This window comes from Epinephelus fuscoguttatus, linkage group LG11 (assembly GCF_011397635.1).
Source record: "Epinephelus fuscoguttatus linkage group LG11, E.fuscoguttatus.final_Chr_v1".
In the NCBI taxonomy this organism is placed as follows: Eukaryota; Metazoa; Chordata; class Actinopteri; order Perciformes; family Serranidae; genus Epinephelus; species Epinephelus fuscoguttatus.
In genome coordinates, this window is record NC_064762.1 from 13,503,712 (window position 1) to 13,647,890 (window position 144,179).

Below are 144,179 nucleotides of genomic sequence, written 5' to 3' on the forward strand. Positions count from 1 at the left end.
CTTTCAGAAAGCTACACAGGTACCTGTGTGGTGGGGTGGGGCGGTTCTGTATGTGTAGTAGTGTAGTTGTGTGCTTTGAGTAAAGCCATCCACAATATGTATTTTTTGTTACAGAGAATCTTGGACATGGATGGAGCTGCCCAGCCTCATGAATGTATTTACATTGACGAGGCTGGATTCAACCTTAGCAAAAACAGACGACGGGGACGTAATATAATTGGCCAAAGGGCAATTGTGCACGTCCCAGGGCAGCGCAGGGGAAATATCACATTGTGTGCCGCCATAAGTCCTCGAGGGCTACTGCACCATCATGCCAAACTGGGTCCCTATAATGCACAACACATAATCACATTTCTAGATGCACTTCATGATGCAGTTGTACAGGATAGACCAGAGCAGCCCAGGTTTGTTGTTGTTTGGGATAATGTTAGTTTCCATCGGGCTGCTCTGGTCCAAAACTGGTTCACCAACCATGATCAATTTGAAGTTGTGTACTTGCCCCCTTACTCGCCATTTCTAAATCCTATAGAGGAATACTTTTCCGCTTGGAGATGGTGCTTATGTGACCGCCAACCACATGCCCGTATGCCTCTTCTGCAGGCAATGGAACAGGCCTGCGGAGACATTGAGGTAAGGTCAATCCAGGGATGGATTCGGCACACAAGGGGATATTTTCCCCGATGCTTAGTGAGAGAAGACACTGCTTCTGATGTTGATGAGATCCTGTAGCCAGACCCCAACAGACGGCAGGATCCATAAGCCCACTTGCGCACAATTGTGTTTTTCTGTGTTTACAGTAGTGTATTGTTTGTTTTATTTTTGTTTTATTTTTGCTTTAACTGAATTTACTATACTGTAAAACACACTACTGTAATGTAATGATTTTGAATTGAGTATTTCAGTTTTTGGTTGTTGTGAAAACGTGCCTTCTGTGGAACTGAATAAAAACAGTGAAAACGAAAGACTGCAGTGTTTTATATAAAGTAGACTAGTGTGTTGCTGCTGATCTGAAAGTGTATTCATATGATGTAAGTGGGTATCATTTTGTCATCAGAGTGACATTTTGACAAAGGATTGTTAGGTTTTGATAGCAGAGTTTCAATTTGTCATAGATGTGAATGGTTTATTTCCCAGTGTTGTGTCTTATTTGCTTGTGTGTAGAGTTTGACACAATGAGCCAAGTTTTGCAAAATGTGTTCAAGCAACGGACAAAAACTGTAATGAAGGTCCATTAGTACGGTTTGGTATTTCTCTGTAATGTAGCACAGTGTTAACAATGTTACTGATACTATTCTTTCTCACACCTTCAACTCAAACCATTGTGTTGCCCCGCCCAAAATATATCATTTAATATTAAATTAATATCGTAAACATGCAGGCGACTAGTCGAGTAATGGCCCTAAATGATGACTATTAGTGGACTAGGAAAATTCTCGGGGGGCAGCCCTAACATTTTGACTGTTTCTGTAGCATGAACAAGTTAAGTCACTTTCATTAATATAGCCCCAAATCACACATTTCGTCACTCTCTGTCTTTAGACTCTCCAAAACAGGGAAACATGAAAGCATGATGAAAACAGAAAAGAACTTATTTACATGATTCATCTCTAAAAGTATATTTAATTTATCTCAAAAACATCCATCTATCCAATAGCTATACCTACTAATTCCTTAAAAAAGTTGATTTACTTACCCAGTCTCATTCCAAAGTTGCTGAATACTGGTGCGTGGGTAGTGACTTCCACATAAGGCATTGACGAAAAATGTGTTTGTTCACTTGGCCATGATATGCGGACAGCGTCAGGGGGAAATGCAGCCGGACAACAACGAAAGCTAAGGGGGCAGAAGTCCTAGTAAGGCAGGGAGGAGGGATGCTAGATGGGTCCAACAATCACCAACCTTCTTCCAGGAGGCTGGTGTTTGCTTCCTGTATGAATATAAAGCCCAACCCTGTTATCTTTTTCAAAACCTAACTACATTTCGTTGCCTAAACATAACCATGTGTGTTTGTTGTTGAAGGAAAAACATGTCAAGTCCCAGTGTTGTGTACTGACTAGTGCATTTATTTTGAAAGAGACTGTGTGCAAACTGTATATGTCCTGTGAAAATGGAAATGTATTTTGAAAAGACACAATGCATGTAACAGGCTGAAGTTGACCCAGATGTGCCCATGTGCCTGCTTTGGTGCGAAACTTACTAGAACAGTTGTATTGTCCTGTGCCCTGCTTTGCGCCAAGTGTAAGACAAATCAGATCAGTCTATCTGACAGAGGCGGGCTCTGGGCGGGCATAACATGATGCGCCATAGGAGTCGAAAAGTAAACAGCCAAGATGGCAGCTACCGAAGGACCGCGTCCATTCAGTTTAGCTTTGGAAGAAACGCTAAGCCAACTACACTTATCTTTTTCCTTGAGAGAGGAACAGAAGACTGCCCTAGTTTTGCCAACAGGCTACAGCAAAAGCATAATATCTCAGTTAGCCCCACTGTTCGGCAAACCAATGGGGCTAACTGCAATGAATACCTTGTTTTTTGTTCTGATTGGCTATTGTGCTATCCAATTGTGTGCGGCGGCATTTAATATGCCTCAGTTAGTGCCGCCCCTTGGGTAGGAAGGGTGTATCGGTGAGGGCCAGACTCAAGATCTTTCTAGTTTTGAGTCTGGATTTCCAGGCTATAGACCCTAGCATTTCCACTGCAAACCGTACCCTTAAATGTGGGCAGGGTTGTTGTCACTCACTGCTCCGTCCAGCACTCACTGTATTTCGTCCTTCATCAGTCTCGTTTACCGTCCACAGAATGAGGCTGCACGCCGACATTTTCCGAACAAAATAAAACAGGCTACTGACCAATCAATAGACCGCAGTGTTCACAGCTCCACCTTTTAGTACCAGATCTGTGTGCTAGGTACCCCAACAGAGGGGGGACCAAAAATTGGTACCATCCACAACTTTTCACAGTGGAAACAGAAAAAAAGCGCACCGAACTGAACACTGCTCATGGTTCCATCTCATTAACTATTGGTGCAAGTTGAGATGTTACAATTGCCTCTGGTCTCCCATACACCTGTCTGGTTTAGCCAAAGAATAAAGAAAATAACCAGTATCATTTTAGATTGCGGCCCACAATAGTGCAGTTTGTACTGGAACATACATGTAGATACAAAGGAACAAGGCTTGAAGTTCAATTCAATTCAAAAAGACTTAATGCTGTAGGTATTTTCTAACAGGTACATTTTGATAGTACATGGCTTGTGACTGTGATCAACCTAGAGCAGAGGTTGAAGAAATTAGCACCCCAGACGTCCCTCTCCCCAGCAACACTTTCCAGCTCCTCCTGAGGGACCCCAAGGTGTTCCCAGGCCAGATGTGACATGTAATCCCTCCAGTGTGTTCTGGGTCTGTCCCGGGGCCTCCAACCAGTGGGACATGCCCAGAACACCTTCAGTGGGAGGCACCCAGGAGGATCCTGATCAGATGCCTGAACACCTCAACTGACCCCTTTCGACACGAAGGAGCAGCAGCTCTACTCCGAACTCTCTCCAGATGTAAGAACTCCTCACCCTATCTGTAAGGCTGAGCCCAGCCACTGCACGGAGGAAACTCATTTCCGCCGCTTGTATCTGCGACCTCATTATTTCGGTCACTACCCAGAGTTCATGACCATAGGTGAGGGTTGGGAAGTAGATGGACCAGTAAAACAAAAGCTTTGCCTTCTGGCTCAGCTCCCTCTTCACCATGACTGGCTGGCAGAAAAATTACACTGTATGATGCAGGTCGTAATCTAAAATGTTAGCAAATAATCCTTGTTTTCTGACTGGTTTCAGTCTGTACAGCCTCTGTCTTTAAACCCTCAGTTCAGACAAAGAAGAACTCCCCAAAAATGAGGAAACATTGGTTATCATTGTTATCATTTTAATGAGTCTGATCTCAAAATATTTACATGCTTTTACTATAACAATCTGTTTAATTTGCATGAACAACAGCTGATACATCAAATTGAATCATAAGAGTGAATATATCTAAAGTACACTGTAAAATTAAAATAGAAAACCCAACTAAAACATACACTGAATGATGTTAATAAGATGACTGTATGTACCTCTATACAGTTGAGGAACTCACATGAGCTAGGTTCAAATAAATGATTCTTAGTCCCTAGTATGCATCAACCTCCAAAATCACTGGATCCTACATTTCCCAGAATGCTCCCCAATGGCATCTTCCATCAGACCCTCATTGCCTCCTAAATGCCTTTCCAACCCCATCCCTCCAGCTTGTGACGCAGGCTGTTCAAAATTATGAGCTGAGGTAAACCCGGTGACATCAGGGTTATTTTTTAGATTTTAGAAATCTCTGCCAGAGCCATTGAAAACATTATACATTACACCTACGTTCTTATCTTCACTGACACTACAGCTGGGAGGATTTTCACATTCCCACGAAAATATGGAAAGACAGTTTTAGTGAAAGTGTATTTGATGGTGTGTACAGGTCTTTTCCTACCAAGGTCAAAAAATGACAGTATGCCTCGGTCATAATCTAGATGCACTCTGATCTTTTGGGGCTCTGTACCCTTGAAGTCGATTCTGTCATAATCCTGTTGAATATGTTCTAACAGAACATCTGCAGCATGTCTGAGGATGCCCCAGAACCCTTTTGGATTCTTGGTTCTAGCAGCCACACCAACAGCCCAACAGTCCAGCCCCACCTCCACATCCCAACTGTGTTTTCCAGAGCCAAACCCTTCAGAGCCGAGAACGTCCCAGGTCTGCAGCCTCTCTGGGTTTCTAGGAAGCGGCTTAGTCTTGTTCTGTGTCGAACGGGTCATGTGTTCTGATATAATCAATAGCGGGTCGCCAGTGTTGGGGTCCAGGGTTACAGGAGCTTTAGAGAAGAACACATAGAAACAAAAGGTTTGTTATATTAAAGGTTTACTGAGGGTATTACAGTGTATTCACAGAACAGCCTGGTGTTGTTTGGTGATTAAGTTCATCAGTTATCTGCACACTGCAGATTGAAATGTAAAATAAAGTCAGGCAGAAACACTTTGCTTACTGTATTGGATTATGTCCTTCATCTTCCTCCAGACTGTGAACAGCAGGTTCCCCAGGTGTTTGGCCTCGTCAATCAGGGCTCCTGATGGAGTCTCTGGGTCTGGCAGGTTGCACTGGGATCTGCAGGAATATTAGGCAGCCACAGATTACCAGTCAAATGTTTTTAATACGCCCACATTGGACTTCCCCACCTTCGATCTAGCTCGCCTCTCCCTCAAACTTTTTAATGAGATGCATCCACATCTTTTCCCCACAGAGTGGATGAGACTCAAACTACCATCAGCCCTGACTATCACTCAGCTGTGCTTCAATAGAGAGCGTACAGGAAGCAACTTACCGCTTCATTGTGGATCTGACATTCTGTCAAATAAAGAGAAAACAGGGTGATGAATGAATACCTCCAGTTTAGTTAAATATTCAATGTTAAGGTCAGAATATTCATTAACACAGGAAGTCACTGAGTACCAGCATAAATGAGATGTCCTCAGCCATCATCTCCCTCTTTGTGGTTCTGATTCTGTCTTCAAGCGAGGAGATCTCTGCAGTCAGATTAATAATCCTGATGTTCACCGCTTCATTCTTGAGCGTCGCCTCTTTCCTCACTGCATCAATCCTGGCAGCCTCCTCTGCTCGCAGGAACTGGTAAAGCTTCAGAAACTCCTCTTTGATCGTCTTCTCAGTCTGCTGAGCCTGGAGCTGAGGAGAGACATTATTAGCAGAGGCTCTGTGCACCCAGGATACCTAGGACCCTACACTACAGGGACACTACAATGCATGCATCTGTGAAAAATGCCAAGGAGCTTAACTAAACACTTCAAGAAGAGTTGAGGCTGGTTTTGAAATGGGTATCTGAAAACAGGCTAAAGGGGCTGATATTTGGCAGGTGTACAACTCTTCGCACGAGGCAGCTATTGAGCAGGTTAAAGAGGCCAAATTGTTTTGGGTCATACTTCTTTCATGTTCCCCTTTTCGACAGTCATGAGCCCCTTTTACACTGCCAGATTTTCCACGAATGTTGGGCTGTTTTGCCGGCAAGCTACAAGCGTTTAGACACACAGAGCCGGATTGGTGAGTTGATCCGAGGTGCCCAATTTTCCGCCTCGTAGGGTAGTCATATTGGCGGAACCTTTTTGTTTTAAAAAGAACGAGGCGGCCTTCCGCCACGGGAGGGGCTGTTGATGACTTGTGGGAGGAGCTGTTGATGACGCCGCATGTGCGAGCCACTGGCAGTGGATAAACAGGAAACAGCTGATAGCAGGAATTAGCGAGCAGCTAGTAGCAAGAGGGAAACACAAACCTGACAGACACTGCAAAGATGAGCAACTGGGGAGACAAGGAATTGCGCACCCTCCTTGCCCTCGCAAACGAAGAGGCCATTAACAGATGACGGGGACGGTGAAGAACGGGCCAACTTACGAGAGAATTGCCGAAGGACTGACCAGCCGCGGCTTCCCTCCCACGTCACTGTTTACGTCACACGCTGAGCTACACGTTTTGTTACTTGCTCACGCCCCCCATTGCCCCGAAAAAGGTGCATTCTGTATAAACAAAAGTAGACAGATGGCATTTTGCTGCACTTCCCGATTTTGCTTTTATACTGCCAGTGCTGAAAAAAAGACTGATTGGGCTTTCCTGCAAATTTGCACAATGCCTGTTTAAAAAGGGCTATGGATGAGGGTGGAAGACAGACTACCATTCAGCCAATGTCCAGTACATACGTGTGGGGATACAGCCGATGTCAACAGCCGCAGAGGGCTCACCTTTGGTGGGGTGTATTTCCTGGAGCTTTACGTTTTTGTGCCGTCGGTCGTAGTAGCTGAGGTGTTTCAGACCGGACATGTTTTCTGCAGTGTAAAGGGTTTTAGTCCGACTACCTGCAGCAACTTTGCTCTTGTCATCTCTCCTCCTGACAAAATCAAAGTGATGGGAATGATTCCAACTAGCTCGCTGCTTTGTGATGTGCATGTGCAGCGTGATGATTCTGAAAATGATTCCACTGATGTGATGTTGTATTTAAAGTCAGTAGTGATGTGATAACAAAAGTGGTGTTGTAACAGGTTGTTTGGTTTTTGCAGTTACTGTGATATTATCACTGAAATTTTATTAAGTCCACTACTTGTTAATGGAAGAGTAATATTATTGCTGTTACAGCACTGGATGTAACGCAAACTAGCCAATCACATCACGCACTGAGATCCAAAGTAATGCATCTAGGGGTGCAGCAATATACCGATTTCGAGGTTTACCGTGACATAAAAGTTGACCGTTATTGTATCGTCGACATTTGCTTATCTACGATATGGGGGGGGGAAATGCAGCTGGACTTTGAATCTCTTTGTAAACTCAGAGTAGACAACACATGTTGCTCTCTGATTCAGTAACAGTTTTGTGTGTGACCTACCTTGATGTGGCCGGCCATTTTGTCACAGGTGAGTTTTTGTGCTTTAAACGACCCCAGTTTGGTTTTTAAATGCAGGACCTTCAGCAGGAGTTGATCCTGCAAATAAAGGCGTTAAATCCTGTTGTGTAATATTAAGAGTTATTTCTAAAATCATGAAAAACACCAATGCCAAAAACTTTCTATGTTGTTTTTATTAAACTATTCATATGTTCTTACCCTGTAGGATTCTGCTGCTTCGTTGATGGGGAAGCAGTTGTGTTTCTTGTGTTTTTGTGAATCCCTACAAATCACACAGATGAGCTGTCGATCATCCTGACAGAAGAGCTTCAGCCTCTCACCGTGCAGACTGCACATCTCCTCAGACCCTGAGTTAGCTCTCTGACTCCTCTCTTGTCTCAAGGTGTCAGACAGGTTTCTCAGCGCCAGATTTCGTGGAGGCTGAGCCATCGGAAATATTTCCTTACAGACCGGGCATGTCTGCTCTCCACTCTTTCTCCACCACTGCTGCAGACAGTCCTTACAGAAGCTGTGACCGCACAACAAGAGCACAGGATCTGTGAATATATCACAGCACACAGGGCAGGTACAGTCCACCTCAGACTGCGATGCACTGGAGGCCATTCTGTTGGTTTCTCCTGTGGTTTTACGCAGCTAACTTACTTTCACTTTCACAGACGGACTCGTATTTGCTCAGCTCCAGCGCTATAAGCTCCGAGCGCTTTAAACAAACACTCATAAAACATACATAAACGTCGTATTAACTGGATTTGCTTTCTGAGTTTTGTTTTCAAATATCTCACCACAGTACTCAATATTTCCTGTTTTCCATGGAAAGAGGAAGGAACGGCCTTTTTTCCCACCTCTTCCACGGGTGTCAAACATGCGGCCCGTGGGCCAGAACCGGCCGCCAAAGGGTCCAATCCGGCCCACTAGATCAGTGGTTCTCAAATGGTGTGCCATGATGTCAATCCAGATGTGCCGTGGGGTTTTGTAATCACCACACATTATCACTGCAATATTCAACTGGGCCTATACAAAAAGTTATGAATTAAATACACATAGAGTATATTAAATAGATATTATACAGATATAAATAAATAATTTAATTAAATTAATTAAGTTAGTATGTAAATTATTTGTACATATTTATAATTATTCAAATTATAATTATTAAAGATATATATATATATATATACATATAGATAGATAGATAGATAGATAGATAGATAGATATAGATATAGATATATATGTAACTTATATTTTCTATAAATTACAGATTTGTACCTACGTGATGCTATCATGTCAATCTTGGTCAAGTCAAAATCTCTGGGGAAAGTTTCCAGCACCTTGTTGAATCTATGCCACCAAGACTGCTGACTGGTGCACTGTTAGTACAAATAATTATCTTGTAAATGGACAAGAATTACACTGTATGATGCAGGTCGTTATCTAAAATGTTAGCAAATAATCCTTGTTATCTGACTGGTTTCAGTCTGTACAGCTTCTATCTTTAGACCCTCAGTTCAGACAAAGAAGAACTCTCCAAAAATGAGGAAACATTGATGAAACATTACAATTGTCTTTATTATTTCAATGAGTCTGATCTCAAAATATTTACATGATAAAACTCTAACAGTCTGTTTCATATATCAGCATTAAAAACAGCTGATATATGAAATTTAATCATAACACTGGATACATTCAGAGTTCATCATAAAATTAAACTAGAATTGATTTCAAACACTCAAACTTTCAACAAATTCATATATTCAGCTCTACAATCTGCTTACAACATTCAATGAATTATAATAAACTGACTCTACAATAATTTAGTGTCATAATTCCATACAGAGAGATGGAGAGAAATAATTCTTCTTATCTGACTGATTTCTGTTTCAGTTTGTACACTGTCTGTCTTTACACCCTCAGTTCAGAAACAGAAGGACTCAGGAAAATTGTCTTTATTATTTTAATGTCTGATCACAAATATTGACATGATTAAAGTAGTAGTTCAGAGTGCATCATAAAATGACATGATTTCAAAAACTCAAACTTTTAACAGATTCATATATTTAGTCTTCCCTCTCTAACCCTGCAGTGGATCCTACATTTCCCATAATGCAGGCTGTTAAAAACAAAAAATTGAAATTCCAAGCTGAGGTAAATCCAGTGACATCAGGGTTATTTTTAGAAACTTAAAGGAGCTATATGTAAGAAATCTAAAGCAAACAGTCGTAAAATCATCCTAATATGTCACAGAGACTAAGGAATAATGTTAGTCTCAGCATCAGTTACAGTTACGACTGAGCTACAGCAGCACGGCAAGCAGCATTAGCAGTGTCCCGGTACATAGCATTAGCAGCCGGCTCCTCCTCAGCTGTATCCCGGCAGCAGCGTTAGCAGCAGAGAAGCCGGACTTGCTCGAATGGTCCGCTGGAAAACCGAGCCGCTGTCCAGCAACCTCGAATCTGTAGGGGAGGGGGGGCGGACACGACTCGTGGCAGTATTTTGAATTTGAGTGCAGTAACCGTTTTGGCCACATTCTTACATACAGCGCCTTTAAGAAATCTCTTCCACAGCCACTGAAAACATTATACATCTACTGTCTTATCTTCACTGACACTACAGCTGGGAGGATTTTCACATTCCCACGAAAATATGGAGAGACTGTTTCTGTGAAAGTGTATTTGATGGTGTGTACAGGTCTTTTCCTACCAAGGTCAAAAAATGACAGTAAGCCTTGGTCATAATCTAGATGCACTCTGATCTTTTGGGGCATTGAACCCTCTAAGTCAAGTCTGTCATAATCCTCTTGAATATGTTCTAACAGAATGTGCACATCATGTCTGAGGATGCCCCAGAACCCTTTTGGATTCTTGGTTCTAGCAGCCACACCAACAGCCCAACAGTCCAGCCCCACCTCCACATCCCAGCTGTGTTTTCCAGAGCTAAAGCCTTCAGTGCCGAGAATGTCTGAGTTCTGCAGCCTCTCTGGGTTTCTAGGAAGCGGCTTAGTCTTGAAGTTCTCTGTCGAACGGGTCATGTGTTCTGATATAATCAATAGCGGGTCGCCAGTGTTGGGGTCCAGAGTTACAGGAGCTTTAGAGAAGAACACATAGAAACAAAAGGTTTGTTATATTAAAGGTTTACTGAAGGTATTACAGTGTATTCACAGAACAGCCTGGTGTGGTTTGGTGATTAAGTTCATCAGTTATCTGCACACTGCAGATTGAAATGTAAAATAAAGTCAGGCAGAAACACTTTGCTTACTGTATTGGATTATGTCCTTCATCTTCCTCCAGACTGTGAACAGCAGGTTCCCCAGGTGTTTGGCCTCGTCCATCAGGGCTCCTGATGGAGTCTCTGGGTCTGGCAGGTTGCACTGGGATCTGCAGGAATATTAGGCAGCCACAGATTACCAGTCAAATGTTTTTAATACGCCCACATTGGACTTCCCACCTTCGATCTAGCTCGCCTCTCCCTCAAACTTTTTAATGAGATGCATCCACATCTTTTCCCCACAGAGTGGATGAGACTCAAACTACCATCAGCCCTGACTATCACTCAGCTGTGCTTCAATAGAGAGCGTACAGGAAGCAACTTACCGCTTCATTGTGGATCTGACATTCTGTCAAATAAAGAGAAAACAGGGTGATGAATGAATACCTCCAGTTTAGTTAAATATTCAATGTTAAGGTCAGAATGTTCATTAACACAGGAAGTCACTGAGTACCAGCATAAATGAGATGTCCTCAGCCATCATCTCCCTCTTTGTGGTTCTGATTCTGTCTTCAAGCGAGGAGATCTCTGCAGTCAGATTAACAATCCTGATGTTCACCGCTTCACTCTTGAGCGTCGCCTCTTTCCTCACTGCATCAATCCTGGCAGCCTCCTCTGCTCGCAGGAACTGGTAAAGCTTCAGAAACTCCTCTTTGATCGTCTTCTCAGTCTGCTGAGCCTGGAGCTGAGGAGAGACATCTTTTTGATGATAGAAGACAACACATGTTGCTGACTTCCTGCATAACCATTTAGTTTGTGACCTACCTTGATGTGGCCGGCCATTTTGTCATAGTTGAGTTTGTGTGCTTGAAACGACCCCAGTTTGGTTTTCAAATGCAGTGTCTTAAGCTTGAGTTGAGCCTGCAAATAAAGGCGCACATGTTTAATGCATAGTAAACAGTGGATTAGCTTCACAACACCCATTACCTGCTATGTGCAATATTATGAATTATTTCTTAATGCAGCTGTGCGGAACTTTCCGTTTTCGTTGATTATAGCGCCCCTTTTGGTCGAAGCAGCATGACACCAACAGCTTGGTGTCGTAAAATTCCGGCTGCAGTCTTCAGCTTCATTCATAAAATCTCGACTGCAACCGTCAATTACCGCATGCATTTGTTTTGGAGAGCGAGAGGAAAATCATAAATGTTCTGGTGTAGCTCTGAATTTCTTATAAACTGAGGACAACTGCCTGCTGTATATTTGTGTTCATGGTCACAGTCACAGATAATTTTGTGGCGTTTGTTGTAACGTTACTAGACAAAAGCGGTTCACGTCAGCTAACGTTACATTTAGCTTGCTTATAACTTCCATGTCGTCATATATTGAAGTGAAACAATGTCCAACAAGTTGCGGTATATTCTCTAGATAAAAACAAAAATGACATACCTGTGGATTAGGAAAAGGGCCAACTCGGGATCAGTTTTAAACCTTTCAAATCTCTCAGCTCTCTGCACTTGGTGAATGCCCGACCAAGGTTTACACGCATTTGGGCTCGGGCCCTATCACTGTCCCGTTTAGCCTTCTTCTGTTCTTTTTCTTTTAGATGGTGCTCCTTAGTTATCCGCCATGACATCGAAAGTACAACCAAGTCCTTATAGACACATCTGGTAAAACTGTTATGTGTTCAGCAATGCCCGTTGCGTACCGCTTACTCGAAGAACACTGGGTACGCCCCAAGTCCCTTAAATTTACTGCTAACCACCTAACCTAGCCACCTTACCTAACTGTTTAGTCCCTCCCACTTAGGAAAACATTTAAGGAGTCAGGAGTTAGGAGTGAGGAGCGAGAATTGCTGATAAGAGACATGAGACGGCCTTACTCTGAAGCGTCACGTAAAGCGACGTCCTTTTCTGATGACGGCGGCACAGCTGGATCTGCTGCATAACAGAGCCAGCGTTTGGCGTACATCCCAAGTCACATTATATCCGCTGATCAAAGCCGCAACCCCTAAGCCAGATCCCGCCTAACGCTAACTCCTTACTGGCAGGAATAAGAGACATGAGACGGCCTTAAAGATGAACGACTTGAACGACTTCCGGTTCAAGTAAGGAGTTAGGAGTTAGCAGTATAAAATAACAGACTTGGGACGTACCCCCACTCTGTAAACACGGCTCTTCTTCTTTCAAGTTATTGACGGATTGCAAACAACTTCCAGGTGCATAGCACCACCTACTGTACAAGAGTGTGCAATGTGTCCGAAATCATGATACGAACTAGGGACAGTTTTATAAATGGTAAAAAGTTCCGCATAGCTGCTTTAAATGATCAAACCAAAAATTCTGTTTGTTTTATAAATATATATATATATTTGCTTACCCTGTAGGCTTCTGCTGCTTCATTGATGGGGAAGCAGTTGTGTTTCTTGTGTTTTTGTGAATCTCGACAAATCAGGCAGATGAGCTGTTGATCATCCTGACAGAAGAGCTTCAGCCTCTCACCGTGCAGACTGCACATCTCCTCAGACCCTGAGTTCGCTCTCTGACTCCTCTCTCGTCTCAAGGTGTCAGACAGGTTTCTCAGTGCCAGATTACGTGGAGGCTGAGCCATCGGAAATATTTCCTTACAGACCGGGCATGTCTGGAGTCTACTCTGTCTCCACCACTGCTGCAGACAGTCCTTACAGAAGCTGTGACCGCACAACAAGAGCACAGGATCCGTAAATATATCACAGCACACAGGGCAGGTACAGTCCACCTCAGACTGCGATGCACTGGAGGCCATTCTGTTGGTTTCTTGTTTGGCTGTCAGACAGCAGACTCACTTGCTCATGTTTGTTCCGCCTGTGCTCAGGCTCAGCACGTTTAGTTCCAAACGCTTTCTACAAACACTCAAGAATTCCCTGTTTCATAAATAAATGTCGCATTAACTGAATCATCTTCCTTATTTTTGTCACAAATGTACAAATACATTAACATGAGCAGGTTTAGGTGTGGACGTCTCGTCACTTCTTCCTGCCGTTTGTGTGAAAAAGGAGGAGTTCTGTTTTTTTATCCATGCAGTTCTGCCCTGCCCTGTGCAGTTAATAGAAACACACTCATCTGGTTCAACCAAAGTATGAGGAAAGAAAAATTCCTGCTTATCTGATTGGTTTCTGTGTGACACAATGGTGAACTAGACCATGCAACCTGTTACACTTCCTTCACAGGCTTAAGAGAGGTATAACATTAAGCTAAATGTGTATCTTCAATGTTCATTGTTCAGGAGGTTTTTAGTGGGATTAAGACAGGTGGGGTTTGGTTGGGGTTGGGGTTTGGTGCCTTACCTGGGGGCACCTTGGAAGTGCCCAGGAGGTGAACTGGCACCTCTCCAGCTACCAGTCCATACTCCATATTTGGTCCAGGTGGGGACTCCTGACATATTCTAAAAACTTCTAGTAAGGAGTCCTAGCTTAGGAAAGTTCTTGGAGCAGCTCTGAGCAAGGAAGAGACAGAAACTTTTACCTTAGTGAGGAGGTGTGGTTGACCCTGTTGCTAGGTACGATGCATTCTTTTAACAGGTGTGATTGGTTGTCACAGACAGACCATTTTGTGAGCCTGCAAGGTGTGGACACCCAGTGGAAATGCAATGAACTGCTCACTGTGAAAGTGTTGACATTGTTCGTGTGATCACTCTGCTGATGGAAGGTTGAGACAGACTCAAGTCATCACTGCTGCACTGTTGCATTTTTCCAGTTTTACAAATATCTCATTGTGATCATTTTATTAATGCCATTAATGTGTTAGGTGGGAAATGTGTGCGTATCCCTAATAACATCAACCATGCACATTATCCCTGCAGGATCTAATCTGTAGTGTTTCATTTACTCATTGTCATCCAGTGTTTGCAGAATATTTCTCCTCTTTGTGTTCCCATCATTTTCTCCTCTGCTGAAGAAACTCTTCAGCTTCTTAAAAGTCCTCCTCCCTGCTCCTAACAGTTTTCACCTTAGGAGCTCTTTTAAGGTCTAAGATGCTCTGTTAATAACATTTATCTTTACAAGGACCTACTCTTAACTTTAAGGGGAAATTCTAGTCACTAGGAGCAACTCTGTATTAGGAAGCTTTGTGAATATGGCCCTAGAACTTTGAGTGCTTCTACTCTACTACATTTCAGAGGGAAATATTGTACCTTTTGCTCCGATACATTTATTTGTAATCCAGTTTAATAATACAAAATATAATAAACATATAAATTATTATGTAATATTATAGACTGAGATAAAACTTAATTGATCCCTGGGAGGAAATTCACAAGCTACCCTAAGTATGTTAAAGTCAGGAACACTTTTGGCGAAAAAACTTTATTGCCATTTGCAGTATTATATTTGGTGACATGGCTCTGTTCTGGGGCCCCTCTGCCTTCCCGCAGGCCTACACAAAAAGTCTCTTCCATGCGCCTACGAGGAAAGCCATAAGGCAGAGAGAGCACACCTGTCTGCCCTTCCACGTGCAAATGAGGAAAGCCTATGGCAAGGAGAGCAAATCTCCCTGCCCTTCCATGTGCCTACATAGAAAGCCTAAGGCAAGGAGAACAGCAGCAAAGACCCCTTGGGAACAGAACAGAGCAGCATCAATGACAAACAGAAATGACATTGATAAGTCAGACACAGCATGAAAAGGAGGAGCTGGGGTGGAGGCAGGTTGCGAAGTGGCTTGCAGAGGAAGCAGCAACAGTAGGCAGGCCAGAGCAGGTTAAATAGGGCGCCTTGAATGAGATTCACCAATTGGCTGCCTAGAAAGGATTCATGTGATCTATCAGCTGACTCCCTTCCATCAATCAGCGGCTCCATCAGTTGATCGGGCTGTTTGAGATCAGCTGATGGAGCTGGGATGTGAGCTGAGCTTCACATCGTGTCCTGCCTGAACTAACACTATGCTCAGTTTTGATGTCAAGTATTTTTTGATGCCAACACATTTGTACTTTTACTGAAGTTGAATTTCAAATTCAGGGCTTTTAGTTTTAACAGAGTACCTTTTTTTTACACTGTGGTATTTTTTACTTTTACTTCAGCACAAGTTTACTGCAATCACAGCAGTTACAGGAGTACTGTATCTACAACACTGGTCTGGTTGTGTTAATGAGGCTTGAAGAGGGCTTCTGTGTGTCAGTATAAGCAGTCTGCAGCTTATTTTACACAAATTTTAGAAAGACAATGCCCAAGATATACTGGAGTCTCAATTCCTGGTTTTCAATTTTTGTGAGATATCTCATTAATAATGGTGCAAGTGGATGATATCAAATTTGCTGCAGGAGTAGGTGGATACAGGATTTGATAACAGTCCTCGAACTTGATGACACAGCATCGACTATGAGGCTATTCTTCAGAGCAGGACATGATGTAAGATGTTTCTGAGGCAGTAACGTATGGAAGGATAATGCACAGAGATCTGGTCACTTTTTAACAAACAGATTTTCTTTAACATTTCCCTCTTTCTCCCTCTCTGTCTCTCTCATTCACATTAACATGCGCACGAGCTACACACATCGAGTTCACAGCAGTGAAAATCACAAGTGATTTGCCCCCTGACCGCTGCAGCAATAGCTATCAAAGGCTAACTGTTTTAACATGACAGCACACACCACCATGTGGCCAGCTGACATACTCTTTACCTTCTCTCTGTCTCCCCTCCCCCTGTCTTGTTTCTCACACAGACTCTGATGGAGCGGACCGTGAATCAATCCAGCACTGTTCAAACTGTGTCCTCTTCTTTTCAAAGAAACAAAACAAAAATTCAAAAAAGAGAAACAACAGCAATTCAGTTCAATTCCTTTTATTGTAATTGTAAATGAATACAATTCAATTAAATGCACAGAATAAAATAAATAAATAATAAAGTAGGGGATAAGATATAATTCATTCATACTCTAAACACACACACACACACACACACACACACACACACAAAAGCAGTGCCAACATATGCCATGAACATAAAATAAGTTAAAATCATTGCACATAAAATAAATAAATAAAGTTATTGCACACAATGTAAGTATAAATATTACATATCACTGGTTGTGTGATTTCAGTGCAGCGTTCAGTGTAGTAATGGCTTTGGGGTTAAAAACTGTTCAGCAGTCTGCTGATACGTCTGATTGTCTGATAACGTCTTTCTGGGAGCAGGAGGTCAAGCAGATGGTGGGCAGGGTGATACCTTCAGGATGTTTGTCGATTTCTGGAGACAGTGGGTGGTGAAAATGTCCTCCAGAGCAGGTAGGTGTGTGTGTGTGTGTGTGTGTGTGTGTGCACTATTTTCTGTGTAGCTTTTATCACTCTCTGCAGGGCTTTCTTGAGTCAGAACACTTTCCACAGAGCAGTGATAGAAGGACAGCAGCAGAGGTTGTGACAGGTTGATCTTCCCGAGAGCTCTCAGGAAGTGTAATCGACGCTGTGCCTTCCTGATCAGGCAGTTCGTGTTATGTGCCCATGTGAGGTCCTCAGAGATATGTGTGCCCAGGCACTTGACTCTCCACACCTTCTTCATTTATCCTTTTTCCTCCTGAAGTCGACAACAACAACAAAAACCAACCATGTGTAGCTTTTAAAGTTTAAGTTTATTTACTTTATTAATCCCCCTGAGGAGAAATTCAATGTTTTCACTCTTGCTTGTCAGTTACACACAGGTCCGAAAGACACACACATGCACAAACAGGACCTATACATGCACAAAGTAGAGAGATGTCAGAGTGAGGGGGCTGCCCTTGGTGAGGCACCCCGAGCGGGTGGGGGGTTCGGTGCTCAAGGGCACCTCGGCAGTGCCCAGGAGGTGAACTGGCACCTCTCCAGCCACCAGTCCACGCTCCATATTTTGGTCCGGACAGAGACTCGAACAGGCGACCCTCCGATTCCCAACCCAAGTCCCTGTGGACTGAGCTACTGCCGCCCCAAGATGCTCCAATTAAGCTGCATCTTTATATACATAAAAGCTTAATTGTGGGATATACTTTTTTACTGTTCCTGCACCAAAATGAGGAAATTAATTTCTTTTTTGTCTTTTTTATTAAGACATACAACTGCCTCGAGACAGAGAGGAACATTTTGTAGTTTTTGCATATCTGCATTTTGTAATTTTCTATACTCTTTGAACAAATGTGCTTACAAAACTGTAAGAACGAAGGACTGCGAGTTTCCAAAAAGTAGCTTTTACTGTTTGATACGGTTTGGTTTGTAAAAACCTCCACTATTATGTTGTGTTCACACCGGGCGGGAATAACACAGTTTACGCTAGTGAATTACATGTAAAGTCAATGTTAAGACGCGTTTAAATGCAAATTTCTGCCAGGTGGCACGATGGACGTGATGGACACAATGTGAATGATGCAAAATATGCATATTACGCAGCACAAATAAAGCGAGTAAAGGGGGGGTTTATAGTTGTATGGCAGACCCTACGCACGTGGCCTACGCCGTTGTGAGCATTTATACTTGTGCAGTGGTGTGTCTGTGTCAGTCTGCAGTTACACCTCCAAAACATTAGTCAGTGGTGGAGGTTTCTGTGTAGCGCTGTAAAGTGAAGTTGATTCAAAACACACATTAAACACACATTAAACATGGCTTAATAGCGACAATTTCAAACACAACTACACAAATCAGCTTCACTATAACTGGCAGCATTCACAGACAAACACTTGTCTTTATCTGGACACATTTTCCCCACAAATACAACATGCATATGTTTTTAGCACAAGCCTATGGCATTTTACATTGTATAAATTAGCCTAGCAGCTAGTGGTCTTTTCCTCTACTCATATGAAGCCAGGGACAACAGCAACATTTTATACAGGTAACGTTTTAAAATTCGGCTCCATTACAACTCACAAGGTTCACTGACAAAACAACTGTCTTATACTAAACACTTTTTCCAAACAAATATATCATGCTAAAGTTCTTACCACAAGCCTATGGCATTTTACATTGTTTAAATTAGCCTAGCAACAAGCGGCAATTTCCTCTGCTCATATAAAGCCAGGATAAATCACACACAAGGCTTAAAATGATATTTTTGTGGAGGCTTTATTGTCTTCACAATTTACTGTTTCTTATCTGAGAAATTAAAGTAAATAAAAGCTTTGTTTCCACTGAGGGAAATGGTTTCAGCTTACAATAACAGACAGGAGGTCTTCATTGCTGTGACGTGTAGTTACATTTCTGGGGAGGTGCACATCAGACTACAGTGTAGTCTCTATACTGACATAGAGCCTATGGTTCCGCCTGAGGCAATAACGTGTCATACACTTAGTTGCAAGAGGTGAAAAATCTGATCTTCAGCAACCAATTTGCGCCGCGATAGCCAATCAGCATTGAGATACAACAGGCATGCATGATGCTGAGGTCATACCACTGGAAGTTCATTCATCTACCCAGCAATTTCACGAATGTATCGCGCCAGGTATTTGAACATATGAAGCTAGTCAACACAAAATATCATAGCATTCAAACTCGTGCAAGTAACGCAACTCAAAAATTCGCATCATGTTTGGTGTGAAGACAACATCAGTGTAAGCTATTAAACTGATAGTCCATCGATTTCTCTCGCTGAGGAAACTCATAGCAGTGGAGGAAGTATTCACCGCATCATGCTCTAAGAATATCATTACAAGTAAGAGATCTGTACTGAAAACGAACTTGCACTTAAATGAATATCACTGCTGTAGCTGATTTTAACTATTTTGTATAGTACTGCAACTAATGATTATTTTCATAATGGATGAATCCGCTGATTATTTTCTCTGTTAAAGGCTAATTTTGGTATTTTTCAACCTGGACCATTTGTTCCCATGTTTTTGTGTCTATGTGACTCATGGAGGCATTATTATTTGAAATTGAGAGGGCTGCAGCAGGCAGCGACAACACAGGCTGCAATATAATGACTCAGGGCATGTTTGCACCATCAATTTACGCCCACTAAAAGTGCTTGTTTTTGGCACTGACAGGCTCACATTGTTATTTTAAGTAATCTGATAACATTATGGAGAGGATCCCTACAGAGATAGACCTTTTGTTTAACTAGAAATTACCTTGAAATTGCTGTCACCATACTCACAAGACTCCATTTAAATAAACAGTCATTTTATCATCATAAAACAAACTTCATTCAAAGCAGACAAAAACAAAGTTAAACTCATAGAAGCCATCTTAGTTTGTCTTTCCACTGTTCCGACAATCACCAACTCTAGTTTGGTTGAAGTAAACCATTATTCTTCCAGTTAGATGTGAAAATATGCTGACTTTATACACAATAAAATTACTGTTTATTTAAATGGAGTCTGGTGGGTTTGGCAATTTTGATTTTGGGCCTGTTTCTGGTTTAACAAAAAGGTCTGTCTCTGAAGGGATCATTTCCATAGTGTTGTCTGACACTGATAATAATAATATGATCCTGTCAGTGTCAAAACAAGCACTTTTAGTGGATGTAAACTGACGATGCACAATTGCCCCCAATGATTATATTACAGCCCATTTCGTCGCTGCCATCTGTAGCCCTCTTTCTCAGTAATGGTCCAATTTCAAAATCTGTTGTTCCCATTAGTCACTTAGACACAAAAACCTGGGAAAGGATGAAAAACACTGAAGTGACCCTTTAATTGACTGTTTATTTGGTTTGTAAAAATTTGTAAAATAGTGAGGAATTCTTACGTAATTACCAAAAATGACACCTTCATCATGTTTGTTTTGTCCAACTGACAGTTCAAACCTCTACTTTATTAGAAATAAATTGGAAGGATTAAAATAATTAAAAGGAAAAGCAGCAAATTCTCAAATGTGCGAAACTTTAACCATGATATATTTTTTGCATAAAAAATGCCAAGACATTATCAAAATAGTTGCCAATTCATTTGCTGTCAGTTGATTAATTGGCTAATATGTACATTCCACAATCATTTAACAGTTACATAACTTAATTATAACGTCTCTGATACAGTATACAGACTTTTCCCACTTACCTTTCCTATGCTGGTGTAATTATTAGGGCTGGGGATCGTTGTGCGGGGTGGAATCATGTGAGACTGTTCCTATACTTAAATATTATGTCCATAACCATAAAACATTCAATCCACATAAAGCCAAGTGTTCTGGATCTGGCCACAGTAGCCTCCCCAGGGTGGTGCAGTAAAACCGCCCTGAGCCGCCATTAGGTGGAGGGAGCTGGAAGAAATACTGGACGGAGGCTGGGACCGAATGAGAGCCAGAGCACAGCTGATGGTAAACTAATTTTGTTGGCCTGATCACACCCCCCTTCCAAAAACCCCCACACACATGCAGTACGTGTTGTGTTCACACACTCAGAGTCCACGTCTGTGTGGAACTCACATGCTGTACTGTATCATGCTTTCACACAAGTGAGGAGTCTCTGAGGACGCTCAATGTGGGACAGAATCACAAACCCTCTCTCTCCGTCTTTCCATCTCTTCCCTCAACCGCTCTCACACACTTGATCACCATCTCAGCGAGTGAAAGGCATATGCTCCATCATTTGCCTTGAGGGACAAAAGACTGGGAAGGAATTCAGCGAGACACTGTAGCACTTCTCTGCAGACTCTTGGAGAGAAGTGCTGTATTTGTGTGTTTTAACAGCGTTCAGCTGCACAGCTCGCCCGTCTGTGTAACAGGAGAAACACTATACAAGACTGAATCTGGACCTGATACTCAGTGTATTTAAAATGAAGGAAAGGAAACATAAGTCATGTTCTCCACACGATAAATAGCTCCAATTATGTCTGAAAGGAGGTTGCATGTTAATGCCAGAAATCAATGCGTAAAAGTGATATGTCAAGCTTTTAAAATTTAAATGTCTTAATTTGAAATTGAAACAGCCTTCCTGCCACATGAAGCACCTGATACTAAAATCACTGTCCACCCATTTGATGGCCCAAACACAGAGGAATAAAGGAATAACAGAGAATTTACTGTAGTCATGACATGAGGCCACACACAAAGAAACCTAAAACATGCATAAAAAGCCAACTTAATGTTTTGCTTTTACTGTCTCTGACTGTATTATGTTTGTCTCTTTCTGTCACCGGACACTAATAGAGAGTCAGCGAAAAAAAAAAGTTGTAAGTGTAACCGGAGCGGCAGCTCCTCGGCAGGACATTACAGGAATTTACGATGTGTTAAATGTTTCCTTTGTTCCTCCCTGTGGCAGCTCGCTCCGGCAATTAGGGAAGGCAGCGGCCTGCAATGAGCTCATTATCCCTCCCTCTGTAGTTTGAACATCATTTTTATGCAGAATTATTTCATTGATTGATACTAACAGTAAGTCATTTCATATGCCAGCAGGGAGTCAGCACCATTTTAAAATGTTCATGAAAAACAATCCTTGCACCCGCATGAAACATGAAAGCAGCATGCGTTTGACTCGTGCACCGCCATCTTAATTAGCACAAGAGATTGATTAAATATTGCATATGTGTTTCTTTCAATATTGTGATAAAATCTGAAACCCAACCGTGGCACTTTGCCAAAGTCTAAATTTCTGTGCCCCTGAAATAAACTCCATGCGCCATTCCATTTGGCAAACCAATTTTGGGATGGACGGTGGGGGCAGGAAAGGGAGAGGTATAGGTTAGCTGTAGTAATAATCATAAATCACCACTGAAATGCTGCCATGTCACATGCCAGACTGCGCCACTAATGACCAAGCCCATCTTTCACCGGGTATTTTTATCTGTGTGCCCTGACACTCGACTTCTGGAAGCGTCCTCTCGTTTTACGTCGTCAGCACCTCGGCCCGGCCTGAGCACAAGTTCCTCACATATCTATAAATACCAGCCAGCTAAATGGCATTTTCTCTCACCCACCCCCTGCTTGGCAAGAACCAGGAGCTCTGTGACTTGGCAAAGGGAACCGCAGTCCTACGCCACTAAACATCTTGGGGCTTAGCCCCCCCACCCCAGCGTCACCCTCCAGAGAACAGCTGGCTAAAAAAATAGATCCATCTGCCACTGCCTTCAAATTCCAAAGTGGTTTCAGTTTAATTAAACAAGTTGGAATTGATTTAGTAAAAAGCAGCAAACGTTAGCGTACTGGCTCTGTTTAAAACCACCTGTAGGACAAATTCCTGACACTGCAGGTGTAGTTATAACATCAACACAGATTAGTGCTTGTGACTCATGTGCTGTATACACACTCACGCGCCAGAAACATACAAACACCTGTACATGCTTCCTTTGTGCAGAATGTCCTGCCAAGTTTTTTAAGCTTGCTGACATGTGGCACTAGAGACTGCAGGTCAGCGACAGCTTCCTGCTATTTCGGGCTCTGTCACAGCTTGAGGTTTTAATTTATTCTGCCAGAATGTGTCAATCACTGAGCGGCAGGGCTCGGGCAGGAGGGAGAGGGAGAAGGCACAGCGGGTAAGGCCGTACAGTGAGAGTCAAACAGGATTAAAACAAACTGATATTATGACAGAAAGTAAACTTCACCCAACCTTCTCCTCCTGACCATACCCACAAAGTGTGTGTCAAAGGTTTTTGTCCAGCTAAGCATTTTCAGACTATTTTCTACGAGTTTGCTGTCTGCACTGAAAACCAGGGAAATTGATTTTTAACAAGTGGGAAGCCAGTGAGGGATCAGGTGCTTTTTTTTTTTTTTTTTGCTGCGTTTGTGAAGCTCATTGATGGCAGGTGTAAAGACCCTCACAAGAGAACCATTAATACAAAAAGATTTGTTTATAAGAAACGTGTACGAGCCACTTAAAGATGGCAGATGCAGAAATCTGAGAAGGCAAAAAGCAAAAAAAGCAGAAGTCCAAAGCCCCTCCCACCACACGACCACGGGCATAAGCACACGCATAATATTGTAACCCTGTGTTTCCCATACACGGATTTATTTAATCTTATTTCACTGTAGAGTAGCGCACAAGTCATTCGTTTAGCCCCTCCTTGCCCCACTGTCTCTCTGTTTACCAGACCACAAATGAAACAAGAATTAGCTAGCCATCCCACGGTCCTGCCACCTCACTCCTTGCTGCTCTGGACCGACTCCAAAGTCCATAGTTTTCCTGTGAAAAAAGAAGTATATCTTGAAAGAAGACAGTGCATGTAAAAGGCAGAGCTTGACACGGCGTCCCAGAACGTCAACAACCAATGCACCCAGGGTACCTTTCATGTCATATATGGACATGGAAAGTCCACGACCAAACACTGACATGTGATGTCAATTTAGCTTGGTGCACTAACCTGGGTAGTGGCAGCAACAGAAAGTTTGCTGATCCTAAGCACTGGGGCTGCCTGGTCCCCTGGAGCTGGGGTTTGCGTTCACTGGGGATCCGTCTCCAGAGCTCCTGTCCACTCCTGGTGAAGTGGTCTGTAGCTGAGGAAAGTGAGGCGGAGGACACACTGTGATTCAAGGCTCTAACTCGCGTTAGCTACATAAACATGAAGTTGAAGGTGCAGTGAGTCTTTAGCTCTGGTTAGCAGAAGGCTAAACTGTTGGCAGGTTTTCCTCTTCATCTCTGAAAACACTTTGCCAATATTGACACATGCTTTGTTTGTTTATTGCCAGATGGCAACTTTCTCTGCAGGATTCTCCGCCACTGAATCAGGATTTCACCGAAGGGAAGTGCAGATCAGCATTTGTAGGATAGCCAATAGGGACATCCTCTACTTGAAATGACCTGTGATTGGTCCCGTCATAAGCTAGATTTTCTAAAGTCTGAAAACAGCCAAGAGGAGGTGCAGAAGTCCAGTTTTCTCTCAAACCACTTGGTTTACAACACATTTCTTATAAGATCTTTGCCTAACAACGGCAAAATGAAATTGCCTACCCCAGCTTTAACACAATGTCCATGCAGGCTGCATAGTAGAGGCAGCACATCACAAGAGCAGCAGCTTCAGTTTTCCATCAGAGGCTACACGGGATGCATTCAGGGACAGTACTGTGTGGAGGTCATATAAGTTATGGAAGTCCTCAGAGCCCACACAATAGTTATGTACATAAAATGGAAAACAATAGACAGAGAGACATATAGGATAAGACTATGTGCTGCCTGTGCATACAGCTCATCATGTGGACTCTTATACTACATTTATATTTATTAAAATGAGACATGAGGAAAAAAAAATCCACGTCCAAGCTGAGTTTGATGTGTTCCCTTTCTTGGTGTGGACATGATATCAGTCTTGATGGACTTCATATAAACTTTATGGAACGATTCCAGATGAGCATCTCGGGCCATTTTACCCAACTGGCCATTTTAGCGACAATGACTACAGCGATTATTACTCTCTCTCTCTCAGCATCAGGCCCCTGTTTCCCATGCCAGTGTCTGTCCACAGGCCATGCCAAGGGTTTGAATTTGACCCTCTTCGTGCTGTGCCAAAACACACACACACATCAGTCATCATGTGATGTCATGCCTACTACGCATGGCATCATATGACTTTGCAGTTCTTATGTAAGAAGGGACCGAAAAGCTCAGTTGTAAAGCACTGTCACCTCACAGGAAGACAAACCAGGGAATTTGCATTACTCCCTAATTTCATCTAGGTCTCATCTCAGGGTCCAAAGGCAGCTGAGCAGTACACAGTGAGTGTGTCAGCCTGTGTTTTTGTGACGAATGGATACCCTGTCCTTTGTTGCCTTCTACCAGGTGATCACATTTAAAGTATGCCTTAAAAGCTGAGACAGATGTGTCTTCAGAAATACATTCTGTCATAGCTGCTGCCTGCTGACTTTAAAAAAATGAACTTCAAGAAAAAATCTTGACCAAAGTTGTAATAATTCATGCATGATGTTTTTGCATCAGTTTAACACAGCAAGACATTTCTTAAACATGCATTTGATTTACAGCCAAAAAAAAGTCACTGCCGATGAAGTATTTTAAGAACAACAAATTTCCTTGCAACATATAATCAATATTTGGAATATTTAACAACTGTATCACTCCTTAGATGTTACTTTATGTGACCAGATTTTATTCACCTGTCAGAGTCTCCTATTACAGAGGGATTGGCAAGATATTCTTGTGCTGCACAACATTTCCTGTATCTGTCAGCCATCTTGGTTTTGAGAGATTTGTGTTGCACCGACAACACCTGGCCAGTGGGTGGCAGTGTATGGCACGGCACACTCGGGTTCACTGCAGTGACTTTAACAATTACAGCATCAAAACCCCATGCATGTACAAGAAAATGGCTTTTAAATTGCTGTCCACTGTAGTGACCACTATATGTGAAGAGGTCAAGGTACAGTATAGTCTCAGTATGTGTGGCTTAGTAGCAAATGTGGTAATAATTCCTCATAAATGGTAAGCTGGACACAAAAAACACAGATTTGTCCAAAAGAATTTGATCGTCTTAAAGAAATACTTCACCCATATAATGATCCTTTGTATATCAATTACTCTCCCCTTGGTACATTGCATTTGTGAGGAAAACCTGCCGTTAAACGTGGCCACTTTTTGCTTTAATTCATCAAGAATTTTCTCAATTTTGGGATTCATTGTTTACCGTGGTTGCATGCAACAAAAGCAACGTTTCCTGCACAAATTTCTGGCCTGCCTACTGTTGCTGCTTCCTCTGCAAGCCGCTTTGCAACCCGCCTCCACCCCAGCGCCTCCTTTTCATGTTGTGTCTGTCTGACTTATCCATGTCATTTCTGTTTGTCATTGATGCTGCTCTGTTCTGTTCCCGGGGGGTCTTTGCTCCTGTGCTTTCCATGTAGGTGCATGGAAGGGCAGGGAGGTTTGCTCTCCCCGCCTTAGGCTTTCCTCATTTGCACGTGGAAGGGCAGACAGGTGCGCTCTCCCTGCCTTAGGCTTTCCACGTAGGCGCATGGAAGGGCAGGGAGGTGTGCTCTCTCTGCTTCAGGCTTTCCTCATTTGCATGTGGAAGGACAGACAAGTGTGCTCTCTCTGCCTTATGGCTTTCCACGTAGGTGTGTGGAAGAGGCTTTCTGCGTAGGCCCCAGGAAAGGCAGAGGCCCCAGAACAGAGCCATGCCACCAAATATAAAACTGCAAATGGAAATAAAGTTTTCTTTGACAAAAGTGTTCCTGACTGAAATGATAATTGTGTTGGTGAAGTATTCCTTTAAATTAATATTTAGCTATATTTCACAATGATCCACTGTATTTCAAGTCCCACTAAACCCAAATGCAAGAAAAACCTATTTCCAATGTGGCGGGAAGCCAGAGAGGGATCATGTCCTTATCGCTGCACTAACTCGTCCTCTGCTAGAGAAACATCAAACTAGGGGACTGCTGTTCATTTCCCGTGTCCACCCAACAGTCAGTGTTGTTGGGTTTTTTGTTTTTAGGAAGACCGCAATCAGTCTTCAACCTTAAAACAAATGTTTTATTATTGTAACCATGACAACAAAGTTCCACTTAACGAAGTTGTCATTTGAACCTAAACCACAATGTTTCCCAACCTTACCAAAGTACTCATTTCAACCCAAACTATGAAGCTGTCCCTTCACCAAGTGGTTTTTGTACCTCAACCAAACTGTAACCATAATGCTGTCACGTCGGTAAACAGATTTATTTTTCAGACGTGTGTCAACTTGCAACGGTTTTGGAGGCCACAGCCAAACGATGCTGAGCGGCCAATAGGGGTGTCGGATCAGAAGAGTCTTCTGTGTTGGTCTAGAAGGCAGAGACAGATGTGTTTTGTTGTTTAATTGGGAGGACTTGCTGCGTAGCACAGCATGGTGGTGGCCATTTCCTCGCCTAGCCTCAGCTCCCGGAATTGTCTTGCTGCTAATAAGTGATGACATCATGACAAGATATAAACCCAAAGTTGAGAGCAGCCACTGTGTGACATCACTAATTCTGTATCCATGTTTTTTCTGCAGACACGTGGAAAAAGAAGATGAATGGACCTAGTAAGAAAATTAATATCACAGCCTCCTCTTCTCTCAGATCCCTCCTTTTCAGTCTTTACTTAGCCAGTTTGTCAGCGACTTTCTCTTTCTCCCTGCCAGCTGATGCCACAAAGAACACAACTTTTTTTGTCTGTAATTGTGTGTGTGATGCAAGGGAAACCTTGACTCCGAGAGGCCCTTTGAATCATATAAACAAATTGCTTTTGTGCACATGAGATGGGCAGAAAAGCAGAGGAAAGAATGTGAGATGCATGTGCGTATATGTGAGTGTGGGTGTGTGTGTGGATGTCAGCAGGATCTCAAAACCAACAATCAGGGATCAGTCAGAGAGGCTGCTGACATCATCATCCCAAATATATGACAGCATGGTAAAAGAGCGCTGATCCGAGGCCAGCGGGATCCAACAGTCACAGAATCCATAAGCCATAACAAACATCCAATTTTTCAAATAAACTACGCTCCGTGGCCAAATCTGTCATCTCTGTGGGGCCACTGTGGAGCAGCGCTGTCTGACTCTACTCGCACAAGATGTGTTTGAGCCATGTTTGTTATTTTGTTTTGTACACCCAGCATGTTTTTGGGCTTTTATTGGCACAATTATTCTCTATTTCTCTGTGTATAACTGTATATACAAATTAACCAGCACCGTGTTTTTCCTCTGCATGTGTGTTTGATTTTGTACTTCTGCTCTGATGTATGTATCACTGGGTATTTTCTCTCTGTCAGGGGCTTGTTTCTAGTGGAATGAGACATCATTTGAAGAAGCTGCCTGTGTCTGCATCCTCCACAGTGTTGTAGAAATGTACATGTGTGGATTACAAGACAATGGGTCCCAAAAGACTCAACTACGTTTCCTGCAAGATACAAAGACTTAGTGGTGGTTTTGCCTCTTTTAATTTTTGTCACTGTTTTGCATCTCTTCCTAGCTGCTAATTTTAGTCTCTTTTTAGAGACATTTTGTGACTCTTAGAAAATAATGTGTCTTTTTTTTTGGATGTTTTGTGTCTCCTTGCAATTGTTTTGTCCCTTTATGGAGATTTTTTCATCTCTTTGAAGTGATTTATGTCTTTTCTTAGTTGATTTGTGTCATTGCTGTGGTTGCTTTCCCCCTTTTTGCAGTTATGTTGTGTCTCTTTGAAGTTTTTTGTGTCTTTTTTAGATCTTTTGTGTGTCATTGTGATTTTCTTTATTTTAGTAGTTATTTTGTGTACCTTTGAATTTATTATTTTTTTGTAACATTTTGTGTCTCTTTGCAATTGTTTTGCCCCTATTTGTAGTTTTTTGTGTCTCTTTGAAGTAATTTTATGTCTTCTTTTAGTTGTTTTGTGTCGTGTTGTGGTTGTTGTTCTTTGCTTTTGTAGTCATTTTTGTCTCTTTGAAGTAATTGTGTTTGTTTTGGATATTTTGTGTCTCTTTGCAATTGTTTTGTACCCTTTATGTCATTTTTTTGTGTCTCTTTGAAGTCATTTCATGTCTTTTTTAGTAGCTTTGTATCTCCTTGTTGTGGTTGCTTTCCCCTTTTGTTGTAGTCATTTTTTGTCTCTGAAGTTTTTTGTGTTTTTTTTTTTTGGATGTTTTGTGTCTCTTTGCAATCGTTTTGTCCCTTTTTAAAGTTTTTTGTATCTCTTTTAAGTAATTTTGTCTTTTTTTAAGTTTACTGTCTGTTCGCGATTGTTTTTTCCATTTTTGTAGTAGTTTTTTTTGTGACTCTTTGAAGTAATGTTGTGTCTTTTTTATGTTTTGTGGCTCTTGCAATTGTTTTGTCCCTTTATGGAGATTTTTGCATCTCTTTGAAGTAATTTATGTCTTTTCTTAGTTGTTTTGTGTCATTGCTATGGTTGCTTTCCCCCTTTTTGCAGTTATTTTGTGTCTCTTTGAGGTTTTTTTGTGTCTTTTTTAGATCTTTTGTGTGTCATTGTGATTTTCTTTATTTTAGTAGTTATTTTGTGTACCTTTGAATTTATTATTTTTTTGTAACATTTTGTGTCTCTTTGCAATTGTTTTGCCCCTATTTGTAGTTTTTTGTGTCTCTTTGAAGTAATTTTATGTCTTCTTTTAGTTGTTTTGTGTCGTGTTGTGATTGTTGTTCTTTGCTTTTGTAGTCATTTTTGTCTCTTTGAAGTAATTGTGTTTGTTTTGGATATTTTGTGTCTCTTTGCAATTGTTTTGTACCCTTTATGTCATTTTTTTGTGTCTCTTTGAAGTCATTTCATGTCTTTTTTAGTAGCTTTGTATCTCCTTGTTGTGGTTGCTTTCCCCTTTTGTTGTAGTCATTTTTTGTCTCTGAAGTTTTTTGTGGTTTTTTTTTTTGGATGTTTTGTGTCTCTTTGCAATCGTTTTGTCCCTTTTTAAAGTTTTTTGTATCTCTTTTAAGTAATTTTGTCTTTTTTTAAGTTTACTGTCTGTTCGCGATTGTTTTTTCCATTTTTGTAGTAGTTTTTTTTGTGACTCTTTGAAGTAATGTTGTGTCTTTTTTATGTTTTGTGGCTCTTGCAATTGTTTTGTCCCTTTATGGAGATTTTTGCATCTCTTTGAAGTAATTTATGTCTTTTCTTAGTTGTTTTGTGTCATTGCTATGGTTGCTTTCCCCCTTTTTGCAGTTATTTTGTGTCTCTTTGAGGTTTTTTTGTGTCTTTTTTAGATCTTTTGTGTGTCATTGTGATTGTTTTCTTTGTTTTAGTAGTTATTTTGTGTACCTTTGAATTTATTTATTTTTTTAACATTTTGTATCTCTTTTAAGTAATTTTGTATTTTTTGGATGTTTTGTGTCACACACATGCACAAACAGGACCTATACATGCACAAAGTGGAGAGATGTCAGAGTGAGGGGGCTGCCCTTGGTCAGGCGCCCCAAGCGGTTAGGGGGTTTGATGCCTTGCTCAGGGGCACCTCGGCAGTGCCCAGGAGGTGAACTGGCACCTCTCCAGCCACCAGTACACGCTCCATATTTGGTCCGGACGGGGACTCGAACAAGCGACTCTCCGGTTCCCAACCCAAGTCTCGTTGTGGTTGCTTTCCCCCCCGTAGCTATTTTGTGACTCTTTGAAGTAATTTTGTGTCTTTTTTTGGCTGTTTTGTGTCTGCGATCGTTTTGTCCCTTTTTGTATTTTTTTGTATCTCTTTGAAGGAATTTTGTGTCTTCTTTTGGTTGTTTTGTGTGTCTTTGCCATTGTTTTGTCCCTTTTTGTAGTTTTCTGTTGTCATTTTTTGGATGTTTTGTGTGTTCTTGCCATTGTTTTGTCCCTTTTTGTAGGTTTTAGTGTCTCTTTGAAGTAATGTTGTCGTTTTTTGGATGCCTGGGCCTGTGCACGGTGGGCCCATTTAGTCATCCATGGAAATATAATGTGTGTCTCTGTGTTGAAGTGTCAGTTCACCCAAATTACAAAGTCTTATTCAAAATCCTTAAATTTGACCAAACCCCACTTGCTTATTTTATTTTATTATTTATATTTATTTTATGTCATTTTATTTTTTCAGATTTTTTCCCCCAAATTAAAATGTGTCGGAAAATAGCATACATGTTAACATGAATCAAACATAATCACAAAAATACATCATCCTTTTTGTGAAAAAACAAAAACAACAACAAACATTTAATTTCCAGTACACATACTGATAACAGGCTAACTAATACCCAGGAATCATTATAAAATTTATTCATGATGCATAAATATATGAATCTGTCCATAATTGAATAGTCTAATATTGTATGCACCGTGACAGTATGTTAATACTTTGCACTTTAGGCTGCCCTACCCTTTATTGTCGGCCCAGTTCAATATGCAGCACAATTTTTGTATAGGCCTATGTAGTGGGGGGTCCCTGCTCCATGCCTCTGTCAGCTCAGGGGTCCCTGGCCTGAAAAACATTGAGGACTCCTGCTCTAATGCTTAACAGCCAATAGTGAACTCTTAAGGAGCAAATGAGACATTAAAGAAGCTTAAAAAGAAGAAAAAATGTGATTTAATCATCCAAAATGTGAATATAAATGGGAAGAATCTTGGTGTCCTCTTTTTTACAGTATCTGAACTCAAATGTTTTCCCTTTATCCTTCACGGTTTTCTTGTTCCTGCGTACTCTCGTCTGTGATGGGCTGGGTTTTCTGTGTTATTAACTCTTGAGTATGCTGAATTTAGGTGTCAAGATCCCTTTTTTTCGTGTGTGTGTGTGTGTGTGTGTGTGTGTGTGTGTGTGTGTGTGTGTGTGTGTGTGTGTGAGTGTAGGGATTTTTGCTGGTGTTTGTATGTTCATGTTGAAATAAATTATCATCAATAAAAATAATATTTAAAAAGAAGAAGAAGAAAGTGCTTGATTGACATGATTTCCTCATTGTTATTTTCTTAAAAATATTATTTAAAAAAATATGAAGTGCAACTGTGGAGCAGCTGTATGAATAATCTGTAAAAACACAATATATATAGATAAAAAAAACATAGCCTAAATATATGACTCTAGCTGGTCAGTGGGTGCGTGTTGTTTTCGCCCTGATGGGATAAATAAAACTGTGAGCTCGTCATTTGGGCCAAACTATTAATAAGAATGTCATTTTGGTACCCCCCTCCCCTCTGAACCCCATTAGTCCTTTGGGCACTTGCCCAATAGTGTCCGCATGGCAGCTGGACGCATGCGCAGCAGCGGCGCGGTCCGCAATAATGAAGTTGAGCCTAATGCCTGAGAACAGCCCGGTGCTCAAACTTGGACGCGGACTGAAAATCATGGTGTTTCCAGCTGAGGTGAGCGCTCCCGACACCGACACCGAGACCCGGGACTCCGGTTTGAGTTTGTAAATTAGTTTAATAAGTTGTGATTAACTCCTCGGGCTTGTTTTTTTGAGGGGGGACTGTTACTGGTAATGGGCAGCAGTGGCTGAAGTGTTTTGATCCCAGTCAGTGACAGGCTGCAGACAGCAGGGAGAGCTGTGAGGCGACCACACTGCATCAGATCATGAGCGTCTGGGAGAAGTGAAGGAAATCTGGGAGCTGATTTCTTGCCGGGGACGAAAGTGATTGAAACACAGGTATGTTGACTTTGTTTCTTTGATAAGGAGACACTTATAGATGTGTGGATTTACTGTGACAAACATCAGGTGGGTGACAGCTGAGGTGGACGATACTGACTTTGATTCAGGCTGATTAATTAAATTAAATACTGAATATTAAGCGAAACATTGAGGCATTGCTCCTTTTAAATCATGCTTTATGTAAAATGATTAATCCTCCAATAATTGAGTATAAACAGTTTAATTTTCACAGTTGACAATAATGAGAATATCATGAATTTATTTGTGTAAATTGTTATTTTAAGACAATTTAAGACATTATATATTTGTTAGTATGTCTGCCAAAGGAGGTGATTGTAATATTTAATTTGGTGTTCATTTTTCCACAATTCTTTTTGAGATCGGCACCTTAAACCCGCCAAAATTCATTTTATTTACCTATTTATTTGCAGAGATGTTGCCCTTTATAGGTAGACACGTGCGTAATTTAATGTTGTATTAATTTGGATTTTCCTGTTTTATGAAGCTTTTCTTTTGATTTAAAAAAATGAATTCATATAAATTAAATTATCCTGATGCTTATTTGCCCTGATGATCTTTGACTCCAGATCACTGTGGCTTCTCCATCTTTTTTTATTTTTTTTTTTATATCCAGATTTCATCACACATGGAGGCATTTCGTCCCCCCCCCCCTCTCCTCGGCTGCTCTGTCAGCATCCCTCCGCGTGTCCTCCACTTTTTCCTCCCCATCTCTCCTCTCATCCCACGTGGAGTTTGTGTTTATATTTGATATGTAGGAAACGGGAATCTTATACCACGGCCGGGCTCTCAGGGTTTGAATGGCCCCTGGCTATTGGCCTGCCCCTAACAACATGACAAGTTACGCGCCGACTCAAAATCTGATAGGCCCTGCTGCTGCCGTAATCCATACAGATTAGATTTCACATTAAGGACTCATACTTAACCAATGCGCATTAATGCGCGAGAGATGGATGGGATTTGGTTTGTGGAGATTTTTTTGGGGGGGAGGGGTTGGGGGGATGATAAAGTCCTTTACGCACGGAGGATGGAAACAAATCATTGTTCTGACCTTTAAAAGAAAAAAAAAGGAAATAGTTGGGACATTCAGAATAAAAAACAAACCGGAAATAGATGGTTTTGCAATATGATGAGGAAATACAGCCTGCTCACGTTTTCTGTCATATGAAATATAACCTATATTTAAAAAATAAAATAAAAAAAATAGAATATCAGTTTATGATAGGCTTTCTATTGCCCCAATAAATTTATCCTTTTTATTTAATATTTATATCATATGTTTTATTTGTTTCTTTTTGTATTTTTTTTTTTTTATTTATTTATTTTTAGTTTTGCAGGATAGTTATCTACAACCACCTTTTTTAATATATAGATTTATTGCGAGACACTTGATAAAAAGTGGTCCTGAAGCAGAGAGGGGTACAAAACCTAATAAATAAAATAAGAAATTATTTAATCAAAATAAAACTATTTATATTATTTGTTTTATATTATTATTTATCAAATAATATCAGATCAAAGTGTAATTTATAATTGTGTGCCATCAATAAAGGAAAATCGTCACATCCTTACACGGTACTTTCCCCTTTTTCTCCATTTTGTCCTGAAAGAATATTTTGGTAAATACGCAGCCCCATATCACGCATTTATTTTTCAAATTTGGATTAATTATAAGAATAAATGTGTCCCAGTATTGCTGCTGTAAATAGTGCGTGTGGCCCATTAAAGCTCAGAGTTACATCTGAAGAATAAAGACGACTGAGGGGAAAATGTCATGTAAAAAATCGACCCGTGCGTAAAAGTGGCTCAGTCAATAAAGTTTGAGTCAAACTGAATATGTGCCTTCTCACTCCGACCTCTCCATCCAGCAGCAGTCTGCGGTTTGTTCAACATTCTCCTCTCTGCGGCTTTTATAGCGTGAAATTACCGCAGTGCAGCCGTGTAGTGCACTTTCTAATCCTCCGCCGTCCCATATGTGTTTCCTCTGTCGATAGTCATAGTGAGAAATCTAATTCTCTCTGCTGGGACGCTGAAGGAAATGGCAGGCGCTATTGATTCCCCGAGCAGTGTCAGGTTAACTACTGGTTTTAGGGCCGTGTGAGGCTGTCATGTGTAGTGGCGTATAACACACAGAAGAGGTGGGTGAAGCAGTTGGTCACAATTAAGCAGTTAAAGAAATGAGAATATTTAACTGCAGCAGTTTATACATATATATTTTTAAAAGACCACTTACCAATACTCACTTTGAGCATGGGCGGATTGTAAAACAATGGGGCCCTGGGCACAGATAAGCAAAAGGCCCCACCACCTCCTCCAAACATACAGAATTTGTGATGGTTTTACTTGTAGTTATTTTGTGTCTTTTTAAGGCAATTCTGTGTCCTTTTGGGTCGTTTTGTGACTCGTTGTGGTTGTTTCCCCCTAGTGTAGTTATTTTGTGTCTCTTTGCAGTTCCTTCACATCTCTTTGTTGTTTTTAGTGTCTCTCTGTAGTAATTTTGCACCTTTTGCGTCTCTTTGTGATTGTTTTTCCCGATTCCCGATTTTGTAGTCTTTTTCTGTCTCTTTGTAGTTCCTTGACATCTCTTTGTGGTCTTTTGGTGTCTTCTTGTTGCCATTCTTGTGATTGTTTGTGTCTTTTTGCAGTAACTTTGTGCCCTTTTGGGTAATTTTATGTCTCTTTTATGGTTATCCCCCCCCTTTCTGTAGTTATTTGGTGTCTCTTTATAGTTCCTTTTTGTCTCTTCTTAGTCTTTTTGTAATAATTTTTTGTGTCTTTACGATAGTTTTGTGTCTTTTTGAGGTAATTTTATGCCCTTTGTGGTCGTTTTGTATTTCTTTGTGGTTGTTTTTTCCCCATTTTGTGGTTATTTTGTGCCTCTTTGCGGTTCCTTTATATCTGTTTGTGGTCTTTTTGTGTCTCTTTGTGGTTATTTTGTGTCTCCTTACAATTGTTTTGTGTCTTTATACGGTAATTTTGTGTCCTTTATGGTCATTTCATGTCTCTTTAATGGTAAATTTTCCCCCTTTTGTAGTTATTTTGTGTCTCCTTGTAGTTCCTTCATGTCTCTTTGTGGTCTTTTTGTGATAATTTTGTGTCTCCTTATGATTGTTTTGTGTCGTTTTAAGGTAATTTTGTGTCTCTTTGTGGTTGTTTTCCCCCTTTTGCAGTTATGTGTGTCTCTATGTAGTCTCTTCACATCTCTCTGGTCTTTTGTGCCTCTTTGTGGTTGCTTTGTATCTTTGTGAGGTTTGGTGGTTATTTTGTCTCCTTTTAATTGTTTTGCATCTCTTTGAGGTAATTTTGTGTCCTTTTTTGTGTCTCTTTATAGTTCCTCTGTGTCTGTTTGTGGTCTTTTTACGGTAATTTTTGTGGTAATTTTGTGCCTTTTGTGGTTGTTTTGTATCTTTGTAGTCTTTTTGTGTCCTTTTGGTCATTTTGTGTCTCTTTGTGGTTTTATTGCGCCCTTTGTAGTTATTGTGTGTCTTTTTGTAGTTCCCTCACGTCTCTTTGTGATGTTTTAGTGTCTCTGTGGTTATTTTGTGTCTCCTTTTAATTGTTTTGCATCTTTTTAAGTTTTTTTTTGTCATTTTGTGTCTCTTTGTGGTACTTTTGTGTATCCTTGTGATTGTTTCGTGTCTTTTGGGGGTAATTTTGTGTTCTTTTCATTTCTTGTGCTTCTGATTGTGGTTGTTTTATCCCCTTTTATAATTATTTTGTGTCTTTTTTCAATTCCTTCACATCTATTTGTGGTCATTTTGAGTCTTTTCCTGGTATGTGTTAACTTGAGTGACATTTTGCAGATGAAGGCCAGTGGGGCCCTTGAAACTTGGGGCCCCTTGGCCTGTGCCTGGTAGGCCCGTTCAGTAATCCATCCATGACTATGAGAGTCAAATATGTTATAAATGTATCACTTTTATTTCCATAAAGTCCACTACTCCTAAAATGATTAATAATATTTACATGAGTTTACTGTCAGCTGCGTCCTCTCTAAAGAGGAATAAAATCATGACGGGGAGAGTGAAATGCAAACGGATGGACGGCTGCTTCTGTCCTCCACAAAGGTGAGAGGGGGGAGAGATGGAGAGAAAGAGAGGAGGGAGGGAGCGAGGGAGGCTTGGGCACAAATCAATTCACCTGAGAGACGCATTATTGTCTTCGGTTTCAGGCGAGGAGGAGCTGAACGCTATGAAAAATTAAAAGGATGCCAGTTAGTTTAAAGGATCGAGCCAGAAACTCCACAGCGGGCGTGGGCGCGCACACACACACACACACACACACACACAACTCAAAAGTCTTCTGTTACACCAATTTAATGTTCTTACTTGTTATTTTGGGACGTTTCTATATAAAGCTGGCATTTTGAATACTGATGAACGTTTGGGGAAGAGTAAACGTTTTACTTACATGTCTTTTGTTAGAGTCATGTAAGGGACAAGGGAGGAACTATACCATTTCTTCCTTCCCGATACCGATTCAGATCCCTAAACTTGCCTATCGGCCAATACTGAGGATTATTCTGATACCAAGAAATGCTGCATGAGCTGGCACTCCTTACGACACTTGCTGGGAACCACAGATCTAATGACAGGGAAGGACTTTTTGTGTTTGAGTGCACGTCTACGCAGCCTACTCTTTTATTCAGCTGTCAAACTTTAGCACAGTATACTAGAGGGGAGCCATTTTGTGCCATGATGCTGTTGTTTTCCATTCTTTCAGCTGGCCTTTTGTCACAGCATCGCCCTCTGTATGACAGCGGCAAAAAAAAACAAGTGTCTTGTTCTGATCGCAACATCTAATCTCACTTAAGTTGTAGACAATCACCTCAGCTTCTCTGTCGCTCCAGACTCCTGCGCCAACCTGTCTCCTGTCTAGTATTAATAGGGTCACTCACTGTCTTTGCGTGCTAGCCAGCCACTGTGACTGTGGGCCAGAGCCAGCCAAGCAGCCGTATCATTTACACTTCTCCATTTTCATTGTTGATATTTACTTCTGCAATTATCTCTCCACTTCACCCTCGGCTGAAGATGATATGCTGAAGTTACCGCTGCCGCTTCCCTCCTTCAGTCTCCTGTTGCTCACACATAAACACACTGACAGAAGGTCTAACCGACAGATGCACATAGACGTGAAAAAAAGGCAGAAATTAATACGGTACGGTGCGTGGTTTCATCCACAATGTGTGTAACTGATTAAATTTGCAAACCCCCTCCGCAAGGAAATGTTCAAGCAACATCCCTGGAAGTTAGTACAGGTGATGATGAACCTTTAAACCTGTGCACAGGTAAATACAAAAAGGTGTCTTTGTTTCATTTACACCCACTGACCCATATTTTATCTTCTCATTTATTTTGCCCCTCAAGTGTGTGGCGGAGCACAACTCAAGAAGCCATGGAGGCCTCACAGGACCTCAACGAACAGATGGTGAGTTAAACGCTACTGTATGCATGCGTGTGGGTGGGTGGGTGAGTATACCTTGTATCGGCCACACAAGTCTGAGGTATGGGTGCATTGGAGAGATGTGTGTTTGTGTGTGTGTGTGCGGTAACACACAGCAGATGTGGTTCAGTGAGTGTACAGTAACCATATGGCAGCGGTCCGGATGAATGAGACTTAGAAACAGTGCTGGATGAAGACATCAATTTAGGGATTGTTTTGGGTGTGTGAGGTGTGGACGATGGAGACCCCAGAAATTTCGGGGGGTGGCCAGATGGGGCCAGTGAAAATCCTGAGGTGGCACACCAAAACCAGAGGCCATAACTGAATTTCAGGAATTCGACTATGCTGTTAAAGTATATAGGGTAATTAAATGTCAGTATGGAGAGCTAAAGAATTGCATACTGATAGACTTTGTTTTTTTCTTAGGTAACAGTTTTAACATTTACTGGTAACAATCCTCAAGTTTAGGGGAGACTCGTGGGTACCCATAGAGCCCATTTTGAGTCAGATCTCTTGAGGTGAGAGTTCAAAAGACCCCTTTGAAAATGGCCATGCCAGTTGTTCCCTTGCCAAAATTTAGTCTAACTTTGGAGCGTAATTTAGCCCCCATCTCAACAAGCTATACCGACATGGTTGGTACCATTGGATGCTTTAGATCAGTGGTTCCCAGCTGGTCCAGCCATGGGGTCCAGATTTCTCCTTAGTCATTAGTTCAAGGTCCACACAGTTTAATATATTCAGCGTCCCACTTGCATTTCGCCATGTCATCGAGCTAGTTTGCTGTCTCTGTCAAGTAGCTGTTAGTCATTTACTCTACAGCAAGAAACAGCACTTCAAAATAAAAGCTCTATGCCAGAAATCAACTGTACGTCAAAATATAAAGTGTGTATTTTACAAACACAACATGTTCGCGAGTTACTTGTGGTCATTCAGAATGGACCCACAACCCACTAGTTGGGAACCACTGCCTTAGATATTGTCTAGTTTATAGCTAGCTTAAAAAATGAATGCACCACCGCCTCTTAAAGACAGTAATATCAGCCTCACATTATTTTTGCCAGGGCAACTTGGTCTCACTCCGAGCTTATCATATACCAATGTTTGGTCGGTGGCCTATCGGCACAAGACACCAAAGCAAAGAAGTATATGAGTATGAGACCATCTGGGCAGCTGGGCAACTACTGTAGTACAAATAGCAAGAAAGTACGCATTGGGCAGGAAGGAGGAGGAGGTAGGTGTGCCAAACAAACTCTGGACTTTTACCTGGGAGCCTGCTGTTTGTGTCCAGTGTGAAACCAAAAGTCAGTTGAATTGTTTTAAAAATGACATAGTGTGCTAGCATGTGTCGCATACTATGCTAGTTCATTCATGTTCTGTAACCGCTTATTCTGTTAGGGGTCATGGGGGGTGCTGGAGCCTATCCCAGCTGACATTGGGCGAGAGGCAGGGTACACCCTGGACAGGTCACCAGACTATCACAGGGCTGACACATAGAGACAGACAACCATTCACACTCACATTCACACCTACGGGCAATTTAGAGTCACCAGTTAACTATGCTAGTGATGTGCTACCTTAGGTTAATAACAAGCCAACTTATTTTAAATAAAACCATGCTGTTTTTTTTAATCTGCATTTTAAGTTTACTTTGAAAGAGACTGTGTGCATTTAACAAGCAAAAACTGTACATTCCCTGTGCAAACCAAAGTTTATTTTGAAAAGAGATGATGCATGTAGTGAGCGTAAATTGCTCTATCTTAACGTCAAAAACCAATGCAGGAGGGCTCCCTAGAGCGTCGTATTTTGGCGTGACGAGCCACTGACGAAGCGTTGATATTTGACGAGTTGGAGGTGAGAATGTGTTGGGCCAGTGGGGGACCAGCAGTTGTATAAGGTTGGCCATGGCCCCCTCTGCTCCCATCTTGGGCACACCACTGTAAATGCATGTAATACAAGTGAATCCAGAGTCATTTTAATGACTGATTAACTCAAATTTAAATGTAGGGTTTTTTTTAATCTTCACCATATATTTTAGAGCTCAGTCACACACACACACACACACACACACACACACACACAAACAGCGAGCCTGAGGGTTTGTTAGTGTCTCAGCACAGCAGGCCATCTCTGCGTCATGTCAGCGCAGCGTCCCAGTTCTGCTTGTTTAAAGATCAGGCTGTATTGTTGGGAAAATGATTTTGGCGGCGAGCGAGGTCCGCTCGCATTTCAAAGTCGTTAGTCAGCCACCAGAACAGGTGTAATTTCATCTCCTCCTCCTCCTCCTCCTCCTCCATCAAGCTTGCTTCTCTCTCCCTCACTCTCCCTCTGACCTACCAGCCTCGACAGTAATAATAGCACAAAGTGGGACAGAGCGCATGAAGTATGTTGTTTTTCTCCCCACTTTTTGTGTTGCTCTGTCAGACTCGCCCCGGGTTATATTACGGGGCTGACCCCAGCGGAGTACTGTCACTCACGCATACAGTACACTACATGCACACAACAAAAACACACAGAAAAAAACAAAGAAAGAAAGAAAGAAAGAAAGAAAGAAAGGGGAAGAGAGGAGCATCCATCTTGTCTCGCTGCCATCCAAATATCAAATATTGATGTCCATATTCCACATTTACTTCACCTGCTTTAAATAGGGCAGTGATATCATTTATAATGTGAATTTGAGCTGCGGCTCAAAGACATTGATTAATCGTGCAGGTTGGAAATGAGACCTCAGTGCAAGGACAGAGATTTTAATCATACCACACAGAGCTATAAGCTTACTGTACCCAGCTGAGAATGTTTGGTCTCAACCTTTTACAAGAAATATATTTAAGTTCACTTTATAAAGCTGAAACAAAGTTGTTTTCATTGTTGTGTATCTATTTTTAAATCAGCATTTTGGGATACAGTCGAGGGTGCAGGTTTTGTTTTAACATTACAGGGAGGTTCACATATGAAAGTAGGAATTGGACATCCTCTCCCAGGAATTTTTGAGCGTCAAACTCTTAATTTCCTGCATTCTGGTAAATTTTTCTGCATCACTTTATGGTAGAAATGTCTTTAATTTTGTCAAAATAAAACTTCTCTGCTACATTCATTTTTTTATTGGGTGGTAAAATGATTATGATCTAAATATTAAGGAGGAAGTGTCCCCTGCGTCCCCTCTGAAATCTACACCTATGGATAGATGTACACTCAGCTTGTTAGACACATCTAGGCAACATGAATGTAGTCTAAAACAACAGCCCTGCAACAAGTCCTACCTTTATTGGGTTATAATGTTCAGTCATGCATTGGTTCAATCATTGGGTCCATGAAAAATCAAGATAGTGGATCACGCTTCCCCAAAGCCAAAGTTGAAATCCTCAGATATCTTGTTTAGTCACACCAACAATCCAAAACCCAAAGATGTTTAGTTTATTATCAGAGAAGATCAACAAAACCAGAAACAGTCATAATTGTGGAGGTGAAACCAGTGACCATTTGGCATTTCTGCTTAAAACATCAAAGTAGCTGGCAAGTAATTTTCTGTCATTGACTCAGTGGATCATTTCAGCTCCGCAGTCTTAACAATAACCAAATCCAAGATGATATTCAAGTTACTTCTTCGTTGAAACTTAATTTGCAGTTTTGTGCTTATTGTCAGAGTTGGGAAGACGACTTTGAAATCGTAGCTGAGCTGATCTACAGCGAAGCTGCCCTATAAGAGAAATGTAGCTTTGTTAACGAAAGCTACTGGAAAAAATACTTCAAACTACTTAGCAAAAATGAATCAAATTGACAATGTATAAGTGAGACGAGACGAGACGAGACGAGGCGAGACGAGACCGAGACCAAGACCAGACCAGACCAGACCAGACCAGACAAGACAAGAGCAAAGGGATAGTGCAAACAGGAAGTAAAAACACAAAGCAATATAATAAGGAAGCATCAGAGAGAAGCAGAATATAATAAAGAGACAGACTGAGTGGCTGATTCTACAGTGTTGACTGATGGAAGTATAGATGACTGATCATAAGCAGATCATAAGCAGTAAAAAATAAAAGCAAGATATGATAATGAATAAGACAAGCTGATTGGCAGAATTTACATTATTGCACATATCAGTGTTGATATTTCGCTGTTAGTATGTACAGATACAGATATTACACATTAAATTATAATGAAATATAATACAAAAAAGTCAGCATAAAATGTCACTCTTTTGAGTTTACTGAAAAGGGTGCCCACTTGTTCACAGGTCACACATTAACCATAAAAATAAAATACCACACTATACATGGGATGTGCAAGAAATGTCAGCTCTGGTTTATACACCTGTTGCACTGAGCAGGATCACTCAGTTAACCAGGTCACTTTTAAAATAGCCTGCAACAACTTCTTTAAACATTTGCTAATAAATTAAAGCAATAATCATTACTGATTAACTGTGGTCAGTGGGGGTTTAAATAAGGAGAGAGGCAATTTAAGAGTAAAAAGATAATTTTGTTCACTTTATGGCCCACAGTTGTTTGTAGTTTTAGTAGTTAACTGCACAAAAATGGCACAAAAACGTAATTTAACTACTTGAATCCTTATGCAAATATTAATGTCATAAAATTACCAGCAAGCTACTGCAAAATGTATTTTAACTACTGGTTTAATTACATGTAGTTCACCATTTTAAGTGCTTATTGTCTCACTTTGATAACAACTAAACCTCAAATTCTAAGTACTGTTGTAGCTCAAAGACAGCTTTCACAAATTCAATTTAACTTCACTTGAAAATGCAGGTTATAATTTGTAATTCGTTTCCTTGAAGTGTTTTCAGCGACAATATTTAAACTGAAAGTGGCCAATTCTCTCCCCGCACTGCTTCATTGAAATAGGCGTGTCTCGGGTGACTGAGAAAACAGCGGCAGACCTCACACACAAAGTTTCGGGGAGTTGTCTGTTGACACCTGATACCCCCACCCCTCCCCTCTACCCTTTTAACGTGCCCCCCTCCTCCTCCTCCTCCTCGTCCCTTACTTCCTCCACCCCGCCCTTTTCCCACCACATCCATCGCACGTCATCTGGGTTATGGTCAGGCGTCCTCTCTGGCCGCCTGCCTGCCGAGGGCCAGCCTGCCGTCTGGGGTCCTCGGGGAGCGCTGGAAGGAGCCCGAGGCAGGGCCGGCCAGCAGTGGTTAGCCCCATAATGCTACTTTTAGCCTGTTTAAGTGTCTCGCTCCACCTGTTGTCACTTACTTGTTTAGCTTTGGAAAAAAAGGTGATAAGTGCTTTTTGTTGGGGGTTGTTGTCTTTGAGTGATGCTTGGTGAGGTGATGACGAAGACATGATGCTGGTTGGGTCAAATGTTTTATTATAAATGTAGTAATTTGTATTAGTATATTAAGCAGATATTTAGTAAAGACAGACCAGCATGAGTCTGTGAGTATACACACACACACACACACACACAAGCTCCGCACACACTCCCTCAATGGCTCTTGATCCGACAGAGCCCTGATTGAAGTCTCCAGTCTGTTGGCTTGTGGAGGAAGCAGTGAGAGCTAAGGGGGGGGAACGGCGGTGTTTGTTGACCCCGGGGAGCCTTGCAGGATTTAAATGTATGACCACCAGAAGAAAAAAGTGAGAGAGATGAAGGAGGAGGAAAAAAGGATGAAAAAAGAGGGGAAAAAAGGTTCTTTTAGCTGTAGCCTTTTCCTCTGGTGCGCTGGGAGAGGCCCCGATTATGGCAGCTGTCCCAGTCTATGTGTGTGTGTGTGTGTGAGACAGAAAGACGGAGAGAGCGCGAGAGACCAACTTAGAGGAGGAAAGGGGTCAGGTTGCACCCCTCTTTCACCCCTACAACCCCATACAGACACATTCACACAAACTTACATGCAGCAGCAGTAGCTAAATGCGAGCACGGCCCAACCCTGATTGCCAAGATTGCATTGGCGTCATCGACAGTCAGTTTTAAAATCTGCCCGGCGACAAGGCATGTGGACGGATCACAGGAGTGTGGAGTGTAACAGCTACCCCCTGGCATCCCTCTAGTAGGCTGGCATCCTAGTTGTGGCACCGGGGTGCACTTCAATTTCAGCTCGGTGTACAGTGATTCTTGTAAGATTTATGTTTAGTTGACAGCTGAGTGTTACTGAGAGAGGCTGCTGCTCAGGCTGAGCTGTACAGAGGGAAGAAAATATTTAGGACGATATTTCATGAAATAAAAGCCATTATTCTTGACTGTATTACGGCTGGTAGCTGCAGCGAAGGAGGAGATGAAGTCAGACAGAAGCAGACAAGTTAGAAAAGGAGGCAAAATTGGGAAAATGTTCTTGTTTTTTGGGTAATATTCTCATTCACTTTCCCAGAGGTGTGGATTCGAGTCACAGGCTTGGACTCAAGTCACAAATTTGATGACATTAGACTCAAAAATCAAAAAAGACTTGCAACTCAACTCGGACTTTAACACCAATGACTCGTGACTTCACTTGAACTTTAGCCTTTTGATTTTAAAATACTTGATACCTTTCCCACAGCCCAAAGATTTAAAAGTATGTTACTTCAAGAGCATGACACGAATCAATTCATTTCCCTTCATTTTCTAAATCAACTAACGCTGTTCCGCCTGAGCAAGTCGACGCTTTATTACCCAGATCCACTTTGTTTGAACCAATCCGACAGCATGCAGTCAGACTGCAGGAGAACCATGAAGAAATTACGTTACATCACTGAGCACTATTTAAAAAAATGATACAGAGGATAATATGTAGTGGTCAACAAAAAACACATTGCAGTATACCAACCATGCAGGTCGAAAAGTACCAATGGAAACACACCAGCTCTCAACAAACTTGTTAAAACAAAGAAGTACAATGTTTGAAAAGTATTTATGATTTTTGTAAATTTGATATATTATTACTCTGTTGTTAAAATGGCCTAACATTTGGTGAAGAACACATTATGACTTGTTAAGGACTCGAAGCTTAAAGTTTAGGACTTGGGACATGTCAAACTAACATTCTTATTCACAGATTATCCAATACCAACACTTGGTGGCCCAACAAGTCAAACTGTAACGCTCTAGGTACCCTCTAGCATCAGTTTTAGATGCTTTTACACTCGGTCATGCGTTGTGTCTTTTAAAAAAAAAACACAGGAAATGTACAGTTTCTGCTCGTTAAATGTGTACAGTCTCATTTCAAAATGAACTTGAACTGTCGATAAAACAGTTGGTTTTTAGGTTTTCTTCCTTAGGTTCAGGAAAAAAAACATGGTTAAAGCCGCTACAAGGAACTTTTAACTGGATATGCAAAAGTCTCTCGTTTCTGCTGATGTCTGTGCGTGACCTACAACAGCAAATGAGACCATCGATGTGAAGATAAGCTATTTCTATATAGTGTATATCCATACCTTTAGGAAACTGTCTCCGGGTCCGCCCCAGGTCACTTCCAGGACGAAACGATTTACAGCACTCAGATGGCACACGTCATCTTACCTCGCTGCTTACATTTATAGTGACTCTAATAGTCGCTATTCCTCCTCCTCGACCCGACGTCCGCTGGGAGTTAAAATAGCAGCAATCATCGGGTAAAAGTTCTGTGAAAGCACTAGACTCACCAACAGTCAGCCACGTCTCAGTCACACAGAGAAAATCCACTCCTCGGGAAGTCAGGAAATCCTTCAGGATAAACATTTTGTTTTCTAGCAATCTAGCATTTACCAGCCCAATCCTGGCAGGAACCGGCGGGTCCACGGCTTTAGCTGTCTGAGCCATACACAGAGGCCGCAGGTTGCGCAGATTCACCCTGCGGCAGTGGGGACGAGGAGACCAGTGGCCGTGGGGCTGGAACACCTCATCCGGGCTGACGACAGGTACCAGCCAGGCGTCGACAGGGTCCAGCAAGTGCCGAGAAATAAAGAGGCGAGGCACCGCTCCATACTCAGTCCAAGAAGCCGTGGAAGTGCTCGCCAAACAGGCCTTCAGCCTTACCAGCTGACCGCTGCATTTACCCTGGTGGCGGTGGATCCCCAATAGGAGCGGGGGCAAAGTTTTCCCGTGTTGTTGTTTCATTCATCCCCAAAACAAACACATGCGCGAGCCAGGTAAGCGTCTTTACGACAATACGCGCTAGAGCTCATGGGAAATGTAGGCTTCATTCCGGCAAAACACTACCGCTTTTGTCCACAGGGTCGGCAAAATCAACTCAAAATGAAAGTTCCTTGTAGGGGCATTAAGTTAAGAAAAAACATCATGGTTTGGTTTAAAATAAGTACGCTTCTTACAAATATATGTCACATGATATATCACTAGCATAGCATGCTACACATACTAGCAGACTACACTGTTAGGAAAATTGACTTTTGGTGTCACACAGGACACAAACAGCAGGCTCCCTGGTGAAAGTCCGGAGTTTGTTTGACCCGTCCACCTCCACTCCCACCTGCCCTCTGACTTTCTTACTCTTTATATTTCAGTAGTTGCCTGGAGCGTCAAATAATGTCATCGTCCGATGTGTCACAAAGTACCACCACCGTGTATCTGTGTCTGATGTAGACTCAGGAATGAGACTGGGTTGATCAGTCTTGACTTGGGGCTTGAGTGCAAAGACTTGAGACTTAATTGTGACTTGCAAAACAACGACTTGGTCCTACCTCTGTGCTTACTTGTTACGAGTGATGGCTAATGCACATAGGGAGTATTTTTGACATTCGTCACTCATCAGTCTCATTAAATAGATGAGCTGCCAATTTATCAAACCCACGCTGACTTCAAAACATGCAGCGGACGTACAACACCCCAAGACCCCTCACAAGAACTAGTCAGGCATATAAAACCGCAACTTTTTGTTTTTACATTTCAGTTTTTAGAACGGCTTAAACAAGTGCGGCATAACCCGTTCAAGGTCCAGTGTGTTGGATTTAGTGGCATCTATCAGTGAGGTTGCAGAACTGAAATTATTCATTCGTGCCAAGCATGTAGGAGAATTACAGTGGCCATACAAAAATGCAAATGGCCCTATCTAGAGCCAGTGTTTGATTTGTCCGTTTTGGGCTACTGTAGAACAACATGGCGGACTCTGTGGAGGACCCGCTCTGTATGTAGATATAAACGGCCCATTCTAAGGTAACAAAAACATGTCAATTCTTATTTTCAGGTGATAATAAGCTAATGAAAACACAGTTATGAATACGGTGTATAATTTCTACCAATAAATACCCCTAAATCCAGAACACTTGACTTTTAATTTGGGAACTTTACAGGTGTTGGTAGACTCGATAACCTCAGGACAGAGTCAGGCTAGTTGTTTCCTACTGCTTCCAGTCTTTATACTAAGCTACGCTAACCAGCTCCTGGCTGTATTCAACAGAAAGACAAGAAAAGTGGTATTGATCATCCCATCTAACTTTCAATAAGAGAGCAAATAAATATATTTCCAAATATGTCAAACTATTTCTTCACTGTTTTATCTGTGGCATAAAGTTTTCTGTTTTCTCTGGCATTTAACAAAGTATTAGGTTCATCAACAAAGAGAACCCACATAAATAGTGTAGGTAAAGGATCATGTGAAAAATGGGAAAAAAATTCCTACAGCCTCTTTGTTTTGATATTACTTTTATTTAATGTCCCTGAAACAGCCAAAACATCTGTCTCTCACAAAAACCTATTCAGTTCTTGCCTTGGTTCAGATAATCTATAACTCATATATAGGAGAGTCAAGTGAGAGTCTGGCCGGACAGGGAACGCCAGCTAGGTGTGAGGTGAACAGGTCACAGACAGCCTGTGAGCCAATCGCAGTCTGACAGAGTCAAAGCCCCCAAACAGACTGGAGAATCCATCTAGCAACCCAGAGCAACCAGCGTGGGCTTTCTAGAGGAACGCACCAGACAGGAAACCACATGATATGTGTGCTTTAGTGTCTGCCGTGTGTGTGTCTGTGCGAGAGTACGTGTGTGTGTAGGTGTTTCTTTCTCTGTTATACACATATAGTCTCTGTGGTGTGGGACGGCTGAGGTCATCTGAGTGGAGACGGTCTCATATTGTGACCATGCTTGTTTAATGGAAGTCAATCAGGGCTTGACTCTTCATGCCAAGATTCCTCACTTTATTGATTACTCAAAGAGTTTTCAAGGAAATTCACATTACTGCCAGATGTTAGATTTCTCTCTGTGGAACATTTTAACATGAGAAGCTGATTTTTAAAGACGCTCCACCAGTAATGGCACTGAATTCAAACTCTGAAAATCATTACAAGAACGGAAGTCCTAAAGTAGTAAAACATTTTATTTTTTTGTTCCAAGTAACTTCCATAAATAGAGCCCTTGATAGCATAGCCCACCTTTTGTTCGGACCGGTCTCCTGGCCAAACGCTCATCTGCCATTGGTTACAAAAAAAGGAGCATATTTCCTCATTTTGCTGGGAAGGAAATGAAATTGCAACAATCATGCTTTGGTTACGGAGGAACCTGCCTGCCGCGAGAACTTCCTCTGCTGCTCTGCTGAGAGATTGGATTTCTCTCTCTGCAGCGGAGAAGCAGAGAGGTAGCAGAGGGGTCGGCGAGGCCAGATGGGCTGTGACCTGGGTCTCTGTCCTCAGTACTCCAGACTGCAGCTGCAGCTAATGATTATTTTTTATCTTTGATGACTCAGTTACTCAGTTTTTCCTTTCCTTTTTTAACATATGCATATTGAACTTTTTTTCTGTCTTTGACTATAGATCATTGGTTCCCAACGGGTCCAGATTTCTTCCTACTCATTAGTTAAAGGTCCACACAGTTTAATATACTTAGCATCATACTTTTGCCATGTTGTTGAGCTAGTTCGCTGTCTCTGTCAAGTGTCTGTTATTCACTCATTCTACAGTAGGAAACAGCACTTCAAAATAAAAGCTATGCGACAGAAATTCCCTGGACTTCAAAATAAAGTGTGTTTTTTGTTTGTGAGTCCCTTGTGGTCCATTCAGAATGGACCCCCAACCTACTTTTGGACCGTGATCCACCAATTGTGAACCACTGCTATAGATTACTATTATTCATTATCATCAGAGAGCTTAAAGGGATAATTTGCCACCTTTGATATGGATATCTAATCACTGTTGATGGAAAATGTACTCAATTGAAGCAATGAATTCCTCAGTGTGTGTGCTATACAGACAGAGAAAGCTGAATTATCCTGCTTGCAGTGCTGTGATGGCAATGCCTACATGTACCAGGAAGCACTGAGTTTCTGATGCCCATCATTATTACTATAGCTATTATTTTGTTGGCCAAAACACACTGAAGCAGAGTTTTATAAGCTGCGCCAGCCCATTCTCATCCTGAAGTCAAATACTGCTGCTTTGTCAGTTATTCCGGCATCAGACACCAACACCAAAAGCTGTCTTTCACGTCAGTATTATATGCTACTGGGCAGCATCAGTTTGTGACATGGCCGGATGGAATCTTTCGCGGTGTTGTGATATGCTGCTAGTCGGCTAGAAGGCACCTGTAGAGGTGGTACGATACGCTGCTGAAAGGCGTCAGTTTGTAACGTGGCTGGATGGAACCTTTCAAGGTGTTATGATACGCTGTCTGTCAGCTGGATGGCACCCATCATGGCAGTATGATATGCGGATGGGCAGCGTCAGCTAATAACGCAAATAACGCAGCCAGACGGCACCTGTCAAGGCGGTATGATGCACTGCTGGAAGGCGTCAGTTTGAAATGCTGCCAAATGCTGAAATGCTGGGTTAAATTGACATGCCGTCCCGGAACGTCAACAACAAACGCAAGCAGATACCTAGTGCGAAAAATGTAGATGTGACCAAGCGGCAATATGTGGCAACTTGGGATGAGAACGGTTTCGTTGCAACTATATTTCTATGGGTAACAAAATAAAAACACAGAGGTTCCGTAGTCTGAAACAGCTTGGACCAAGACAGCAACACTCTTTATTAGTTTTCATAGTGTCCACGACAGCACATTACCGCTTCGCTCATTCTGTTTTTTTCCCTTCACATTAAAAGCCTGACTTAAATTACACAGAACATGTTGCTAAGAGGCAATTCAACACATAGTTTACAATAGCGCCGTGGCAAAAATATTCACTCAATAGTCAACTGCCTCTCGACCCTACTGATCTTGGTTGTGTTTCAGTTTATCGTAGGGATCCTAAAGAAGGTCTTCAGCGCGCCTTTGTCCAAGTGAGGAACTGTATGTAGGAAGGAGGAATGTATAGTTACACACAGACAGGCTCTCTCAGCGTCGGCATGACAACATCTAACAAAATATGCCCATGCTGAAATTCACTGAAGCAAAATGATTCAGCTTCTTCTGGTATCGGCAACCCGGTCTCACTCCGAAGTCGTCGAAATCCGGTGCTTGGGCGGTGACTTGGGGTGTCAGGTCGTCCTTTAACGTTTAAAGTTTGCAGCTGCAAATTTGGCTTTCGCTGTCAATATAGCACGCACTGCAGGATTTATCGCTTCAATTGACTACATTTGCCATCAACACTGGTTGGATAGCCACATAAAAGGTGGTGAATTTTCCCTTTGAGCCCAGCTGAAAATTGAATTTTTGTTGTTTACGAAGCACTGAGCATGCGCCTGGATAAATAAGACTTGGATTATACTGTACGAGTTGTGAGAGTTTGTTTACAGGTGATTTTTTTATAGTTTTGCTGTTGTTAAAGGCAGAATTTTGAATTATTTGTTCACTATGGAGGCATGTGAGAAAAACAGTTTTTTTGTTTTTTTTTTAACAAATTCCACTTAACACAGGATGAGTAATGGACATACAAATGGTCATTTGGGGGGTGAAGTATTCCTTTAAAACTCCCTAAGGAAGCACATTTGTCCATCTGAGTGTGTTTGAAATGGATCCATCCAGCGTTGATGCCCAGAGAGACACATTCTCCCTGTCCTTGATTCTTCCTGCCTGTCTGTCTGTCTGTCTGTCTGTCCCACCACTTCTTTCTCCGCCGGCCTGCCCGCCTCTTCGTCTCTCCCTGTGTCTCTCTGGCTAGAGTGATGATTCAGGGCCTATTGTGAAGTCAGCAATCCGATACAGAGCCAGCCCGAGAGCAGGGAGGGAGGAAGGTGGACGATAGCGGGAGGAGGGAGGAGGGAGGGGGGAGAGAAACAGAAGGGATTATGGGTGTTCTCAAAGCCAGGTCCATGCTGTCTGGAGCCCCGGGCGCTTTGGCACCCTTTACCTGTCCTCTGCTTTACCTGTTGCTCTCATTCTCCGATTAAGTCTCCCTGTCTCTTTGTCTTCCTTTATCTGTATCTTTCTCACACCCCCGAGCTCCACACTGTCCCGTTTTTGCTCTCCCTGCCCTTCCTTTTTTTCTCTTTCACACTTACGTACATCCTCCTCTCCCTCAAGCGGTCTTCCTTCGTTGCAGACATATGGTATAGTGAGTGATTTTATTAGGAAGATGATATGAAGTGTTTCAAGGCCTGGTATGATGGAACAGCTTGCGACTTTGGAGACGCTCTCCTCGGCGCATAGGGCAGCAGTAACTTCTAACAATACTGAATCTGAGAGCAGATGGCATGTGAGAGCATACCTATCTGTCCGCTGAATGTCCCTCCATGTGTCTCTTTTTGGAGGATATCTACCTTATGTTGTACCTCTCACAAGCACACACGCTGTGATGTCATGAGCAGCATTATTTAACAGGCAGCTGGGAGGCCATTCATCATTTAATTAAAAGCGTCTGAAAGGGATCTGAGGCCTAATGAGATTAGCTTTAATTATTGATGCTTCTGCTGCTGCCACAGACACGCACTTACACACACACAAGCTCACAAACACACACACTCCAGTTATGACTACCACGGACACTTTCTTAGACTCTCAGTTCCAGCACACAAACACTTACATGGTTACTTTTTTTTTTTTGCTTTTAATTCTTCGCTCTCGTACCTGATGTTGCTCCCGACACACACACATCTCATTGATTTCAGTGGGATGTGGAGGTGCTCGGGGGGCTGGGCTGGTGGATTCAGAGGGGGGAAGGCTGCGGTATGGGGACCGAGCAGGGGGTGCGGTAGCTGCGGTCGGGTTGGGGATGAGGAAGGGCGGGGAGGGGGGTTGCAGGAGGACGGTGTTGAGTTTCTCCAGGTCTCACACAGCAGCAGAGAGGGGCTCTTACTGTTCTAGTCCACTCGCTCGATTCTCCATTTCATTAGGGTGAATTCAGCCACGAAAAATGGAGTCCATAAACACCAGTGGATGTATTTGGAAAACCTATTTAAGTTAGTCAACCCTCTCTCAACGTTTATTTAAGTACTTTGTTGAAATAATCTCATTTCAAACTTTCTAACTGTGCATATTCTCAATCTGTTCTCATTTTAGCGTCATCAAATACCAATGCTTTGTCGCACCCCTCAGCGTCTCATAGTGACACACAGGGCACCCTTTAGTGTCTCTATGTGATTTACAACTGAAGCACGTAAAGCACGGTTAATGTTGTGACACAGCTGTTTAAGTTTAGCCAACAAAACTACTGTGCTTGGTCAGGTTTTTTTAAAAAAAGGTCATGTTTTGGGTTTAAGTAAGTACGTAGCGATAACATAACGTTAAGTAAATTCGGCAAGTGAGTGGTGTCAGTGCGCGACACCTGTAGGTCAGTTACTTTTCATTAAAACGACACTGACGTTTGGTTTCAGACGGGACACAAGTTGCGTTCTCGTGGGTGAAAGTCTTGTTCTGTTTGACCCAAGTATTGCCGCAGATAGGTTTACATTGAAGTTAGCTAAAGCCTGGTGCGTCTCATAAAGACACCAAGGGGTGTGACAAGGCCTCTGTATTTGACAACCTGGGGGAAGGGAACAGGCTGATATTCTTGTTCCAGCTTTTTATTTTTTGTACCTGCAGCATTTCATTATTTTATCAAATGGAAATATTTTAGATGTCTTATGTGTCTTTTTATATTAATTTTCTCCAGAATTTAGCCCGACATGTTTGGTATGTTTGCATCATCAGCTGCAGTAGAATTTGAAATAAAGTTTGGCTGCACAGTTTCAGTTTGTTATGGCCCGTCCTTGTCATTGACATGGCTCAAATCAAAGATAAATTCGTGCTAAATATCTTGATTCTTATTCTTTGTTTTTGTCTTGTTGTTTTTTTCCTTCTTCTCATTCGTCTTCTTCTTCCTCTTGCTATTCTTGTTCTTCTTTTTTCCCTTTTCCTTGTCCTGCCTTTGTCTTCTTTTTTTGTTCTTTTTCATTTTCTAGTTTTTTCTTTCTGTTCTTTGTTTTCATTCTTGTCTTCTTGTTCTTATTTTGTCTTCTTTCTCCTTTTTTCATCTTGTTCTTCTTTTCCTTCTTTGTATTTTTGTTTTTCCTTTTTTGTCTTCTCCCTCTTTTCTTTCTTGTTCTTCTTTTTCTTCCTCATTTTCTTCTCCATTTTTGTCTACTTGTTTTTTTTTTCATTTTCTTGTCCTATTTTCCTTCTTTTTTTGTCCCCCTCTTTTCCTTCTTCTTGTCTTCCATTTTTCTTCCTCTTCTTCATTTGTTTTCTTCTTCTTTTTAGGCTTCCTTGTTTTCTTCTCTTTTATATTTGTCTTGTTTTTTTCACTTTCTTTTTTGTCTTCTTGTTCTTGTTCTTTTTCTTTTTGTTGTTGTTCTTCCTCATCTTTGTTTGTCTGCTTCTTGTTGTTTTCCTTCTTCGTTTTCTTCACTGTCTAATAATCTAGTTCTTCTTTTTCTTCTCCTTGTTTTTCGTTTTCATCTTCTTTTTGATCTTTTTCTGAATCGAACCTTCAACTTAAATTACCTCTGTTGACAAACAGGTTTAGTTTAGTGAGTACATATCTGTAATATTATCTTCCATACTGTCACAACTTCTACCTTGGTGACTAATCTGTGACTGCGCTCCTGCTCTGACTCATACACATTACGCAGCGTAGAGCTGGAATTCATCCATTGAATCATTCTGTTCAATTATTTAGCGCTGCTGATTTTCAGTTAATTGATTAATCACATTGTTTATAAAATGTTATAGATGAACGTTACAGAAATATTAACGATTATCTGTCTGTGTCTGACTTTGTTTCTACTGACGTGTAGATTATATCTTTAGACATTTCATACTGTGTGTTTCTCTGTGCCACTGATTAGAGTGGGGTGTGTGTGTGTGCGTGCGTGTGTGTGCCTGGTCAGCCGTGGACTGGTTTAGGTTTCTCCCAGTTGTTTTTTTAATCACTCTCATCAGATTAGCTGAGCAGGGGCAGTCGAGGCCAAACGCTTCACAATTAACAGTGCAGAACTGGGCCTACACACACACACACACACACACACACACACACACACACACGCACACACATCCATCAGTGACTTTTCATTTGTCTCCATTGAGTAAAGCTGCATTAAATCATGTCTGTGATCCCCTCACTCTCTGAGACAATGAGGAGCCAATTTAAATGGCAGATATGAAGACCACCAGGACGGCAAGGAGGCCTTAGTCCCTCTCCTCCTCTACTGCTCTTCCTCCCTAAATGTGTATTCACTACAAGTTGATTAAATACAAATAATCTGAGATTCTAAAATTACAGCAGTGAAGTGCACTGACCACTCTTTGTCCATAGCTGAGATGAAAACTCAAGACGTTATTTTTAAAGATGGCCAATTAAACCCAGAAGGAATAATGAAAATAATTAATAAAATGTCACGATTCCTTGCTTTGTAATCACAAGAAATTCATTGTTGAATACCAGGACCATATGATACTGTAAATGGGGACTTTCTGCTAGGAAACGTAGTACCGACCTAGCAAGGGTCATGCGGAAACGACCTAGCATTGTCCTCATGTAGACATGGCCAGTATGAGGTCGGCAAGCTGTTAAGAATGCGTTCTCAAACAGGAGGACTGAATGATAATTTAGAAAGGGTTTACTAGTGAGGTGTGACCGCAGTAATGGTGGCTTGACTATTTTTCTCTACAACTTGGGTTTGTATATCGCTGAATTTGCCAAATCAGGTGTAAGAATCTGATGGGTCGCAGAAAAGTAGGCGGCTGCCCTAGAGTCCGAACATATTCTCACTCCAACCTCGTCGCATTCCGAAGTTTGGTCATGGACTTTCCACTAGGGATGTCCCAATCCAGCTTTTTCACTTCCGATCTGATACCGATATTACAGCCTTGAGTTTTGGCCGATACCGATACCAATCCGATCCAAGCGCGTATTATACATATTCACTTATTTTGTTGTCAGTCATGTTAGAAAATGTTTGATCAAGCGATATTACTCTAACAAGAACAACTTAATCGGGTTAGTCAGAATGATCCACAACAGTTGGTATGAGAAACTGACCTGTTTATTGTTAACAGGGTTAAATAAACAAACTTTAAACTTGAACATTAACATTAAATAAAAATATAGCTGGTTTGCTTTGGCCCCTTAATAAACAGAAAATAAATTAACACAAGAAATCTTTAAAATGTCTAACATTGAAATTAAAATAGCAGCAAGACTCCACACACTTGTGCTTTGGCCCCCTAATAAATAAAAAATAGATTAACACCACAGGACATTGTTGACATTTAACAAACAATGCAGCCTTTCCTTTTCAGTTATTTTAGTAGTGTCAGTGCCAGCCTGGTGCTGCTGTTTCCTGTGTGTCTGCATGCTGGCCTGGTGGATTGATAGTAAGTGCTGGAGCGGATCACTGGAATGGACTGCTTGAATCGCAGAGTGCTGGGCTGGCCGGAAAACCTGGATCGGATCATCCGAAAAACTGGATCGGAGTTCTTGGATCGGCATTTTTCCATGCAGTCCAATCCCATGCCGATGCACGTTTTTTGCTAATATCGGCGGCCGATATTCGGATCGGGACATCCCTACTTTCCACGTCCACATACAACGTGCAAGGTACCCTGGGTGTGTTGGTTGTTGACGTTCTGACACTGTGTCAAGTTCTGCCTGTTACATGCATTGTCTTCTTTTCGAAATACTTACTGTTTACATTAAGTCTCTTTCAAAATAAAGACACTACATCAGTACAACACCGCAAAATAAAGGTTTTTCTTTCCTTCAACAACAAGCACACATGGTTGGATTTCGGAAAAAAGAACAGGGTTTTGCTTTAGAATCTTACAGGATGCTAATACAGCTCTCCCGAGTGAAAGTCCTTGTTTGTTTGACCCATCCACCACCCCTCCTACCTACCCTACTAGGACTTACCGCCTTAACTTTCGTTGTTGTCCCGCCGCGTTTCCCTGAGCCTGCCAAGCACCGTTAAATAATAGTAATAGTGACCCCCTGCATATCACGCCAGCGTTTAAGGACAGCTTTTTTTCGTCACTGTCTGACGTCTTAAGTCACTGCCCAAGCACAGGATTTCGACGACTTTGGAGTGAGACCGCGTTGTCATGTTCAACGTGAGACTATAAGTCAATGTTAAGTTTTTTTTCCCCCAACTTTGAAGTTGTAGAATGTCACGTGTCACGTAACATGTGACATACACGTCATGTTGTGTTACATTAGTTACAAACATACTTAGTTTAAGCTAAGCATGATCTTTTTTCTAAAGCTAACCAAATAATTTTTGTAGAGATGCGACTGTTTCACAACTTGAACTACGTGTTTAAACCTGCGACTGTTAATGGTCATACATGAGCTTTTACATCATCCACCAGGCGAGCTAATTTAGAAAGTGCTCCTGTGGGTTGTATCTAGGGATGGGTACCGAACTGCGGTACTGAACGAGCCCCGGGGCTACATTCTCCAAGACCGCAGTATTGATAAGCTCTGACCTTAACGGTTCTGCTATCGGTACTTGAGCGGTCGCGTTTTTTTTTTTTTTTGGTTTTACAAGATAAACGTTATCTAGCACATTGAGTGGAGAGAAGGGGACGGGGCTGTTGTTCCAGTGACACACACACAAACACACACGCACACAAGACAGCGCACACACCAACTCAAGCTCGTAGTCTACCTTTAGATAGATAACAATGGCAGAGAGAGCCAAACGGTCAAAAGTGTGGCTTTACATTACAAGAGGTGATGCAGACACAGCGCGTGGCGGCAACGCAAGTAATTTGTCAAAACACCTTGTGAAAGTGCACCATATTCAGACGTACAGGGTTTGACTGCCCTAGCACAGCTAGTTAATTTACGTCCAGTCCAGGTTTGTAACATTATGCTAGCAGCCAACACGAAATGAGCCGTTCACATTTCTCTCTTTGTGGCAGGGAATGGTCCACAAACCTCACCGCACTTTAGGGACTGTTCGTTACTTATGAAGGGACTGTTCTTTACTTGTCAGGGAAGGAGGGTGGCTGGTTGATTTTTATTTCATTTTTTTAATTTTATTTTGATCCCCCCTTTGTTAATCACTTTTTGATGCTGTTTTTGAAGTATGAATGTCAATAAGTAATTTATTCCATTGAAATATCATTGATGTATTATAGAAAACTGATTTATCTTTTTATAAATGACAAAAGGCACATCTGCCAAATTTCTGCTGTGGTATTGTGATACTACTCAGAACCATGATATTTTCACTGGTATCGTACCGTGGGTCCCAATTTTGGTACTGTGACAACACTATTATTTTATGTATTTTACATTTCAAGTTGTAAAAAGTAAAATGTTTTGTTACAACTATTTTGTTGCAAAATGAGAATTGAGAAAATAAAGCAATTTATGATCTTAATTTGTTTTTTTCTTCCTCAAAAAGTATCGATAAGAGTACCGCTAAAATACCGGATCAATAAGCAGTATCGATAAGAGTAGTAGAACTGTTAAAATCTTAACGATACCCATCCCTAGTTGTATCAGTGGGTAATAACATATAGCCTGCGTCCCATGGGTCGGAGAACAGTGCAATGTGTATTTTATGCTACAAAATCACTGTTATCTCTTGTTTTGTGTTTTCCTTTCCGAGCTGATGAACTCACACACAACATCAGTCTTTTAAAATCCACTGTAAGTCCTTTGTTTGTCCTGAATGGCATAACATCTCTGTGTTATATAGCTTGGAGCGACTGTGCTGTGTGTTGTTCTCTCGTTTATCAGATTGTTCGTATTGTCTCGGGGGTTCGATGTAGAGGTCAGCGTCTAGTTTTAGCGCTATTTTTGTCTTTTTCTTTTTCTCTCCCTGTGCGATCTGAAGATAAAGGTTCAAAGACATTTGATACTTTAACTGTGTGTGAATATACCTTCAGCTCTGTGTCCTCCAAATTGTGAGTAATACTCAGCAGCTCTTGGCAAATTCATTTGAAAATAACAGGTAAAACCAGAGAGAGAGAGAGAGAGAGAGATGTTTTTGGAGAGTACCTTTTCACCTAAACACCTCCTCCTCCACCTCTTCCCTGCTCCACAGACTCACCCTGTTCTTCCCTTTCACTCCCTCGCTTCTTTTTTTCTTTTATAGCTTCCTACTACACCTGAAAAAGGGGCATTTTTGGAGGCATAAAGAGAGGGATAGTTTTACACCTCCCCAGGCCGGGGGAACTGGGGGGTGTAGGAGGAGTGGTGGAGGGAGGGAGGAGGCTCGGCACAATGTATTTTACATGAAAGGAAGGGGATAGAGTTACCCCACCGATAACCACTCATACAAATGGGGAGAGCAGAGAGCTTTGAGCAGGGGACAGGTAAATGTGTGAGACTCTGTGTGTGTGTGTGTGTGTGTGTGTGTGTGTGTGTGTGTGTGTGGATTTGAGAGAGAGAGAGAGAGAGAGAGAGAGAGAGAGAGAGAATGTGGAGGACAGATAGAGATGGAGGTTGTGTTGGTGTGGTGAGTAACATCCTTCATGAGTGGGTTTTGCGGTCAACACACACCGGCCAATGTCAGAGAGGAGCATGGTTGGACGATCATGTTGCACAGGTGTGTGTGTGTGTGTGTGTGTGTGTGTGTGTGTGTGTGTGTGTGTGTGTGTGTGTGTGTGCGTGTGTGTGTGTGCCTGTGCGCCTGTGTTTGTGAATGTGTGAAAGACTTTGTTTTATTTTTTTATTATTATTTTCTTTCTGAATCCTGCTGTGTCAGGTACACAAATAATGTCTTTCTCATCTGTCTGTTCCTGACTTAAAAAAACCAAGATGGCATCTAATCAACAATGCTCGTCTGGTGCATATGCAAAAAAAAGTTTCTAGCTTCTGGGTTTACTTCCTTGTTGTGCGGTCCACTAAATATACACAGTAGTGTTTCACCTGGTGGGCCTGCCTGTGAGTTCCTGCTCGGCTCATGGACTTTACATTATGACGAGTTTTACAAATATAAAACATCCATAGATCAACAATTTAGAATAGAAAGAGTCTTGTTTGCAGTTCAAAGTGTCCTGTCAACAGTTTTATGGACTCTCTATTTTAGTGGTGGTCTATGGGGAAAATTCTTTTCGACCAACAGGTAATTTTTTTGCTGCAATACCACAAGTGGCCACCGCTTTCCTGAGGGACTTGGGACATCATTAGCATGGCTCTAGTAAAACCAGTCTTTTACACTTCAGTTGTTGTACAGATTAGGCACACAAGATGTAATGTCTTAATTGTTGAGGTTTAAACTTGGTGCTGTAGATTTTTTAAACTTTTGAGCTTTTAGCTATTTTTCCTGCTTTCCAGTATTTATGCTAAGCTAAGCTAAGATAAGCTAAGCTTCCTATTTATCAAACATACTTGACACTGGTATTAATCTTTTCATCTAACTCCTTCTAAGAAAGCAAATTAGCATGTTTCCCATAATATCCAACTATCCCAGCAACATTCAGTCGTTAATTAACTGCTGTCTGAAATCCCAATCAAAACATTCTATTGATATGAAAGTTGAGCTGAAAACCCCAACTTTACCTAGCCATCAGTTGGACGTCCTTCCTTAGCATCTTAGTATCATCTAAGTATGACCTACACAACCAAATAATAAAGGATTTTGACCCACAGAGGACTCAAACCCAGCCTCCCTGGTGAAACCCCTTCACTTAACCCATTCATCCACTACGCTAGAACTGACTAATTACATAGATTTTGTCATTCTTCATACTACGTCACCTGAATTTCTAACTAAAAGTCCCAAATTCTACCTTACCCATGTGATCAAAGACACCTTGAATATAAACTTTTGGCTCTTAGGAACACAGACTTAAAAAGATTAGACAGGAATATAATTCAATTATAATGAAATAATAATTTGATTTGTAAAGCATTTATCTAAACAAGGTAACAAAGTGCTTCACAAAGTGCATGAAAATAAAAATAACAATACAATATTTATAAAAAATGTGAAGAGCCAGGAAAAATACTTTGTTACAGAGGCAAAAATAGAACAAAAGGATATAAAACACAACAGTTTGAAATCAAAAAAGCACAAATCAGACATTAAAAGGAAAAAAACTTGACTATAAAAATGTGTTTTATGATATCATTTAAAAGCAGGCAATTTGCAAGCCAGTCTAATCTCCTCAAGCAGAGAATCCCAGAGCTTTTGCATGTAGGAACACATTAATAGCATTAACGTGTTTTTTTGTTTTTATACATATATATATATATATATACACACATATAAGGCATTGAGTTATACTAGTCTTTGGACTTGGAGTGGTCATCTGATCAATTATTTAAACAGATAATAAATGCATTTCTATTGAGATAAATTTAAAAAAATCTAGGAAGCTTATGAAGAAATCTCAGTTCAGTCTAAAAGAAAACAACAACAACAACAATAAAAGAGACACAGAGCAGCAGAGTGTGTCTCCGTCTGTCTCCCTGTCTGCCAAGTCAAAGATAAACTGCTGTTGTTCCACTTGAAGAACAAAGTTGTTCTCGAGGGCCTTTTAAAAGGGAGCGAGACACCTCCGTCCGACACTTTTAAAACCCTCCTAAAGTCAACAAAAACCCCGTCATTTAGCCGTCTAATATACTACCTGCTTCCTTTTCTCACTTCACTGCTCTGATGTGCCCACGCCGCGCTACTGTACTGTTTTTGTATGTCTTTTATTTTTTTGTATTCCATCAGGCATGTTTTGGGACGCCTCCCCTGCTCCCTTCTCCACTTGCTGTGAAAATATTTCATCGGGGATGTTTTTGGACGACCCCCTCCCGATGGGGGTCCAGCCCGGCTAATAATAAAGTGCTTGAGTTGTCAAGCGCTTCGGCAACACCCTAATCTGTTCTGACAGCTAGTCCTCCACATGCGCTCTCAAACGCCCCGCGCACGCACACGAGTGCATGTCGGCATGCGCGCACAGCACTCTCTCGACAGGCGTTTGCACTGATGTATGCACATAGGTCCGCTGACAGTCTATCAATCAGGGTGTTTATTGGGGTTGGGGGGGATAAATGCTGTGGGACAGGGCTGCATGCTGTCGCCATGGTGACGGAGCTAAAGGTGGCGGGTGCACAGTTGGAGATGGTGGCCCTGTTCCAAATTGGTCTCCGGGCCTGTGTTCATTCGGCACCCTTCTCAGCTGTTTTCTGTTGCCGTGGGGATGTACAGTAACATTCAGAGTGGTCTGTATGTTAAAGGGTCTGCTCACCCAAATTAAAAACTCAATTGAAGCAGTATCTCCTGCAGCTATGCAGATATTCTAGTTTGTTTTGCCGGTTGAGTATTTAGATCATAGCTCAAAATGTACATTAAAAATTTATTAACACGCTATGATATTTATTTATGGAGGTCAGAATTTCTGATTTCCAGGTCAGAAATTTCAACTGGAACACCCTCTGAAGTTGGATTTCCAACTTGGAAAGTCCAAGGAACTTCACCAACCCCAACCTCAAAATCCAAGATGTCTGCTCCATGCATCAACAGTAGTGAAAGTTGTTGTAATATACTGTTAATAAGCACTTCTGTCTTATTTATGTCTCATTAATACAATGTAATGCATTTTATCAGGTGGTTTTGTTGGGGCAGCTGCAGCTCAAAGGTAGAGCAGGTCATCTACTTATCAGGAGATCAGCGGTTCAATTCCCGGCTCCTCTAATCTGCATGTGAAAGTATCCTTGGGCATGATACCAAACCCCAAATTGCTCCTGATGGCATCTTTGATTGTGTTTGAATGTTTGACTGAGAAGCAGGTAGCACCTTGTACAGTAGCCTCGGCCATCAGTGTATGAATGTGTGTGCGAATGGGTGAAAGTGGCTCTGTAGTGTAAAAGCGCTTTGAGTGGTTGGACGACTAAAATGGCACCATACAAGTGCATCCATTTACCATTTAACAATGGCTGACTTATCTAGAACTAAATTTGAAAGAACCACGCACCAAGAATTATAATGAGGTGCTGGTTGCTGGCAATAGACTTGATTGTAGAAAACAAGTCTCTGGCTCCATTACATTTCTCTGAGTTTGCTCAACTGTTACGTCAACGTTTTTGTTTTCTGACTTCTTGCACTGGAACACAGTAAGCTCAGGTGTGACATCATTCCCAGCTCTGATCTTTGACTTCCGGGGTAAATGGAATTGCTATACCAACATGAAAAGAAAGTACACGTCGTCTTAGATGTTTGCTTTCCTATATTCCTTTACACATACAATACATATGTGACTTTTGGTCACTCCAGGTCACTCCTGAAAAAGAGATTTTTAATCTCAAAAGGATATATATATCTATATATGGTCCGTTTGACACAATTGGACCATATTAAAACTAGTACATCAGTACAACTTAGTGGCATTGCTGCAGCCATTTAACTGCACAATGACAAGTGAGTGGTGCTTCAAAGCAGTATGGTAAAGCCAAATCAGCATAATCTATCAACAAATGCCCCAAAATAACGTGGATGTTTGGAGCAGCGAATCCCATCTAAACAAGATACATTCTGTCAGGTTACGGTTAGCCAAATAGCCTAACACATTTTATTCTGATGTGCATTTAACTCAGAATCAGGTAAGGTCAAATGTGAGTAGGGTAGAGTAGCCTCAGAAAGAAGATACAATTCATGTGTGAAAGACTGAGTAATGACTTTAATTTCCACAACTAGTAACCATGGTAGTGTAGTTCTGACTAACACACAATCAACAGTTTGCATAGGTAGCCTAGAAAGTAGCTCCAGTGAAAACAGTTCATGAAAACTGGCAACTCAATCACCAGAATAAATGTTGGTATTGAACCAGTAGTTAGGATAGGATGGGCCCTAGTGCCAGATTTTGCTTCAAAATGGCTACCATACATTTTATGGTATCGTCACATGATCAAATACAGATTACCTACATATTACCAGTCATCACTGCAAATGTGTATATGACAAAATACTAAATCAAATAAGAAATTGTTCATTAAATGGAGTTTTAAAATAGTAACTATAGTTTATATAATTTATGTTAAGTGAACATAGAATTTTTCAATAGACTGCTATTGACTACTTCATTGATGGAGATGGATTTGCCTTCTCGAGGGCAGATATAGCAGATAATAGCATTTGTATTTTAGCGTGTGTTCTTCTTTTAACACAGGCGTATTTCTTAGGTGGCAAGTTCAATAACTCACAAGGGCCCGTCCTCTGCTTTAGAGATGGGGGCCCGTGTTTCTGCAAATCGACAGAGAAGTACATAACATTTGTACATTGTTATGTAGCAGATATGTCAAAACTTTACGTTTCTTTATTTAAACAGCACTGCGGTTAACATGTGGTTATGTTAGGCACAAAAACACTTGGTCATGGTTTCGAGAAACTCATGTTTGGGGTTACAATACTCGATATTTGTGGCACAATTGGGCTGAAAATGCCGCCACTGTCTCACTAAAAAACAGTCACTTTTGTTGTTTGCTGATCTCAAAGAGTGGTCTGCTGCAGCTTGGCAGACATTCATCCACCTTCCCCTCCACCTCCTGACAACAAAGTCAGCTCATATATATGTAATCACAAATACGTAGGACAATGGTTCCCAACTGGTGGGTCATGGTCCAAAAGTGGGTCTCCAGTCCATTCTGAATGGACCACAAGTGACTTTGAAATGTCTCAACACACTTTATTTTTAAGTACAGTGAATTTCCAGCACAGAGCTTTTATTCTGAAGTGCCGGTTCCTGATGCAGAGTGACTGACTAACACATAGCTACTTGACAGAGACATGGCCAAACACAAGTATGGCACTGAACTTATTAAACTGTGTGGACCTTGAACTAATGACTGCAGAGAAATCTGGACCCTGTGGCCTGACCAGTTGGGAACCACTGACTTAAGAAACACTGATATTATACATATGAAATGTGCTATGTGATGTATCTGGTTTGCAGACATGTACATGCCAACATTTTCCTCTAGTGACTAAGCTGAAATTGGGACACTTTCTGTAGAGACAAGTTAGAGCATCAGAGCTAAGAGAGAAAATATGACCCTGTAAATTTTTATGAGTGTGGTGAGGTTTACTCAAGGTATTTTGGACGAGATGTGTCAGACATCAAGGCTGGTTTAAGCCTGGTTTAAGTGTGCGTATGTGTGTGTTTGGGCATGTGCCTCCCCCTGACAACACCTTGACGACCACAGTGAAAGAGTGCCATCTTCAGACTGAGGCAACTGGGAATCCACCCAGTTGATACTACAGCCGCCCGAACTTCTCCCCCCAGCTCAGCTACACCTCACATATGACGCACACGTGCAGCCCGTGTGGTTCCAATTAACACAGATTGAATGTGTGTGTTCGTTTGCTCAGGTGAACATGTGAGTCTCTGTGTGGTGTGGGTGAGATGGGGGAGGGTGTGTGCGTGTGTGTGCGTTGGGGGGGTCAATTGCATGGTGTGAAGTTTATGGTCTGGCCTGTACTTTTGACTGCACAGCAAGACCTCCACATCACGTCTCCATTTAGTGTCGGAGCACACGGATGTTTTTAATTTCGGGGGCTTATTTGAGTTATGTTATATTTTCAAAAATGGGATGATTACAGTGGAATTCAGTTTATTTTTATTTTTTAAAAAAGCTACATCTGTTAGATTTACAAAGTTCTTTTGCTTTAATTGTAAGCTTGAGTGAGTCTGCAGTGAGTGACAGCAGAGAGAGGGAGGGAGGGAGGGAGGGAGGAGAGGAGGAAAAGAGGGGGAGGAGGCAGAGGAAGAGAGAAACAGGACGACTGAAATGTTCCCCATTACTGGAGTCGAGGAAGACAGGAGCTGTGCATGGATTGACCTGAGAGATAGAGAGAAAGCGTAGTTTCTATGCAAGTTTGCGTCTTTTTTTTTGCCTCCTCCAGCCGCTGCGTGTTCGCTCAGAGTGAAAGAGAAAGACAAGAAGGCTGCATTTTCTCCCCGTAGAGCAAAAACAAGAAAAACGTGACACCTGGAGTCACAAAGTGAGAGGCAGGTAGATTGAGACGAGTGTTTGAAGTGTGTTCGGAGGAGTGTGTGTGTGTGTTTCGGTTTGTGTGTGAGGCCAGCACGCCTGTGTCTGAGGGGAAGCCAGTGGATCGTACAGCTCTGTAATGCTCTGTGGAAGTATAGGACTGCTAACTGACCTGATTACACCCTGAGGTAAGAGCTCAAACTCTGTGGGTTTCATGCTCAAACTAATACTGTAGTTTATTTAATCAAGCATTTATAGTGTTTCTGTAAAGTTATACAGTTTTTATTATTATAGTCACACTTCAAAATGAATAAATGCTGCTGTGTTTAGAGGAAAGACTATTCAATATTATAAATAAATCTAATTTGGCTGAATGGGTACAAAATTCAGAGCGTCCAGAAAAATAAGGTTAGTAGGTTATGATGACAACAGTGTAATTGTTTCATGGTCCCATTCCAAGTTAAATTACTAAACTCTATAAATAAACAAAGTATAATTCAATGTAAAATGAATGGAATCTAATTTCTTCATGCTTTTAAAATAAGAAAATAGTGTTTTGTTTTATTTCTGAATTGCCATTTAAATGTTTTTAGATGCTCTGCTAAGTTATTTGTGCAACACTGAGGTTTGATAAAAGACTACAGCTCTGTTCTTGAATATTTTATTAAAAATCTCCCGTATAAAAATTAATAATTTAATGAGAAATGCACAATTAATTGAAACTATGGAATTTTTTTTAAAAAGTGGAATTACTGCATTTACAAATTATTCATAGGATGTTTTATAAGTTGATTATGAATCTAAATTAAATCCTTAAACGCAAGTGTAAAAATTGTGAAACACATTTTAAGGCCTTCGTATACCATTCGTGTGTGTGTGTGTGTGTGTGTGTGTGTGTGTCTTTGTGTGTGTGCATGCAGCTCTATGCATGGTATCGGATGACCCTTTGCAGATGGGTTGGGTTATTACCAGAAACACATAGCGCTATTCTTTTCTTTCTCTCCCTCACCCCCGTTTTTCTCTTCCTGCACAGTGCTCTCGCAGTTTGCCAGAAACAATAACACAAACCCTGTTGATGCACCTTTCATGTTGAATTTTCGAGTCTTGAGCGAGCTCGTTAAAAAGCAAAAATACAGCGAGGGCCGAAAAGAGAACAAAACAAGGAAACGCATCCAGAACCGAGACTGCTTCTGCTTATTTCTGACTCACACCTACTGTTTCTTATTACGGCCCTTTGAGGGTCACATTAGGCCTCACGTTATCATCGCAGCCATTAGATGATAAATGTCATCGAGTGAGTGACAACACAAACGCAGCAGTGTGTAATTCCCTTAAATAAATCATTGTTATTAGTGCTAATTACCTGGGGTACCTGTATTCATCCCTCAGGGAGTCCCCGGGCTGTGCAGGTTGTGTTCCGGAGCGGTCACCCGGCCAACCAGGTCAAAGGTCGCCTATTTAAATGGCTCAGATGACACAAATGGGTCCTTCAGGCATCGTGGCCGCCTAATAGTATGCTTAGAGGCCCTTTGTTTTGTTATTAGAGATGAAATTGGGTGTGTTTTACTGCAACATACAGGAAGAGGGAGGTTGACGTAGGAGTTCTCTTGGATCTTGGATTTTATGACATGTATATTTATGTATATTAATATTAGGCTTGGGGGATATGGAGAAAATCATATCACAATAGTTTTTTAACCATTGCCTCAATATCGACATCGCTGTGATGTTGTAGGGTTGGCTATTGCCCACTGAGATTTTTGATGTGGATATACAACCCGGTCTCACTCCCAATTCATCAATTACCAATGCTTGGTCAGTGGCCCTCACACAGAGCCAACCTATTGGTGACATGAGACGCACATGGCGGCAACATTTTTTGGACGCTGTGAGCAACTGCCATAGGATAAAGAAAGAGGAAGTCTACATAGGATGGGCGGGAGGTGAGGTGGATGGGTCAAACACGCTCCAGACTTTCACCCAGGAGACACCTCTTCGTTTTGTTTGTTCATTATTTTAATAACGGTGCAGTTTGTGATGCTGTAGTAGTGACGTATGTTGCGTGACATTACATCACGTTATTAACAAATTTACTTATTTTAAACCAGCTCATTCAGTGGCACTGATGATAGTTAAGGACTGAAATGTTTGCGGCTGTTTTTACTGGCTCTTTAGGCCTCTAATTTTTTGTACTTTGAGCACTTTTTGGTGCTCCAGTGAAGACGAAAAGCAAATCATGTAACAGCTAGAACACTTTGGTAAGTTTGGAAAATTACATCACTTTACTGTAATAAAACCAATAAGACCAGGAAAAGTCAACATTCAAATTACCTAAAATCTATGGCAACATCTAGTCGTGTATCACGATATCAATATAATATCTATTTATTGCACAGCCCTATTTTAGATGGCCCTAAAAGCCTTATATTTATATGTATAATAGGGTGGTTTTAATAGGTCTCCATTGGATCATTAACGGAAGTGTCTATTAATGATATCACAGAAAAAGAAGTTTTAGCACTTCACAAAAAAAAAATGTTTCGGGTCAATTTTGTGTCTTAAAATCATGATAACGAATTAAATGTGTTATAGTAATTATATTAAATATGGAGTGTTTCTGATAGACGAAGATAAAAGCGGTGAGGTATTTGGAGAGACTCGGAGAGGTCAACTCTGAGAGAAAGTGTGCAACGGATAAAGCACAATGATAAAAGCTTTTCAGGATCAAAGCCCTCGTGTGCTTGTGTTTTCACAGATCGTGTTGAGACAGAAACAGCCAGGGTTGTGTGTTTCCATGCGTGTATGTGTGTGTGTATATACGGGCTGTGTGTGTGTGTGTGTGTGTGTGTGTGTGTGTGAGTGTGTGAGTGTGCGCACCCTCGTTTGTATGTGGCCCTGCGTGTGCGTTACATGTGGATTGCAGTTTCTCACAGCCATGCTGTTGATGTCGTGACTGACAGCCTTGTTAAATTTCAGTAAAGCATGAAACGTGACATGAAAGTGGCTTGCGTGTGCGTGTGCATGCGTGTGTGTCTGTGTGTAAAGTGATCCATACGAGGGCACCAGCTAACCTTTGAACCCTGTCTTAAACAGCTAAGTGCTGCTTCTTATTCGCTCTCAGCAGGATCCTCTAATCAGAACCATAACACCACAACTCAAACAGAACTTCTCCCTCTCACACCCACCCACACCCACCCACACCCACCCACACACACACACACACACGCACACATGCACACACAGAAATGTCCTAGTTTCCAAATACCTGGAGTTCAGTGTCTGCTTTGCTAAGCACTTTCTCTGTATACTTACCTGTGATTGCGATAATGTGCAAATGACTTGAATATATGCTGCCTGGGTGAATTTGACCATGTATGTGTGTTTGTGCATTTCCGTGTGTGTGTGTGTGTGTGTGTGTGTGTGTGTGTTTGGCACCTCGCGCGTGCCCTACACCTCGACAGTGTGTTGACACAGTGATTATGGGGCAGCTGGTACACATTGGCCCTCGCTCCGCCCTGCATTTACTGTCCTAATTAGTTCCTGTTCCAAATAAGAGAGAGGAATTTTAATAGAGAACCGCTGGTCCACCGTCGAGCGCCGCATACCCTCACACACACATGAAACCGGCCGGTGTGTGAGCGCGGCGAGTGTACGCTGTGGTGGAAAGGCACTGAGGCTGAAGTGTTTTCTTAATTCTGTTTTTTTTTTTTTTTCACTGCAATGATGAAGGAAAAGTTCCAGGGTGCAATGATTGACACCGGCAAACGGCTCAGTCACCGCCCTAAGTCGAGGCTCGATTTAGTGTCTACGGTGACACGTTGGAGGGTGAGGAGTGAGCCCTGTGACCTAACATGACCCCGCCGTGACCTTTCACCTCTTTAAGGGTTGAGGAAGGGGCTTGAGCTGCGGGTGGAGCAGGGTCACGGGTGAACAAGGGAAAGTTCGTATCTGTCACTCAGACGCCAGTTAGCACTTCTGTCATGGTGGTGGCTACAGCTACGGACACCGGGCTTTGATTTTTTTATGGTTTCTGCATTTTAGTAACATTTGAAGAGGTGGTTCCCGACCCGCTTCCACCAGGGACACTTTTAATCACTGACTAAAGTGACGCCCCCTGACTAAGTGACATATTTTATAGGTATTTCATATTATAGTCAATGCATAAAACAACGATACAGAACATCTGATAAACAGAATAATTAGCCCAAATAGTGAACACAATAACTACAGATGTTTAAGTAAATTTAAGCAGCGTATTTCCTGTCATATTGCATCAGAGATGAATTACCCCATTATTTTTACAGACTTTTTATGCGACTGTCCGTCTGTATTATGTGTATGTATTTTTGAACACTCATGCACACTTAATAGGCTTCTTTTTTTTTTGGATAAAGTCAGTGTTTTCTTCTCCCTGACGCTTGGCCATAGCTCTTCTGTTGTTTTAACTGCATTCTTTTATAATGCAGGACGAGGCTGTTTAATAGAGTGATTTATATATATGTATATATATATATATATATATATATATATACTTTATTAATCCCCATTAACACACGGGTCTGAAAGACACACACATGCACAAGCAGGACCTATACATGCACAAAGTGAAGGCTCTGTGAATATAGCTCGTCTTGTCTTCTTAGCTTGTGAGATTTTTTTTTTTTTTACTTTTTTTATTTTTATTTAGTTTTCCCTGCAAAAATAATTGAAATACGGAGATATAGGCCTGAGATATATATATTTTTTAGGTTTTCCAACACCCAAAGAGGGGCTCACGGCCCCCTGCGAAGCTCTGGCAACCCCTAATGGGGGTTGGGACCCCCAGGTTGGGGCACCAGTTTATAAGAGGATTCAGAAAGTCAGATGCACTTTGCTGCAATTTTCTGTTTACTCTGAGGTAATTTAACATCAAATTTGAGCAGGGGCGTCGCGCCAAATTCAATTCCATGTCTCTCTCATGGACCTATATTGAATTTTTCTATTGTTTTCTCTTTTTTTTTTTTGCTAACAACAAATATTAATAGCATCGTAATAATGATGAAGCTGCAGGGGGAGTAAAGTTTTGTGTCTTTTGGGGTGAGATTATTTTTTATGCAAAGTTAAGTCTCTCAACTGATTCATTTGAACAATTTTAATTCAATTATGGCACTAAAGACTTCGAAATAAAAAAAAGTTTGCAAACATAACCAAACTTTTCATTTCAGCTTTTCATTGGCCCTCCCTCCCACTTTGTTACCTGGGCAATCAGTCCCTCTTTCCCCCCAAACTACAACTCCCCTCGTTTTCATTTCATTTCTCCTTCAAGTGCAGAGGGCGGGACCTTATTCATTTATTACTCACAACAGTTCCTGATACTGATATAAATCATAAACACAAGTTTACAAGGCTGGATTTTGACGCACTAAACACTAATGTACAGTAAAGTGTGTGTTTGGTTAACACTTCCTCTGCTCTGGTTTCTCTGCAGGTGAAGAAATCACACAGTGAATCTCATGTTCCAGACCCTCCGGACGCCAGGTACGCTCACATGTGTCTGTTTGTGTAATATGACAAACAGCGTTAGAGTTTTCAGAACTGTGTGTGTGTGTGTGTCCTAGTTCTCTTGTCATGGTGCAGCGAGGTGAGGTTACACTGCAGTTGTGAGGTGTGATGAGTTCATCGACACTTTCCCAAGACCTCAGAGCCTGACTCACACTCAGGCAGAGGGAAAGATGCAGTGATCCAGTCGAAGGACAAGTGAGGGGAGCACGCTGCAGGCTACACGGTCATTAATTTCCAGCTGGTAGTTAATAAACTTGACAGTAAAATAATTAATTGAAAAGAAAAAATGTCTCCAGCTGCTGAAGTGAGAGGATTTGCTGCTTTTCTTTGTTACATATGGTTATAAACTAAATGTCTTTGGCTTTTGGATGCTGTGATGATTATTTTTTCATTATTAATTTTATTTAGATATCTATATATTTTACGTTGTATGCAGTAAAAGATGAATAAATTGATTAAAAAAAAAATAGCAGATAAATAGTGGTGCCTAAAAGTGTTCATTTCACACAACACACCGCACTGCAGAGGAAAAGGTTTGGTTTCAGTTGCTGCTTTTCTTGGTCATATATGATTGTAAACTGTAACTATCTTTAAGTTTTGGACTTTTGGTCCAAAGGGAAAACAAGATACATAAAAGGTAATGTCAGTATTTTTCATCCTGGAGCCTATTTTCCATGTTCTTGTGTCTAAGTGACAAATGGGAGAAACAGTTTCTGAATGTGGTCCATTTACTGAGCGAGAGCCTGCAAGTAATGTCAATGGGCAATTACGCTCCGTCAATTAACATCCAACAGAAGTGCTTGTTTTTGTCACTGACAGGCTCAGATTATTACGGTCTGACAACATCATGGAAAGGATCTCAACAGAGAAAGACCTTTGCATGATAGTTTAAGGCACTTCTTTTAACCAGAAACAGGCTGCAAATCTCTATCGCCAAACCCACCAGACTCAGTTTAAATAAACAGTCATTTTATCATAGTGAGATACACTTCATTCAAAGTCAACAGAAACAAAACAAAACTCACGAAAGCCATCTTGGCTTGTCTGTCCACTGTTCCAACAATCATCAACTCTGGTTTGGTTGAAATAAACCCTTGAACTCACCCAGTAAGATGTGAAAATATGCTGACTCTATACACGCTAAAATGACTATTTATTTAAATGGAGTCTGGTGAGTTTGGAAAAGGCGATTTCAGGGCTGTTTCTGTTTAAACGAAAAGGATATTGTTCTTTAACCCAAAGGTATATCTCTGTAGGGATCCTTTCTATAATGTTGTCAGACAAAACAAACAATTCGAGCCAGTGAATTGCATGTAAAGTCAATGTCAAGATGCAATTAGGCGCGATGGATGCAACGCAAATGACGCGAGTATCGTAGCGCAATTTCGTGTCATATGCTTATTTGCGAGATTTACAAAATCTAAACTTCAGTGACTGATTTGCACCGCAATAGCCAATAAGCATTGAGATCCTCTGGGGATATGTGACGCCAAGGACATACCAGCGGAAGTTCATTAATCAAGTCAGCTATTTCACGTGCGTATGACTTGAGTTATTCGCACGTATGAAGCAAATCAACACAAAATATTCTAGCATTCAAACTCACACAAGTAACGCGACACAAAAATTTGAAATGCCTTTGTTGTAAACACAACATTAGAATATCAATCTGAGCCTGTCAGTGGCAAGAACAAAAACTTTAAGTGGACGTAAACTGACGGTGCACAAATGCCCCGAGTGGTTACACTGCAGCCTGTTTCAGTGATGCTAGCTGCAGCCGTCTCACGTAATAGTGAACCAATTTGAAAACTTATAATATAATACAAATAATATAATATAATACATATAGACACAAAAACATGGGAAAATAGGGGCCAGTTTGAAAAATACCGAAGTTACCCTTTAAAGTCATCACCTTGGGGTCTGAGAAACTGAAATGCCGTTTTTCTCCACTATTATTTCTATCAATATAGATGTATATTTTGTTCCGTTTTGTGCAGTAAAAGATTAACCAGTTGATTAAAAAAATAATAGCTTTTAAATCTATAGTGAAAATAATAGCGCCTAAAATCTAATTCACACACAACACTGTGCATTGCATTAAGATATTTTTTTACTGACCAGACATAATGCGAAAACCAGGAAAGAGTTTATGAAACACCAACTCCTGCCATCGCCTCCCGAGAGGAGTGAAACAGAGAGCGAAGAAAAAAAAAGAAAAGGACAAGGAGGGGAGACAGAATCATTTCCTGCTGTTGAGAGACAAAAGAAAAGGATGGATGAAGAGTGTTGAAACACACGAGAGAGAAAAAAACATAATCTGTGAAAGCTCTTAGCTGTTATTGTATGGCCGAGATATTTTTAGGCTTTTGTTGGAAGTTAAGGCTCGGCCATAGGAAAGTAAAATAGTGATCAGAGTTTGCAGATCAAAATGTGCAGGAGAGTAAAATGACTGTTTAGGTGTAAATAGAAACAAAGAGTTGTTTATCTTTCACACGTTTTCTCTTTTTTGCCCTGTAGCCACGTTTTCCTCCTCCGCTGAAAGCTATATGTTTATACCTGTCAGTCTGACAGTGGGTTGCAGTCATGTGTGGCGATGCTATCTGCCCGTAGCATTGCGATGGCCAGCTTCCAGACCACGACACAGATGTACTGCACACACACACACACACACACACACACACACATACACACACACACGTACAGAGAGTTTGAGAACGGCAGCCCGCATTTGTTTAATTCTCCCTCCATCTCTGTCACGTCTCGCTTTGATGTCTCGCACAAGAGCACAAGTGTGACCGACCTGCGGGCGGCATGAGTCAGGGCACACACACACACATACACACACGTTCATATGAGGTACTGTCCATACACACACTGACTCAACATGAAACTATGTCCAGCACCAAAGGACATGTCAGAGTGTGGGTTTGTGGCGACAGTGATGAAGAGTCATGAGCGAGTGTTTAATGTTGCTTTTCTTACAGTGTCCATGCATGAAAGTTTATTAAAAACACTTACACCTCTCACTGGGGGTTACGAACCGCGGGGTGAGCGGTTGTCGCCGTGGTAACAACTCATCGGGATCCAAATAAACACTGATATATGAAAGGCAGACTTCTCCTCTGCCGTAAATGTGAATCTTCATTCTCGTCATGTCTCTATTTACTTCCACTTACCCCGCGCACACACACACTCTCACTTTGCCGTTACCACCTTGTGTGCTGGTTCGTCCCAGTCATGCATGTGGAACACATTGTAAAACTAAAGCATGCTGGCAGGCTGTGGGTTTGTATTGGAGCCCAGAAGTGCACAAACACACACACACACACACACACACACACACACACACACACACACACACACGCATACACACTCTATAAAAGAGCCAGCAGGCCCGCAGACAATGTCTAGCGCCTCTGAACACATGCTCGTGTAAGCTAACTGGTACGGAGAAGCATGAAGTTTATGACTTGAATGTGTGTGTGCGGTTCCTGTGTGGATATGCAGTATGTCACTGAATGTGTTCGGTGAGATCTCAACGTAATATATAGAGGTGGGAGATTCCCAGCTGTGAGAGCATATTGCTGTTGATCTGTTATTCATTCAAAAATCGCAGTTCATCTTTATTTCCCCCCCCCCCACTCTCTCTCTCTCTCTCCCTCCCTGTAGGTCTATGGAAATGCAGGACCTAGCCAGTCCTCATAACCGTGTGGGAGGTGGAGATTCGACGGGCTCCAAGCTGGACAAGAACAACCTTGGCAGCCCCTCCATCACCACCAATGGAACAGGAGGTGAGATGGCAGAATGTGTTGGGTGCTGCAGTAATGAATGAACAGTTGTGTCTTTGATACAGAGGTTAGTTTTAGTTTTTAAAATATGGTTTTTCCCTTCATTTTTCCTCTTTTTTCCTTCTTGAAGCCAATTCTGTTATCAGTTTGTGTTCAGTCATTGATAAGACTTGTAAACATTAGGAAGACAAAATGTACTGTTCATATACCTAATGACACTTACGCAAAATTTTGGGAAATACACTTATTGCCAGGAGTTAGATGAGAAGACTGATACCACTTTCATGTCTGTATAATTAATGTGAAGCTCCCACCAGTAGCCAATTAGGTTAGCTTAGCACAAAGACAGCTAGCTTGGCTCTGTCGAAAGGTAAAAAGACTCATGTAAAAAGTGTTTCCACTTTTGTACGGATAAAACACATGTTAAAAGGGATACTTTGCTGATTTTCAACCAGCTCTCTGTCACTGCAGTGTGGGCAGTGTGTGTGCATGCTGCCAGCGACCAGAGCTCTCTCCTCATCTGCCAGCCAAAATCTGCCAGATGACGGGTTCTGGCTTGCTTTGGCATGTTTGGTCTGGCAGACATGTGGGCAAGCTTTAAAGGAAGCCTGTATAAGATTAAGGAGGATTCAGCGGAATCGCATTATCTGGGTGTGTTAGTCCGGCTTTGAGAAATTGGATTTGGTACAATTTCAGTCAGACTAACATTCTAACATGTATTTTTAAAGTCCGGTTTGAGTCAGACGAGCACAATAAATTGATTTTCTCTAATATCATGTTAACGTAAAGATGGAGGTAAATGTGGCAATCTCAGAGAACGAGGACCCACTCCCTATGTAGATATAAACGACTTATTCTAAGCAAATGAAAACACAGTGATTCTTGTTTTCAAAGAGACATCCTTATTATATTCCATTTCTGCCAATATATCCCTCTAAGTCCTACACACTGGACCTTTAAAAGATGCAGCTGGGTGAATTTTGTTGCCTCAGGGCAGAGTCAGGCTGTTTCCAGCTAAGCTAACCAGCAGCTGCCAGATAGGAAATATTAAATGATGGTAACAGAGGCTTAAAATAATAGTATTTTGAGTGAAAATATCAAACACAAGTCAAGAGAACAAATAGACCTTAATGTGTAAATGACTTTCTGACATACCAAAAAATCTACCCACATACGGTTGTTTTATAAAGCAAGGTGATGTAGCTACATATGATGCGTGGAAGGGGGTCTAAGTCCGTAAGTCTATCAATCTGACAGTTTTAGAAATAGCCTACTAGTGAACCACTAAACTACAAGACAGCATGACTGGAAGCCTGTTCATAATCTGCACGAAAATAGTTAAGGCCATAGGCTAGGCTAATTACCATAAACCTTCAATTAAAAGCCTAGTCCCAATTAAAGGCCCAGTCCTTTTACTAGCCTGGTGTGGCTACACATTTTGACAAATAAAGGCCTGTCTCAATTTGAGGCCTGGTCTGGTTGCCAAGCAGTATTTTTATAGAGGTTCTTTGGATGTATAAAAGTGAGTTGTTGGCTACCTCAATTGTTGATTACCCTGAAAGTTATTCATATTCCTTTAGTCCGTAAGGGTCCTCAGATCCAAAAAATCAAAAGGGTTTTTCATAAAAATTAATCCAGGTTGTGAGAATTGTTTTAACAGGATACAAGGGTGCTGTAACTCACTTTCGAACTGAGCAACAGTTTTGTGTGAAAGGAATTAAAGGCCTGTCCCAAATATAGGCCTGTTGATTTTAGTGATTTAAGCGAATAATAGCCTGAGCAGTTAATTGAAGTTTTATGGTAAATAAATAACCAGGCTTCCTAGTGCATTCAAAACAACGTGACTTGAACTTCGCCGCATACTTTAGTGAGAATTTTAAGCTCCAGAACAACAGCCAGGTTAGTGAGTCACGTTTATCATAGCCTGCACCAAGCATGATGGGCTGGAAAGAGGTCAGGTGAGAATAGATTTGCTATTCTGATCATGTCGGCAAAAGAATTAAAATGAGACGCAGCAGACTAAATCCAACTACTAATTGTAAGTGTCATGAAATGACCGAAATTATTATGCATTACGGCACTTTGGGGCATTATTAATCATACATTGTGCAGAGGGCAAAATAACGTAAACACACGATAATGATCTTACATCTGGAAACACTGCTGTAGCTTCACATTTTGCATAAACAGAGTGGTATCAATCTTCCCATCTAATTCTTGGCAAGAAAGCAAATACGCGTATTTCCCAAAATGTATAATTCCTTCGAGTGCTGTGTAGATCAATCTATCTTTTCAAGAATGGTACAAGAGTAAGTGTTGCCTTTAAAGTCAGGATATCAGAGTCACTGTGAAACCCAGCTGTTGTCTCAGAGTACACCTCGACATGCCATGCTCGCAATAATTGATGTAATTTTTTTAAACTAAATGAGAAAACACATAAAGTCTGAACACTTCTGCTGCACATGCTGTGCGATGTTTATCTGGGAAACATGCACTTGTGATCTTTTATGACATCTTGTAAATCACTTTGGGCAAAACCGATGAGTGTAATGTACTGTAATGAAATCTATTGCAAAGTCATCAGTCAGAGAGATTTTCAACATGCAGAGATAAGTACTTTTTGAGGAATTTATCGAGACGGAAGGAAACGCGCACATGCAAACACACACACACACACCGTGCTGGCGTGAGGACTTGAGCAAACCACTGGAGAATGTGTGTAAACACACGGTGAAGCACTTCTGCTCTCCTCCGCTAACCGCTTAGCGAAGTGTGTGTGTGTGTGTATGTGTGTGTTTGACTGTATACGTTTGAGTGCGAGCCCAAAATCCCCCTGGAAACTATTCACTCTACAAGAGCATTAAAGCATCACAGCTCTCTTAGATGTCAACACCAGTGAGCGCTCTCCTCTCTGTCCTCCCCCTTGTCTTTTTCTTCCTTTTCTTTTCCTCTGTCCGTCTGCGTTTCTCCTTCCCTCCTCTCATCTTCTGTCACCCTTGATCTCCTCCTCTCTCAGCGTCTGTCCTCTTCAATATTTTTTGACAGGGCAGTTTGATGTAATAGCACTGGATGTAAGTGCTTTTGTCGAGGGCGATCCTTTGATCTATTGCTGATTTAACAGGCGATGGAAACTAAAGCAATGGAAAAAGTGAGATACTGCATTTTGGTGGACTTGATGTGTCAACACACACACGGTCACAGATATAGCCGGAGTGGACTTAACAGCGCATTCAGACCATATTAGAGCACGTTAAATCATTTTTGATGAGCTCACGGTTAATGGTTTAAGCAGACAGAGCCGGGACTACACGCTCACAGCCAAAACAAACTACATACCCAACATTCCCCTCACCTGACATCAGCCAGAGCTAGGGCCCGCGGGCCATCTCCATAGCAACTCATTTGTCTTCATTAGGGCTTGTCCAATGGGTCGTATTGCTCCCAGAGGGGATTAATGAACTTGTCCTGAATTAAATGGAGTTCTCAGATGGTCACTGATGATGAGTTTTAATCATGTTCAGAAAGGGAAACAAGAAAAGTAACTTAATAAAACAGCATGGAGGATGTTAAGGCTGTTAACAGGTGTGCTTCTCTTTTAAGAATAGTTTGGAAAATATGTGTTATTGCTGTCGAGAGTTAGATGGAAAGACTTATTTCGCTCTCATATCTCTGTAAAAGCAGCTACAATCAGTATATTTATTGACACAATAGATCACATGACTACTTGTATGTAAAAGGTGTCCAACTCTGCAGTTCCCCTCACTCACATGAGCATTTTAGCACCTTTCAGCTCATTGTTTTTGTCTTTACGACCCATGACTTTGCTTTTTTTTTTGCTCCACTCTCATCAAAATAGTTTCCTGCCTCAGCAGGCAGCCGTTTACAGTGTAAAAGCTCCAAAATTCACTGTACACTAGAAGGTGACATGGGAGTGGATTTTTACTCCTGTCCCATCACAATCCCATGACAGAGTAAAAAACCAAAACTTTAACAGACTGTTCCATAGTGTGTGTCCCTCTTGAGTTGCCGTAGGGCAGGTGTGAAGAAAATAAATGGGCAGCGATTTCTGTTCGAGCAGTTACACTGTCCTCATCCCCGTTTATTTTCTTCACACCAAAACTCTCACACATGCATGAGCCCACTAAATCAACGTAATGTTGCCCCAAAACTTTCTATGCCCTACGGTAACTCAAGAGGGACACACAATATAGAACAGTCTGTTACAGAACTGTCCTGTCCCAAATTATGTTAAGAAAGAGATAGCGTTTATTCATTTTAGAACTGCGCATTTCTATAGATAAAAACTAACCTATTGTTGTTATGATTCCCGCTCCACTTGCTCCCGTTGACTTTTCTCCTGTCTTGTCCATTCATTCATTCATTCAATCATTCATTCATTTTCTGTAAATGTTTATCCTGTTAGAGGTCACGGGGAGGTGGGTGGGGGGGTGGGGGGGTTAGGGATGCACTTACCACTCTTTTCTTGCGCTCATGTTGTACGTAACTTTAAAATCTCCTCCTCCTCCTTTATTAACTCACCTATGTAATCAAATCCCTCCATTTTTAAAATGCAAGAGGACACAAAGTATCACAAAAATAGATACAGAACAAATGGCCTTCAGAATCTACGATGTACCAATCGGGATGATATATTGTAACCAAACAAGCTTCTGGTTACCATGGAGATGAGTGAAGCCTCTTGCCGAAGCATGAATTGAAAACGTTGCGTTACTTTTTAATTTCTGTTGAGCCACACTCATCAAAAGTGTCAAGCACCCTACTCAAATCAGACCCCAGCCAACATCTGTATCTGGGGCCCATTTGGGTAGTAAATGGGCTGAAAAATGGGCCCCCGATGGGACTGTTCATAGGCTCCATCTTGGCCCCATGACATTTGCCCATATGGGTGGGTTTACCCAAGTGGGCCCCAGATAAGATGCTCATTTTGAACCCATATCCACTATGTGTGGTAGCCCCATCATGACCCATGTGGGTAAATGTCATAGGGTCAATATGGAACATGTGGACAATCCAATATAGGGCCCATTTTTCAGCTTATTTACTACCTACAGGTGGCCCACATACAAATGTTGGCTTGGGCTTAACTGTTTCCCTCTCCTTTCATTTTTATGCTAAGCTAAGCTAGCAGTTTCCTGGCTCCACCTTCATATTTAGCATACAGACATGAGAGTGGTACTTACGTATAACTCCTGGCAAGAAAGCAAATAAGCCTATCCCCCAAAATGTCAAACTATTTCTTTCAAAATACCTTTTACAATACAAATGTCTGCTTTTTAAGATCAGCACCATGTCCCATATACCTGAGACTATAGCATCTGGTTCTCAGTGTGTCGTCGTATCCTCACCACCTTCCCACCTTGCACCCCTTTAGGTGAAAACATGACAGTTCTAAACACGGCAGATTGGCTGTTGGGCTGCAGCAGCCCGCCCCCTGCCCCGGGCTCCAAGGACTATGGTACAGAGGTGCATGTGTGTGAACTCAAGGCCAGAAATTATACAGTGTGACCTTAAATGCAAAAGGAATGGGTTTCTATAGTTTAGGCTGGTCCTAGGTCTGATGTGTTTTTGTGCCAGAGTTGCAATGACTTTATTTTGCTGTGCAGTGTTCCCTGATCCCTGCTCTTTGGATCCCATTGGATTTATCACAGTGTGTGTGGAGTTGCTTTACAGTTGCAGGGTTCCCACCAGTCAACACATTTATGAGAACCTCAGGACTTTGATGAATGTGTTGGGGAAGTAAGTTATTATCAGGAGATCTTGCTGAAGGATCATTGCATGAGTACATTTTTAAAACTGATTCCAGTGAGTAGGATTTAGGGAGATATAATGGCAGAAATGGAATGTATAATCACCTGAAAATAAGGATCGTTGTGTTTTTGTTACCTTAGAATGTAAGTAAGAACGTTTATATCTACATAGGAAGCTATGAGAGATCACCATATTCACCTCCATGTTTCTACAGTAGCCCAGAACAGACAAACTAAACCTGGCTCTAGATAAGGCCAAGTGAAACTGCTTTATTCAGTGTTTTTACCAGTTAAAATGACTTAGTCCATTTGTTTTAGAGAGGAGAAGACCTCTGTGGATAATTCAGCTCCCAGTAAAAACCTCCTGAACAGTGAACACTGAAGGAATTCTTACCGCGAGAGGTTTCAGCTTGTTGAAATCTGCAATCCTCACCACCCGATGCCACTAAATCCTTGCCTACATGTCGCCAGACAAAACACGCCAGAACAAGTCAGAATGTGTCATCTGGCAGATTTTGGCTGGTGGACGGGCAGGGAGCTCCAGTAGCTGGCAGCATGGGGAGGGCACCTTAACACCATTCATTTGCACACACTGACATATCTACACAGGACGCAGATCTTGATCAAAGGAGATAGCCATGCTGCATCGCCATGTTTCTACAGAAGTCCAGATTGAGCAACAACAACCACTTTTGGATGGGGCCAATCCCGATTTCGCGGTTTGGCATCGGCCACTATAGTTAGCCGCCCCTTCAGAATGAGAGCGTTGTAAAAGCACTGATTTTTCTGACTGGTTTAAGTCACCTGGTCTGTTTATTTCAAAGAGGAAGAGACCTCTGCAGATAATTTGGCTCCCAGTAAACATCTCCTGAATGTCTGGATCTTAACTTATCAGAGACAAAGGTGAGCTCACATTAGCAGGTGCTGGGCTAGCGTTCATCCAGCATACCAAACAGCATCGGAGAAGAACTGATTTGTAACCTGAAACTGCTTTATCTGTGTTCTACCGGTTTGAATCATTGGATGCATTTGCTTTGGAAAGGAAGAGACCTCTGCGGAAAATTCGGCTCCTGATAAAAACAATGAACAATGAAGGAATTCTAACCTGGAGAAGTTTCAGCTGGTTGCAATCTGCAATGCTCACCACTAGATGTCACTAAATCCCCTTAAATTTTACACACTGTTCCTTTAATCAATGCCAAAAAAGAAGGAATGACCTAGAATCAAATTTCTAGCTCATGGCTGTGTTTGGATTGGTTATAAAAAGCTGTGGAAATTTACATCAATTATAGTGGGAACCCTGCACACAGCATTTGCTCCCGTACTGGAACTGCATGGTAGCTTCTTTGTGTGTGTGTGTGTGTGTGTGTGTGTGTGTGTGTGTGTATGTGTGTGTGTGTGTGTGTTTGATGGTACTTCCTTTTTGGCCTCCCCTAACACACATCTTCTCCCTCCTTCCTTAAGTGAAAACAGAGCCTATGAACAACAGCGATACAGTCACTACGACAGGCGACACAGCACTGGACACATACGCAGGCTCAGGTAACACACATACACATCTTCCCCACATAAATACACTCATGCACTATTTTCTCATCTGGAGGAAAAAACAAATTTGCATGTCTTTGTAGTCGGCTCCATGTCACTCTGTTTTCTCAGACACACATACAAACACAATCATCCATTTCAGCTCAGCAGTAGGCCTGCTGAAAGCTTTAATCCCATGAAGTATTGCCTGTCCTTGGATGTCGTCATCAAAGGCTGGCAGAGGGATGAGAGAGCGCGAGAGACATTTTTACACTTGTCTTTTTTTTAGACACGCACACGACCCCGTGCTCCTTCACGCTGCAAAACACACACACACACACACACACACACAGACATACGCTGAGACAAAAAACCATTAGGCAACACACAGCGAGGGTTTAGGAGCAGCGGGGAGTTTGTCAGTGTTGAGCTCTGACATCTCAATGACCACAAACAGACATTGTGTTTTACTCTGAGGCCCGCTGTAAGGGTTTCGCCGCTCTCTGAAGGGGGAGAACTTGGCTCGACTCCACTCAAAATGCTTCAAATTATGTTTACTGGAACAGCATTTCAACTCAAACAAGCCAGAGGCCTTGAATTGTGCTGCTCAGGAGTGGTTTTGTTGAATGTGAAAGGAAACAGAAGATTTGAGTTGACACCATCCATAACCTCGTTGTTTTTGATTATTGTGCTGTTTTTAGTAATCACCAGCAGCGGGTACAGCCCTCGTTCAGCCCACCAGTACTCCCCTCCCCTCTACCCATCAAAGTAAGTCGAGCTTTTTACACAACAGACGCTGCTTTCTAAGAATTCTTATCAACATACCGAATGCTATACTTCATCCTTGTTGTTTTATACTGTCATCATGTGTCTTTTATCTCCTCTTCTCTCCCAGGCCCTACCCGCACATTCTCTCCACACCAGCAGCCCCTCCCATGCCGACGTACGCCGGGCAACCCCAGTTCAGCAGCATGCAGCAGTCAACCGTCTACACTGCGTACTCCCAGACAGGACAGGCATACGGACTGTCCACCTATGGTATCAATGAACACACATTTATAAAGACACGCAGTACCTACACCAACTAACACATCTAAGAAGCACATTTATTTTATAATTAACTTTACAAAATAAGAATGAAAAGTGTCCAGTGCACTTAAAAAGATTTACTGAAGTTAAACTACAGGTCATGTGTCAAAAACAAACAAACAAAAAAAACACATTAAAGGAAAACTTCACACCCCAAATGTTTATATGTAGATCAATTACTCGCCCTGTGTTACTTTGAATTTGTGAAGAAAGCTTTGTTTTTCTCACATGCCTCCATGGTGAACAAAGAATCCAAAAACAAAAAAGTTCTTGTTGAATGGAAGTCATAGGGGTCCAGGGAAAGTGAAACTTGTCTATGCTCCCTTCAAAGCCAGACTCCGTTGAGAAAAACAGTAATTTTACCTTGCTGAACACAGGAGCTGCTGGTCTACCGGTCAGTTAGTTTATTTGTGTTATTGTGTGACTTTGGCGAATCTGATCATTTGAAAACACCAAATTCACATAATAACACAAACTTACCAACTGATTGAGACAGCTGTAGATCAGCAGCTCCCATGTGTAGGGAGGTAAAATTACTACTTTTGTCAGTGGAGCCTGGCTTTGAAGAGAGACTAGATGCATTTTTTTTTAAATGTTTATACGACTGGATGATTGAAATTTAGATTATACTACACGTGTTACGTGAGAGTTTGTAAACTGATTTTCTGATTTAGTTTGCTGTTGTTAAAGGTGGACCCCTATGACTTCAATTCATACCGTATTTTCTCAATTTTTTGGGTTCTTAGTTCACCATAGGAATGAGAGATAAACAGCGATTTCTTCACAAATGTAATCTAACACAAGGTGAGTAACTGATAAACAAATGGTCATTTGGGGATGAAGTATTCCTTTAAAAATGTACTCAGTGGGAACCTTATTGGGATACTTTTATAGAGGGAAACATTGTTGGAAGTTTTCTGAATGATTATAAAAGGACAAAACCACAAAATTCAAGTTCTTATTCATTTATTTTTTCTGTTTAACCAGAAAAACCTTTTGAGATTAAAAATCTCTTTTTCAAGAATGTCCGGGCCAAGACAGGCAGCAACAGAAGTCACAGACAGACAACACAGTACAAAAATAAAGAATAAAAATGTAAAGCTCTAAAACAAGAAATATAAAACACAAAATAAGATTGCTACAAAGAAAAGCCCAAAAATATGTTAATATATACTAGAAGTGAACCATAAAAATGCAAAAAAAAAAAAAGGCAATTAAACATGATTACAAAGACCAGCTGACATTGACATAAAGACAACGGTGCACAAAAATCCTTAGACATGTTTCGTGAAGTTATTACAGGAAACAGAAGTGCAAAAACACAGATTAAAATTTACTTTTCTCGTTTTGTTTTGTTTTTTTCTTCTAATTGAGTGTTGTGACTTGACCACATGAATAGCAAGCCAACAAAAATTGACTTCAAAAATATGTCAAAAAACACACACACACAAAAATTATACTCAGTGAGAAATTCAATATTCCTACCCCTACAAGCATGACATAGTGAGATCTTTGGAAGCCAAATCAAACATAAAAAAACCTAACATAACTAGAGCTCAGTGCAAGTAAATTATTTAAAAAATGATGATGGCTTGTGCAATAATGTGAATGAAACTGTCCAGTCTGTGTACTATATTTTTGCTTTTTCAAATGTGTACTTTTTTATTATATCTTGATTTTTGTTTATCTTCTTTTTCTTTGCACTCTCCCCGCTGTGGGACAAATAAAGGATTATCTTTTTTATCTTAAAATATGTTGTTTCAAGACAATAAATTCTGTTAATCTTCCTCTTTTTTCAGTGCAGTTTCCTGATACTGTAACGTATGCAAACACTGTATGATCTTTTTATTTCTTGTCACAGACCTCGGTGTGATGCTGCCGGGCATTAAGACAGAGACCGGCCTGGCTCAGAGTCAGTCTCCTCTGCAGACAGGCCTCAGTTACAGCCCTGGCTTCACCACGCCTCAGCCCGGACAGACTGCGTACTCACCCTATCAGATGCCAGGTCAGTTGGAAACATATACTATCAAACACCTCGGTATTTGATGACTCACTGGTCACTCCCACCTCAATTTAATAATCTTTTCCTATTAAGAAAATGAAGGAAATATCTTCGGTATTTTACATTCTTGCTGAAATTATCTTAACCTTTCAATGCTATGACTTTGCTCACACTTTAAGTGTATTCTGTCTCCATTTTTCCTCTTCTTTTTGTCCCAAGGTTCCAGTTTCACTCCTTCCTCAGGCCTCTACGCCACCAACAACTCAGTGTCCAACCCCGCCAACTACACTGCCACACAGCAGGTACCTCAGTGTCCTAATACCAAGTGTGTGCGTGGACATTTGTCCTTTAGTTTAAACCTGAACCGCTGGTACAGTCCAGCTGAAAGTTAGCTTAAATAACACACATTTTCCCAGGCTCAATAAGAAAGCCCATTTCCCACAGGAGTTCTTGCCAGAGCAGATCAGCCATGCAACATGTTTGGTCTGAATAGTCAAGTGAATGTCGTTTTCCTCATTATGCGCTTGGCTAAAACTGAAGATGAGGATTCTGTATGGCGCAGTTGCGATTGTATTTGAGAGCAGAAGTGGTTTCACAGTCACGCTCCCACGCAACTTTTCCTCGTTCGAGAAATAAAACCTAATTACACTGTGACCTCGCAACGGGGACAAACGTAGGAGAGAAACAGACAATTAGTCTTTGTGAAAGAGTGTTTTGTTCTGGATATTTCTCTGTGTCCATATGATGAATTGCATTGTGGTAGTAAAATGCTTAAAGGGGGATTTTAATGTTCCACTATGATAGATGTGGCTGTTTACAGGAAGAAAAGTCAAGGTTTGGCTCGTGTGGGTGGGTTAAGGGGAATATAGTGTGCGTGTGTGAGAAAGCAAGCAAGAGAGGGAAGGGGAAAGAGAGGCTGATAGACAGCGAGTCTGTGTGTGCACAGTATGTGTGAATCTGCTTGCGTACACACTTTGCTGACTGCATGCCAACTGTGAATGTGTGTGTGTGTGCATTCATGTGGTGTGCTCCACTTTATAAGGACTTGTAGAGATGGACGTAGTGACAGGTTTAGAGAGCTGACTCATAAAAGCGCCCATCTCCACTGGGTCAGTAAAAAGCAGCAACACAAGGCTTTAATTGTTTCGGAGATATAAACTACAGAATGGAGGGAATAAAAGATTAGAGAAATGGGAAGGAACACTTGTAAAATATCTCTTCAAAAGTCAGTCTGAACCTCGCCAGACAAGGGAAACATCTCAATTTTCTTGAGTTTTTTTTTTTTCCGTCTGGAGGGGATCATGCATTTGGTCGTGTGTGGGCGAGTGTGTGTATCTGTCTGTCTGCAGCTAATATCACAAACTACTGGACCAATCAGCCTCATATTTTGTGTGCACGTGTATGAATGTATGCTCAAGGATCTCTTTTAGTTAATGTGATTCGTGATTGTTGAAAAACTTGTTTTACTGACTGTTTTAAAATGACCATTGAGTCCTCACTCCTAGGGGCCGCAAGTTTTCTGAAAATTGCCTCAGCTAAAAACAACAAGCCTTACTGTCTTTTGCAGGCCACATTTTGGCTTTTGTCATGTTTCAAAACCTGACATTCATAGAGAAGGTCTTATTTTGAACTGGAGCATCTGCAGATGAATCCCAGTACCGATATGTTACGGTCCACTAAAGTCAGGAAGTTACGAGATGAAGTAGTCCTTGTTTTTGATATCCTTACCATCATCATGACTGTAAGGGAGCTGGAAGGGACAATTCCACCAGGCGTAACTGTGACACTGTTTTGTTCTGTCCTCCACATGGTGTCAAACCACATCGGAAGTGTTTCAGAAGTGGAGCATTTTACCTGTCTGATTGTGTAGACTTGCAGATTTTGTTGATTTGATCATTCTTCCTTGCTTCTAGGAGTAAGTAGGCTTTTCTTTTTTGTCTGTTTTCATTGGGTTGATTGTTGTTATTTCCTACTTTGCTGTGCTGAAGCCTCCAGACGAAAGCCATCTTTACACATAGGTTGCACTATAGAGCCGCTACAAAGTCCATTCTTTATGCCTTCTTTGCATTTTTGCACAGAACCAAACAATGGAGGCAACATTCCGCTCCAGTATGTGATTATACACTGCATCCCGGCATCGGCAAATCAAAAGAGGCGCGACAGGGATGTCATGTGACCCAACACTGTCGACCTCTAGTGTGACATATTCATCGGTAGTGCATCCTAAATAACCACATTAACATGACATGGCAATAACGATCATTTACCATCCCTGTCATATTGTGGCTCCAGGGGCTCCAGAATCTCTCCAGAACCACTAATGCTAACAGCTACTTTTAAAATCTCCCTCGGTGTGGTTGCACACGTAACACGTCTTCAAACCATCACACCCATCCTGCCCATGGTCCTTGTCCTGTTTATACAGACACCGTGCCAGCACTGTTACTGAGTCTCATGGTGGATCAAAGGCAAGACCACTCTATCCCCCCCATTCCGCAATCGTACCTTGTTTACAACACAGCAATGCGGCATAACGGCCCAATATTCTGAAATTACAAGAATTGCCTGGTGTCGCCGTGGATAGCTCAGGCGGCCACCTGCCTGGGGATCGGCACTTTACTGGGTGCACTTTTCTAGTTTTTGTCGTTGTTTTTGTTGTCTTTGTACTCTTATGTGCTCACAATTCGTGTTGTTCTCTGCAGGATTATCCCTCATATACGACGTTTGGCCAAAACCAGTATGCCCAGTATTATTCCGCCTCCACCTACGGGACTTACATGACTTCCAACAGCGTGGATGGCACGGGCTCCACGGCAGCCTACCAGCTGCAAGATCCCGCCCCTGCCATGACCGGGCAGGCTGCTGAACTTCACCCAGGTTTGTATGAAAAAAGAAACAGCACCAACGCTCAACCACAATCCTTCTAACCTCCTAAATATGCAAACAAATGTCAAATTTCTCACCATTCCTTGATACTGGCTCCATAATCTTGTTTCCAGTAGGAAAATACCACAGTTTGGGTAACTGAGTTCAAAAACTCTCTTTCACCCATGATGAAGAGCAGGAAGTAACTTCAGGCCGTAGCCATAGTTACCTGGCATCGCACCCGCTAATTGGAGGATCGGCATATGTTTACATTAGCCTCTGAGACTTTGATTAGGCTGAAGTTATGTTAAATATTGCACTTTAGCCGACAAGTCAGAGAAAGAGAAGAGAAGAGAAAATAAGACAGAGCTCAAGTAAACCCACATGTACAGAAATATGGCTCGATATTCTATTTTTTGTTTCTTTTTTTCACATTTTTTTCCTTTGGTTTATCTTGGCTGTAATTCAGGAAGCCTGATTAAAGGAGCTTATCATTCTTCCTGTCACTGGCACTTTCCCTCTTGTTGCTTTTCTCACTATTTCACTTCTCTCAGAGTTACACTTGGTATCTGTTGTTTTTTGGGTTTTTTTTTGGTCGCTCACATGCCCTTCGAGTCTTTATCCACCCCCTCTCTCTTGGTCTCTCCCTCTCTCCCTGATTGAGACATAACAATATGAGCGCTGAAGCCTAGAGTCTGGTTCTAGTTACCACACAGCAGTGGGAGCATATGGCATTAGGAGGGTGTGTGTGTGTGCGCAAAAATGTGTGTGTGCTCCTGCCGAATTTTGTATCTTTGCAAGAAGCATCAGATTACCTAACTTTTCTAATTTATTGCACAGCTCCGTCTCTCCCCTCCTCCGTTAAATCCTTACATCGCGTGTTATCATGAATCAGTCAGAGCAGCAACGGGACTTTTGTTTAGGTTCCTCGGTAGTCTTTAAGTTGATCTGTTGTGCCAATTACATTGAATTATTAAGCCTGACAAGATGGCTTATTGCTGTACGAAGTCTGAGTTATCGCTTTTCCTGAAGTGGATACAACCCCAGAACACCTGTGGGATCAGCTCAAGCCACATCATTACGGCTGCTTTAATGCGGAGAATATAGCTTGTGATTGCTGGTGCAGTTTCAGAGAGACATTTGATCATTTGTAAATTTTAAATGTTTAGCCCTGCCTGTGTTTGCATACACTCTCAGGGGACTTTGATACAGTGCAGAGCCCCTCCACACCCATCAAAGAGCTGGACGACCGTGCCTGCCGGAGTGGGGGGTCCAAGTCCCGGGGCAGAGGCCGCAAGAACAACCCCTCCCCTCCCCCCGACAGCGACCTGGAGGTAAGGGACCCAAAAACACCCACTCGACGCTGCACTTAGAGTACTTGCTGAATATTCCATTCAAATCTCGGTGGATATGTGGTATTCCCTTTGATCGTCGTCCTCGCCGCTCACTGAAGTCTCAGAACAACAGAGGAGAGGCTGATAGAGAGCAGGACCACCCATGTCACTGTCCACTTGAGCATGAGTGCACATATGGGCTAAAAAGATGCACATTTGTAAAGCACATCTCTAATTGCTTCACTTTTTGTTTTGTTCTCCAGAGGGTGTTTGTGTGGGATCTGGACGAGACAATCATCGTCTTCCACTCTCTGCTCACAGGCTCCTACGCACAGAAATATGGCAAGGTAAGATCCTGCCTTCACTGGCTGTGTTTTGATTTCTTTAGCCATTCTGTGTCAGTCTGTCCATCCATTTTCTTTCTGTCTGCTGAAGTAGAATTCCAGGTAACAGCTGGGATGACACAGGACTGATTTTGGCGATGAATCTTCACACTTTGTAATCTTGTAATGAACTCAAAATTAGAGGGCAAAGTGTCTATTTTTTACGCCTCTGCTGCGGCGATACTTGTAGCCGGAGGCATCAAGTTTTTGGGTTGTCCATCCGTCCCATTCTCGTGAACATGATATCTTAACACCACCTTGAGGGAATTTTTTCAAATTTGGCACAAACCTCTTCTTTTAACTAAACGATGAGCTGATATGAGTTTTGTGGTCATAGGTCAAAGGTCAAGTTTACTGTGACCTTGTCTCCACTGTGGCCATAGTTGTAGCAAGAGGCATCTTGTGTTTGGGTTGTCCATCCGTCTTATTCTTGTGAACGCAATATTTTAAAGAACACCTTGCAGGATTGTTTTCAAATTTGGCACAAATGTTCACTTGGACACAAAAATGAACTGATTAGAATTTGGTCATCAAAGGTCAATGTGACTTTGCACCTGTCTCATTCCTGTAAACACGCTATCTCATGAACACCTTCAGGGAGTTTCTTTTGACACAAACGTTCACTTGGACTAAATAATAAACTGTTTAGAATTTGGTGGTCAAAGGTCAAGGTCCGTGTGACCTCACAGAAAATGTTTGCTAATTATGACAACATTTTGCAAAGATGTCTAATCACACATAAAGATGAGGTGATGACATTTTATATCTAAAAGGTCAAAGGTCAACTTCACTCTGACATTATAGTATCATGCGCAAGATACTGTCAGATACTGAATTGGTGACTTTAATCTCGAAACTGCTCTGATTGTATAGATCTTCTGTGCTGCAGCGGGGTAATTGTGTGTGAAGCATCCATATTTTCACAGACATGGATATAAACTGTAAGAGAAACGTGACCGGTGTGCAAAGGCGTAGGACAACGTGGCGATTCTAGTTTTCTCTTTTGTAAATGCAAAGCGCTTCTGTAACAAATATAAGGCAGTCTGAGATAAAGATGAAAATATAACATTATCAGTGAAGCTTGCCCTGACCTTAAGTGCAGATTGTGCATTTCTGAAATACCTCCAAACTCACACCCTTACTTTTTAGAGGACTTGTTTTATCTATAAATTTGACTTTTACACAGTTTCATAAAATGCGACTCAAAATAAGCGCCCCATTAAAATAAGCTTCATGTCCCTCAGTATATTACATTAACATTACATCAGCTGCTATAGGAATGTTATGGTCAATTTATGATGATGATCGCATACATGAAAAATCGTTCAATGTAGTACATATTAAAAATACATTAAAGGCCATTAATTGCTAATTCTTACATTAGTTTAATCATAATTTAATGTGGTGATTTCTTACTTAGACTGATGTTTATTCCAAACTTCATTTTGAACTTATTTGGTGGTCTTGCCTTCTCACATAACAGCTACACTGTTTATAGTTCCCTTTATTTTAATAGCTCTTGGCTCTGATCTGGGATCATCCTATGTGGCCAAGGCTACACATTTTTATTGGGTGATGTCGTTTCCTGTGGGCACCAGCATAAGCCACCAGCGTGCCTGTGCGGGCCTTTGCGTCCCACTCCTGCAGCCTGCAGAGTCCATTCTGATATTCTTGTTTGGCAGTCAAACAAAAGCTGGCACGAGCACACACACACACTCCATGTGGAGCCAGACTCCCACAGAGCCATAGGAGCCCAGGCGTTTTACAGATAGCGGTTTGTGGGCACTGATGTACTTCCTAGTCGTGGAATTTAATGTTTGGCAATTGGGATTTAATGGTTATAAGAAAGGCCCTGGTGAGTTGTAAATTTCTGTGTGTGTGTGTGTGTGTGTATGAGGAAGAGAACACATGCGGCCTTGTGGTTGATTCAGCTCGGTTTGCATTGTTTTTATTGTAGAGAAATTCTGAATACCAAAGGATAATATCACAATTTTAGTCCTGGCTGAAGCAGGAAAGCATTTCTCCTGACTCGCAAACTAATAATAAAGGAAGCGTTGTCAATGCCTCAAATTAGGTTTCGTGTTACCTCTGATAATATGTCATGTTTTGTATTGAAAATAATTCTAAGGGCAGTTTTCACCTCATTTGCTGCTGCTGCCCTCAAGAACTGTGGTGGCAGCTGCGCCTGTTCACACCTCGCCCAAAATAGTGTTTACGCTGTTGATATAGCAACCACAAGACCTACATACCCTTCTTATATGAGCTTTGAGGGTATAATATCTGCTCTGAGTGATGTTTCACTTTTTAATAAATATATAAGGAGTTATTATAACCAGGGGTGATGTTCACATCATTATGAAGTGTTACGTTTCCAGCGCTCAAATGATATCAGCGAAGGTGTAGAGTGGAATCGTTTCAGGCTAAAAGTAATGTTTGTAATTTTCTGTGATTGATTGAACTTGTCTGGCAAATATTCAGCACATTCACCAGAAGAAAATGTTAACCACATATATGTTTGTCATCAGGAGGTTGAGGGGATGGTGTATGGTGTAAGACCTAGGCAAGACACCGTTCAAGGCCAACAAACAACAAAACCAGTTGTGGTTTAGCGAGTCATTGCTGTGTTTCAAGCAGCCTTTTAGGCACAAAAAGCGGTTTGATTTCTCATGACATCGCTGCTTTTCCTGCCGGGATTGTGCCCCCCAAACTGGGTATTTAAAGCCAAAACATGATCTTTTTCTGACCATAACCAGTGTGTAAAATTGAAATGAGTGCTAGCACTTTCATTTCATTTTTATCTGTCCTGCTCATGTTAATTTACAAAAATCAGATTCACGCTCTAAACAACTCTAACACACATTCCGTGACCAAAAACAAGCAGGGAGAAGGAAAAAAAAAAACGTATTTTGCCTGCCCCTTTCTCAGAACATAAATATAAAACCACATAGTCTGCCAATTAGGTAATTAATAACCAATACTTACAGTAACTTCAGAAGAAAAAAAAAGAAAAGTGAGCCATACACAATAATTCATCTTCAACAAAGAGGACAGATCCTACCCGACAATTTCATACAGTCTAAATATTCTTTCTTTCATTTTCTTGAACTGAGAAATATTTATATAACCCTTTAAATCATTCTGTAGAGAATTCCACAGTTTGACGCCAACGACTGAGGCACACATCTGCTTTAATGTAGTCCAAGCACACTGGTGCTTAAAGTGAAATTTCCCTCCTCGTCCTTTGAAACAAAAATAAACACATAACTAAAAGTATCTGTAACTTAACTAAATCTTGAAGATCCAATAGGCCTGACTTAATAAAAATCGTTTTGCTGTGTTCTCTTGGATCTTGAATAATTCTAACTGCTCTTTTCTGTGACTACTTTTCTACTAACTATGGCTTTGTGTTGCTCATGTACGTGTTTCCCCACACAACTAATGATTTTTGTCCACCTGAGTACCCTTACATCTGATTGCCCGCCTTTTCCACTGCACAAAAAAACCTACAAACATCTGGCTTTTCAACATAATGTAAAAGGTTAAAATCAGCATTCACACCCAGGTTAAATGACTCTGCAGTAGTCTCGGGTCTTTATCGGCTCCAGCTCTGATCGGCATTGATGGAAACATAACACTCAGGTGAATGTGCTAATTTTAGCCCCTTAACCGGTGAGATGCAGTAACACGCCATCACAAAATACCTTCCGTCTCTGCCCAAGCAGCGCCCAAACATCGATCCAAATTAGTCTGCACTGAGTTTGAAAGAGAGACTGATTAAGTAAGAGATATTTAAAAAGAAGTAACTACTATAAAGTTTTCACAGTCCTCCATGCTGCTGTCTACTGTTTACTAACCTGTTTTCAGGCCTGTCTGTGGGAAAGAAAAAAAAAATCACACACACAGAAAGATGTGCACAGCTCTGGTCTACTGGCAAACAGAAAGGAGTCTATAGCCTATTTTTAGCGGGTTTAAGGCCTGTGGGGGTTTTTTTCGTCCGAAATTGTCACACGTCTAAAAATAAATACAACTTCACATTGGGTCAATTGCGTTTGCACACTGAGTCCGAAACTTTCATCCATCATTAAAATTTTCAGAATAGGTTTGATTTTTTACATTTTTCACATCCGTCAGAGCCTTTAGAGACGTCTGACCGAGAATCAGTGAAGAAAGTGTGGCGGCGGGACACAGCCGTGACAAGACAGAAGAACACGGCGCATAGAATCATTTCATGACTCAGACAGCTGATGTTTAACAGGTCAGATAGTGACATTCAGGTGGATGATGATGAAGAGGAGGAGGAAGATGTGGACAGCACACATAATGTTCATGCAGCTACGTACCAAATGAAAGACAGGGAGGGAGTAGTGACAGCCAGATAGGTAACTCCAGTGGAGAGATGCAAAGGAGGAAATGTGTCTTTTAATTTTGTCACATATTAAGAACTTTCACAATGAATAGAACAATAAAAGGCATCGGAATCAGTGTGTAAAGTTTCTGTGCGATTGTTTTTGGATGTTGGATCAAAAAAACACATCCGAAAAATTGACTCAGTGTGCAAAGGCTTTTACCCTTGTTTAAAAACCAGTGTACACACTCTAGTTTTGGTGGAAAAGGGGTATTTGTGAGTTTACACATGCACCCCTAAACACCCATGTGACTGCGTATCTGTGTAAACACATAGCTAGACAAACACTGAGAAAACTGTGCTAATAAAATAGACAAAAAAGGCCAAAACTTGACTTGACTCCATTGTCAGTAGCCACCTGCAGTGCAAATAACTCAGAGGCTGTTGGAACTGGTAGTGGCACCAACATCGAGCCCCTCCTGTCAGCTGCCAACTACTGCTTCGGCATTGACACTTCACACTATGGGCACAGCGCACCTGACTGCTGGACAAAAGACCAAGTGACTATTTCGGGAAGAGCAATCTTATCCATGTGTACAATTTTATTTGTATAATTAAAACTACACATTTATGTACAAACTGTGGAACTATATGTCGAAGGTAATGTAGGTCTACAAATACATTTAAAGTTGGATAAGTTACCAAGATATGCTTATAAATATAAATAAATCCAAGACACATGCGATGATCACATCATGCAACTGCTGAATCAGGGTGCTGGCACCTTTTTTGGTGCAGTTCAGGCACCGACCATAACCAAGTGGATTTTGTGCCTGAACCTAACCGCATGTTAACCACAGCATTGCTGAAACATAAAGTTTTAACATATCCTCGACATAACAACCGCGCAAATGTAATGTATCTATGGTTTCCAGAAACGTGTGATGCCAACATTTTTTTTTTCTGGTGATTGAGTTGACGTATTACAACAACAAAAAAGCCACCTCAGCCTTTCTGGAGCCCAAAGCAACAGCCAAATCCAACCGCTCAAAGGGGAATAAACACATTTCAGCCGTGAGTGTTTCGACACACACCAATGTCAGTAACTCTCCTCTGGCAGGCGGCCAGCATAATCATTACCTGAGAGACAAACCTAAGTGCCTCTTGTCTCTGTGATTGACAGGGAAGCAGGGGAAAAACTACAGTCAAAATTGCTGCTATTGCTTTTAGCAGCTGTCAGTTTTGGAGAGCTCTGCACACTTTATGGAGCATTCTGTTTCTTTCTCACACCCGGGAATGCCGTCCATCTCTCTCTGTCTCTTTTTTTGTGCCTGTGGGCTTCGCTCACTCACTTTCACTCTCCTTCCTGTTAGTTTCTTTCTATTCTGGTCGTCTGACGGCGTCAGCGAATCGCACGGCAAGCTGTCGTCCCTTGCTGACCTATCACAGATGATGGTTTTTGCAGCTGAGCCCCGGGCTAACACATACACACACACACACAAACCATTCACATACCACATACACTCCGAGCGTCTGCCTTTGAGAGTGCCCACTCTCTGCAATACACACATAAAGACACACACTCTTCCTCTCAGCCCCCCCCCCCCTCCAACAAACACCCCACCACCACCACCGGCAAGCATGAGGAATGTTGATGGGACAGAACAAGTGCAACCTGTCTGTCAGCATCTGCTGTGATGAGTGGGGCGTACCAACTCTACAAGAGGGGATGGGGGGTCAGGGGTGTGAATTGGGGAGAAGTTGGAGGTGTGTAAAAACTGAGTTGGTTTCTGGGAACAGGAGGAAGCAGTAATTTCTCCTAATGGAGATGTCATGATGATAACAATGATACTATCCTTCTCTCCCTTTAGGACCCTCCTATGGCGGTAACGCTGGGTCTGAGGATGGAAGAGATGATCTTCAACTTGGCCGACACACACTTATTCTTTAATGACTTGGAGGTGAGACACCATCCGACTGACACATATGCAAAAACACATTTAAAATGAAGGGGAGGTTGAAAGGCATGGCGTTTTTGTGCACAGCACTAAAACTTTGCACAAAGCTCAACATTAAACACTTAAAAGTTCCTTGAAACTAGGCGGACATTCAGTTAAATACTACTACTGCCCTCTAGTGGTGGAAAGCGATGCAACACAGCACTTACAGTCATGGCTACACCATCATTTCAGTACACACTGTTTTGTTATAATATCGGTTATAGTAAAAAGATTTATGAATGTATATGTTGCCGAACAGAATATGTTGAAAAATGTTTCTGTACAGTTATTTTTGATTTTTATCATGTTTGGTGTTTAGTCGTTTTTTATTTGATTTGATTTTGTCTTATTTCATTTTTCATGCTTAATTTCTATATATTAAATGCTCATAATGTATAAAGCATATTAGTTTTTTAAGTTGCTCATCTATGAATCCGTTGTGTGTGTGTACAGGAGTGTGATCAGGTACATATTGATGATGTATCATCAGATGACAATGGCCAGGACTTAAGGTGAGGGTTTAACAATTCAATTTTTTTTATTTCTGACTATGATGTAAACTTTGTTGATGTTGCTCATTTAGAGTCATTTAAGGCTAATTATGCACAAATTACAGTATTTGTTTTTTGTTGTTTGGCTCTTAAAGGAGCAGTGTGTAGGATTTAGTGGCATCCATCAGTCAGGATTGCAAACTGCGATCAGGTGAAACTTCTTCCATGTGCCATGCGTCAACTCCCGCTAAGAATTCCTTAAGTGTTCAGGATATTTTTAAGGTGTGCTGAATTATGTGCGGAGGTCTCTTCCTCTCCAAAACAAACAGACCACATGATTAAAAAGTGGCAAAAACACTGAATAAAACTGCTCCACGTAAAAAATAAAAAAAAAGGTGGTTTTCAAGGCTGCTAACCATTACGAAAGCGCAAAAATACAAATGACTCTATCTATAGTCAGTGTTTGGTTTGTCCGTTCTGGGCTACTGTAGAAATATGGCAATGCAACATGGCAGACTTCATGACAAAGACCTGGGGTCTCATTTATAAACTTTGCGTATGCACAAACTGAGGCCTGAAAGAGGCGTACGCTACCTCCCATGCAAAAGTTGTGATCCACAAAAGCAGATTTGATGGAAGAAACTTTGACCGATGCTTACAAACATTCTGGAGACAGGAAATTGCTGACGCAGATGGTGAGGTGGAAGCCTGATTGTATCAATGGTTGAATATTTTTAGCACACAGCATTTTTGGCTTTTGTCCGTACGTACATTTTTAATATGAATCCTACACATTGTTTTATAAATGAGACCACAGCACCCTATGTAGATATAAACGGCTCATTCTAAAGGCACGAAAACACGATGATTCTTATTTTCAAGTGATTATACACTAAAGAAATCATATTCATTACATAACATCTCTGGCAATATATCCCCCTGAATCCTACACACTGGACCTTTAAAGTATTTTTTAAGGATGATAATGTATTCATTTACCAAAAACAGTAAAATGTGTGTATTCTTTCTTTGCATTATAAAGGTAGTAATAAATCATATTCTCACCACTACATGCTGGCAGTTGTGTTTACAGTACTGAATAATGAAATTAACCACTTGAGCTTTTTGTTCTACCAGAGCAGATTTTTCAAATAAAACATATCATTATTATCGACAGTACTTACAGTTTTGCAACTGATGGCTTCCATGCAGCTGCAACCAGCGCCAACCTGTGCCTGGCTACGGGTGTCCGCGGCGGGGTCGACTGGATGAGGAAACTGGCCTTCCGCTACCGACGAGTCAAAGAGTTGTATAGCACGTACAAAAACAATGTGGGGGGTAAGCCAATCTGATGGGAGTTTGCTGGATATCAGGGACGGACAGGGGAGTGATAGAGAGCAGGAGGGTTTTGTGCAGTGGAACCTGTAAATACTCTACCAGAGAACTGCTGAGTAAAGTTGTGTCTGAAGAGATTCATGTGTCAAAAGAGTATGAAGCTGAAAACAGAGTTATTTATTTAATCTTTATTTAATCAGGCAGTCTCATTGAGGTCAAGATCTCTTTTTCAAGAGAGACCTGAGAACAAAGCAACACCCATAACAACAAAAACACACAGACACAAGCAGGAACAACACAACAAGGAATTAATAAAAACAATTACATGAATCATGAAAAACATGGGATAGAGAAGTTTTAAAAACTCCAAGAGGAACAAGAGTCAAGTTTGAGAGTCGACTGTAACTCGTTCCATTTAAAAGGTGCATAGTACCTGAAACCAGATCTACGAACATTTGTGCGCATGCAGGGGACATCTAAGGTTAGGTAGTTACTGGATCGTGTACTGTAGTTACTGGATAGATGTGAGGTAGTTTGGTAGCTTTAACAATAGAGCTTTAAAAATAAATAACATGAGATGGATATTTCTTCTTGTCTGTAAGGAAGTCCATCCAACTGTTTGATACAGAGAACGATGAGTACGAAATGCGTCATTTGTGATAAACCGTAATGCACTGTGATACACAGGGTTTAACTGCTGAAGTGTTGATGGAGCAGCATGACAATACAGAATGTCACCATAGTCCAGAACAGACATGAAGGTTGACTGCACAATAGTTTTACGGCTGGAAGAAGACAGACAGCCTTTAATTCTATACAGGAAGCCTAGTTTGATTTTTAATTTTTGAGTCAACTGTTGAATATGAGTCTTGAATGTTAGTCGACTGTCAAGTGTAATTCCGAGATATTTGTAGGACTCAACCTGAGTAATATGGCTGCCATTTAACGTTTTGATGGCAGGATATTCCACGTCACTGGTGGAGGTAGAGAATACCATGAACTTGGTCTTTTCTGCATTTAAAACTAGTCTGTGATTAATGAGTGATTGTTGAAAATCATCAAAGGCAGACTGTAGATGACTCAGAGCCTTGGCTGGACTGGAGCCCGAAGCATATAACATAGTATCATCAGCAAAAAAATGGACGTTGAAGTATTGATTAGGAATAACCATATTATTTATGCATAACGTGAACAACAATGGGCCAAGGATAGACCCCTGTGGCAACCCGTTTCTGATGACTAGTTGGCTTGACTGGGTACCATCAGCAACCACAGTCTGAGTTTTCTCCGTAAGTTAAGAGTGGAACCAATCAATTGTGGCTTCATTGAGACCTATGGACTGTTATTTGTGGAGAAGGATTTTATGATCTACAGTATCAAAAGCTTTTGAGAGGTCAATAAAGAGGGCGGCACAAAATTGTTTATTATCCAGGGAGGAGACAATGTTATCAATAACTGAAGCTGCAGCTGTTATGGTGAGGGTCCTAAGGACAGAGGGATGTCATATGCTGTAAAGCCCTGTGAGGCAAATTGTGATTTGTGATATTGGGCTTTATAAATAAAATTGATTGAATTGATTGATGGTGCTGTGACCCGGACGAAAACCAGACTGTTGTGGCTGTAGTAGGTTGAGAGAGTCAATAAAGGTGCAGAGTTGAAAATTAACTAATGATTCAAGAAGTTTCGCTAAGAGAGGTAATTTAGATATTGGACGGTAGTTGTTAAGATTGCAGACAGCTCCACTTTTGTGTAATGGTAATACTGGCACTTTTCCATGAAGCTGGAATCCTTAAAAATATGTGCTAGATGAGAGCACATGAAGGGGGCACTTAGACGGAGGAGATATGAGTCCAGATTGTCTGCACCAGTGTTTTTGCATGATTTTAACCTGAGGAGAGCTTTGTGTACATCTACACTACAGACCAAGTTAAAGGAAAACGTGCCCTCATTGCCGCATTGGATGGTCTATCAGTAATATGACCAGATACTAGTTTGATTTGAGTTATAGGAAACCTTCTCTAAAGGCATTAATGAAATAATAATAATCTTTATTATGGACTCAAATGGTCCACACACACACACACACACACACACAACCATTACATACATTTAAAATACATCAAGTGACGAGTAAAAGATGGAAAAAAGAGTGGAAAACCTGGAATCAGAAGCTACAATCTGAGACCAGTATTAAATGAATACCCTACTAGTAAAACTAATTAACACACAGTATATGGATACTATACATATGAATGCAACTGAGAATCAAGTCACTTTATAAAAATCGCAAACTACTGTATGTAACTGTTTATATCTTTTTTTGATCAATGTGGATTTATGAAAGCAGAAAGCTAAAGTTCAGCTAAATTATTCAGAGAACATGAGGTATGTTCATATTTTCACACGTACTCGATATTCTGTTAAATATCTACAGAGAAAGCAAAACAGTTGAATTGTTGAATCTCATCTAGTGAGCTGCTGAAATGTTACAAATGCTCTATAACCCATCTGTGGGTGGACTACTCAGAAAACTGTCACCTAATTTTTATTTGACCAATTTCAGGTCGAAATGAAAAATACAGTCAGAGTTTTCTCTTGACTTCTCTGTATTATGCTAGAGTGAAAACTTATCTTATGCCGGGTTCACACTACACAATATAAGCCCAACGGAGCGTCGTATGGTGTCAGCTTGGATTGTGAACGACAATAAGTGTTGTACACGATAACACACAGTTTCATCTCGTGTATTGTGTCATAGTAGACAACAACCTACACCACTTCTGGGACGCCTCAGAACGTCCCTACAGAAAGTCTAGCATGTTTGATTTTCTTTTTGTCATTCACAACTTCTACCAGCACAGCAGTCGCTTTGACAAATAAGAACGTCCTGCCATAGACAACTGGACGACAACAATACCCCAGCCTTTTTGATTTTTCCTCTGGGGATGTTACCACACAGAGTAAAACAAATGGTGTAAAACAGCAGAGGCACTTTGTCAACCCAGTGAGTACTGCCATTAGCATCGGGCTAGCAAAGATATTCTTCATAATGGAGGATATAAAGGAATGAAATTCACAAATAGAGGCGGGGCTTTTACTCACCACCACTGCTGAGGGTACCAGCATCATTTGAAACAGACTACATTACAAATGGGCCTTTATTTATCATTCCCTCTGTATTTTCATATTTTCATATTTTTAACATGCTCCTGTTTGTCCTGTTAAAGTCAATGCATCACGTCATCCTTTCAAACTCAACATATTCTGTAGCTGTTTAAAATGAAAAGCCCCTTATAAGATCAACTGAGAGAATACTTGCGGTACATGCGGTGCTTTAAATGTAGCTCCTGCCATCTGGTGGCGTTTTATACATTACTGCAACAACATTTCGGCTGGGATATGAACAGACACAGTGACTGAAATAATAGTAATCATAAAAAAATATAGGACATGAATAACCTGATGACATCACACAAGTCGTGACAGATGACCAGGGATAACTGGTCGTGGACCAACATGCAGTCTGTCGGCCAGGTCACGGCACGATTTTATGACTCCACAATCCCCTAATCTGACCACAATTGTCAGAACAGACAAAAATGTTGTGTAGTGTGAACCCGGCATTAGTACGTTAACAGTATTTAGACTGGAGGACATTGAGACCACTGTAATTGAGGTTTAGCAACTTTGTGCAAACATAGCAAAAGCTGTTAAACCATTCAGCACAAATTATATGAGGAAATTAAACCGTCATCATTACAGTTTGTAACAGATGACATCAAAAGCAGTACAAGATATTACATTAAAGTCACAAACAAGGACAGCTACATATGGGTCTAATCCTAGAGGACTCTTCTTATGGCTTACAAGTTTTTTGTGTCTACCGCTGTTGCTTTTTACCAGCGTGTGAGTGTGTGTGTGATGTCTGATGTTGTGACAGTTTACTAAAGTCATGCTGTATTTTAGGTCTGCTGGGTCCCGCTAAAAGAGACGCCTGGCTGCAGCTCAGAGCTGAGGTGGAGGCTCTGACTGATTCCTGGCTCACACACGCACTCAAGTCCCTGTCCATCATCAGCTCCAGGTGCCGCATTATATATGTTACTCTTTCTTTCTCCCGTTCCTCCCCTCCTTTAATTAAGAAGGTCAAGATTTAAAGTGTGGGAACTGATCCATATTCTGCATCAAAGGACTTTAAAGCTGGTGTTGGCAACAATCTATCAAAGTGTAGGCAGGTGGTGCCAATGCTGAAACAGAAACTTTGTCCGCAGGATTCTCTGCTATTGAATCAGGCTTTCACTGAAGGGACGTACACATACATCTGCATTTGTAGAACAGCCAATAGGAACGCACTCTCTCTGAAATGAGCTGTGATTGGCTAAAGCCTCCTGTCAAGGGCTATATTTCCTAAAGCCTGAAAACTGAGCCAAGTTCTCTCTCAGACCACTTGAATTACAATATGCACAGAGTCTGTTAGCCAAAATAAAACCACCTACCCCAGCTTTAACGCATCGATCCCTTCATCTATCCTTTCTTTTATCTCTACATCACACACTCTGCTCTCTGTCTGTGTCCCACAGGAGTAACTGTGTAAACGTGTTGGTGACCACAACGCAGCTCATACCAGCGCTGGCTAAAGTTCTTTTGTATAGTCTGGGATCTGTTTTCCCCGTCGAGAACATTTACAGTGCAACAAAAATAGGTAAGACGCAAACACTATCACTATCATGAATACTAAACAACATATTTTACATATTGGTATTTTAACAGTTCAAAGGTCACATGTATTTTTGTTGGTTATCAATTATTTTGATGTTTTTTTATTGACTCAATATGTCACTGATATCCTGTTTCTTGTTAAGATATTAAACTTATTGCTTTAGTTGGGCTCAGGTACACTGAACAGCTTGTCGGGTATGTTTGAGTTGTTTTATACCCTGTGTGTGAGCGTGTATGTATGTGAGTGAAAGTAAAACTGAATCGAGTTCACATTAAATCAACAGATCATGCTGGTTACACAACACAAACACGCTCAGAGAGCGAGACCACCTCTTCAAGAAGGTCTTGGTCTGGTTATTTTGGTGCGCACCCGAGTGCGACAGCTGTGTTCACACCTGCCCAAATGAACCAGCAAATGAACTTGAGTTCGACTGAACCGAACCAAACAGGGCAGGAGTGAAAGCACCCTAAGAAAGTGTACAAATAGTTTGCAGTATTTATGAGCAAGCTAGCCAACATTAGCTAGGAAACTGTGTGTCTCAAATCCGGCATTCAGAGCGGAGATCGCCTCGGCAGGTGATGGTGACCTGCATTTGCTCATGTGTGCGCAGGCCCTAAAGACTGTGCACGCATACACAGACTGTAAATCTTGTTGCAGGTGTAAGAGAGAAGTTAAGCCATTGTTCTTATTGGTTCATTAAATTCGGTGACCTCACAAAATTCCAACATAGCTCCACCCACTTTCTACCCAAGCAGAATAATAGTCATAATAATTGAAAGCACCAGTGTAGATGTGTAGGGTCTTTAATATGTCAAGTTTAATCTCAGACTCACGCCAACCTGAACAACACTATATCCGTCCTCACCTCACATGAGGTCCTGATCTGGCCTTTAACAACTCTGACACTCGTGGGATCTTCCAGGCTGGACGCCCACACTCTGAATGGACTGCATTAGCCCAAACCTCAGTCGGTTACGCCAATGTACCATAACTGTGGCCAACACTAAATCATATTCAACCGTACATCAATCTGAGCGAGGGAAACAAAACAACTCAGATTGGGGGGTAGAGAGCCAAAACACTCAGGAAAGAAAGCTCAGAGCCAAGTGTGTGTGTGTGTGTGTCTGTGAGGTTATGTTACACCCATTTCAACCCCACTGTGCCTTGATTCAAGTAGACTTAGCAGTGCGTAACCATGGCAACCACCTGAGGTTTTAAGACACAAGCAGACTGCAGAGGTATTTCAGGTCAGATGTCATATCGCATAGACTCACGGATACATGAAGTGCGACTTTTGACATCTCTCACAAGCACGTCTTCACTTTTAGTTGTTGAGGCAACCAGATTTATTATATTTATCTGAAGTGCGTCTCAGGATGCACCATGTAGGTGTCAGGATTAATCAGTGTGAGCGAACTCTTATGGGTCTCTGATGTGTGTGTGTGTGTGTGTGTGTGTGTGTGTGTGTGTGTGGGTATGACTTCAGTTGCCTTTAGGGACACAAATCAGACTCAAGACGAGTTCATCTGGGGCGGCTCACCCAAATTGGAGACAAAAGCTGTGCAACCATTTCAATAAAAGCCAATTTTTTGGGTTAGTGGTAAGTGTTAGAGTTAGGTTAAGAGCTAAGTAGGATTTATACTTCTGTGTTGAACTAATGCCGTACTTAGGGTGTAGGCTCTGCATAGACGAGTTCCCTACACCATAGCCTAATGTGCACTTCCCCACTTCCCCAGAAAGGTAACTACATGTCGCGGCAAGGCAGACCTCCGGTTTATTTCTGTAAGCTGAACCATTCCCCTCTGTTGAAACCAATTTTTAATTTACTTTTATTTCACATATAATAAATAGTAAGTAGTAGCCTAAAGTGCTAACTCATTTCTGGGTTTTAGGACTCATTCCTGGGACACTCTATTGAACCATGTTTTATGTGTGTTTAGGTGCTATAGTGCACTTCACCGAAACTCAACACAGTGACCTCAAGCTAACATTTTGGAGATGTAATTGCAGAGCGACAGACACATGATGCACAACTATAAATTATCACAACGACATAGGCCACTTGTGTAAGCTACATAATTTGAAACGATGAATCTCCAATCTCACTGACTGGATTCAGACAGACCCAAACCCAAACATTCCACATTTTGCGTATAATGAAAGCCAAGGCTGGCGCCAATAAGTGAAGTAATTGCATGTCTTACCTTTAGAAGAGCTGCAAGCAGCGGTGCTGAACCTCCTGAAACAAATGACCTTCCACTCAGTTGTACACTTTCTGGTTAAGCCCCTTTCAAACGCCAGCTGAACCAAGTGGGCCTTGTTATTGTGGAGCATTATGCATCTGTGGTCTGAAAATATGTTTCTCAGGGTGGAGAATGAGTTCTCACACATGGCTGTGGAAGCTCCAAATGTTAAAGCATGTTTGAAGGCAGTCAGTACACTGGGTATTGCGGTAAGATGCGAGTGGTACTTGGAGATGATGTGCTGTACAGTCCATTTCTCCAAGTACTGAATCAATCGTGCTGTAGTACAGTCTCATCAGTTCTGTTCTGTCAGCATCATCCCTGTATCCTGTGGTTCCCACAACAACATACTCATCCATATCTGTGGCTGCTTTGTGTCTCCTTTTGGATATTTTGGTCATCCCACACCTTAAACTCCTCATCACAGCAGAGTTGCCGCACACAGGCTGTTGCACTATCATCAAGTCAACATCCTCTCTCTGAAGAAGCTTGTTTTGGTGGATCCAGCAGGGCTTACTTGTGCACCAAGTAAGCAATGAATATGACGCCGGGCTAGTCACAGCCTCCATCCGTACCTCTGCACCAAAGGCTGGTACAGTATCAGTCTCAGTCGACAGGGATGTCAGGTCGTTGAAGGATTTCAGGATGACTGACACAGTGGCGAGATGTCTCTGTTCCAGTAGACGTGGACACCCTGATAGTGCACAGCAACATTACACACATGAAAATAATCTCTGCGTGACATTGCGTGTACTACCACCAAGTGTAGCTTGACAGTGTACAAAAGGTATGTCACGACCAAGCTTCTCTTGCAGTAGCTTCTGGACGCCACCATGTTTCCCTCACATCACAGCAGCTCCATCAAATACCTGGCTACGAATCTTTGATGTGTCCAGTTCAGCTCCATTAAACTCCGCCAAAACGGTGTCTGGTAATGTCTGTGCATCACCTTTAACAGCGGTTGCTATGATGAGCAGACGCTCTGTGATTTCATATGACCATCTGATGACAATCAATATATTCTCACATCCTGTGGGGTCACGGGTCGCATCTACTGTCACATAACAGGAGTCTCCTACCTCCTCCACTGTGGCCTCAGTCACCACACTGTTCCGTGTACTTATGAGTTCATTTTGCATGTCGTGACAGGTTCATGTGGCGTTGTGTGGGATTGTTTCACAACAGCTGCCAAATCCGGGTCCTTTTTAATCGTATAGTCCAGTAAGGATAGAAAAAAGGCCGCTCCCTCCCTCCGACATGTTATCAAAAGCAACCGGTGTCTGAGACCTACGGTAGCCGCTAGCTACATGCCGACAACATAAACAAAATGCTGCATCGGCTTTGATGCTATAACAGTTATTTCAAACCAGTCTCAGTTGTGATACCGAGCAGGGACAAATGGACGGTTCCTACAATGCTGTCAGGGTACTGCTGTACCAATTTGGTTGTGCTGGTCGGTCTCGAGGTCATCCACAGGTGCTATTCCACAGGTAGCACGTAGGCTAGCAGGTGCATTCTAGCTTGTTAGCTTCGGAGGCAGCGGTGCTGGGGCCGGGCGCGTTTGCTCCCTCTTCCGTCACGGAGGCAGCATCATGTGGCCACTTTCCTATATCCATGCTTAGTCTGATAATAGCTTGCTCTAACTGTGAAAAAATGCTAGCATCGTCCATAGACATATGTACGTCTATATACGTGTATATATGTCTATGGCATCGTCTAGCTAACTGACCGCACTTTCTCGACGTCATGGCAACAACTCTAACTACAGGTCATAGGTCAAGCACCGGACCAATGAGCATACGCCCCCAGGTGTGACGCAAATATAACCAACAACTGTGTATTTTTTATTTAATTTTTTTTTTTTTTCATTCTTTCATTTCATTTACCAAAGATGATTTTGTGTTCAATATGACAAATGTAAAATAATTATTAAAATACAAAGTTTGAATTTTCATGTTTAACCGGTATCCCTTGTACTGCCCATTACCAGATATCCCACCTTTGTCCCCTCCAGCCTAGATGGAGCCTTCCGTACTTGAAAGGGGTATCCATTGTACCTATCCCCATTATTCCTGGCACTACTGTAGAAATGATTATGTGCGCAACTTCCTGTGAGATAGTGGAAGTAGCAGTGAGCTAGTTACCATGTGATCCATTTACGTTGGGTGAGATTCAAGATGATGTTGTAAAATGTCTTAATTTCCGGTTTAAATTGGCGTTATGCGTCCCCATTTGCGTTTATACCATTTACGACCTAAACAAAGATGAATGCCTCCATAAAGCAGTCGTCACTATTGCAGTAGTGGAGTACAAATATCTTCTACAAAGGTTGGTGCTTCACCTCGAAGACCTCTCCCGTATATTTTAGAACCCCCTCCCAATGGGTCTTGTATCCGCAAAAGTGTCATCTCCCATAACTACAAGGTTCAAAAACTTCAGCATATTAATTAACTATCTCCTGGATTTTGCTGCTCAAATGCTGCCAGACAGTTTGCTTTCACCTCGAACGTAGCAAGCCTTTATTATTAGCAACACTGCTAGCTACTTTCACCAACACCAACAGATAAACAACACATACACGACGTTCCACACACAACACTTCCTAAAGCATTCCCATAAGGCATTATAGTGTGTAAGAGTGATTAAAATGAAGACTCAAATTTGCTAAACAGTAAAAACAATAGCTAAGAGCACAGCCACATAGGGAGCAGCCATCTTTGCTTTCGTCAGTCTTTCAAAACTCGTGGTCCTCTGAGTTCGTATGAGACCACTACTGGTAGAACCGCTTCAAAGAGGCGTGTCATGACGTGTCGCTGCGTAATTTTGCGCAGCTACCTGTCTTTCCTACTGTCTAACTAGTGGTAAGATCTATATAGAACAGCCCATTAATCCTATAGACCGTCTGTGGGTAGTCCCAGTGGCTACTCTAGGTGGCTAACCGCCAACCGGAACTGCCCATGGCACTTGTATCTCGACCAGTAGCCTACTTTTGTTGCGTTTGCTGATCCTCTATGGTACACTAGTATAATCACATATCGGAACAACGGGACGTTGGACTAATGGGATGTCGGACCAATGGGCTGTCGTACCAATGACAAACACCCCGCCAACGGTGGTTCTTTCGAAAGTATTTTGCCTTCAGTTTAGCAAATACTGATTTATTTTTTAACAAATATTTAACTAATGTTAACTTAGCATTTTCTAAAATGTCTTTGCGGAGCTCTGGTAACTGTTGCACTGTCCGTGTCTGTAACGACTAACAACCAGTCAAAGCTAAATTTTTGTCTTCAGCAACTGTGTGTTGTACATTTAACCAGAACATCAGTACATGATATCCCTGTCTTTCCCCGTCTGACTTCATTCTCAACCTACACTAGAAAATTGCTCATTATAAAATACACTCAGAAACATACTTTGAAATATGTATTTAGTCATCAGGGCTGAGAATGTGTTACTGATTTACCGTTCTTCCTTTATATCATATAAAGAAATGACTGGGATTAGGGCAGGTTGTGGTTATGGTTAGGGTCAGTCTCCAGGAAATGCATGTCAGTCTATGTAATGTCCTCCAGAGTGACCTAAGTGAACATGTGAGTGTGTGTTTGTGTGTGTAAGTGTGTGAAAGCCTCCTCTCCTTCACTTCCCCCCTTGATGCACACAGCTCTGCCTCTTCATGTTTTATTTCCATCTAAACAACAAAGGAAAAACCTGTGAAAGCCATTTGTTTGTCTCCAGGCAAAGAGAGCTGTTTTGAGCGTATAGTCTCCCGCTTTGGCACTAACATTACATATGTTGTGATTGGCGATGGGAAGGATGAAGAGCATGCGGCCAGCCAGGTAAACAAACGACTTTTGAACTTTGACCCCTCTGACCTTGTGACCCCCTCCTTCCTTCCCCCTTTGTTTATTTGTTTTTTTGCAGGAAAAGAGAGTTGCTTTGAGCGCATAATGCAAAGGTTTGGCAGGAAAGTAGTGTATGTTGTAATTGGGGACGGTGTGGAAGAGGAGCAGGCGGCCAAAAAGGTAATGGACCCGCAACCTCACCGTGACCCCGCCTACTCCACACAGTGTGAGCTCTGATTGGACGAAGCCTGCCTTTCTTTGCTGTAGAGGACTTGTGTTGGTCGTTCACTTTTTTCTGTTTTTACTTGCTGTTGCTTTTTTTCCCCTCTTTTTATGGAGTGACGGGAGATTTTATTGCAACTGTCAGGGTTGAAAAAAAAAACTTGTGACTGAGGCTTGGCTAATGTTGTACATTTTGCACCTACTTTTTAAAGTCAAATATACCAAATTTGTGAGATCAGATGAATTGCTCTGGATCATATGCTTCTCTAATTCAACTTGATTTGTGTCACATTTGACATTGAAAATAAATGGCTGCCAAAATGTACACAGTGAAAAAGCTTTAAACAATCTAATTTGTTTAGAGCAGTAATGCTGGGTTTTTTTCCAGTGGTGTGTGGAGTCTGATTTCTCATTAGTGTAGTTTAAGTGAGAGAGAAGTTAGTTTACTGAAAAGAAAAGTAGTGGTATAGGAAGACATATTTCCATAAGTGTGAATATAAATCCCATCTCTTTTCCAGCTTTGGGTTTCATTCATAATGCTGGGTGCTGGGATTGTTAAAGAAACAGTTTGGCATTATGGGAAATACCCATGTTTGCTTTCTTGCTGAGAGTTAAATGAGAATATTGATACCACTGTCTCATCCGTCCCAAACATAAGGATACAGCTAGCAGCCCGTTAGCTTAGCTTAGCATATAGACTGGAAGCAGGCAAAAACAACTAGCCTGTCCAAATGATAAAAAATCTGCTTACCAGCATCTGTAAAGCTCACTAATTAACACGTCACACATTATTTGTTTAATTCAAGCAAAAAAAAAACACAATGTGAAAACAATTTGACATTTTACAGGAAGCTAACGTGCCCTTCAGTTAGGCTCTTGTTTACTGTGTTTACGAGATTTGTGACATGTTTGCTGATATTTTCAGAAATGGTGGAGGCCATGAAAGTTTTTTTTTTTAATCATGATATATTAGATTTTAAGTCATATGCAGTTATGCTATTGCGCCTTGTATCGCTCGCTAAATTGTTAGCCTTGGTGGCCTCTAGACCAGAGACGCATAATTGTAACTACATACTGGACCTCAAGATTGCACCTGTTCAATCCAGTTGAGTTGTTCGCGTGGGGCATACCCCCAATAAAAGTTCCTAGCTTTGGGTTTACCACCATGATATGCGGCCTACTGAGTCTGCAAGTTCCCGCTTGGCTCAGAGACTTTACTCAGTGATGATGTAATGGCTTTTTAAAGTTTTACAAACATAACACCTTAATGGATAAAAAAAATCATAGAACTATATATATACATACATACATATAGATAGATAGATAGATAGATAGATAGATAGATAGATAGGTAGATTTTTTTTTCCATCATAAAAGTCATAGCTAATTGACCTTGTTTACAGTTTGAGTCTATGAAGAAAATGCTTTTTGGGCTGCAGGGAATTTTTGGTTGCAATACCGCAAGTGGCCACTGGGGAAAAAAGTGGAAACAAGGCCTAGGTGCGTTCCTTGGGGCCTGTTCGAGACAGTTGTTGCTGTTGCCCAGCAGTAGTGCTCTTACAACTTTACACTAAGCATATCGTGTACAGTTTTCCATGTGGTAACCAAGAGCTCACATATTCAATTTGAAGGCAGCATGTGGGATTTAAGTTACTCTGGTTGCCTGGTGCCTTCATGGTGAGGACAAAGGCCCGTTAGCTTAGCTTAGAATTAAGTCTTGTCATCCTTTGTGAAACCACTTTTCTACAGATCAAACAAATAGGATGAGCAAGTAGGCGTATTTTTATAACTCACGACAGAACCAGGCTAGCTGTTTTCCCGTTGACACTAATGGCTGCTGGCTATAGCCTTCTTGAACTTCTGTCAGACATGAGTGATGTCCGTGTTCTCACATCTAAATTAACTCTTAGGATAAAAGCAGATAACTGTATTTCCCAAAATGCTGAACTCTTCCTTTAAGCCTTAGGGTTGCATGGGTTTCGTTTGCAGTGCTTTTGCAAAGCAAGCAGCTACAAGCTACTGTAGTGTAGCTTGCATGTCATAAGGTGGCGGTGGGCAACTACGACAACAGTCCCGCTGGTTTTAATGATGTGTGTGTGTTCACTCCGCAGCACAACATGCCTTTCTGGAGGATATCCAGTCACTCTGACCTGCTGGCACTACACCAAGCACTGGAGTTTGAGTACCTGTAACTATTATAGCAATATGGACTCATGCAATGTTACCGCGGACATGGTCAGCCAGGCAGCCCCTCCCTTCTTTTGTATAACTATTTAAGAACAAACACAATACACTGCAACTGTTTTTGTGATTTTTTTTTTTCTTTTTGTCTTGTCTTTTTGAACGTCTGGATTTACAAACTCTGAACGGTCTTAAGAAGCAAAGGAGAGGTGACAGGAGGTAAAGGAAACAACAGTGGGGTTAAGAGATGACTTAACGACCCAGCTCGGCCCTCGAGGCCTTGACGCTGGGAACGGACCGCTGTGAAAACCCCTGTCTACTGTCCTTGCAGCTGTAGCAGACTGAAAGCCTGTAAAGGCAAAAGACTTGCCTCAGCCTGGGAGGATGTTTCTTGGGCAACTCCTTGATGTTTGCTTTGTTCTGGAGCGCCCAAACTGGGACGAACTGTCTTCAAACAACGACGGCTTCTCTGTACAGGCGACGTGTGCGGGGATAACAGCTGCTTTTTTTAAAGTGTTTACTTCCTGGTGGTATAATAATCACAATACAATGCAGTCTGCATCAGAAACTTGTGTAAATTATTTACAATAAACTTAAGGGGCAGTGGTGGATGTTTTTGTCAAGGAAATAAAATGTTTGGGGGTCTTTTTTTTTTCCTCTGGATTTTTGTAATTGTTTGGGCAGGGGGATTTGAGGATGTGCGTCATGATGTGTTGTGCCTTAATGTGTTTGAATGTCTTTTCTTTATTCAGAAATGTCTATGTATGTAGATATAAAGGAGAAAACTTATCCAAATGATCTGCGCATCCTGTCTTCCCTGATGAAATTTAAGACTGATGAATCAAACCAAAAGTAAATGCAGTACCGATAGTATTAAACATATCAAGGTTTCCTGTGAGCTGGTGGTAAAGCGCATTTAGTAAATACAATATAGGTGTTAAATTGGACATCCCACACGTGGCAACAACTCAACGCATTTAGGCGTAGACATGGTCAAGACAATCTTCTGAGGTTCAAACCGAGCATCAGAATGGGGAAGAAAGATGAGAGGAGAATGGCCAGACTGGTTCAAGATGATAGAAAGGCAACAGGAAGTCAAATAACCACTGGTTACAACCAAGGTCTGCAGAAGACCATCTCTGAACCAACAACATGTCCAACCTTGAAGCAGATGGGCTACAGCAGCAGAAGACCACACCAGGTGCCACTCCTGTCAGCTAACAACAGGAAACTGAGGCTACAGTTCACACAGGCTCACCAAAACTGGACAATAGAAGATTGGAAAAACGTTGCCTGGTCTGATGAGTCTGGATTTCTGCTGCTACATTCAGATGGTAGGGTCAGAATTTGGTGTCATGGATCCATCCTGCCTTGTATCAACGGTTCAGGCTGGTGGTGGTGGTGTAATGGTGTGGGGGAGATTTTCTTGGCACACTTTGGGCCCCTTAGTACTAACTGAGCATGGTTTAAACACCACAGCCTACCTGAGTATTGTTGCTGACCGTGTCCATCCCTTTATGACCACAGTGTACCCATCTTCTGATGGCTACTTCCAGCAGGATAACGCACCATGTCACAAAGCTCAAATCATCTCAAACTGGTTTCTTGAACATGACAATGAGTTCACTGTACTCCAATGGCCTCCACAGTCACCAGATCTCAGTCCAATAGAGCACCTTTGGGATGTGGTGGAACGGGAGATTCACATCATGGATGTGCAGCTGACAAATCTGCAGCAACTGTGTGATGTCATCATGTCAATATGGACCAAAATCTCTGAGGAATGTTTCCAGCACCTTGTTGGATTTCTGCAACGAAAAATTAAGGCAGGTCTGAAGGCAAAAAAGAGTCCAACCCACTACTTGTAAGCAGCTATAGGCAAACACAAACGACATGAGACCAGAAAATAATCAGATCATTCAATCTTAAATAAGCTAAGTCAGGGGTTCCCTGCTTCATCTGTCTTCGAGCTAAGGGGTCCTTAGCCTGAAAGACACTGAAGACCCCTGCTTTATATGATAACCTGCGTGCACCTTTGTGAGAATGCAGAGCAAGAATGCTTAATTATTTCAGTCTGATGAAGATGAGTTGTACTAAGAGGTCAAATATGGCCTGGTTTCATTTCTAAAGCTTGGAAAATGAGGCAAACTAGACTGAATGATGACACTCTACCAGCATGATGGCAAAGACAAGACAGTTTTCGTGTTTTCCTGTTACTTTCAGGTTTGGTCTCACATTCCCATAGGCTGTATGGAAACTGAGTCAGCCTTGTAAAACCATCTTTACAGCATCCACCGTTATTGATGCTAGATACTATGCTGGCAACATTTATATGCTCACTAATATTCCACTACTACTATTAAGATAATTTAAACTGTGTATTCCTTTTTCTAAATTAAGTATTTTCCAATTAAGACATGGGATGTGCTGAAATGATTCTGGTTTTAATGGCATAATTTGGGCATGTATACAGGCCATTCATAATGTGTCTTAATTAGGGTTTTACCAGAGTTTGCAACAAATGTCCTCTTATCCGTTTACAGTACACCAACCAACTCGCCAATAGTTTGCAAGGCTAGGGTTGAGATAAATGGCCACAAGAAAACAAGCCCACATTTCTGGTCAGAGGGAGTTATTTTTAAACATTATGAAAAACTGACAGGTGATAGGCAAATATTGCAACACTGACACACAAGCCAGCAAGTCCACCTGTAGGCAACCTAAAATATGTATCCTAACTTGAACCACAAACAAGCAGCTCCTGTTGTTCCACCTTTATGTACTTTATATAATAGCCCACCTGTTAACAGGAATACATTCGGCTGCATGTAACCAGGAGCATTAGTGAAATATTAACTCTTTATTAGCCAGTGAAACAGCTTAGTGGGAATATTGTCCTTTAACATATGGGCAAATTAATATTTTGTGCATGTAAACATATACAGATCGATATCAGGATATAGGGGAGTCCCTGATTCTTATTGAGATGTTAGTGGTGAGATAAATATACAAATAGGAAAAAGAACACTTGAGACATCGGCTTCATTTCCACTTTTTATTGGCATTTTATTTCTTGCTTTTGAAGTATTCTTCAATCACATCCTTGGCTTGAGACTCCTTGCCATAGTCCTGCAGACAGAAAGATACAGTTTGACATTAGCGGGTTAGAGACTCAACATTACAGCTCAGGCAGTATTACTGACCGACAGACCTTTTTCATGGCAGACATTTTTACAAGTCATAGGAAAAGCACAGGTGTATTTAACAACAATGATACCTGCACTCAACTAATGGGAGGCCCTGGTGTTGTGCATGCTGGCTCATTGGTATACCTTACTGGGACAGTAAAGGAACTGAGCCACCATAAATGTTATTAATAGGTATTTCAGAGCCAAACTGTTTGGGGAGCTTCGAGAACTCATATCATCTTATTTTTACATTTAGAAAATGTGTTCCAACATTTTAAAGCTACTGTAAACATATGCTGCTTTCATTTAAAAAAAAAATATAACAAATACACCATGTTGAATTCCTGCTCCATTTAAATCAAGTGGAAATATTCCAGTTGTCTTGTGCATCATCTTACATTTCCCCCACCTAATTACTGATTATAATATTTGCAAACTAGAAATCAAAATGGGGTGTGTTAATTTGAACAGATAGAAATCACAGCGGAGTGAGTAATGACAGTGATAACCTGTCAATCATGGTGCTTGCTATCACGCATTTGTAGCCATTCTTAGGGACCCCAGACACCACAGGCAGATGAAGGGGCTCGTACCCTGGCTGTCATCTAGCCAAGAGTTATCAACAACAGCTGCATGGCACGAGGCACAGCACCTGCACTTGACTGGCAGATCTAGTCTCAAGTGTAAACACCTCCATCCACAGCAATCCCTTTCATCGACATACTGAAAAACCCCACAACAGGGCATCATTTACCTTGACGACGACACAGCTGCAGCCCACAACCTTGCGGGGTTTGCCCTCACGGTCGATCTTGCACAGACCAACCCACTCGCCGAGCTTCTTGTTGTCATCAACCTGAAACAAAGTTAAAACAGCGTCAGGATCATTTCTGTGCAGCGAGGTGTGGTCGCAACCAAACAAGATAAAGACAGCAGCATTATGGGTACTGTGGCTGTATCTCAGACAGATATTGGGTAACAATGGCAGTCTCCTCACAGTATTCAGTAGAGGGAGCCAAATTATCATCAGTGATACAGCAGTACATGACACATGATGCTACCTTTAAATTAAGGATAGACCAATACATCAGCCGGCCGATATATCGGGCCGATATTTGAGTTGTTTTTTTTTTTTTTGTTTTTTTTTTACTTGTATCGGCATCGGCCGATACGCGCGTGGGTTTGCAGATTTATTTTTCCCTGGCATGATTTACAGACAGGCATCCACTGGCAGCTCTGTGTTGCCGGAAGACCCTGCAGCGCACATGCAGCGAATCCTACTGTGTACAGTAGTTGTTTTATTTATGCTTCAGCTTAAATATTTGTTTATTTTATAAAGACATTACTGGAAGATTTAAGAGCACTGAACTCTTTATTTGAATGTATAATAATAATAATAATAATATTCTACCTGTTCTACCTCAACTTTCCATCTTGTTTTAGTATTTTTTACTGTTCAATAAATGTTTCTTATTTTAAACTTGAGACCTGTAATATTTGTTATCATTGTGTCATTTTTTTTTATGTAAATTGAGGGAGCAAAAGCAGTATTGGCCCCAAATATCGGCTCAAGAAAATCGGCAGTTCATAATCAGTCATCGGCTAAGGGTGATGGAAAAAAAATCGGTATCGGCCCTAAAAAATCCATATCGGTCTATCCCTACTTTAAATCCACCTTAACTGCACAGATACATCTCAAACAGCACCAGAAGCCTCAATTTATACATGACTGGCAAGAAGGCTCGTTTGTTGGGATATTTAATGCATCTGTGTGAGGGGAGTAGAGGAATGACGCTCAGCCTTTCAGTAACTGACCAGTCTTTTTATTTCCTGTAGTAATGTCCCAATTTTGCTTGTGACAATGAACATTAAATTCAACGCTGCTGTCAATGTGTGAAAGCCTCACCAGCCATCATTTTGATTTCTGAACAGTGTTTGGCTTCCCTCTGTGCTGCCTGGAGCTCATCCAGTGGATGAGTGTGAAGCTGAGGGCGCCGGCAACCCAAAGTGAGGCTAATGTTAAAGCTAACATTACTGCTACCTTCTGTCAGGTCCACTTTATGGACTGGATGCTTTGTCAAGATGCTAAAGTTCTGATGTTGAGCTATAGTGGTGAGCTGTGGTCTCATTTCTAAAACAACGCAGAGGATGCATACTAAAAATGTACGTACAGACAAAGGCCAAAAGACGTGCCAAAAAAGTACGCCAGTTTCTACAGGCAGGCTTCCACCTCACCATCTGCGTCGCTAATTTTCCGTCTCCAAAATGTTCATTAGCATGGGTCAAAGTTTCTCCCATGCAGTCTGTTTTTATAGATCACAACTTTTGCGTGGGAAGTAGCGTACGCCTCTTTCAGGCCTCGTTTTGTGCGTATGCAATGTTCATGAATGAGCCCCCTGGTTTTAACAAAAAGATGCAGAGTTTGTTTTAGTTTGAAATGATTGACGTTTGGACACCGTCATTTTCTCCAGCCTGCCTCATATGTATCGAACAAAGCTTTGATGCAGGTAATTCAGATCAATGATTTTCAGCAATCGCATAACTCTAGCTTTGAGAGATCACTTCAGCCCTATCAACAACCCAAATCAGTGTTGTCATGAGCAGGCTCATTACCTTAATCAGGTTGATCTGATGCTCAGCGCAGAGGGCTTCCACCAGCTTGACGTATGTGGGCTCATCGCAGTTGCCAGCAAGGGCGCAGAGATGGGCCTGACGCCTGCAAAAGAACACTGAATTAACTTGCAGTAATGGCTCATACACTATTTGCACATTTGAAAATCTGACGGCACATCTCAGACAGAAATTGGGTAACAATGGCAGACTTCCACACAACAGTTCAGAAGAGGGAGCCAAGGTATCATCAGCGATACACCAACTGAAGGACACAAGTCAATACTGATGGAAGTGAAATAGCTACAACGTACTTGTCGAGGGCCTTGGCAGCCTCACGGATTCCACGGGCGAGGCCATCGTGGATGAGTGCGGTCTTGAGCACTTCAGGTAGAGCAGTGTTGACATCCATCACACCTCCAGCTGCGACGCTATCAAACAGGTGGGGACAAGATGTTTTTAATTTTTTGGAGTTAAACAAAAATGGCCATGACAAGTTAGCAGATTCCAGCAGAGCTTCCAGCAGCATGTCAGAAGGAGGATCTCACTCATTGTAGAGTGAAGGGGTATCCGACAAAAGAAAGAAAGTCATCATTCAAGCACCAGAGAGCTCGCTTTAAGAGGAACGGCACACCCAGCATTTAGTCGTATGCCTCAGGACAGCTAACCCTTTAAAATCAGTGGGGTGTTAAGTGTAGTGTTTCCAATCTGTCATGTTCAATACAGACATCAGTAGTTATCAATCCATAACTGCTAGTTTAGTTATTCTGCTCTCCTCCTTTAGTGCACTGTGATTCTGTCTGCATCTTGGTCTATAAAATGTCCGAAAATGGTTATTCAATCTGATTATCATTGTCAGTAGGCTCGATACCAAAAACAGGATTAGCTTTTAACTTCTATATGGTACCTATTTGTATTTAAAGAGTAAAACTGTCAGTGCAAACGACGTTCTGTTGTTGTAAACCCACATAGTGTGTATACTCTATGCTTCTCCGCTGATTGTGTTGTCCTCACTCCAACAACATGCTCAGAAGCCAGCAGTTTCTTCTAAGTCTCACTTTCACCTGATGTCAGCAGTAACAGGTCAGTAAGCTAACCTCTCTGCCCTTCTGTTTACTGCTGGGGACTGACGCGACTCAAACCCTCGATTATACTATAAATAAAACCGTGTGCGCTTGACTGTCACCTTCCAAAGTGGAAAGGATGTCCAAGCCTTGAGTGTCACACACGCACAGCGAGTCACAATATGAGTGGTTTCATCCCACAAATAAAATGATCTCAATATCGGCCAACATGCTTTTTCTTGTTTCGCACTACAAATGAATATTACATACATTAAAAAAGCGCTGTATTTAATGTCTGAATCTGCTGGTGGGCCATCATGATTTAAGTATTCATGCATCATATGATGATGATTCCACTACAAGAGAGACTTGATGACCACTAAAATTAGATGGTGGAAAAACAGGATCTTTATGGGTTATCGGCCAAATTAGTTATGGCAGAGCATCAGATATCAGCAAATAAAAAAAAAAAATTTAAAAAAAAAACAACAATTATCGTGCATCCTTAACGTAAGAAAACTTGCAGCTTAATCCAAAAAAGGAGGAGGACTTTATTCTAGTCAAATCAGATCATCAGCATTGGTTACTATTAAATTTTTTAACTGTCCTTCGTCATTAGCTGTTCTTTAAGCAGACTGATAATTTTATATTATAACACTGCTTAGTTTACTTGCACTTTGTGTGGAGCATTTTTCCTGAATCTGATGCCTCCTACTAGGGAGACATTTTAAGCTTGCACCTGCACTAGCTGTTGAATTGCAGTGCTTTAGGCTCATTTAGCTCTGGTGCTGTTAAAGTCATGTTAGCTTATAGTGGGAACAAGATTGCTGTATTTCATATTGCATCGTTTCTGTCATTGACTTTAAATGACACATTTATTTGGGGCTTGGCCTGGGCATAGCAAGGGCACCAACAAGCACACGGACGCTCAACTTCCCGACAAGTTATAACTAACGTTACGTCCCTAAACTTGATAGCTGTGTTACAAACTCAGCTATCAAGTGGCCCTGCTAACATGCATTCGGCTAAGCTAACCAGTTAGCATCAGCTCATGCAGAGTAGCAGACTACACCAAATGTTAACCACCACACCAGTTACTGAGGGAAACAGTTACCCAAAATATTCTCAAGTTACAGCACCGCCACCTCTTTTCACAAAAAGTCAGCGCCGTTTAGTTAGTTAGTTAGTTAGTTAGTTTTCCCGGCTTATACTGTGAGGGCTAGCGGCAGAGAAAAGCGTCATGCTCACCCTTCCTCGGCCATGTTGATAAAAGATGGATGCTGGACTTAAAGTTCTGAAATAAAGAACAGATACGAAAGAAGAATTGTTATACATCGTAAAATAGTCACTGTAATGAATGTGTGTAATAGGATGGTTGATAAATCGTAAAGATTATGCCGGTAGTGGAGACACATACCCAATGTCCGCTCGGGTAGCAGTTAGAAGAGGACGTCATCAGCCCGCGACATTGCTTTAATAGCACCAGGCCCCATCCCGCCATTTTGACGTCCAGTCTACTGCCTGTTGTAGTTTCAGTGTTCAAATAAATAAAATGTTATAAAATCTTTGAATATGAATATAAATATATAAAAACATAGATATAAAATATAATCGCCAATAAGATATTAAAAGTTTTACATTAAATATATCCAGTATAAAAGATACTGTCGAGTTTTAAACTTGAAATTCAATGTTCTTGTATTTTCTGTTAATTAGAGGAAGAAACATGTTATTTGTTGTTTTATTAAATATGTATAGCAGAATCAACCCCATTTTTCTGTATTTATGAAGAATACGTACCGATACTTTACTTATAATAGGTAGTCAGAACACACACATCGACACACACTATGGGTTTACCGAATTGGTTATAAAACTGTATAATTTGCATAAATAGTTTTTTATTTCATATTTTAAAGTTTGATATTATTGTAAAAAAAAAATATCTAGATCTGCATTTTTGAAAGCAGGATACAAGGACAGTTTCTTCAAGTATTTTGTTCTATGAATATAAAATCTAGCTAAAATAATGAGCAAATTATTTACATATTATTCATTGAAAGTTGTCCGGCAGCGGAGGTCTGGATGCTAGCAGCGGCAGGCACGAGGGGCCAAACACTGTTCATCTGCACACACTGTGATGCCACACAGCTGGCTCAGTATCAGCAAAGTTTCTCTCGGTCTGTCTCTAGATCAAAGTGTTGTTGTTAAAACAGCAGATTTGCCACTCACAGTGTTTTATAGCAGCGTGACTGGTAACGTCAAGGCACAGTAGCCTATGCCGTCTTAACTTGTTTTATTTCTATGACTTATAGGCATATTGATACATTGAGATGTTGCTAACATTTAACAAAATAATATTAGGTATGTTCAGATTCAGTACATCACAAACTGTAGCTGATCACCGTCAACGATGAAGCAAATTTCATTGCAAAGTAGAACATGGTTTAATCATATGTCAACATGAATTTAATACTCAAATGTAACTGATGAAATTCTGTCCTCTCCAGAAGAACACCCAGGGTGGCTACTGTGGGGTAAGTCTCACAAAGTAACCTGCAAAAGTAAAAATACAGTGTGCTGACACTTTAACACTGTCTCACAACTAATGGAATTACAGATCTATAAATATTTTGCATGCTTGTCGCATATCGAAGAGGAGAAATAAACTTTGGTAGCCTTCAGTGTAGACACAGCAGCTAAATAAAAATTGATAATATATTGCAGTTTTTCTCCATTGGATACAAAATAAAAAAAATAATAAAATGAAACTATGCAAACAATTTGGGAGCTGAGCCAAAAGGCAAAGCTTTCGATTTACTGGTCCATCTGCATCCCAACCCTTACCTAAGGCAAAGATACTGGATTACTACAAGATGGCCCACCTACAGTATACTCCCATTGTATGAAATGGTATACACTTCCGGTCTCCTAAGTAGGCGTTGTCCCCTGTACCCCAATCAAAGACGATGGAGAACCACCAATCAAAGATGAGTATCCCCAACCTCGCTTCTGTCAACATGTGTGTACCCTTACTGGCCGTAAGCTAAATAAAAAAAAAAAATTCCAGCGGATGTCTTAGTTACAACATGATTGAGCTAACTGGAGTAGTTTCATGTCGTATTCGACAACGGGAGGCTTTTAACAGATGACATCCTGATGTTAGCTTTGCTGCTGCTGTTAGCTGTCCCTGTCAGCTGCAGCCACTGATGCTTTCTAGACATTGTGATTTCCCAAAACTGAATAAATACCACACATAGCAACACAAAACTGCTTTGCTAGCTCAGTCATGTTGTAACTAAGATATCCGCTGGAAAAAATATTTTTTTAGTCCAGTATCTTTGGTGAAACTGCACTGACTTAAGCACCAGAGAGGAGATATCTGTTGCCAGATCTCGCGAGAGTGTGTTGTTGAGACAGAGACAGGTCTTGAACAAAGTAAATTTTCTCCTGATTTGTCCGTCTGAAATTTGCCATTTTGGTGTCGGAATGTTCTGAAGATATGTGGCTTGTAATAAATGGGTCCAATATTTGCTTCCATGACTATGGGGCGAAAGAATCAGCCATAATCTGTAATCACGTTCATTTCTTCCACTGAAGTCAATGGACTCAGGACCTGCTGTTAGTCTCCTAAAGGGGCGTAGTGGTCGCGAACCCCACGTGACACTGATACAGGAAACTGACGCGCAGTGGATCGTCTTGGATTATCCACCGTCTTTGTCTAAACTCAGTGACGCCATATAGGGGAGAAAAGTTAGGATGATTCCAAGGGCCCCTGACTGACAGGGGCCCCAAAAATAGGTAAAAATAAATATAAAATTATTAAACCATCATTATTAAGAATATTTTTTTTTCAAGTATAGTAATAAAATGAATGATCTCCTTGTTTTTACTTGTTTTTGCCAGTCAAAGTTAAATATCCCCACTGACCAAAAATTGTATCTGCATGAAATGGTTTGGTCCTGCCTTAGCGCACTGACAGTGATGGTGCCTAGTAGCAGTCAGCACCATCATGCTACCTGGTACTTAAAGAAAATCTGTTTTTTGTTTTTTTTTACAAAAGGAAAGAGAGAAATGAGAGAGAGGAGAGGCAAAAGAAAGGGTGTCAATATGTGAGCCAGTTTTTCTCCAAGAGAGGTGGGTAGCCTATAGTCTGTGAGTGGTAGAAATGAATCTGTTAGCTTAATGCCCATAGTGAAATAAGCTAGCTACAGACTAGCGTTAGCCTACACTTCACTCCTTTTTAACCTACATTTAACCAGTGCAGGTAAATGTTTAGCAAGATATTCATATTAAATCAGTTGTCCCTGCCCCTTTTACCAGACTCAACAACAGATGAGTCAGAAGCAGCAGCCCTGTCCCCCCATAACTTTACCCCTCCCCGTCCCAATGAAGAAGGTGAGCAACACATGCCAGTTAGCATCATTGCAGAGAGTCTGCGGCAATTTTTCTCTCTCTCTTGCTCTTTTTTACCATTACAGAAAAGAAAACAAAATAATTTTTAATGACAGAAATTCAAACAAATTATTTTTCCACATAATGATTATTGTGAAACAAAAACCGCCTACAGCTGTCTGTACTAACTAGCCTTCCTCAGCCTGTATTACAGTTACAGGCAATATTAAAATAATCCAGTTAGATGCTTTCATTTAGATTGAATTATGGCCCTTAAATGACATCTATAGATACAGACTTTATTATTCCCATGAAGGGCAATTTATTTGAGCAGCTTGCACACACACACACACACACACACACACAAAACAAAAACATGTATCTAATGTATGTAATCTAGTGGTGGTGATACAGAACTGTAGGTAATTTGGGTCAATGTAAATCTGTAGGATTTAGTGTCATTCATTTATTGGCATCAAAAATCTGCTGTATTCATTATTATGAGATCTTGATTTATTTTGATTGAAAAGTTAATGTATATTTAAGTTATTTTTTTAAGTCTTTCATTAATGTCAAGAGAATTTTCCATTTTGGGATTTTACAATAAAAATTACATTTAGACTGTAAAACATTTTTTTATGGCGGCTTTTAAGCTTTCATCAAATAGTGAATTGCAGACTGTTGCATGTACAACTCACTAACAGTAAATATTGTACTGGTAGTATTGTATTACAAACAGCAAGACAGTTGCAAGCCTTCAGAGTTATGACAACAGCTGCGCAGGGGGGGCCCAGTGTGATTTTTTTTCATGGGGCCCAAAATTTGTAGTGGTGCCCCTGCTCATACTAATGAGTGCAACAGTCAATGAGTGCAAAGGTCACATGGTTTTTAAAGTTTTATTTTTATTTAGGCATAGTTCTCAAATGTACAGTTCCAAAACTTCTTATAAGCCTGTCCCTGAAAAGAGGGCAAGCACGTCAACCTCATTGTCAGCCGAATGAAAATATGAATAAAGCATCTATCATAAGTCATTCAAATATAAAGAAACAGACATGTTAATATGTCCTTTATAGATTTATTGTTATCTCACAGGTGATGTCCATTCCTTTTAGAGTTTGAGAAACTTCTCTAACTCTTCTGCCTCGACTGCATTTTCAAATGCCTTGAAGTCCTGAAAGAAAGAAAAGGAGGAGGGTGGAGGGGATGCGGAGAGACAGAGAGAAACAGAGAGGGCAGTACTTATTAAACAGATTTTAAAAAAAAAAAAAAAAAAAAAAACAAATCTTACTACGTGTTATATGATCACAACATTTTCAGTTCATACATCCAGTTGTCAAGATATTTCAGTCTTCACCAAAGTGGTGGACAACGATCAACTGTCATGGCCATCTCTAGAGCAATGTTGTTAAAAATGTCCATGTCTAAGGGATAAAAACATAGGCTCTGTGAGAGTTTGTTCCTCTTAAAGGCTCTGTATGTAACTTTCAGAAAATCCTTGTTATTAGTGACACCTCTCCAGTAGGCCGTTATGTGAACTGCAGTCAGTATCCTGTTGCTCGCGCTTGTACTCGGTGGCACTAAGCCAGCATCTGGGCATTGGCCGAAACAGTGACGAACACTAGACTTTGCCTGACCTTCATTTTCTTGATAGAAGGCTAGAAAATAAATTTCAGCCATACTGAGAATGTTACTTTCTGAAATGTTCCTATATTTCATTTGAACCCAGGGCCCCATGAAACTAAGTAGCTTACTGTTTGCAAAGTACTTTATCAGCTGACGTTACGAGCAGCCATGCAGAATAGCTAAGTTCTCGCTAAACTCGTTGGCCGCTACTACATTACTTTTGGCTAGCACAAAGCACTTTGTAGCTTTATCTTTCTGGCTAAATCAACACCAAGTCGCCGGCAGTCGACCCAGTGAATGAAATTTTTTTCACTGACTCCAGCTGCTGCAAGAGGCAGCAAAACATCCTTTCATTTTACATTTACAGTCCACTTACAAAACTCTCCATTGTATTAACAGTGGTTACATGAGCCTCAAAACCAGACACAACTCAGCCCTGAGCAGAGTGACCGTTCTCTACTGACCAATCAACAGACTGCAGTGTTCACAGCTCCACCTTTTAGTACCAGATCTGTGTGCTAGGTACCCCAACAGAGGGGGGACCAAAAATGGGGACGGTACAGAACGGTTCCATTGGTACCATCCACAACTTTTCACAGTGGAAACAGAAAAAAAGCGTACTGAACTGGTCTGTACCGTACTGCTCGGTGGAAACAGGGCTTGAATGGAATGATGAGCTAACAGGAGTGTGTGTGTGTGTTTTGGGAGTGATTAGGGTGTGTCCAGAGTACCTGTGTGTGCATAACTGTGCGCACATGCATATCTGAGGTGTGTGTCTGTGTGTGTAATACACTGTTAATATTTATTTAGTGGCTGTGTCTACACCCAGGTCTACCAAATGCAGGAGGCGTGTGAATGTTTTACATTCAATTACAATCCCATTAGTTTTGAGAAAGTGTTACAGTGTCAATACATCTTACCATTACTTTTGAAGAGTCGTTTTGTGAGACTTACCCCACAGTAGACGTCCCCATTGCATATTTGAGGGGGCAGCGCCTTGGGGTCCCCTGCCAGCTTCCTCATTAAAGCCTTTTGGTTTTCATCTGCAGCAATGTCCACATAATTGTATTTGATGTTCTTGCTGTCCAGGACCATTTCAATTCTTTGCTGTTGTTTCTTCATCTGGAGAGGACAGTATTTCATTAGTTACACTTGCGAGAATATTAAATTGATGTTGACATATATTTACACCAAGTTCTACTTTGCAATAAAATTTGCTTCATCATCCACAGTCAGCAGCTACAGTTTGTCTACAGGGATAAAATGTACTATGAAGTATACGGAATCCAACATGTCACCACTATCTCAATGTATTAACACTATGCCCATAAGTCATAAGAATCAAGCAAGTAAGACTGCATACTGTACCTCCAGGTTACCAGTCACGCTGCTATAAAACACTGTGAGCGGCATATCTGCTATTATCAACAGCAACACGTTGATCTAGAGACAGACAGAGGGAAGAGCAAAGACCAAATGCTGTAGTGTCTTAAATACAGGTATGTGGAGCTGGTTTAATGCAACAGCAGACAAGTTGTGCAGGTTCTGACACGGTTTAACAACCTGCATGGACACACCCACTGACATGACTGCCATTCCAGTTGTGGCTTGCCTGTGACGATTGTGTAAGAACAAACACACACACACACACATACACACACACACACTACCAGCAGTGGTGGGAAGTAGCTACCTGCATTTACTCCAGTGCTGAACATCTACTGCACATTTAGAGGTACTTGTAAAAGACTTGAGTATTTTGAGTTTATGCCACACTATAGAACTATCTCTGACGCCATTAACACTGTTGGCCGATGCAGTTATTAAGTGTGCCAAACCAAGCAGCACCCTCTGGGGCTGAAAAATGAAGCCGACACAGAAGTGCCAAAAACTTCCTCTAACTGCCACTTGCGACTGGCTCAAAGACTGAGTCAGTCCCCATAGACTCCCATGTGAAAATGCCCAACTTTACAGCAGAAATAAACATGTTACCAGCCTGATACAAATAATGGTTTTGGTCTCCGTAGCTAATATCCCTGTTCCTAACAACTGTAGGGGGGTGAATTTTTTGTACAACTCACTCATTTACATTTTGTTAAGGCTTAAAGTTACATATAATTAAGGTGCAACGACGCTTTGAGTGACAGCGATGTGCCAATAGTGTCCTCAGCTTCTCAGTCAGATCCGCCCCTCACTCCTCCACAGCCCCAGCCTTTTGCCTAAACATGGTCACTTCTAACTCCAAAAGGGTTGAAGCGACGGCTGAAATGACAAACTCGCCATGGTAGCTCTGTGTATTATTTTTACAGTCTATGTGCCAAACTGAATGCATGTTCTCTGCTTTACACTGCTTGCAATTTAATATCACACTTGTGTGTTTTTCAGTTACAGTGAAAGTGTGTAGTTGGTGCTTTGTGTTCTTATTCAAATGGTAGTTTTGTGTTTACTGCATCGATGCAAAAACAATTTATTAAAATAATCTTAATTGTTTTACAAGAACCGTTTGCCCTAGCATGAGGTGCATAAATTTTTGCTGGTTTGGTGCAAGGTTTTGTAGTTGGTGTAAAGAACTTTAGCAAAAAATAGCCCATGGTTTCAAAGATAGTGCCTTAGCAATCACAAAAACTGTGACAATGACAAAATGCTCGAGTGTCCTAAATGCAGGTGTGTGGACTAGACAGCAGGTTTTAACACCACTTAAATACCTGTATGGACGCACCCACCCGCATGTTGTTGTTGTTGCCAGGTGTGGTTATTGTGTACTGTAAGCATAAACACACACAAACACACACACACACACACACACACACACACACACACACACACACACACACGTTATACCAGTGTTGTAAAGTACATTTACTCAAGTACTGAACATAAGCATTACTAGTATCAGAACTTGCTGCATAAGTCAACCGGTGTGTTGATTTTCTCTTCTTGGTAGTAGTTTTAAATGAGGACTTAACGCATTAAGGTAAAACCGGACATTTTTCTGAAGTGAAACCAGAATGGTTTTTTTGGCTACCAGGTGTCATAGAATTACAAATTGCTATACTATTGTGTGCCACAATGTTATGTCCTATATCTGTCACTTATAAAATATTAAAGATGGTGCCGTGAGTCCATGTCAGCTAGACTAGCCAAGCAAGTACACACGCCCATTATAGACAATATGGCACCACGTTGGACGATCCCTTTTTTAATGAATAGCACATGTGTTTCCTTAATTTTCTAACAGTGTATTTTACTTGGGAACATATCTTTTTATAGAAATATAGCAGAGAACCATGAGTTCTAAAAGCAACACCATAGTCTCTATAGTACAGAATTTCAGGTGGTTTTCTTGTTAATCTACCAAAAACTGATCCAATTACCTGATTTCACCCAAACATTGTATCATGGCTGCTGTTTTGGGGAAAGTATAAGCAAATTTGCTTCAATCAGGAGGGTGTAATTGATGGAAAATGTTGCCGAATGAAAAGGTACAAGGATTGTAAGAAATACAAATTTATTGCTCATCATTCACATACACCAAATAAAGCAAATTATCATGCAATACAAAGACAATGTAATCAGGTGAGTGGACCTTAGCTTTGTGATTGACAGTATCTCCCAGAAATATAAAAATCACCACAGGAAAAAGTATGAACATACATGTCTCAGGCAAACATTTGCCCGTTAACACAAGCGTTGTGTGTGTTATTCTAAATTACAGTTTTAATTTTCGGCATCTTTAAAGTAAATATCACAGCATCTATTTGAGGAAATGCAAAGTGTGGAGATTTCAGAATAATTTGTTGACTTAAAAAGGTGTAAAACACACTGAAAACAGATCCCTATGGTTCCTGGTATGGTACCTTAAAGAGCAACTGAACACCAGCTGAAAATCTTTTTGCAGATTGTTGTTACAGGTGAGCCTTAAAACCTGTTTGTTTCTTTAGCCTGGTGTTATGTTACTCTTTAAATTTTGTGAAATCGCACAAGAGGTTTTTCCTTTAGGCAATTTATTATCACGATAGAACGAGTGGTTCCAGCTCATAGCACACTCTCCCAGCCAAGTCTTCAGGGGCCTGCTCAACAGAGTTATCAACATCAGCATTGTTGCCTTCCAGGCTGCGCTTCTGTACGGGCTCATTCACTTGGGTGTTACGGTCTCTGTGGGAGATAAGGAGGGTGGCAGTTGCAGTCATAAGTCTTTCAAGTTGTTCAGTCTAAAATAAGTTTTGTATATCTTGGCAAATAAAACCAGCAGCGTTCTTTTTTTTCACTACCTTCCATCGAGTGCTCCGTTGCTTCTGTCTTCCATATCTTGCTTTATGGCTCCTCCAAACCTGTTACTGAACTGAACCAGTGTACCTGAAAAACAAGCATAGCATCACTATGACAACAGCAAAAAACAAAAAAGTTTTGTGCTGAATCAAATACAGGGGATATACAGGCCAAGTATGTCATGGAGGCATTGTGTTTTCGGGTTGTCCGTTCCATTCTTGTGAACGTGATATCTCAAGAACACCATGAGGGAACTTCTTCAAATTTGTAACAAACGTCCACTTGAAGTGAACAAAGAACTGAATTGAATTTGGTGGTCATAGGTCAAATGTCAAAGTCATTGTGACCTAGTCTGTCTGATTCTTGTGAACACAATATTTTAAAAACACCTCGAGAGAATTTCTTCAAATTTGGCACAAACATTTACTTGGATTCGACGATGAAGTGATTGGATTTTGGTGATCAACAGTCAAGGTCACTGTGACCTTCTATACATGTACATCTCATTCTCATAAACACCGTATCTCAAGAACGCCATGAGGGAATTTCTTCAAATTTGTAAGAAACATCCACTTGAACTCAACAAAGAACTGATTTGAATTTGGTGGTCATAGGTCAAAGGTCAAAGTCATTGTGACCTAGTCTGTCTGATTCTTGTAAACACAATATTTTAAGAACACCCCAAGAGAATTTCTTCAAATTTGGCACAAACATTTACTTGGATTCGACGATGAAGTGATTGGATTTTGGTGGTCAAGGTCACTGTGACCTTGCATACATCTCATTCTCATAAGCACCGTATCTCAAGAACGCCTTGGGGGAATTTCTTCAAATTTGGCACAAATGTCCATTTGGACTCAAGAATGAACTGATATGAATTTGGTAGTCAAAGGTCAAAGGTCACTGTGTCATCACAAAACATGTTTTTGACCATAAGTCAGGAATTCTTGCACTCATTATAACAAAACGTCACGCAAATGTCTAACAGGATAAAATGATGAATTGATGATGTGTTATATCCAAAAGGTCAAAAGTCAGCTTTACTGTGACATCATAATGTTCTGCAAAAACACTTTTCTGGCTATTACTCAATATCATATCTCAACAGAAGGGGAAATATTTGGTCAGATACTAAATTGGTGACGCAAATCTTCGGTAACTTGACACTGTGATGATTGTTTAGATCTTCTGTGTTGCTGGGGGGAGGATGTGTGTGAAGCCTCCGTATTTTCACAGACATGGATGTAAACTGTGAGTGCAACCTGACAGGTTCAGGGAGGCACACAACTGAAGTGGTAATTCTAGTTTTCTTTTTTAATTTAAATATCTTTTTATTAAACATCTTGGGATCAGGGTAAACAAGCTGCAAAGACAACACCAAATGCTCCACTACGTTCACCAAAGTACACATTATCAAGGGCTTTTTATCCATAGAAACTTTAAAAAGGAAATTATAATGTAATTCATGATGTCTAAGAAATTATAACATATATATTTATATTTCCTTCTCTTCTTCTCTCTGCATTGCGTTCTATGTGTGTCTTATTGTTCACTGATTGTTACCTTTTCAGCTCAGTGTGCTTCTTGTTGTCATTTATCTTTATTGTATTTTTCTGAAAATGTTAGTTTAGTTGTTTTTTTTTACTTTTCTTCTTTTAATTAAACATTTCTCTTTTTTTAACTAACTGGATCTTATAAATATAACTTGTTGCAGCTTTAATAAAATCTAGACACATCATTACACACAACAGTAAAACAAAAAGGGGCATTGGGGTAATGTCCTAGAATGGGGGGACAGAGTTGTCTCGCCTTTAAGGTGGCATAAGAGGTAGTCAACAGTGCAGAAACGACATCTGTATAAAGGGACAGATGGCAGGATGGGATCATGGACAGCACAGGTGTGTGTAGTTTTGAAATCCTGTTATGCGTGCAACCCACCATGGGAGACTCTTTTAGTAGCTGCTAGCAAACAGCAGCTAGCTCAAAGAAGAGCAATGAGGTTGAGGAGGTCCTTACCCTCCAAGCAGAGGACGAGATCAACCACCAAGTAACAGGGATGATAAATGGTTGTTATTGCCATGTTATGCCATTGTTATTGATTATATAGTGCTGCTGACGTATAAGTTATATGTCACACTAGAGGCAGATACTTTTGTGTTACGTGTCACACCCATCACGCCTTTTTTGGTTTAGCGATGTCAGCATGCCGTCTAAAATCACACAAAAAAAGGGGCTTATGCCACTTACCAGAACCCCACCTTCTCCTCCTCCAGACCAGGTAACCTACAACAAGCAGGAGTAGCAACACCACCAGCCCACCCACAAGTCCTGGGACAACTGAAGAGGACGAGGCTGCTGTAGGGGTTAAAGGTTCATATGGTAGAGTTAGAGAGAGGCTGAGAAAAACAGCTATGATATGATAATAAACTCTCAATTGCTCTTACAGACTACGGTGACTTGGAGTGACTTGGAAGGAACAGAACAGAAGGACATCGAGGACATGTTGACACCGTAGACGCACGTATACTCTCCTTGGCTTTTGTAATCTATTGAGGGGAATTCAAAGGAGGCCAGGTAGAAAACAGAGTGCCCAAATGCTTGTATTGGTTCAGTGGTGCTCTTGTTAGACTTCGTCAGGTAGAAGTAACCTCCAGGATATTTGGAATGAGTGGAGCAAGTGACGGAGAAGCTGCTGCCTTCAGTGACCGATATTTTGTCAGGGCTGTAGACAACCATTGCGTATGGAGATGTCAGAGAGATGCTGGGCTTCTCCAGTTTCACTGCGGGATAGAAAAGCAAGATTTACAAACTGACATGGGTCATAAACACGGTTTGCACTCTTGCTGAGTAAAACTTCAAACAAACTAACACACTCACTGACCTATGACAGAGAGCTCGGCAGTGTTTCCTTGAGGATAATAGATGATTTGACTGGGCAGTTTCTTTTGATATTCACAGAAGTATGCCCCCTTTTGGCTGAAGTCCACTGCAGGGAAGACAAAGGTTGCAGCTTCGTGCTCAGAGTATTTCTCCATTTTAAATGATTCTTCCATCTTTTTCAGGACGAATGTCCCACCCAAGTGTTCTGTTACTATAGTGCAGGTGATCTCAACTCTGTCACCCCAGTTTACCTCTGGAGCGGGACTTAAAGTGATCTGGGGCTTCTGTAGAGAACCTGAAACAGATAATAAGTTGTAATAAAGCTTCATGTAACATCACTTAGGAGGTAATAATTCACAGATTCAAAATGAGCCTGGCCTCTTACCTAAACAGATAACACCGGCATCTTCACCATGCCCGCAGTTATTTTCTCCAAAAGCGGGATGCGTACAGTGAGTGAGAGCAGGCTCATCGCCTCTGCACTCCACATTATCTAGCCATATTGGACCAGAGCCTCGACCAAAGTGGGCACTTGTAGGAGCAGACACTGCATGACCACAGCCAAGCTGTCTACATACCACGTCGGCATTTGTTATTCCCCATTCATCATCACACACAGTTCCCCACTGGCCTTTGTAGAGGACCTCCACTCTGCCAGAGCATTGGCTTGTGCTGCTGACCAACCGAATCTGTGCTGCATATGGAAACAGAAATTAAGTGAGTCCAAATGCAAAGGACAGTCCTCAAGACAGCTGCATACAATTCTAAAAGTGCATCTGAATTGCATATGAGTCAATACGCATATATTTTCATGTTAAGGGGAGACTCCACAGCTTTTTATGGACTGGTCAGTTTTAAGACTTTGGGCTATTTTGCTTCCATGACATCTTCTTTCGGACTAGAGAAAACAAAATGTCCAAAACACACATGTAGCTGTTTATTTTAGATCAGATTTCTGTATAAAATGTAATTAGACAATGTCTCATTTGCAAATTTAAACATAAAAATTAAGAAAACTTGTTTAACTAATCAACTGGGGATGTTTCACTGTGTCATGGTGATATCTGTTATATATTTTCACCCTTTTCACCTGCAGTCTTATTTTTTGCCTTAATTTGTATGCAATATTACAACATATGTTTAAGCACCATTTTTTCCTCATACTCTGAGCCAGAAATCTCCTGTTCAGCAGCACTTACATACACCAGACTTGACAGTTTTATTCCCTTCTATATACTAAAGGTTTTTGAACAGAGGTTTGTTCAAATATAATTCTAATTTATGTAACATTTTTATTTATAAAAACATGGCAAACATTTATTTCCTGATTTATGGAGTGTGGGAGTTAAAAGAGATATCCAGAAATGCCCTCTGTAAAAACCTTTTGCTCAACTTTGTCAACAAAATGAATGTTGAATTTTGAAAGTGGTTTTATCGAACATTCACATTTCTGTTCTGCATGGTATGCAAATTAGTGCATTATTAATTAGATAATGCACCCATTGCATATTTAAACATAAAAATTCATAAAAATGTTTTAATGTAAGTAATCAACTGGAGGGTGCTATGAAAAGTACAGGCTGAGGATGCAGTAATATATTCCATATATGCCATTATTAAAACACTTTGCTGCTTTGAAGGCAAAACTATTAAGTTGCTAGTGAATAGTTAGATAGAAAGTACAGCATTTGCCCAATTTAATGTGACTTCATGTATAAACCACACCCACTTCTGGACTTTATCCTATTACAGATAGAGAGACAGATAATTTTGTTGGCTGAACAGATACAGATACAGATAATGATGTCTCTGTACACCTCCAGTGAATACATGTCAATTGGACTCTGAAAGTGCTGCTTGTCCCATTATTTCATCAGAACCTAATTTCATCAGCAAAAAGGGGGAAATGGCAGACTTACAGAAAAATGATGATGTGGAATATGACTAGGATGTGATTTATGCTACTTTTGTTATACAAATGAAACATTAAAGTAATAGTTTGACATTTTGGAAAATAATCTGATTCACTTTTGTGCTGAGATCTGGAGATATGTCTTTACAACAAAAGTAACTTAGAGCCCGCAGCCAATAAACTTAACTTAGCATAAAGAATGGAAACAAGGAAAAGGCTGGCATGGATCTGTCTGATGCGGGGTTTATACTTCTGCATTGAATAGACGGCGTACCTATGGCATAGGCTCTGCGTCGACTTAGAGCCTACGCTGTACCCTACGGCATAGCCTGACATGCACCTCCCTCAAAGTGTAACTACACGTGGCAGTGACCTCCTGTCTATTTTTGTAAGCTGAAACCATTTCCCTCAGTGGAAACAAAGCTTTTATTTACTTTTATTTCACAGATAGGAAACAATAAATTGTGAAGACAATAAAGCCTCCACAAGTTTGCATTTTAAATCTTGTGTGGGATTTATCTTGGCTTTATATGGGTAGAGGAAATCTCTGCTATTCACTAGGCTAATTTATACAATGTTGTAATGGAGCCGAATTTCGTAATTTTACCTTTGTTAAATGTTGCTGTTGTCCCTGGCTTCATATAAGTAGATGAAAAGTCCGCTAGGCTAATTTATACAATATAAAATGCCATAGGCTTGTGCTAATAACATTAGCATGTTGTATTTGTGGGGAAAATGTGTCCAGATAAAGACAAGTGTTTGTCTGTGAATGCTGCGAGTTATAGTGAAGCTGATTTGTGTACTTGCAAACTTACTTGTGTACCAGCACCTCTAAATATTACTAAATAGCAACCAGCCAACTAGCTGCTGGCTCCAGCTACTTATTTGGAAGAATGGTATCAGTCCTCTCATCTAACTCTTCACAACAAAGCAAAAAATCTTGAACTACCAGTATTCCTTTAAGCACAATAATTTCCCACTCTCGTTTTTACTAGGTATGTGTAAACAGAATAAAACTGCGAAACAAATGCTGATCTTAGATTATTTTTCCAACTGCATGTGAGAGTGCGAACACATAATATAAAAGGCTTTACCTGCACAGACAGCACCAGCATCATGTTCGTGCCCACACGTTGCTCCTCTGAAACCTCTGAGTGAGCACTGCTGAAGAGACGTCACGTTGTCGAAACATGAGTTGCTGGCTTCCACAACCGGTCCAGTGCCTTGGCCAAACTGGGCACTGCCAGGAGCGCTCAATGCATTTCCGCATTCCAGCTTCTGACACACCGCCTCAGCCTTACTGAGGTTCCAGTCTGTGTCACACACAGTGTGCCACACGTCACCATGACGTACCTCCACTCTGCCGGAGCACTCTCTACTGTTAGCAAACCGGACCTCCAAACCTCCTGTGAAGTCAAGTGAACTAAAATAATTATCAGACATTTCAAATTCACTTCGATGTAGTCAAAGATATGGCAGATAAATATCAAAGAAAGGCACTCGTAAAGTAATTTCTTGTTCCCTTTGTTACACACCACCAAACCATTCTGGGGACTCCCTGAGAGAAACTGCCCACTGGGACGCTCCCCTGAGAACTACATACCTTCAGGGCCTTTTTTTCTGTTCGCTTTCACACCTCTAACTCTAAAGTCTAAAGTGACGTACTGTAAGCCAAAAGGCAGTTGGGATAGCAACGTCAGTTTTGCTTTGATGAGTCAAAATCGTGTTGTATTTCCAGGGTCTCATATATGCCCAGTAAAGCCAATGGTCTTGACTGTTGGTCCATTCGTCCAATTTTTTTTTTTTTTTTTGAATGGTAGTTGCTGGTGCTGCACTGGCTGGGTTCGACCTACACTTCGACCTACAGGACCAATTACCGTGCATTTGCGTCACTTATGGCTCCACTTGTGCTGGGAAAGTACTGAAGTAGCTTGTTTGCAATTACGTGACTATTAGGATGTGTGAAATTCAGATGGAGGGCAGGAAGTGATAAATCTATACACTGCCTGAATTATAAAAAGAGGAATCTGACAACACAAAAGGGTTGGATGAACTTGCAGGCAGCAGGTATTGTCAAAAAATTAAAACTTATGCTGGATGTGATGTGGATTTTTCCCAGAACTTATCCAATTTGCCCGGTGTGGACATGACCGTCGTTACAAGTTATCTCGTCCTACTAGCCCTCCACAGTGAGCCGACAACAGCATACAAGTCTATTGGACTGCACCTTTTTTTTGTGTGCAGTTGGGTTAATAACTGAAACAACTGCTGTCTTTTTTATGTCCAGGTGAGTTAATGTTCTTGAGTATAACTGCCTTTTCAACACATTCTCACTCCGACCTTGTCACATATTGAAGTTTTGGTCATGGACTTTTAACGTCCACGTACGACGTTCAAGGTACCCTGGGTGCCTTGGTTGTTGACGTTCTGGGATGCCGTGTCAAGTTCTCTTCTTTCAAGATACACTTCCGTTTCGACAGGAAATTCAACATTTACATACAGTCTCTTTCAAAATAAACGCACTACATCACTACAACAACGCAAATGGATGTTTTTTTCCTTCAACGACAAACACACATGGTTGGGTTTGGGCAACAAAAGGAAGTGGTTAGATTTAGGAAAAATGAACAGGGTTTGGGTTTAGAATCTTTCGGGACGCTCTCTCGGGTGAAAGTCGGTGTTGGTTGGACACATCCACCACCATCCAGTGAATTTCGGGCACAGAGCTTTTATTCTGAAGTGCCGTTTCCTGCTGTAGAGTGAGTGACTAACGGACTGCTACTTGACAGAGACAGGAAACTAACTCTACGATATGGCCAAATTCAAGTATGATGAGGAATGTATTAAACTGTGCGGACCTTGAACTAATGACTAATGAGAAATCTGGACCCTGTGGCTGGACCAGCTGGGAACCACAAGTGTTGCCAGTGAAAAAAAAAATCTTAAAATAGACATATTACAAAAAAGTAAGTGCTAATCAACTAAACAAATACAAGACTATATAATATTTTGTAATTTCTTTGCTGTTTCTTACCTGTGCAGAAAACACCAGCAACTGAGGAGACATTGCAAGTTCTGTCACGAAATGGTCTTTGTGGGCATTGACCCAGCGTTGACTCCATTCCATTGCATTCAATCTGATCGATCCATGTCTGTCCCGGGCCTTGGCCATACTCTGCCATGGTGGTAATCTTGTGAGCCCTCCCGCAGTCCATCTGTTTGCACACCACATTTGCATCGTTCATATCCCAGGCTTCACCGCACACAGTCCCCCACCGGCCTTTGTCGTAGAACTCCACTCTTCCGGCACAACGATTGTTCCCATCTATCAGCCTCACATTGCCTGGGAATGACAGTTGTTATATGAATGTACAGTACAGTCCGACTGACGTTTGTTTTCATTTTATTTTCTGCCGTGATAGCAACCCCAGTGTTTTCCAGGGGAACTGGCTGAAAATGCCTGTGCAGTAATTTGATTAGTGCCATAACTGAAATATAGGTTGTAATATCGCTTCAATTCTGAAAAGGAAACAAGGGAAGTTCACCAGTCAAGGGACCAGCATTGTTAGTCGTTGCCAAACTTGGTACCATCTCTGATCTGAGCATTCTCGACGTTATTCCATGATTACTTTAGTGACCCCGTGTCGTGATTAAAACATGCAGAGTAATGTAGATGCTGGACTATTATTGAACTGATTGCTTTGACTTTCGCCAGTCTGGTCATTTGTCATATTGTTTCCAATCTTGACATGTTAGCTAAGATAGCTAGCTAAGGCTAGCTGGGCCCCCTCCTTTCAGAACCTGACTCAGCAGGTGATGAAATACCACATGAAGTAAAAGTGATGCCTACTGCAGCGCCAACGTTAGAAAGCTATGTTAATTAGCCCAACTTGCTTGCTAGGTTCCACTTTCCAAGTGAACTGCGAACTGAACAGCATAATGGGGACTTCCAAATATTAAATTTTGTGATAGATTTCTTAAAATAATCAGTGCCATGTGGGCTTGTTGTAAAAGGGGTGAAAAAATGTCTTTATCAATGTTCGTAGGACCTCCACTCTACCAGAGCATCGGTTGGTTCCCATTGCCTTGGCGGTGAATTACCTGAGGACTGTATATACAGAGGTGCAAACATCCATCCATCCACATATTTTCTAACCACTTATCCTCTTGAGGGTTGCGGGGGGGCTGGAGCCCATCCCAGCTGACATTGGGCGAGAGGCAGGGTACACCCTGGACAGGTCGCCAGACTATCACAGGGCTGACACATAGAGACAGACAACCATTCACACCTATGGGCAATTCAGAGTCACCAATTAACCTGCATGTCTTTGGACTTTCGGAGGAAGCCGGAGTACCTGAAGAAAACCCACGCTTACACGGGGAGAACATGCAAACTCCGCACAGTACCAGGAACTGGGATCGAACAAGGAACCTTCTTGCTGTGAGGCGACAGTGCTAACCACCACACCACCGTGCCACCCCCGAGGTGCAAACAATTTAGTAGTTATTAAAGGGTAACTTTTGTATTTCATCTCACCATCACCTCGACTCAGACCGGCTGATGATGTCCCAAATGGTTTGCTGCGAAGTTTGCTGGCCAAGTCAGTTACAAACTGTCAGAAGATGGCGTGTTCACTGGCTGTGGTATTACCTAACCACAGCCCTCCATTTTTGGGGAGCCCAAGTCTGTCTCATGACATGTACATCGGTCTCCCTCCTTACTGCATGTGGGTACTCATTCACTGGTTAATCGTTGAACTGAATGGCTCAAATCTCAACAATGAAACGAGCCGTTTCACTGGGGTTGTGACACGATAAAAAAATGTATCTATTGATTTACAAACTTTAACAATGTAAGTCTATAGGAAGAATCTTTTTGGCCACCATAGCATCATGTGATGGACCCCGAAGTTGTAATTCCAAATCTGTCCACCATGTTAAATTCGCATCAAAGCCACACTGTTCCTGGGGCTTGCATTACGCTGGCATAAATATCCCACAATGTACCGCGGTAGACGACAATGTGCATAACAGACAGTAATGGACAGCAAAATTTAAATTTCCACTCAAATTCAAGTCTTACCTGAACATTTGACAGAAGCCTCTTCAACGTGATCCTGGCCAGTCCTGACATATTCTCTCAGCGTGCACTGTGTGAGAGAGCTCTCTCTTCCATTGCAACTGACCTTATACCCTATCGAATATCCGCCTTGACCATATGATCCCGAGAACAAGACTGGCTCTCCACAATTCATCTCTCTGCACACCACTGTAGCTTCACTCATCCCCCAGTTAACATTATATGCTGATGCCCACTGCCCACCATGGTGGAACTCCACCCTGCCTGAGCACTGATTAGACCCATTGATCAGTCGAATGTTAGCTGGAAAGCAAAGGAGAAATAATCATAAAAGTAAATAACAAGCTAAAGTAAATAACATGCTAACATCAGAGTAATAACTGACATGATACCTGAGCACACCACACCGGCATCTTCACCATGGCCACAATTATTTTCTCCAAGGGTGGGATGTCGGCAGTGCAAAAGGGACGTCTCGTTACCGACACAGCCGACATCATCCAACCAGATGTCACCATGGCCTTGACCGAAGAAGGCACTGGATTTGGCTGTCTGAGCTGTTCCACAGTCCATGGCTCTGCACACCACCTGAGCATCTCTGATGTCCCACTCATCGTCACACACTGTTCCCCACTGGTCATTGTGCAGGACCTCCACTCTACCAGAGCATCGGTCGGTGCCATTGACGAGCCTTAGCGGCGGATTGCCTGAGGACAGGTTCACTCATGTTAGAAGTACACACAAGGTAAAGTCAAATTATGAATTGAATTATTAGGCTCAATTTAGTTCAAAGTTATTTATTGTCAAATAAACTCAAACGCAAGAGTAATCCCTGCCATTGAAAAAGTTGGGTCACAGACCTCCGTATAAGCAAACAGAGAATCTAGACATAAGGATATAAAGTAGTACAAGATAAAATAAATTATAGAATATAAATAAAAGTATGGATTATGTAATATGAATCAGTAGTTGCATGAATGGACACAATGTTAAAAGAATTTACTGTAGTAAAATGCATATGCACAACAAGAGTGTAAATAAATATGTATAGAGGTGCAAACAATTTAGTAGTTATTAAAGGGTAACTTTTGTATTTTCAGTCTGGACTCTATTTTTTTCTATGAAGTGTGTTTTACAATGATAAAAGGATTTGATTAAACACAAAAAATGTTTATCTCTGTAAGGATAATTTCCATAATGTTGTCAGACATTTATAATAATAATCCAAGCATGTCAGTGGCAAAAACAAGCAGTTCACAGTGTAAAAGTGAACCACCACATCACTGCTGATCGCCACACAAGACAATGAATATAAAGGGAAACTTTGCTGATATTGAACCAGCTGTGTGGCATCACAGTGTGTGCAGATGAACTGTGTTTGAGCTTCACCCCCGTGCTGCTGCTACCACCCAAACCTTCACTGCCAGATGGGCAGGGATCTCTGGGGGAAGTCAAACAACGTTCATCTGCGCACACTGTGATGACACACAGCTGGTTGAATATCAGCAAAGCTTCCCTGCTTCCCTTCACTGGTTCCTGTACAGCAGGGTCGGTCTTTGTTTCACTGTTATAATCATTAAAAAGCAAAAGCAGCATGTGTGTACATTCAGTAGGCTATATCTTCTGTAGCTAGCTAGCTAACCCTACACTTTTCAGGGTCTGATTTTGGTTTTGGAACAGGGAAGAAACGTTTATCTTTTTCCAACCTCTCCAGGTAACGAGTATCATTAATACACAACGTGCCCCAGGCACAACATTTAGCTCTAAACCCACAAAACCAGCCTGAAAATGAAGGAAATCTGACATGATTGCATTAGAGTCAATGGAGCACAGCTGTATTGTTGTCGGACCCTGGTCTGAGCAGGCCTGATGCTACGTTATGATTGGCCAGTCTGCGTCCAGGGGCGGGACTTAACCACCCTGCACCCTGTGATTACACTACAGCCTGTTTCATAGATGCCAGCTACTTGAACAATTTCAAAAATTATTGTCTCCATTAGTCACTGAGACACAAAAACATGGGAAAATACGGTTCAGGTTGAAAAATACACAAGTTATTCTTTAAAGTAGTTACTTTGTTGCCACCATTTACAAATAAATAATAAGAACATTTGATTCACATAAGCCAAGTTTGTTCTTTATGACCACATCCTTTGCTATTCTAGTTGAACTGTGTTCCAGTGCAGTATATCCCTGTCTTTTGTGTCTTACCTGAACATGAAAGGGAAACACCTTGACAGGTCCCTGGGTATTCTTGAAGTGAGCACTGAGCGATCGAGCTCACGTTGCCAGAGCATCTGCTTGTATACCCTCTCAGTCCGCTGTCTCCGAAATTGAAGCTTTCTTGGGATTTTTTGGGGGATCCACAACCGAGTTCCTTACACACCACTGCAGCCTCTTCATTGCGCCAGTTATTATTACAAACTTTTCCCCACTGGCCACTGTGGTAGACCTCTACTCTGCCAGAGCAGCGCTCTGTCCCATTGAATAGTCTGACTGAATCTGGAAAACAAGCGGTTGAAAAGAGGTATGTAAAATGTTTGAGAAAATAATATGCCAGTACTGACATACAGTGTGTTCATAAGATAGGGTTTGTGGTACAGACTGTACCACTTCTAAATCTGTGATATACTAAAGAACTACAGAAAGAGGAACACCAAAGGCTGATTGCAACAGGCAGCAGAAGGACGAAGACATTTTTTGTAAATTCTACAGTAAATATTAGCAGGAAGTTTAACTGCTGATACAGTAGATACATCAGCAGACATTCATGGGAAAACCAACGGATACAGGGTGAGTCAGGTAACATGGGACATCGGGTGAAGTGGGACAGACAAAAACTCTCCTGATCTTGAATTGTTGCGAAGACACTTCTTGCTAATAACCAATGATTTGGAATGGTCTGACATCATGTGTGAGTGTGCATGGTCTGTTCTTTACAGGAAGTCTGTGCAGGTCAACCACATGGTGAGATCTGCAGCATATGACATTCTATTTCTCGGTAATAAGGCCCGATCACTCAGAAAGAATCAGAAAGCGTTTTGGCACTCACACCATCACCTCCTTACTCAACCTTCCTGTGTAATCACTCTATTGTTCGTTTTTTTGCTTGTTTTTTTCATAGTAATTAGTAGCTAGTAGCTAAAATGTTGAGGCAGAGGGTACTTGCTGTAGCTCTGGTTGGGGGTGAGAGGCTGTCAGCAAATAGTTTGTTGGGCACAGGGAAACAGAGATCTGTGTGGGTACATGAGACCCTAAGAAAGAGAAGATCGAGGGGAGTACCACCAGTTGGTCCAGGAGCTTCTCCTCAAAGATAGCTGTTTCCAGGCATATTTTGGGATGACTCAGGGGCAGTTTGACAACCTCCTGTCTAACGTCAGGCTGTATAGCTCTGGGTAACCAGCAACGGCTACCACTAGTTTCTCCTTACCAACTGTAAACTTGTTGTGACCACCACAGAGGGCCCGCCTCTCAAATCATTCGATTGGAAAATGGGGGAAAAAAGCTAAGATGACATGGGGTGCCAAATATTGGTGTTATCAGGATCTTGACCAACCTGCTTTCATTCAAGTATTTTGATTAACAAACAGTATGTGTTACCTGAGCATATGACACTAGCATCCTCATTGTGGTCACAGTCATGTTCTCCAAAACCTCTGTGCGGGCAGTCAGCAAGAGACTTCTCATGACCGGTACACTCAAGGTCGTCCAACCAAACCTGATCCTGACCTCTGCCGAAGAAGGACTTGTACTTGACTGAGAGAGCAGTCCCACAGTTCATCTGCCGACATACAACAGCTGCTTCCTGCATCCCCCATCTGTCATCACAGATCGTTCCCCACTGTCCATCATTGTAGATTTCCACTCGGCCAGAGCACCGACTAGTCCCGTTCTTCAGGCGAATTGGCTTACTGTCTGTCAGGGGGAAAGGGGAAAAGTGCATGTTTATCGTGAAACAGCAGAGAGTCTACCCACATTGAGTCCAACACAAATTTAGTGATGTAGTTTGAACACATGGATGACTTACTTGAACAGAAAATAATAGCATCAGTACAGCTTTCCTTGAAATCCTGAAGTAGACACTTCGAGATAGAGGACTCATTTCCAAAACAGTTGGCTTTTAAGCCACCCAGGCTGCGTGTCTCTCCGAAATACACCGCTTCAGTCTGAGTGACAGGAGTGCCACAGTTGATCTCTCGACACACCACGTCAGCGTCCGCTTTGGTCCAGTCACTGCTGCAAACTCGTTTCCAATTGCCTTCATGGAAGGCCTCCACTCTGCCGATGCACCGATTGGTCCCGTTGATAACCCTCACATGTTCTGCAAATGATGTAGATAGAAATTTAAGTAAAATCAAATGTGCAACAAAGAAATGTGTGTAAAAACTTAACAAAAATCAATGTATATAAGCCTTTTGTATGTTAAAGAAATGTTTGAAATTGTGGTAGTGGTCGCTGGTGAGCTGGGTGTGCTACTGGGTAGATGGGTAGGTTTCCAAGGAGTAAGTGGGTATACTCTTCTATATATTCCAACAGCTTTTTGGCTGATAGGAGGGTATCCACCTTATTCCTGAGGGCACTACTGTAGAAATGATTATGTGCACAACTTCCAGTGAGATAACGGAAGTAGCAGTAAGCTAGTTAGTCCCATAGACTGTCTGTGGTTAGTCCCAGTGGCTACTCTTGGTGGCTAATGGCCAACGCTGGTTCTTTTCTAAAGCATTTTCTAAAATGTCTTTGCGGAGCTCTGGTACCTGTTGCACTGTCCGTGTCTGTAACGACTAACAACTAGTCTAAGCTAAATTTTTGTCTTCAACAACCGTGTGTTGAACATGTGACCAGAACAAAAAGGGATTGTTGCCAAAGGTACCGTTGATATGAGAAATAAAACGACAAGAGTTTCACGAGACATAGCGAAAAAGTATTAAATCAAAATTTGCAGAAGAGAATGAGACTAACAGGTCCGTCACTCAACGTCAGTACATGATATCCCTGTCTTTCCCCATCTGACTTCATTCACAACCTACATTAGAAAACAAACTCAGCAGCATACCTTGAAATATGTATTCACATGTAGTCATTAGGAGCAGATGTTCCCTTAAGCCAGCTCTGGCCATGTTAAAGTTAACAATATTTTAAGGGAGCAAGGCAAGCTGGTTGCTAGTGTGCTCGGTTGAAAAGGAAAGAGATTTGAGACGGCTGTTAGAGATGGCAGAGGTATGATTACATAATCCTGTTTAACTGTTTTATGGTTTATTTCCCAGTTGCTCTTGGAGAGAAGAATATAGTACTGTACACAAACTGTTACCATTGGAAATCGCTGGTTTCGGTTCAATGGTGGAAGTCACGCACGTAATCCGCGCAAGGGATTATCGAGGCTAGGAATAAGGTGGATAATGTAAACAGACAGACAAAGAAGTGGGTATACCCCTTATATCTGAGTAAACCATGGATGTATGAAGAGAACTGGATACAGTGTTGTAGGTGAACCCTGATCATTCCTATCAAAGTTGTTCAGTAGCGCATCAAGCCAATAACGCTCAGTTTCTGCAGTGTAAAATTACCCGTCCTGATCCTCCGCATAGAGCAAGTGCACTAGAGACTTCTGGCAGTGGAGTAGCTAACTTGCAGTTAAGCGCTCCTTTATCTTGAATGGGGACACAGATGATTTAATCATGCAGCTCTTCTAGACTCTCAAAATGCTACTGGACTAAATGGATCAAATCCTGAAAGTTAAACCAATCTTTTTACTGGGTTGAGGTGCTCTTTCACCATGTAGGTGTGGTGGGGTGCTCCTTTAATGCAGTGTGTTTCAGCAAACCACTACTCAGACTGCAGAGAGATGCCGAGGTTGACCGATGTCTAAGGAGCACAAAGACTGAACTATCTATCGAATTCTACAATCACCTGTCAGATGATTGTGAGATATTAAGACAACTCACACACAAAGAGAACATGTGGGAGTGGAGCGACAATGTGTTGACTGCTGGAATTACAATGAAGTCCCACGTAGCTGGGAACAAGTTAAACATCATCTATTCTGTATAGTTTATAAAGAACAGAAGAATGAAACTACATGAAGCGGAAGCATGACTGCATGATGAGTTTTTACCAAATATTCGTCAAAATGAGGTTAGCTGGTGACTGGTAAGTTTTGGTTTATCTTCCATCTCTCTGCTTCGTGCCCTTTGCACTTTACATTTGCAGCAGCCGGTCACGTGCTGAACCTGCTGTTGTGCTCTTGCCGCAACAGCATTACCACCACAAGTAAACAACCAACTGTGAACTGACAGTACAGTCGCTAGGTTT

General features: G+C 41.4%; 5 protein-coding genes, 1 long non-coding RNA gene and 3 other non-coding genes across 20 annotated transcripts in view; 1 reads left to right on the forward strand and 8 right to left on the reverse strand.

Moving 5' to 3' along the window:
- Window positions 1-3,924: 3,924 nt before the first annotated feature.
- On the reverse strand, window positions 3,925-13,755 carry LOC125896549 (zinc-binding protein A33-like). 4 transcript variants are annotated; one of them, XM_049589179.1, is made up of 6 exons: window positions 7,671-8,355; window positions 7,455-7,550; window positions 5,519-5,749; window positions 5,391-5,413; window positions 5,055-5,173; window positions 3,925-4,883 (listed from the first exon to the last, which is right to left on the reverse strand). In XM_049589179.1, exons 1-6 carry the CDS (start codon window positions 8,073-8,075, stop codon window positions 4,387-4,389), a joined length of 1,371 nt encoding a protein of 456 aa, XP_049445136.1. In that variant the 5' UTR covers window positions 8,076-8,355; the 3' UTR covers window positions 3,925-4,386. The 4 variants fall into 4 exon arrangements, with proteins under 4 accessions (XP_049445136.1, XP_049445138.1, XP_049445135.1 ...); XM_049589178.1 differs by lacking the exons at window positions 3,925-4,883; window positions 5,055-5,173; window positions 5,391-5,413; ... (1 more) ...; window positions 7,455-7,550; window positions 7,671-8,355 and adding exons at window positions 9,019-10,554; window positions 10,726-10,844; window positions 11,061-11,083; ... (1 more) ...; window positions 11,500-11,595; window positions 13,051-13,753; XM_049589181.1 differs by lacking the exons at window positions 7,455-7,550; window positions 7,671-8,355 and adding an exon at window positions 13,051-13,755.
- Window positions 13,756-23,697: 9,942 nt separating this feature from the next.
- On the reverse strand, window positions 23,698-25,712 carry LOC125896569 (uncharacterized). The gene is made up of 3 exons (XR_007450289.1): window positions 25,640-25,712; window positions 23,896-24,028; window positions 23,698-23,717 (listed from the first exon to the last, which is right to left on the reverse strand). It is a non-coding gene; the product is annotated as an uncharacterized LOC125896569 (long non-coding RNA).
- A 6,460-nt stretch (window positions 25,713-32,172) lies between these two features.
- On the forward strand, window positions 32,173-111,637 carry eya4 (EYA transcriptional coactivator and phosphatase 4). 4 transcript variants are annotated; one of them, XM_049589153.1, is made up of 20 exons: window positions 32,173-32,557; window positions 37,942-38,002; window positions 70,641-70,690; window positions 74,387-74,508; window positions 79,898-79,981; window positions 81,738-81,815; window positions 82,502-82,568; window positions 82,696-82,838; window positions 84,751-84,894; window positions 85,111-85,193; window positions 87,594-87,768; window positions 88,954-89,090; window positions 89,354-89,437; window positions 95,690-95,779; window positions 96,272-96,330; window positions 97,487-97,647; window positions 101,611-101,725; window positions 102,222-102,343; window positions 108,340-108,440; window positions 110,780-111,637. In XM_049589153.1, the coding sequence occupies exons 2-20, from the start codon at window positions 37,970-37,972 to the stop codon at window positions 110,858-110,860; spliced, it is 1,929 nt and encodes a 642-aa protein (XP_049445110.1). In that variant the 5' UTR covers window positions 32,173-32,557; window positions 37,942-37,969; the 3' UTR covers window positions 110,861-111,637. The 4 variants fall into 4 exon arrangements, with proteins under 4 accessions (XP_049445110.1, XP_049445109.1, XP_049445111.1 ...); XM_049589152.1 differs by lacking the exon at window positions 108,340-108,440 and adding an exon at window positions 108,526-108,626 and having other exon boundaries at window positions 110,780-111,635; XM_049589154.1 differs by lacking the exons at window positions 79,898-79,981; window positions 108,340-108,440 and adding an exon at window positions 108,526-108,626 and having other exon boundaries at window positions 110,780-111,636.
- A 2,253-nt stretch (window positions 111,638-113,890) lies between these two features.
- Window positions 113,891-144,179, reverse strand: part of rps12 (ribosomal protein S12) — a 434,687-nt gene continuing 404,398 nt past the window's right edge. For 3 of the 4 annotated variants that reach the window (XM_049589203.1, XM_049589201.1, XM_049589202.1), the window contains exons 2-6: window positions 118,960-119,006; window positions 116,962-117,078; window positions 116,651-116,753; window positions 114,792-114,893; window positions 113,891-113,978 (exon numbers count right to left, since the gene is read on the reverse strand). In XM_049589203.1, the coding sequence (XP_049445160.1) occupies window positions 113,916-113,978; window positions 114,792-114,893; window positions 116,651-116,753; window positions 116,962-117,078; window positions 118,960-118,973 (399 nt within the window). In that variant the 5' untranslated portion in view covers window positions 118,974-119,006 and the 3' untranslated portion in view covers window positions 113,891-113,915. Of the gene's footprint in view, window positions 113,979-114,791; window positions 114,894-116,650; window positions 116,754-116,961; window positions 117,079-118,959; window positions 119,007-119,128; window positions 119,233-144,179 lie in introns of those variants that run through there. The other variant, XM_049589199.1, reaches the window with a different exon arrangement.
- Window positions 114,992-115,074, reverse strand: LOC125897649 (small nucleolar RNA SNORD100). The gene has a single exon (XR_007450455.1). It is a non-coding gene; the product is annotated as a small nucleolar RNA SNORD100 (small nucleolar RNA).
- LOC125897650 (small nucleolar RNA SNORD100) lies at window positions 116,824-116,908 on the reverse strand. The gene has a single exon (XR_007450456.1). It is a non-coding gene; the product is annotated as a small nucleolar RNA SNORD100 (small nucleolar RNA).
- On the reverse strand, window positions 117,173-117,248 carry LOC125897646 (small nucleolar RNA SNORD101). The gene has a single exon (XR_007450452.1). It is a non-coding gene; the product is annotated as a small nucleolar RNA SNORD101 (small nucleolar RNA).
- zgc:153284 (uncharacterized protein LOC751696 homolog) lies at window positions 122,989-125,257 on the reverse strand. 2 transcript variants are annotated; one of them, XM_049589206.1, is made up of 3 exons: window positions 125,098-125,257; window positions 124,684-124,851; window positions 122,989-123,277 (listed from the first exon to the last, which is right to left on the reverse strand). In XM_049589206.1, the coding sequence occupies exons 1-3, from the start codon at window positions 125,140-125,142 to the stop codon at window positions 123,215-123,217; spliced, it is 276 nt and encodes a 91-aa protein (XP_049445163.1). In that variant the 5' UTR covers window positions 125,143-125,257; the 3' UTR covers window positions 122,989-123,214. The 2 variants fall into 2 exon arrangements, with proteins under 2 accessions (XP_049445163.1, XP_049445164.1); XM_049589207.1 differs by having other exon boundaries at window positions 124,650-124,851.
- The window catches only part of LOC125896530 (deleted in malignant brain tumors 1 protein-like), a 21,327-nt gene continuing 4,368 nt past the window's right edge, over window positions 127,221-144,179 (reverse strand). For both annotated transcript variants that reach the window (XM_049589137.1, XM_049589138.1), the window contains exons 5-17: window positions 141,898-142,191; window positions 141,471-141,785; window positions 140,082-140,372; window positions 138,263-138,577; window positions 137,874-138,173; window positions 135,825-136,133; window positions 133,885-134,196; window positions 131,264-131,572; window positions 130,880-131,173; window positions 130,443-130,778; window positions 130,246-130,353; window positions 128,001-128,085; window positions 127,221-127,884 (exon numbers count right to left, since the gene is read on the reverse strand). In XM_049589137.1, the coding sequence (XP_049445094.1) occupies window positions 127,740-127,884; window positions 128,001-128,085; window positions 130,246-130,353; window positions 130,443-130,778; window positions 130,880-131,173; window positions 131,264-131,572; window positions 133,885-134,196; window positions 135,825-136,133; window positions 137,874-138,173; window positions 138,263-138,577; window positions 140,082-140,372; window positions 141,471-141,785; window positions 141,898-142,191 (3,413 nt within the window). In that variant the 3' untranslated portion in view covers window positions 127,221-127,739. The remainder of the gene's footprint in view (window positions 127,885-128,000; window positions 128,086-130,245; window positions 130,354-130,442; window positions 130,779-130,879; window positions 131,174-131,263; window positions 131,573-133,884; window positions 134,197-135,824; window positions 136,134-137,873; window positions 138,174-138,262; window positions 138,578-140,081; window positions 140,373-141,470; window positions 141,786-141,897; window positions 142,192-144,179) is intronic.

Bases quoted from the DNA above. Each gene is read 5' to 3' on its own strand.
- LOC125896549 (XM_049589178.1), bottom strand. From the start codon at position 13,455: ATGGCCTCCAGTGCATCGCAGTCTGAGGTGGACTGTACCTGCCCTGTG. The intron at 11,084-11,188 runs GTACTCAGTGAC...TTTATTTGACAG, and splicing joins AGGACATCTCATTTATGCTG to AATGTCAGATCCACAATGAA. The intron at 10,845-11,060 runs GTAAGTTGCTTC...ATATTCCTGCAG, and splicing joins GTCAGATCCACAATGAAGCG to ATCCCAGTGCAACCTGCCAG.
- eya4 (XM_049589153.1), top strand. From the start codon at position 37,970: ATGGAGGCCTCACAGGACCTCAACGAACAGATG. The intron at 70,691-74,386 runs GTACGCTCACAT...CCCTCCCTGTAG, and splicing joins CCAGACCCTCCGGACGCCAG to GTCTATGGAAATGCAGGACC. The intron at 87,769-88,953 runs GTTTGTATGAAA...ATACACTCTCAG, and splicing joins GGCTGCTGAACTTCACCCAG to GGGACTTTGATACAGTGCAG.
- zgc:153284 (XM_049589206.1), bottom strand. From the start codon at position 125,142: ATGCCGCTCACAGTGTTTTATAGCAGCGTGACTGGTAACCTGGAG. The intron at 124,852-125,097 runs GTACAGTATGCA...TGTCCTCTCCAG, and splicing joins GCGTGACTGGTAACCTGGAG to ATGAAGAAACAACAGCAAAG. The intron at 123,278-124,683 runs GTAAGTCTCACA...TCTTTCTTTCAG, and splicing joins ATGGGGACGTCTACTGTGGG to GACTTCAAGGCATTTGAAAA.